The sequence below is a fragment of the Lycorma delicatula genome, chromosome 10, assembly GCF_047948215.1.
Source record: "Lycorma delicatula isolate Av1 chromosome 10, ASM4794821v1, whole genome shotgun sequence".
Classification (NCBI taxonomy): domain Eukaryota; kingdom Metazoa; phylum Arthropoda; class Insecta; order Hemiptera; family Fulgoridae; genus Lycorma; species Lycorma delicatula.
The window spans coordinates 102,029,482-102,173,660 of NC_134464.1; the positions used below are offsets into that span (position 1 = coordinate 102,029,482).

The window sequence follows — 144,179 nt, forward strand, 5'->3', positions numbered from 1 at the left end:
ATAATGACACTATACACCTACCACTCAGGTATATGGCATAGACATTAAAAAAAACAAAAAACAAGCATACTAGAGAAATGAAGTACTTTCTCTCCATCATGACTATGATTGATACAAAAGCAAAATATACTAATTATCAAACTGCACTATAAAAATTTGTTTTGTGTTTAAGAAATGAATTTTCACACACCAACTGTTATTAAAGATTCTAATACTGATAAAATTTTCAATTTAATTAATAATCTAATATACATTATTTAAAATAAAAATCGGTAACTGAAAAAAATTCTGATATAAAATAAATATTGATTATTTGGATAGATATTCTATTTTTTAAATCATTTATTAATAGAAGTAATTTTTGATATTAACTGAAATTAGATTTAAAAATAACGTACTCCTTTAACAATAGTTGTGCCATTAACAAAACTATCTTTATTTAGCCAAACAGCAGATTTAATCAAAGTTTTCCATTCTTTTCCATTAATATTTTTAACTGTTAAATTAGGACCGGTAAGTATATTCTTCCATGAAGTTGATGATACGAAATCATTTGATGGAAATAATGAAGATAAGTTCTTACCATTAATTTCTCAACTATAACATCCTCTGCAGAGAGTGAATCAAAATTTAATTCTCCTAAAAAAATAAATTTATTTATAAAATATGGAAATCTAGCAACATCAACACAAAATTAATAAGAACATTTAAAATATACTAGCAAGTAAATTTACTTAAAAAGAAATACACCAGTAATATAATGACTTCTAATAAATTGATAAATCAGCAGTACTGTTATAAAAATACATTTTAAGTTTTGATGGCACATATTTTGGTGATTTTATGGTTTTAGGAGGGTTATTCCACTACATATGACATTCAAATAATATCTGTTATTTTGTTTTTATTATTCTTGTCCAAGAACTAGAATTTTTTTAGAATTTTGTCTTTCTAACTATATTTGGTAATTTCTTAATTATAACTGACAAAACAGGCAGAAAACTTCAACCTTATAGTAACTTAATCACTGCACTATATATTTTACAAAAATCTTCTCTTAGGGCTCTACCCAAAAATGTAGTTTCCATGTCAGATTCAAAGCATCAAATTCAAACCAATTAATTGATTAAACAACACTATCACTTAACTTAAAAATGTGTCATATAATGTTGAAATGACAAAAGAATGTGTTTTATCACATTTTAATCAAATCTCTTATCAAAAGACTTAGCTCACTGGGTATTGTAAAGTATTAGGAGTAAAGGGTAAATGAAGAGTAGGTGAATGTAGTAAGCAACTCTTATATCAATATCATGAAGATAAATTAATTTCCAATAGCAAAGGTGAATGTAAGGTGTATAGAATAGCGATAAGTAATGCTAACCTTTCAATTCAGGAAGTTAATAGTTTGAGACCTAGCTGATAGTTATATTTTAATGCTGATGGCACTCAAAAATGTTCCCAGCCATCATTCTATAACCACATTAACAACACAATCTGACATAGTGATTAATGGGTGTAACAAGCTACAGGTATGTTTATTAGCTAATCAAGAGGCATAACTGCTACAAATTCCAAATCAAGATAGTTATAATAGATAGGTATGTATTGCAGGCAAAATCTAGATACATGTAGTCTCCAGATGAGCATCCTGCAATATCATATAAATCAATGTCAAGAGAAAAAAGTTAGAATATGAAATGTAACCATAACTCTTCCTCTGTTAACCATAAAACACCCTAGTGCTGCTTTTGGATCAGATTTTTTTTTACTGATCATCTGGAGGTAGAAATTCTATGGCTCAGAGACCCATAGAAAAGACTGTATATTGGTGGACAGAGATCGCCTTGTTAAGAAAATCAGCTTGGTGGTTATGAAGAATTATGCAACGAGCCAAATGGGGAAACACATATGCAGAGGCTAAGACTGAAGAATACCATATGGCCAGAAAGAGACTTGGAGCAACTATAAAGAAAGCAGAGACCAATGCTTGGGAAGAAGAACCCATTAATGAGTTTGATTATAACCCATGGAGTAAAGCCTGCCAGATTGTAACGAAGAAATTTGGTAGGCAACTCCCAAACCTGTCTAGGGGCCAGACACTAAGGGCTGTACTGTCCCTTTCTTCAGTGGAGGAAACAGAAAGAACAGAGATTCCTTGCACCCATGGTCAACGTGTTACAATAGATGACTTGAACAGCGCTGCTGCTAGAATCAATAAAAGAGCCCAGGACCTGATGGTGTTCCTGGTGCGATGATAAGCGGTCTAGTTGAAAGGTGCCCTTGAACAATTCTTGAAACCGTGAATGATGCATTAACAAACTGCAAAATCCCTGGATGCTGGAAGGAGACCAAATTGGTCCTCCTCCTAAAATCAGGTGCAAAAAAAGTGGGGGCATTGCTTACACACCTCTGTGTCTAATATGTTAGGCAAGTTGTTCGAGAGAATGGTTGCTGAGAGCGTGGGGGATGAGCTAGATGCTAAGAATGGGCTACCCCCAAATCAATATGGATTCATAAGGGGAAGTCCACCACAGATGTGATGGACTATGTGAGAGACAGGGCGGTGGGCACATGGCACAGTAGGTGGATACTGCACTGCTAATAATTTTACTCGACGTGAAAAACACATTTACCAGTACTATGGCCAGTTGTTATGGATTTATTGAGGGACAAGGGTATCAGTGAATACCTGCTGTCAACACTAAACGGTTACCTATAAGAGCAGAAGTTGTCTGCAGACACTGAGGATGGGCTCGCTGAAGTTAATATGGTGGAGTACCACAAGGTTCTGTATTGGGCCAATTTTATGAAACGCAGTATATGATGGCCTCTTGAGTACTGAGCTTTCGGGTGACAGTCACATGGTATATGCGGATGACCTGGCACTGTTGGTGACAGATCATACTGAAAATGAGGCGGAGGAAACTGCAAATAGTGCCATATGCAGGATAAGTGAGTGGCTGAGAACGAGGAAAATGTCTCTGACCCTGAATAAAACATCTGTAGTTGCTGTAGTGGGCAGAAGAAAACTGAGGGGATTGGCGGTGACGGTGGATGGCACCAAAATAGCAGAATCCGGAAGTGCAAAGTATCTGAAGTGTGAGTAGAAAGGTCTGGACTCTTCTCAACCCAAGTGAAAGAAGTGTCGCAACATGCAGAGAGAATGATAATTGAAGTTAATAAGTTATTCTCATCTAGAAGGGACCCACGTGCTAGCTGGAGGTGACTGACGTTATCTGTTGCTACATCAATAATATTGTACGCGATCCCTATGTGATCCTCAGCGTTAGAGAAAAAGAGTAATGCAAATTGCCTAATCTCACTTCAACGAAGAGCAGCGTTAGGAATAACTGTCACATCGAACTACATTCAGACCTGTTGATGTTATAGCTGGGATATCCCCAGTGACATTAAGGGCTAGAAAACTGGTGCGAAGAAGTGAGGAAATCTCCAAATCAATGACCAAGGAACATCTGATGAGGGAACGGCAGATGCAATGTGATGAGACAAATAAGGCCAGATGGACTAAATTCCTAATACCGCAGCTCTCACCGTGGATTAGGAGAAAACATGGTGAACCCACTTGTTAGCTTACACAACTGTTGTCGCAGCACAGGGGGTTTTCCACTTTCCTGTTTAGGTTCAAAAGAAGGACACCTGATTATCAATACTGCAGATTAGAAGATACAGCTGAATATACCTTTTACAACTGTCATAAGTGGGATCAGGATAGGCATCTTTATGGCTGGGGTGGCTGACAACAGATAATACCGCTGAATATATGCTGAGAGGATGCGCTCAGTGGGAGTAGGTGTCAGAGTTAACCACTGACAAACTAAAGGAACCACTGACAAAGACCAAGGAAGATGAAGCTGGAATCTGGGTTAAAGATTGACACAAAACACAGATAAAAGAGAAAGGAGGAAGAGGGGGTCGGGACAGCCCTCCGTATAGTTGTTGTTTGTCTGAATGGGCAGCAGCAATGAAGCAGTGGGACCACTTTTCCCGACCCCTTGAGTGGAAAAGACCAAGACCCAGCCATTGGTTGGGGCTGCTGGAAATGACATAGTCAGGCCTGGTGCGGCTCCTCCTTGGTGGTTAGAGGAACGCACCCCCGAAGCTGAGTGCTTAAATGCTGATCCAGCTGTGGTGTCTAGACGAGGCCTACTGCAAAGATAAAAGCCGAATTATAAATCACTGATGCAAATGTCTACCAAGGAATTTACATTGGCGGTATTCCAATGAAGCCTGACTTATTACTATAAGATGTAAAAAGTTAGAGACCGAAAGATGACTCCCATTAAAGCCCAGGGCTAGAAACGGGACGAATGGTGTGATGACCAGAAGTGTCACAAGGCAGGTGTCTTCCCCTATGGGGTTGGAATGATCTGGTACTGGGTGGGGGGTACAGTGAGATAGGAGTTTTAGTCAGTAGGGTGCAGGAACACATATGCTCTTAATAACATCTAGCCGAACCCGTGCAAGTCCAACACTCCGTCATTTATGGGAGGTACGTAAATGGTATTTCTCAGACTCATCAAGAACAAAAAAAAGAAAAAATACAAATCATAAATTCTACTTTAGACCTTGAATAACAAAAATAGACTTGTTGAAAAAACAAAATGATAACATAAAAATGCACGAAAGAAACAATACCGATGTTCTTCAGAAACTTTACTTTGACATTTTTTCATACCCTACATATAGCCCAGAAGTGAAGCTCAACAATTTCCTTACCTTAAAAGTGTTATCAAGAAAACTTATTTTATTGCACACGATTAAATTAAGTAGATGTGTATAGTAATTGATCAAGAGTAATTTGCCTATTTAGAAAACCAGTCAGATGAATGAATTGAACTACCTGAATGGTAGTACTAGATTATGAAAGTACTCACAATAAAGGAAAAATGCAATAAGACAATAAAAAGAATTGTCATTTAAAATATATTTAATTAATCTTAGTAAGGAATAACCACATTGATGTTTTTACATTTTTCCACACATACTGGAAAAATGTGATCATTGTAACCATACATAAAAAGAAAAAATGCAAAACAGATGAGTAACTATAAATAATTTTACTATCTTTCCTTTTTTTTAAAGATATTCATGAAAAACTAATAAAAAAGAGAGACTGCTTTCCTTTTATTATACTAAAAAAGATTTATCTAACAATTTACAATTTTGCCAGTGAAAAACATTGAAGGTGGATTCTAGAAGGTAAACATACTTTATCTTAATAACAATCACAGGGAAGCATCTATCTATTGATATCATAAAGAACTTAAGGAATTTAAACTTGATAGTCACTATTATACCAATCATAACAACCTGCTATAATAATAGCATAGTAGCTGTAATAATAAAGTAATAAGGTTCTAAAAAATATCATGGATTGTGTAATGTGATTTACTAGCCATTTAATAGCAAATTATCAAGGCATAAAGAAGTACATGTGATTATATTAATGAACATTTAAAATAATGTGCTGCAAAAGTGTCCTAGGAAGTATTCTAATACAATTTAAAAACAAATTTATGCAACAGAACTCTAAATAGCAGTCTGGCTACTTTCATCAACAATACTAACTTATCTCACAGATGCCTGATGAACTAAGTATTTTACTCAACATAGAGTAGCATCAGATAAAATAAAAACTCCTTAATTTAATCTTAAAATACCCATTTAAACTACATAAGAAGACATTCTTAATTATCTAAATAAAAAATAAATATTACTGAATTTTTTACCAAATTGTAATACATCCTTTGACAGATCAATTCCATTAACTTTTCCTATCGATGATAAAATAATGTCACCATGAACTACTAACTTATTTTTTAATGTTAAATTTCCATCAATCATAATTGGACCATCTTTAAAAATTAAATTTTCTGCCATAATATTATTAATTTTTTTGATATAAATATGATCGGCTTTTAAATGACTTATTACCTTATTTCCTCTAATTTTCTTGGGTCTATCTAATCTAAAGAAAATTAAAAATAATAAAAATTAATCTAATTTTGTGATAATCTCATATTTAACAACACAAAAACTGAATTGAACCTCCACAACCACCGTAATTTTTCTATAAAAAGCCTAGATAACTTGGGGAAGTGAATTATGTCCGAAGTGCTATGATAACTGTTCAAAAAGAAACCAAAAACGAGTAACCCAAGTTACAATGGTCCAAATCTACTATTACCCAAGTACTATGTATGGGTCATATGCCTAATAGAGTGTAGTCAAGTATCCTAGCAATTCTCACACTAGCTGCATTATGACATATTTGTTACAATCAAGTTTTGAGAAGAATTTACAAACTGTACACAGTTTTATATGTGGTTTATCATTCCAAATTAACTAGAATTATAGTCAAGGTTATTGAAGGCTGTTATCAAAAATCATGTCATCATATTAAAAAAAAATTTGGAAAAAATCATAGCTTGACCACGTATGTATTTTGCCAATATAGGTTGTTTTGTGTACTTAACACATAAAGAATATTGTTAAACTCCCCTCCCAATCATAACCATGTTTCTACAGAAATGTTTTTGTTAAAAAAAAAAGTAAAATCCACCTTGGAAAGTTGAAGCCTTGAAGGCTGCCATTATCAAATAATAGAAGAGATAAGAACCAGTACACAATTCCACAAACAGAGATTCCAGAGTGCTCCAACAATTAAAAAATTCTGGAAGCAGTATAATGCATTACTCAATGTAGTACTTCCCTTTTTAAGGCAAAAAAAAACAGAATATAATGTAAATTACTAAATAAATTATTTCCCAATGCAGCTCTGTTTCTTTATAACACAAAAACTGAATTGAATCTCCATAACACAACCTTAATTTTTTTTAATATAAATTTACTTTTTTTTACATAATTCTACTGTACTTGTAGAGAAGATGCCAAATCGTTTCTTAAATTAAAAATAAACATTATCAGATTTTAATAATAGCTCATGATAATAAAAAATAAATATTTATTATGAAATTTTTATCTTTAAATAAATATATTTTACAATTGAAATGAAATAAAAGCTTACAGTAGGTATAAAAAACTTTTTCCTGAGGAATGACAGCAGATATATATAACTGTAAACTAAAACTAATATTAAACCCTATGCTTAGCTAGGTGACAGTTTTTAAATACTTTTACCTCATTAATAAACCACTATCCCTCAGATTACACAGTTACATATGACTGAAATACTCAATTTTTACCAACTAGATTTTTTACTGACTGAAGTATTAATACATAAAAAATAAATTGGTCATAATTCCTAAAAAAATAGCATCAACAAACCAACATTAATTGAGTTCATTCCTGGAAAGTAATTGAGAGAAATGTGAAGTCATCAATGTGTAATGTTTGTAAGCACAAAACCCTACGAAAGAAATTTGAGGAATAATTTATCCATCTTGACAACTGCATGAAATGATAATTCCAAATAGTATAAATATCCAGCAGGGCTAAATATTCCTTACAGAGTATTTACAGGATTATTTGTTAATTTTTCCATTTGCAATATTGTTAATATTACATTTCATACTTTTCATGAAACTATATTCTACATATTTGAAGGATAGTGCAATGTCAAACCACAATCATATCTCTATATTCTCTATGCTGATGTATGCAAAATTCTCATTCAGCCCAATTATTGCATAACCAATTAAACAAAAATACAGTAAATAGTAATAAGGTAAAAATAGTTTAGAGAAAGTAAAAATTCATTAAAAGATAAGTGAACTAGTCAATTTACAGTCCTTTTTTTTACATAAATCCTGATATCAATTTACAGTCAGTAAATTGACATGCATTCTAAAAAAAACCATCGCATTAGAGGTCAAAAGATAATAGATTTAAGTGAAACTGCATTAACTCAAAAAAAATGCATTAACTCAAAATTGTTTTTTGGCAAAAGAAAAAAAAAGGATGCAAAAAATTTGCATTTCCCAGCTTGGCCGGTCAAGTCAAACAATGCAATTTTCTGTATTTTAGGTCTGGGGACTATAATTTTAAAAAATTGTACATATTTCTTGATAGCTCTATATATGTTGTATAAACTTTAAAAAAAGATTATTTTGTTTATATATCATTACAGGTAACAATTTTGCTTTAATAAAGTTTTCTCTAAAATTCCTCTGAAGAAAATCAAAATTGTTTTTTTTTACAATATCTCCAAACCCTGGTGACAAGTTAAAAAAAAACATTAATATGATCAAAGCCCCATGTATAGAAATATCTGAGTCAAATTAAAGAAAATTGGTTTGGTCAATTCTGAAATATAAGGCCAAAAGCAGATATAACTTGTTATTCTAGCTATACTTGCCGGGAAAGTAAAATTTAAATTTTCTTAAATCTAATTTATAACAAGATATGAGAAAAATACTTTAGTCAAATTTCTGTCAATACCAGTCACATCCAAACAACACAAATAATATCCTTCCTAAATTAACTGAAAACCATGGAGAAGAGAATTGAAAATTAAAAAAACTTTACAAATAAAACTCAATTTTATTTATTTAACAAAACTTTACAAATAGACCACATTCAAATAAAATTTTGTCCGAAAAGTTTTTAATCATTATTATTAATTAAAAAAAAAAATTATCTGAAGGTATCATATAATAAATCAATGACGAACATTCCATTAATTTTTCCAGACACTTCAGCATTCTTTACAAATGTTTTCCCTTTCACATGTACATTGCCTTTAACTTTTCCAAAATTGCTTAATAAATCACTGACAGAAACTTTGTTTTCTAATTCATACTTTATTTCAGTCACTGTTGTATTTATTCGTTTAACCATATTCATACTATAAGAATCTTGTTCAAGATTATTTGTAACATTTTCATAACCAACATCTTTGCCAAAAAATATTTTTGATGTTACAATTTCATCAACTGTCCAGTTTTCCAGTTACTACATTTGTTTCATTTCCTTTAAAAATAAAATTTGCTCTATTTTAAGCTTCAGTTATATTTCTTCTTTGTTGATTCCATAGTTCCTAGAAAAAAAAGTAGTATAGAATATGGTTTTGATTAATCAATAACCGAAAATAACAGCAGATTTGGCTCAGTTAGTTGAACTCTGCTCTTTTTAATGATAACATTATATTATTTTAATTTAAAATACTCAAAGAATTAAGAAACTGTGAAATGAGATTTCACAATGAAATATAAACTGAAAAAACAAAACATACAGAAATTACAAAATGTTTCAATAATTTCAAATATCAAAATAAAAAATAAACATCAAGTGGAAAAATATAAATATAGTTTTTCCAAAAGAATTGCTATTTAAAAACAGGACTCGCTACCATAGGGTGAATTAAATGTGTACTTGAGAGGATATTCTTGATGAATTTCACGACAAATAATGGAAAGAGCACCAATGTAACAAGAAAAAACCACTAAAATGCAGGATGAAGATCATGGTTGATGAGATCGTGGCTTTTATGTTTGAAAAAAGTAGATTTTACAAAACCCTCCTCGACCCACACTCTCTTAGGATTCGATGAGGTGGTCTTGGCTCCGTACGAGTGGCATGAGTTTGAGCGACCAGCCACTATTTTATCCGATGCCATCTGCATAACCTGCAACATCGTTCGTGGTTCGTACATGAACAGGGAAAGCCATAATTCACAAATTTTTTCTGAAGGTTGGACGGGGATATAAGATAAATGAAGTGCCTCACAGCATCATTTACCTACAGCATTATTTACTGGTTAACACCAAGTCCATGCAGAATGTAAGTGTGTAAGCAATCAAGAAGCAAACCCAATAAACCTCAGAGGCAAAGAGTTAACCATGAGGCTGCATTTGAGAAGCTGAAACGACGGGTTTAATTTTCATTGATAATTGAGAATATAAAAATTCCTCCCCCTGACCCTCCATCGGACAGTCGATACGAGAAGCTTAAATGGTTAATGCAAGAAATCATGAGCTTTCTCAAATATTTAGATTTCAGTCTTACAACAATGAACAGGCAGATAATAAATTTAGACTCTGTGAATGTAGTGTTCGACGAAACCATCACAGGTAAAAAATAACATACTCTTATTCGTATGTACTCTATAAGTACTCCATACTCATTACATAGTAGGGTTTGTATAACAGCCATAAGAAATCCCATTCAACAAGACACGTACAGGCTGCCGTGTGAGAGCTACCTGTACATATACACACAAACTTGTTTATATTCTTTCGGAGTCAGGCTCGGACCATTCAATATCCATTTTAAGTTTGCTCAGCACCCTACGCCATGTTAAGTCTTTCTAAAGAAAGTACAGTCTTCTTTCTTGAACTCATAACTGGTTGAACAGTATTACAATACACAATTAACTACAATTACAATATATCAACAAATATAATTTAAAATTTAATTTTTATTACATCAATACATTTTTACAATTCATTTTTACATTACATAAATTTATACAAACATTTGCTCAATAACTCAGAGGCATTGTTAATCTGGTCACTACAGATTTTAAACAATAATTACATTTAATTAAATTTTATCATAAATGTTCAACTTTTTTAAATCATTCTGAAAGTAGCTGCTTCAATTTTAATGGAGTATTAACATAGGCCCATGGAAGGGTGTGAATTTTATTTACAGAAATGCATATATCATTGAAATTACGAAGGGCTAATTTATTCATTTGAATCGTTTCAATAAAATTTTTCTTGGATCTAATATTTTCATGGTTTTAATAATAACAGTAGCACTATTGAGTAAACACTTTTTAAAAAAATCTTTGAATTTTATAGTAGTATGTACTATTTTAGTATGTTTTATAGTAGTATTAAGTTGCAGCTAAATACATTTTCAATAAGAATAAATCACCCGATTTGCTCGACCGCTGCAACACTTGCCCCTATTGTAACAGTTTTCTCCGGACAACATGTTTCTGAAAAAGTAATTCTAAATTAAAAATTGAACATTTGTGAATTGAAAATAAAGCTTCCATTTAACCTTGGACCTAATGGAAGACAGAATGGTGCAATATGTCTAATGACTTTTTTGAAGCCATTTGCCTTTGAAAATTTTTGTATATGCTGCTGAGATCATATCACTGAACATTTTGAATTGTTCATCAAATACGATCTCAACCTTAGTTTTAATTTTTTTTAACAGTCTCTGAATGAAACACTTTCTATCTCCAGGTTTCATACCGTCTGAAACATAGTATTTACTGTTCAGTAAATATCTTCTTATACAGCATATACACCAGAAACTGTTTGTTTTATCGCTTTATATCCACTGACGGTGAGTGAGTGAAACTTCCTATAAGATCAACTCTTCGTCGAAATATGATAAATCATTTGCTTATGAAATAGAGAAACTTTCATAAAGGTCCATAGTTCATCGATTTCAGTTCTTTTAAACTGTTTAGCATCTACTTAGTTGATTGGTCATGCTACGTCTAACATTTCACCACATGTTAACATAGTGCAGAGAGTGTTCTCTTGTGCCAACTGATTTCCTTCCACAGCTACCGGGTAGCAATATCCTTGTTGAAGGATATCGCTGACTGAAGATTTTTGAAATTTGAAACACTGCCTTCATTGTCAGTGAATGATGGGATAGAGCTTTTTCAGCCCCTCTTCCCAATGCCTCCTGCCCCAAGATTACAAACATTAGGCCGTATATGTAATATAATTATACAACAGCGAGTAAATTGACATTTACAGCAATATCTTTGTTTACGGCCAGATGTTGAGGCAGGAAGAGAACACTGCCAGCTTTAACCAAGAATAACCGCTGTCCCTGAACTGATGAAGACCTGATGGACCTGGCTGCAGTTCATTGTGAACTTTCAGCATGTTTTAAACATTTGGCTCTGCTGTTGCAGCTAATAACACAGCTCATCCAACTCAAAAAGAGGTCATCTCCTTCCATTTGTTAACCTGGAAGGAACCAGTTGAAGTTTTTGAATGGCTTGCTCAAGATCAATGACCTCTCCATCATTGGAAAGGTTGCATTTTCCTGTGCGAGACATCTGCAGAAAAACTTCCCTTTTGAAATATGAATTCTTATTATGTTAATTACATTGGAATTAAATATCTGAAACTTCACTGAAAAATGCATCCGCATCAGAATGGTTTCTAAAACAAAGAAAAACATAATATCCATCTAAATAATACCATAATGCAATTTCTTTCTGTACATATTTAAATAAATGAATACACTTAGGTTAATTTTATTGAAAATAACCTTAATGCTGATATAAATGGAAAGTGTTGAGTAAAGGTTTGTTGGAAAAAATCACAAAAATAAATCTTTACTGCAAACTCACATGATAAAAGATGGTTATTTAACAAATTATATTACTTAAATGAAAGACTAAAATTAAATTGTTAGATACATAACGTACAAACAAAGAAATTTATCCTGATAATCAGAGATAATATATTTTGAATATATGGCTTTATTACCTTAAATGAAACAAAGGATCAGACTGGCTGAAAACAAAACTATTCATCGAGGATAAATTAATCCTGAAAACAATTTATAGGCATTATGACAAAGTAAATTATTAAAAAAACAAAGTCTGCATTAATTTTATAAACATAAATATTATTTAAATCTAACAGCACTCAATCTTAATTTATTTTAATTGCATAATTAATGGTGTTCCCTTATAATTCTTACCTCATTCGATACTGTTGTTGTTGATTTACAAGTAGTTTTTTATTCAAGTTTAAAGCACTGTAACAAAACAAATTAATTTTTCTTTATTAGTATTTAAATGGACTAATTTTAACTTTAAAACAGCCTATCATTATTTTATTTTCAGCACTTAATTAGACGATTGGAAGCAAGCAAGTATATAAAGTGCATAATTATTATTTAGTAAGTAATACATACAAAGTGTTATAGTCATGATACAAAAGAAAGCAGGAGCAGATAAATGTGAAGAATGCAGAACAATTAACTTAACTGGTCATGCATCAAAAATCTTAACTAGAATTCTGTACAGAAGAATTGAGAATAGAGTGAAAGAAGTGTTAGGAGAAGACCAATTTGGTTTCAGGAAAAGTATAGGGACAAGGGAAGCAATTTTAGGCCTCAGATTAATAGTAGAAGGAAGATTAAAGAAAAACAAACCAACATATTTGGCATTTATAGACCTAGAAAAGGCATTCGATAATGTAGACTGGAATAAAATGTTCAGAATTTAAAAAAAATTAGGGTTCAAATACAGAGATAGAAGAACAATTGCTAACATTTACAGGAACCAAACAGCAACAGTAATAATTGAAGAACATAAGAAAGAAGCCGTAATAAGAAAGGGAGTCTGACAAGGATGTTCCCTATCCCCATTACTTTTTAATCTTTACATAGAACTAGCAGTTAATGATGTTAAAGAACAATTTAGATTATGAGTAACAGTACAAGGTGAAAAGATAAAGATGCTACGATTTGCTGATGATATAGTAATTCTAGCTGAGAGTAAAAAGGATTTAGAAGAAACAATGAATGGGATGGATGAAGTCCTGCGCAAGAACTACCGCATGAAAATAAACAAGAACAAAACAAAAGTAATGAAATGTAGTAGAAATAACAAAGATGGACCACTGAATGTGAAAATAGGAGGAGAAAAGATTATGGAGGTAGAATTTTGTTATTTGGGAAGTAGAATTACTAAAGATGGACGAAGCAGGAGCGATATAAAATGCCAAATAGCACAAGCTAAACGAGCCTTCAGTAAGAAATATAATTTGTTTACATCAAAAATTAATTTAATGGAAATATCGCCATATAAGCTTTATATGGAAGTGAAACTTGGATGATCGGAGTATCTGAGAAGAAAAGATTAGAAGCTTTTGAAATGTGGTGCTACAGGAGAATGTTAAAAATCAAATGGGTGGATAAAATGACAAATGAAGAGGTTTTGCGGCAAATAGATGAAGAAAGAAGCATTTGGAAAAATATAGCTAAAAGAAGAGACAGACTTATAGGCCACATATTAAGGCATCCTGGAAGTCGCTTTAATATTGGAGGGACAGGTAGAAGGAGAAAAAATTGTTTAGGCAGGCAACGTTTGGAATATGTAAAAAAAATTGTTAGGGATATAGGTTGAAGGGGGTATACCGAAATGAAAGAACTAGCACTAGATAGGGAATCTTGGAGAGCTGCATCAAGCCAGTCAAATGACTGAAGACAAAAAAAAACAAAGTGTGTAATAATTATTTTGGAAGTAAAATATAAAAAGTGTGTAATTATTATGCTAATATCTTATTTTATAGAAACTAAACTCTTACATATAGAAATAAGTATTATTTGAAGTGCATAATTATTATTTGAAAAATGTAATATAAATTTGCACCACAGGCATGTAAATGGCTATTGATTTTATTACTAAAGAGAGGTTACTTAAATGTATTAATTTTAATCTAACAGTAACTATGAATATTAATTCTATTTCCAGTTTGCAATTCATATCTTATTTTTTAGAGAAACTGAACTAGGACATTTGCTTATAAATATTATTTTATGTGCACAATTAAACTAGAGAAAGTAAAGTATATAAAGTGAGCAATTTTACAGAAATTATGCATTTACAGAAAATATCTATTATATTTTATAATATTTTATATTATATCTATAATATTTTATAGAAATTAAAAATATACAACTGCCTATAAATATTATTTAAAATATGTAACAACAAAATAGTGCATTTGTATATGGATATAGACTAGTAACAAGAACGTTCCCTCATAATTTTCACCTTATTGGTGATTAAGATGCTGCTGTACTTGTTGGCATTATTGTACTGATAGTTGCTGCTGTACAATTAGCAATAATTTGGACTATCACTATAACAAAAGAAATTAATTTTTGTAATTAATATTTTAACTTAAACAATTTATTATTTAATTTTATTTTCAACACATACTTATATAACCAAAAAGTAAAAACATAAAGTGTATAATTTTTCAATAAATCTTATTTTATATAAACTAAACTCATAAATATAAATTTAAGTATTATTTAAAGTGCATAATTCTTATTCAGAAAATAAAATATATAAATTCACACATCATACAAATGCAAACCAGTATTAATTTTGTTTCTATGCAGATATTTTTATTTAAACTGTCCAATTTTAACTCTAAGAACTACCAAATATTAATTTTACTTCTAGGGTACAATTAATATCTTATTTTATAGAAATTAAACAAATACATTTGCTTATAAATATTATTTAAAGTGCGTGATTACTTTTAATATTTAAAGATCATAATTATTAATTAATTATTTTTAATATTTAAAGACCATAATTATTATTTAAGAGTTGTTTCACTCACCTGAATGAAAATGAAGATAGCGAAGATCGAGGATGATGTAAATAATAACAAAAAGTAAAATGACAATGTAGTATACACTGAAAACTAAAAGTGTTAGGTATGAACACAATGAAAATTTGGCGGGTATTTATCACTGACACAAATGCATTATCGTTTGATGACTTTTTAACAAAGAAGCAATCAAACCTGAAGCAACACAGTGGAAATTATAGTAGAACACGTGAATTCACAGGATTTATCATTTGATAACTTTAAAATAAACAAATTAATTAGTAAACAAAATATTGCAATATCATCAAGCACATGCATTGTACACAAAGACTTTATCATTGACACAAATGCATTAACAATAGATGTCTGAAGTAAACAAACTTATTAGTAGATAAGGTTACTTATAAAGGTTACTTTTCTTGGCAGTTTTTTGTACAACTATCAGTATAACTAGCGCTTCATACAATGTATGTTATATTTTACAGCAGAATGACATGGATAAAAGAAAATTACATTATAGCAAATGACAAATAAATCATACCTGAATGAAATTTCTTTTCTCAACTAACTTATGAATTTCCCATGATAATGGGCTATCTAACTCTTGTAAGGTCGTATTAATATAATATAATTTTGAATTTCCATTTTTATATGGTATTAACAAACATGGCACTGATGAAGCAGTTGGTCCAAAAAGAAAAACAGTGCTTTTGCTATAAGAATAGTCCAAATGACATGATTCTTTGTTTTCTGAAGAAAAAAATGACAAAAATAAAAGCGTTACCGAAGATTATACAAAATGTCTAATAAAACTACATTACAAGGTATATTCAGAAAGTAAGTTTCTAATGGCATTACAATACTATGGTTGCAATTCTTCTCATGCTGAGTTTCACAATATAGGAAAAGGATTGACATAATTATTATTCAGCTGTCTACTATTATTTTAGAGAATGCTTCTTAGTGTGTATTTATAATTAATAAATACACACATGCTTCTTTCAATTCAAATCACATTTAATGCTGTGCATTTTCCAGAAATCTCATGTTCACTTTAACACTGAACTGTGTCAGAAATTGTCCACATACTGGGTACCTAAGAAGTTTATGGAAAATCACAAAATGAAATGGATGGATGGGTTGAACGTTAGAATTTTTGACTTGGTACAGAGAACAAGGCAATGACTCGCCAAACCACATAGTCACTGTGGCAAAGCATGGGTGGCGCATTTAATACCTGAAATGAAACAGCAACATATGGAATGGTGACACACTTCATTGGTTGCTCAGAAAAACAAAATGCAAGCCAATTTTTGCCACATGGAAGATCATGTGCGCAGTCTTTTGAAACAAAAATAGGAGTTTTGTTTATAAACTTCTTCACAATCAATAGTGATATCTAATGGAGATAATGAAAAAATTGGCTCATGCAATTCAGAGCATGGCTTGCTTACATAGGCTGTTCTGTTAATCACAATACTACAAACCCACACTGCCTCCACATTACAATGTCATATCTCAACCTTTGACTAGGAGGAGTTCGATGATCTTATTAAGCCTGGATCTTGTACCATACCAAATGACTTATCTCCATTCTTATGTTTTAAAACCTTCCTTGCTGACAACAGATCCACATGATTATGAGGTCAAATAAGTTGTTAACATGTGGCTCATGCTGCAGGTGGCATCATTCTATGATGAAGGGATATCTGGTTGATAATTGCCTCAACAATGGTGGCAACTGTGTAGAAAAGTAGAGTAAGATTTGTGCTTCAACAAGATAACATTTTACATGAACATGTTGATTTTTATTTAATTGTCCTTCAGAACTTACTTTCTAGATAATCTCTTGCATTAAAAGCTTTATTATTTATTTGTGAAGAAATTGAATTAATTTAAATACTTAAATATCTTTATTTCTATTTTAAACATAATGTAGAAAGTATTCTAATAAATTAAATATTACTGGAGTGAAATATTCCATAAATACCACTGAATTTCACCACCCTTAAGAGCTTAAGCAGTAAAACCTTCCGCAACTCCTACTATTACAAACCTTTTTTTTTTTTGTTTAACCTCCGGGGCCACAGTTAAGCATTACTGTACAGAGGATGAGATGAATGATTTGTAGCGTGTGTGAAAAATGACATGCTTGACTGGGATTCGAACCCGGGACCTCCGGGTGAAAGGCCGAGACACTACCACTCACGCCACAGAGGCCGGCCTGATTACAAACCTAGCATTGCTAGTATTGGTTATGAAACCAAGTATTCATATCATTAAACAGTGGTATTGATGGAACCCTAACAGTAAAAGTTTATAAAATTAAGACTAAAGTTGGGGTAGTCTTGGAATTAAATATATATAGTTTATCCCAAAGGTAAGTGAACTGATTTTTTCTATAATTATCTATTGGACTTACCTGAAATTACAAGTTATCTTCTTTGAATTATGGCCTGTGGTAAGTTACACAGCAGCTCCAATGTTTCTTCCATTGTTCATAGTAGTACCAGAAGTCATTTTCCTTAAATGTGTATAGCTCATCAATTACAGTTTTCCATCATACCAAAATGATGACCCTTCAACTTCAATTTCAACTTAGGGAGACGGGAGAAACTGCACGGAGCTAGATCTGGGCTGTAGGAAGGCTGTGGAAGTAGGGAAATGTTTTTCTTCACCAGAAATTCATGAACTGAAAGCAAAGTGTGAGCTGGCGTGTTATCATTGTGTAGCAACCAATCATGTGCAATGTCTGTTTGTACTAACTGTACCCTTTTTCGAAGTTTACCCAAGATAAATTTGTAAAAGGCGCTATTAACTGTCTGTCCTGGAGGTACAGATTTTTTGTGCACAATGCACAGCTTGCACCAGTTTCATATTTTCATCATTTGTTGATGAGGCTGGTCTTTCAGAACAAGAGTTGTCTTCAATATTTTCTCGGCCTCTTTGAAAGCTTTATGCCACTTAAAAACCATACTTCTCAATAGAGTGGCATCTTCATAAGCTTTGGTTAAGGAATCAAATGTTTCTGTGACAGACTTATAGAGTTTCACACAGAATTTGATAGTGTAACGTTGTTCAATATTTTCTTCCATCATAAACATAACAAGATTAAAACATAACCGTACACAAACAGCAGTAGTGTGGGACTGACTCAATTGAACCATTTGAAATAATTATGCAGGTGCAACCAAAATGACCTACTGTTATACATCAAGTACGTTTTACATTACCTGTTTGTCTGTAGGAATACACTTGCTTTTGGGACAAACCACATATCTCCCAAATAGTGAATTTTGTTTTATTACACTATTAGGTAGTTCATTTGTTAATACTAATACATAACATATTAGTAGTAATATACAATAAAATGGTTCAAAATTACTTGGTAATACTTCAGGAACAGGCTTAGGATACTAATATAAAATATATGTTGGTTAACACTTCATTTTTTAGTTGCATCTAGCAAAATAATCATACTTAGTTATACGCTTTATAACACATGCAGCTATACTGGCATCCTCATGTGAATACATCATGCAAAATAAAAATGTGTATACTATCAATACAAATCATTAATATAATAACATAATACAAATACTAGTTATTACATATCATGAACTCTCTGCCAATCACTAAAATTCTATGCTATCAATGATTATTTGTGCATAGACTGTCAATGATTATAAAAATATGTAAAATATCTGTCATTATTATATTCATTTGATAAAATTGATTATCTATTATAATTTTAAAATTATAATACAATTTTTAATTGTATTCAACATTAAAATAAATAAATTCCCTCTTAACAGTACTGCAAAACATATAATGAAAATATTTGAATGTTAATTGTTGGATGCAAATTATACTGTCTTCCACAACCCTTGAGTAGGCGTTAGCCCACATCATAACTTTATAATCTGTGAACTGCATTAGTATGTACACAATTTCATTCCTTCTACCTTCCTAGTAATTAGTTTTATGTCTCAGTGTGATTTCAGCCACTGTGCCAAATTTTTATGGTAGTAATACCACAATAAATATACTAAACAATAAAAAATCTCTTAATGGGATATTTATTTCAAGTTTTAAGAGATTTTTATTTTTGTTAAAACATTTTGTATCAGATTTGAGGTAGATATTCAAGGTAGTACTACAAACTGACATATTTTCTTCATCTAAATCGTCCATCAATAAATCTATCAAAAACTGAAAATACAATTATAATGTTAGCAAGTTTGTGACAGTTAAAAAATTTTTGGAGACTGGCAAATTTTTATTCAATAGATGTGAAAACCAGCCAAATATAGCATAAAAACTCTATGTGACGTAAAAATCTATATTTCTAACATGGGAATATATAATTTGTCAAATAAACTGATTGCCTATACTCAATACCAAATAAATAGAAATAATATTCATAGACTAAATAAGTATTTAGGGGTAATAACAACATTTAATAATTGGTATCAAATATCATAAATTATGATCTCCGTATTCTTTTTTTTTAAAAAAATCTTACTTTCAGGCAGTAAGAAATAATAAAAGAGATTAAACAGTAGAATTTCTACCAAAGAATAATACAAATGTTTGAGAAAGCCAAAGAATTAAACACATTCTGAATGTGATTATTTGAATGAAGCATGTTTTTAAAGTAAGATCCGTTTTGAATTTGCTGCTTATGCACACAATGTAAACAGATGACACTTTTGCAGCTCAGTTATTTCAATCAACAGTAGCTGTACCCGCAATATTTTAAGTCATTTTGTTGCTAGTTGTTTATATTCACCCATTTATAATGAGCACTGCAATTTGTAATGCTGCCAAGCGTAAAGTACAAGGATTAATCTGATTTTTGATGCCAAAAAACAATTCTGCAACTGAAATTCACACACAAATTTGTGATGTTCATTGGAATAATACAAGTTCATTTTTTTATTGGAAATGAACGTAAATGATGAAAAATATAGCGCTGACCATCAGTGATAACAGATAATTCAACTGAAAAAGTTGACAAGAAATTTGAGAAAATCTTCACTTCACCATGTCACATTTGTCTTTGATATTTCCTGTTGTTTCACAATCTTTGATTTATGTAGTTTTGGCTGAAAAATTGGGCTGTAAAAAATTGTGTGCCACATGGGTGCCAAAGACGTTAACTGACGCACACAAGAAAAAATGTCTTGCCTCAGTGCATGAATTTTTGCGACATATTTCATTGGGATTTCTTATTTAAATTTTGAGGTAAACCAGCAGTCCAATGTAATGACAGCATTCATTGTCTCCTAGACTGAATAATTTCACACAAGAACATTTGGCAAAGAAGCTTATGGCTACTGTTATTTGGGACAAAACGGAAGTCTTGCTTGTTGATTTTAGTGATTGCAAAACTATTCTGAATGAAGTCCGAAAAAGAACTCCATGTTTTTAAATTGAATTTACATTATTAAATTTACTTAGAATTACAAAAGTAGGTATTTTATTACATGAAAGTACAAAGTCTAAATTTTTTTTTTACCTCAATGTAACTCATCATTTACTATCAGTGGTGTCATCAGTGTCTGGAGTTATTCATGCAAGGACGCTTACTGTTATTCTTTGGCACAGGTGATCTCAAGTAACTAGAACTTTTTTTGGGATGTCTTCTACATAGTTCCAAAAGATGAAACCACCATCAAATCAGGACTTTGCATTGGCCAAGCTACGGAAGCTTTTCTGCCATCTAGCCTTCTAGGAACCTGTCACTGAGCACAGACCACACAACTTCTGCATAATGTAGAGGGTCTCCATCTTGTTGGAAAAGAAGGCTGTTCGTAGTTTATGGCCATGGGAAAAAAATGGCCCAAAAATTTGATTATGCATGAAACCAGACATTCACTTTTGGACAACTATGGATGAATTCCACCAATTCCTGGGGATTTTCAGTGCCCCATACTTGACAATTATGGCAATTCGTGGCTCTAGAAACATGAAAGTTGCTTCATCAGAAAATAAAATACACCACAGGTAGTTTTCATCAGCAGAAAATAATGAGTCTAACATGGTCATTACAAATTGAATTCTTTGTGACTTATTGTTAGGTTTAATTTCACGAAAAAGTTTTTGTTTGTATATAAAAATTTTTAATCACTTGTGAACATCATGGGAAGTGCTTTTAAGAATGTTCAGTTGATTAACACTATGAACTGAATGTTTTGAATTTCAATGGAAAGACAGTAGAAGTCGAATTCTTTCTCTGATTTAAGTACTTCTTTTGGGCCTATCTGGTAAGTGTCCTTTCAATATATTTCTAGTTTCCAAAAACTGTTCATACCACTTACATATGGCTTTATCATTTGGACAATTACTATAATAGATTTGCATATAATTTCTTTGTACAAGTCACTGGTTTTGTTTCTGAGAAATCAGTATACTTCTACTGTGCTTTCTTTTATAGTGATGCCATGGTACTGAAGCCTGGGCTCATAACAGTTTGGTCTATGTAACAGTAGACTACATGTAACACAGCTGCTATCTGATGGAGAATGTGTAAACTAAAACTTAATAGTTATCATTACAAGATATACATAAAACACTACTGAGAGCTAAAAAATAAAAATTATATTTGTTCTTGAAACCCATTCTTTTTCAGATAACTGGTATTGTCATGCAATTTGAATCGCTGTGTATAATACATCATTTTGAAAACAAATATGACAATATGCGAGTCAATGAGTCCTTATACAATTCAGAATAAATTTCAAAATAATATAATGCTTACCTTCAGTTATGTTACTTTGATCATCATAGAAACTACATGGATAATCTGAAAGTGGTATAAATCCTCCAAGAGTAACTCCATTTAAAAAATTTAATTGATGAAGAATTTTGCTCATGGGCTAGTAACAGAGTATCATCACGATATGTGTCAAGTTTAATCGGCACCCATTTATCAATTAGACCTTATGAAATTAAAATAATACAATTAATTAAACTTTGATAAAACGTAGCTAATTTATTTTCATGTAGATGCATATATAATATAAGAAATGAAGTCAAAAAAAATTTTTAAGATAAACATTCATAGAAATATAAACATTTTATAAGCAGTAGGATCAATATATCTGAAGTTGTGTACGTGATAATTTGATGAAGATTGGTTAAAGTTTTTCTGTGTTACACTTAATTTAACGTTGACAACAGATAACATAACCTCAATTGGAGTATTTTTTCAGTTGCATGGTACTGAAGGATAAAAATTGATTTTCCTTACATACTGAGGTATGAAGATTATGAAAATTTCATTTATATATAAAATTTTTTGGCTGAAAAATCTCCAAAACTACTAGTTAAATTTCATTGAAATTTAGATTTTCTGTAACATTTTATCTAAGTTGTGGACATCACAATTTGACATGGATTGGTTTAGTGGTTCTTGAATTCCATTCAATTGTTCCAAAAAATTTGAAAATTTTGTTGCTGGAAAATCTCCAAAATTATTAAATTAATTTCATTGAAATTTAGTTATGTTGTAGTAGTTTATCTGAAGTTATGTATGTGAGAATTTGATGAAGATTGGTTGAGTCGTTCTTCACTTGTGCTCAATTTAATTTGACAACAGACAACATATTTTAAATGGAGTTATCTGAATGTATTTTTCATACACGTTTATGCAGTGATTTTATAGTGGTTAGCGAGTTTAAACTTAATGCTTGTGTGTAGGGTTTATTCATTACTTTTATTATGTCATCAAATTTGATTATAATTTAATCTTCTTATAAACAGAAAATATATTTTAATATAAAATAAATACACCTCTTTTAGCTTCCTCATTTATGTTTTATATATTTTTTGTGCAAAAATTTATACAATAATTATATAAAATAAAATAACAAGAAGTGGTCTTACGCAAAACTGTGCAAGAATATTTTTTCAACCAAGAAAGCAAAAAAAAAGACCATTTTTTTTGTTTAAACCATTTTACGTTTTATGCAAAATCATATATCTTTCATTATCCTCTGATGTATTCTAAGGATGATTTTATAGTATACAATGTGTTCAATATTTTTGTGGATTTACCGTCACATCCTGTGATAGTAACCTGTCAAACTAACCACAGTGACACAAATTACCTAATCAGTGATTAGGATAAGACATGGGCTCCTCATATAATAAGTAATAACTATGCAATTAACTTGAAAGGATGGCTAAAAGGCACATGAAAGGCTTTACCGCTAGGTATCCCTATGGTTTGGTTGAAAAGACACTTAAATGATTGTTATTTTTGTTTAACTAATGTGTTTGGAATTTCAAAGAAATCTTAACACACTTTACTATATACTTCATCGTCATTGGCACTCAGACCTATACCTCACAATGAATCCAATCCAAGTTCCTGAAAACTTGTTTCACAAAAACAGTGATGAAGAAACAAGAACAGTGACACAGTGGAAGAAGATAATCAAGATTCAAACTTTGAATTACAATCCAGTGAGCCACATCTTACATCACAAGAAGAGCTAAATGACTTTGTAAGATTTAAAATTATCAGAAAATCTAACTGAACTTTTAGCCTCAAGATTACATGATTGGAATTTACCTAAATATATATATATATAAATATATATAAAAATATTGGGCTATCAAAGCTGATTGAAAAGTTTAAAAAAAAAATTCATACAGAGCTATGGGATGCAATATGCCACAAAGAGTCCATTTTCTGCATTCAAATCTGGATTTCTTCCAGCCAAACCTTAGGGCAGTAAGTGATGAACATGAAAATATAGTGTAAACATTTACACAAAAATATTTCAGTGTCGGAAAACTGTTACAAAGACAAATGTTATTATGTTAACTGATTCCTGTTGAATTCAAGATGTACCTGAAGTTACCCACAAAAGGAGGGCATCTGCTATAAGAAGTTTTAATGTAAGTATATGACATTCCACAACAGTATTTGTATTAACTGTTATAGATCTTTAATATGCCATTTCTGTTTAACTGTGGGTTACAGATCTGTAAATAGAATAGTCTATTTACAAATCTGTAACCTACACAAAAAAAAAAAAAACAATGCAAGGAAAGGTATCACACTTAGAGAAACATTAAAAAAAATTTATTTTGTATACCAGTGTTATTAATATATGATACAATCATTTACTAGAAAATGAAACTCACAATTTTCTTGAAAGTAATCATTTTTTTAAAACTGGCATCCTTTAACACAGAAGCTGCTACATCAAAATATATATCCAAATATAGGTGAGACAATCAAACAAGTAGGTACCCCAAAAATTCAATTAAACATGTTAGTTAAGAACAAGGTCACACTGCAGAAATATCAACATGATGTTCATAATTTATGTAATATAGATTACAAATGATATTTGTTTACAGTGACTGACAGAATGAAGGCTAGAAAAATATCCTTTATAAGATTACATTTAGTCATGAAACTGCTTTTTTATCTAAGTTATAAGATGAATCATCCTAACATTAAGATAATGGATACAGACAATCCAGATGGTACAGTGGAATATCTTTGAGATTCACCAAACATAAATGTTTCTGGGTCTTATAAGTTCTTTTAAAATTGATATCTTTTTTAATCCAGCCCACTATAACTGCGATTAGTTACTTTGGACGTGGTTTGAGAGAATTTAACTTGAGGGATAATGAATTATTGCAATAATTGTTTTATATGAAAATACACAGGGAGTAATGAAACAATAGCCTGACCATCATAATTGCCTAATTCATTACTATAATCGTTACTATCATAGACATGGCAAACAGGATTTGAGATGAAATAGTTAATAAGTGAAATATCTTCCACATTTAAGGAAACCAAATTAAACATTCATAAAGAGCTGCATATTAAACATGAAAATATACTTGCACTCAATCCTGCAATAAAAAAGTCAGTAAATTCTTTACTTTCTTAATAATTAAATGTTACGTTGGTAGAAATTAATTTACAAATGGTTTCTTCAATACTGTAGTACACAGTAATGAACAATGTACTTCAGTTGTGCAAATACATATACAAAAGAATTTAATTTACTTACCTAATTCACCTTTTAAATCATGAATAAGGGTACCATCTGGTTTTATTTTAAAAACAGCTGATTTTTCCCCAGTTACAGCTAAATAATTCTGATGAGCAGTAACAAATGTTGTTATATTTTTTACTCCAACATAAGAAAAATTACTGTATGGTTTAAAATGGTTAATTACTTCATTATTTAATGAAATTTCTGTTCGATATGCAAGAATAGTATTCAATTCATTTTGAGCTAAGAATAAATACATTAAATCTCCTATGTAACTTAGAGCTAAAGACCAACTTGGACAAAGTAATGGTAAGTTTTGTGATAATCTGGAAAAAATTAAACTGAGTTTTTAGTAAATATTTATCACTAATTAATCACTATTTGATAAAATATTTATATAATTCTTTGCTAAATACAGCTAGCTATCCAATGTTACATAGTCTCTAAATAACAGCAGCTGGTAGCACAGTAATCATAATACCAGACACCCAGAAAATAACATTATAAGTCAGATTTGATTGACTCAGATTGAGATCTTTATACACAACATTGAGAAATTCCTGTTCTTTTCTAGAAAAATCCTCTTGTAACTCATATCCATGTTACAAAATATTCTTGTGAAATATTAGTGAAATTGAGTAAAGTATTTCATTTTGCATTTCAACTGGATTTTTCTTAAAACAGTCATTTTAGACTTACAACACTATTTTACTGGGTGTGTGATATACAAAACAATCTTTAGGCTTGTATACACATGGATAATACAGTGTATATAAATTAAGTTCCTCTTTTTTCCTATTATTGTTAATTTGGAGAATCTTGACCAATGGCATATCTATTTCAGACATAAATACCTTTTTAACATAATCTAAAATTTCATCTGCCATCTTCTTTCTGCCATATTGGATTCAACTTAACTTTTTAAATGGTATTGTGGTAATTTATCTGTTTTTTATCATTCTATGTAAAATTTGATGAAAAGATGAATGGCAAAAGCTATGCACTGATATCTCTATCCATTTTCAAGAATTAGCTATTAAAGAACATACTGACTTCTTTGGACAACCAAAAATAGAACACATTTTAAACCTAAAATAGAACAATATTCAAAAACAATTAGAATTGTGAAAATTTGTTGATTCATTTTACATTTATTGATTTTCTCTTAAAATCCTTCGTACTATTGGTCAGCAAATACCTATAAACAAAATCATCAACATTCATTTAATACCTGATATTTTAAATATCATTTTAGACTATTTCAAACAATACTGTTATTTATAATAGAAGTTACAATTTGAATTAAGAATTTAATTGTTTATTTTGTTTTGTTAAGAAAGTGATACAATTACTATGTTACAATTAAAAGTAATACTGAAACATGTAGTGCTGCTTATAATGTTTTTTCTGCTTTATAAGTTAACTGCTTTATACGTTTTTCTTTAGTACCTCTTTTCATTTTTGCCTTTTATTCAGTTTTTTCAGCAGTAGGTGCTGATTCTCTACTGGAATCCATGTCACAGTGGTAGTATAAATTTTTGAAAAAATTTAACAATATTTATTTTTTTAAGTAGGCAGTATAAATTATCACAAAACAAAATGACACTTCAACAGTCTTCTTCCTGATCATCCTGTTTCAATTAGCTACCTTAGAAAGTTAGTAGCTAGTGGAAGTGTTAACAAAAACAAGAAAATATGTCAATTTCCTCTAGTTTATTACAAAAAAGATTATACTCTGGGTTTTTCTGGACAATAATGAACAGTCTACTAGTTGTATTGGCAGTAAGTATGAAATAGATCATATATCTTAACAGACCTTTAAAAAAAATAATAAATTCTATTCTTACAAAATGCAGCTACGTCAAAAACTCAATAAAGATAGTTTATAAGTGCTTGTTTTCGTGGTGATGGTAATTTCCATTGCAATGCATACCAGTGATCCATGCCATCCAAATTACATCATCAAATTCAATTTTGTAAGGAAATGGGCAATATTTTAACAAATAATTCATAATTTGTCAACAATACTTCCTTCAGTGATAAATGCACTTTCTATAATAATTGGTTTGTTAATAGACACAATTGTAGGAACTGGGATACCAATTACTTTAAACACTTATTACTTTGAAGTAACATCTAGTACCATTTGGGTTGCCATTCTAGAGAACTGGGCCTTTACTCATTGATAGCAATCTTACAGAAGCTACGTAACTGCAATGTTAGGAAAGGAAATCAAATCAGTAAGTAGAAACATTATGACTGAATTCTGGGAAAAATTACTGCAAGGTAAACTGTTTTCTAGAAAAATGGTGTATTACCCCAGTTCAACAGAGAAGTATGCAAATTAATTCTTAAATACTGAATTTCCAGAAAAATGGATGGGTTGAAGAGGATCAGTAGACAGGCCATCATGTTCTTCAGATCTTATACTGGAATTTCTCTTGCATGGATGTGCGAAGTCCACCATTTACAAAACTCCTGAAGCAGATATTGGAGACCTGAAGAACAAGCTAGCTGATGTGAGTCAATCCCTTATCTTTGAAATGCTTTCAAATGTAAAGATAGCATTTCATGATAGAATACAAGGTGCGATTAGAAAGTTTTAAGGCAGCTGCTGCTACTACTCAATAGGAGGATTATTGATTTTGCAAAATGGGTGAATAAACTGAATGAGTTTTGGTCAAATTTTGTTTAAAAACCAGGAAATCAACTTTGAAGACTTATGAACTCTTAAAAATAGATTTGGAATAAATGTTTGAGCTGATCAAACGTTTTTATCTGGTTAACAGATTCAGAGATGGTTACGAATCAAAATATTGTGAAAGTTCATGATTTAGTGTGCTCTGACTGTAGACTTACAATTAGAAAGGTGGTTGATGAACTGAATTTAAGTTTTTACGCAGTTCAGTCAATTTTAACTGATGGTTTGAACATGTGTTGTGTGTCAGCAAAATTTATTCTGAAATTGTTGTCAGACCAGCAGAAACAACACCCACTTGAAATGTCCCAATAACTGATTAATTGGGCTGAAACTGACCCATATTTGTAAAATAGATTAATTACAGGCAAACCATGGGTTTAGGGATATGACCCACAAACAAAGGCACAATCATCATAGTGGAAGGGTCCAAGTTCGTCACAACCAAAAAAAGCACAACAAAGTTGGTTGAAGGTGAAGACAATGTTGGTAGTTTTCTTCAAATCTATGAGTAAATGCATCACAAATTCGCCCCTAGGGAGCAGACAGTTAACCAGGAATATTATCTTTATTAGTGTAACCAGGAATATTAGTGTCTTTCAGTGTTAGTGCGAAAATATGCAAAAGAAAAGGCCTGCACTCTGACAAGAGAAGAATTGGGTCCTCCACCATGACAATTTTGGTTCATTGTACGTTTATGGTACGTTTGGACCCAAAAAAACCAGAATAGCTAAAAAAAACTGAATGGCTGAAACAAATTGAAATAGCTAAAAAAACAACATACTAAAGAACACATTGCAGATTAAATATGTTATTTTATCTAAGGGTTTTTCTAACCGTTTAAAGATGCAAGATATCAACAACAATTTTTAATAATTATTATGTCTGAAATATTTTGTTAAAATTTCAGACAAACTTATCTATATTAAAAAATTCAATGTTTGGATTAATTAAACAATCAAAACAACAACAAAAAAATTGCAGTTTATCCAGCAGTTAATTATTAACTATTCAGATTTTAAACATATTGTAGGAAGAAAGGTACATTATCTACTTACGCAAAATATGGTTTTCTTCTGGAAAACATATTTTGATTCACATTTTCAAATGTAATATCATAAATATCAATTGAATTATCTTGATCATTTATAATTATAAGCTTAAAATTAAATCCAACTTGAATCACAGTTAAATAACTTATAGATTTATAATAAGGCCAGGTCCAGAACTGCTCCTATTTTAGGCAAAAATAAAATTCCACATAACTTATTAAGTTATGTAGATTATATGCACATTGAATTGTGTTACTTAATATATAATATACAATATAATTACACAGTAAAATGTATATAAACAAACCTTGCATATGCCAGAAATTTTTCTAATTACTGTACCTGATTTTTTTTCTTATTAGAGTACATAAATGTTAACCTCTGTAAGTGGAAGATTTACAGAGGTTCACCACACATAAGTTATTATTTAGGACCGTATTAAAATAGATACCAAAGCGTATGAAAAACTGATTTAATTAACTGACTTAATTTTCAGTACATTTTATTTACCCTATTTTCCGTGATAGAATATAGTAAACAAAAAATACCTCTGTTTTTGTTAAGTTATTCATAAATTTGGTTATAATTTGCTATTGTGTCTGTAAATTACCTTAATGATTGCTAAAAATGAATTGTTACCAGGTAAGTGATAACATAACATACATAGGTACTACGTAACTCAGAAACCTATCTAAATTGAACGTCAGACCTAGCACGTATGCATTTATGAATTTTGCAAATTTTATGTTATAAATAACATTTTACACACGTGATAAAAGTATACCTGGCTTTCATTTTTGGAGTCTATAATTGAAATTATTAGAAAATATTCTTTGAAACAATGGTTGTTTCCTTTGTTTTTCTTCCCTACACCATTTTATATTTTATAAAGAAAATGTATACCTTAAGACCTGATACAGAAATCATTATAATATCTGATGTCTATGTTTACACTTTCTCTAATAAATAAAGAATTACAATACAAACACATTGACAAATTTCATAATGGCAATCATATCGTTTTTTTATCTTTTACATCCTCATTCATAATCATTAGTTTTATTAGCTAAAATTTCATGTTTAAACATCTTATAATCAATCAACAAATAAACGTTATTGCAGAAAATTGAAGATAATTTCCATCTGAATTTCATCTCCATCACTAATAAAAAATTATTAAACTGAAATAATTATGAAAATGTAGATTTTCATTGTTATTATTTTTTAAATTGATAATTAGTTAAATTGTTTTGCTACCGGTTTTCCTTTACTTGAATCTCACTTTTTGAAAAAAATGTAAGTTTTTTTCATACTGAAATTGAAGACATGAATCTTATGGTTGGGCTGGCGGCAGACTGCAATCAAGCTGAAGAAGCATCTATATGCAGAATATTTTCCTAATCACCAATTGCAAAATGAGATTTTTTACTTCTCATGAAAGGTTAAGAGAAACTAGAAAATTTTCTTATAGAGCATGATCAAGAAATACCTTAAAGCACAAAAAAGCTATAAAATTGGAAGAAAAACATCAGAACACATTGAGGAAATCTAGAGGAGTACAAAAAAGGTTATGTTACGTGACAAAGTTTACAACTGTTTGGAGAATTTTGTAAAGCAAACTGCTGTATCTGAGTATAAGTATCTGAGTATAAAGCTTAGATCAATGCAGTAAACTAAGATTGCATTTAAATTACCAAAATATTATATTAACAACAAAAATTTACTTTTTGTTACTTTTCAAACTCTAAAGATCGATTCGTATTGTCAAGGTTTTCATTCTGACCATGTACGGGCAAATAAAGATAATCTTACTATTTTAACCTTAAATAAGTTGATCTAAAATTCTTTGAGTTACACATTTTCATGCAAAAAATGCCTAATTTTACAGTAATTATTTACCGCTTAGCAGCATCAGATAAACAAATTAATAACAAAAATAAATAACTTTACCAGCATCTCACTGTGAAACCTGTACCATGAAAGAATGGTTATTGGTGTATTTAATGCAACTACACAAAGTATTTCTGTTGTTTTTGAGGTAACATTCCACCATTTAAACATTGATGCAGAAAACATTTAAACATTGATGCAGTTTTTAAGGAACATCTGAAACATACAAAGAACTACCAGTAAACATTTATAAAATTAATAATAGAAACGTTAACAATTTTTTTATACAAACAAACAAAAACTGTTTTGGTACATTAACACATCAGAAGAAGGCAATATAGAAATAAGTTTAAATTACTAAAAAACAAATAAATTTAAGAAAGTTCATAAGTACCTCTTTCAGTCTGTGTCAATTTCAATTTTTTATCATGTGGTATCTGCTGCAAACCAGTAATACTAATGAACTTATTTTCAGCAAGACCTAACAAATATATATAATTAAATCTTGATAATGAGTACCAATGAAATACACCATCACCATAATTGAATACTATCTCTTTTACTGATGAAACACGCAAAGCTAAAAAAGAAAAGAACATTAAATTTATTAATCTATTCTATACAAAAGTATTAAAAAATAGACTTTTTTTTAACTACCTAAATTTAAATTGATAACATACTGATCAAATACAAAAAGTCAGTACTGATAAGTAAAGATGATTGCTCAGTTGGCAGTAGCAGTTCAATTTTTTTTTAAATTAGTAAAAGTGAGTAGTTGTTGATTAAAAAAAGATGGTTGGTTGGATACATTATTTGAAAGTTGGTCAAGATGTAATAAAACAGTGATATATGAGTACAAGATGTATAAAATACAAAGCTATGATTCTCTATTCTGCCCAAGTATAACAAAATAACTCTTAGTATAACTTAATGATCTTGACAACTACGTAGATCCACAAGTCAAGCTACTAAAGGTAGTTCAACAATGGCTACTGTATTCCCAGTGTGGACTCAGTAACAGGTAGTTGTTTTAATTGGAAAAATAGATAGCAAAAATTGAAATTCATCATCAATATCATTGGCATGATATTATAAATTTACTGATGATCAAATTAGTGTGACAATTAACAGAAAACCAGGTATTGTTCCACAAAAGGAGATACCATTAATAAAAGACGATAAAATTTGTAATCACCATATGACTACCAAATATAAGAAATTTATCTTTTAACCTTTTACAATACAGTACAACTTGAAACATTGTTTACAATCATTAAATCACCAAAGAATACGCAGCAGAAGAATCTCAAAGCATATAAGACACAAGACATACGAAAAATCTCATAGATGCATTCTTTGCTTAACTCCATTTTTATGAATAATTCTTTTAGTAAATAATAATGGAGGTGAAACATGATATCATTGCAGTCTTCAGACAAAAGTCCAATCCATGATATGAATCATTCTACATTATCCATATTCTAAATTCTACATATCCACTACTAAAAATTCCATGTTAGAATCTTGTTGATTCTTGACTTTTGATTCACGTATTTGCTAACTAGACAAACATATTTATGCTGTACTGGAAAACTGGCAAGTTTGTGCTGCACCAAAGACCAAGATGATTCATGACTACAAGGAAGTAACCAATTCATATAATATTTTAGCATCATCACAAAATAATATTGAAGTGCTGTATTTCTTATCCTTCTTTTCCATTTTTTTCAGCTAGGGTCAGAACAAAGAGAGAAGTATGTTCAACAATAATGTAAGGATGAATAATTTTTAAAAGTGTAAAACTGCAGTAAAAATAAATTACAAAGATAACACACATTCAACTTATTTTCTGTTTTCCCTCTAAAGTAGGCATCACATTTGAAATGGCTTAGTCATTTTTAATTAAACCCACAGAGTTATTTAATTTTGTCCACAACTCAAACTTAAGCTATGTAGTTTTTTTTTTTAATATTCCAAGGCAGCTCTCTTAATCAAAAATGATTGTTCGACATCTTTTTGCACAAATGTAATTTTAGTGAATAATAATATCGATTAATTCTGCTTAAAAATTTGAGCAATCTTTCACATTTAGAATTTTTTTTATTTCAGCATTCAATGTTCTGAAATTTAAAGAGTGTGAAAACAAGATTTAATGCCAACAACTAGTCACATTTTACTAATCACTTTTTGCATAAATACCATTAAATAATAATGGTAGCGCTGTTTCAATGAATAGTATTGACATGCATTAATGGCTAACTCATGGTAATATTTTAAAACTTAAAAATAAATCCATGATATTTTGTTTATCTAAACTGCATGACATATCACATACATTTTTCTTATTTTTACTAATAATAAAGTAGATAAAAAACTTATTCTTTTTTTTTCTTATTCAATACTTTCAATTACATTTGCAATCATTATCTATAACATAACTATAAAATAGGTAACAAACAGTAACAAAACAGTAAAGGTAACAAATTATTGTTTTTAATATTACCTTCTCTATTACCAGTTCCAGTGTTAAACACATAATCATGATAAACTTTTTTATCAGCTTCATCATTCAATACTTCTGTAAGTATGCTGTCAAGTCCATTACGTACATCGATTAGCATCATATTTTCACTTTCCTACAAATATTATTTATAAAATTATTAAGTAAAATATAATAGCAGAAATTAACTTCTTAATAATAGTAACAGAATTAATAGCAAATAAAACTGAAAAGAAATAATGCCTAAAAAATACATTTCACAGAAATTCTAATGACACAAAATTTCAATAATTTAACTAAAAATTACAGGATGTCACAATTTAGGAATTAAAAAAATGTTAAAGACTGAACTGGTAAAACAAAACTAATCCCAGTTAATTAACACTTAAATAAATTAACTAACAAATAACTGAAAATAAAAAATTAGATACAAAATATTTATATTCACATTATATATTTTATTATTAGCTGCTAAAGATCACAATATAGTCTGCATCTGTTTTAATTAGTATAAACAAAAGTAAGCTTTAGAAGCAGAGAAGGGTACCCATAGTACCTCCCTATCCTGTTAGACCGAGTAACTATAAAAATAATATTAAAAAAACTGATTACATAAAAAATAAATCAAGATTTTCAATAAAATAAGTATTTTGTGCAATTCATAACTAAAATATTAAATAAGTCAAAATAAATCAATGTAAAAAAATTACAGAGAAAAATAACATCTTTCTTACTCCAAATTTTGATCATCGGCATATTTAATTGTCTTTATTTTTTCTACCCCTACTGTCACATAATCATCCTCATCCACATCTTCCAAAACTTCTTCGGTTAGTTGAGCTCCATAAATGTTAAAAAGGATTGGTGATATGCAGTATTCCTGCCTAATTCCTCTTCCCATTTTTAGTGCTTCCGTTTCTTCATTTATTCAAATCTGTTCCTTTGTCCTACATATAATTCATTTTTTTTGTGATGTCAGAGGGGGGATTTTTTTGACGTCAGTGGGGGGAGGGTCAAAGGTCAAGGTTGTCCCAGACTCCCCATTTCTATATACTAATGGTTTTTCTGTACTGAAAAAAGATTTACCGCCTTTGGATGATTTGATACAACTGATAACTGATAACAAAAATGAATTTTGCTCCAAACTTGAGCATTGCTCTAAGAATTTTACTAACTCTTCCAATAAGTGTTGCAACCGGGGAACGTAGTTTTCCAAACTAAAAATAAACAAGAACTATTTGCGAACATCACAAATAAGATTGTCAGACCTTGCTATATTAGGAATTAAATATGAACTCAATAACAGTTAAGATGTTTCTGAATTAACTAGAGAATTCTCTGAACGAAAAGTTTGTAAAAAAATTTTTCTCACACTCCTGTTAACTGTTTTTTTAAAATTAAGTATTTTAAGTGAAAAGTTATTATAAGTATTTGTGTCAATTACCGAGTTGTTTTTGGACGTTCGCTAAAAAATGTAAAAAAGCCTGTATTCCTTTTTCTTTTAGAAAGCTTACATTGTAGTTACAGAGGGGCGCAATTTTTTTACTTTTGCACAGACTGGTTTAAAGGCTAAATCCGACCCTGATATCAATACTCACATTTTAAACCTCAATGGGTATTCACTAAGTTTTTAAACTTTTAAAAAATTTTAAAAATGATGTTTTGTTGCCACGGATTACAGGAATGGAATGGGAAAAATTTTTTATAGTCATTTAAAGGTCCACTGATGTAAAAAATATTCATGTAAAAATATCCCATTAACTCCTTTTGTGAAGCAAGAAATAGCTAAAAAAGAAAAAAATTGGACAATTTGTTATCTTGATAAAAAAGACTTCAACTTTAATACGAAAAATTTCTTGTTAATATGATCAATTTAAAGTTTTTAAACTTTATTTTGGCCAAAATACCCCACAACCATTTTTTCCAAATTTTGCAAAAATTTAATATAATAAATTCTTCTAAAGACGACATCTTCCTACAAGTTTGAAGAAAATTGGTTTAGAGATTTCATAGTTATTAAACTTCAAATAAGCCAACATACAAACATGTATTAAAATTCACTTATAAAAACAGTCATATTGGGCTCAGGGATAACATCAAAGAATTGTTTTGTAATTCATATAAAGTAAGGATTTTGTTTTTGGTGAAAATTTATTTTTTTTATAGAATGTCCCCTGAGGCACAGTTTAAAAAAAAGTGATTTTTTGATAATTTTTTGAAATCGATTACTATACTTTCCCTTTAATAGCTAAATTAGCTGTATTAGCCAGGAAAACTGTATACACAAAAAAGCTGCAGTATAAAAAATGAATAAATACATTAGATATTTTTATAGTGAGAAAATAAAATAATGCATTATATATTTAACATGATTAACTAGAATGCACACATACACAAGAAAAAGTCCAATATCAAATGAAAGCAAATTACCTACATTTCCACACAAATGTAAACAAGCTCATGCAGACTGGTAAGCTAAAAATAATAACTGGCGTAATGGACCAACACAAAATTCTCATCATGGGTCTGCAGGAAATAAGAAACACTGACCAGAATGCCATGAAATCTCAAGGAAATAGACTCTACAAAGGTGGTGTATAAATGGGAAAAGAGTGATGAAAAATATCCCACAATTTGGAACAGGCTTTTTAGTCAGCCTCAAAATAATAAACTCTATACAAGAATTCAAGTTATAATCCCCAAGAATCTCAACACTCACCCTAAAAGCATCTAATAAAATCTACACTATAATAAACACCCGTGCACCCACTAACAATAAAATTAACTCTCCAAATGACCATAGAAACAAAAAAATTCTGGGATCTACTCAACCTGACTATAAATAACACCCCCAAAAACAATGTTAAATAAGACTTAAATGCTCAACTGGGCAAAGAAAGAAAATAGCGTGACATCATCAGAAAATGGTCCGCCCAAAAGAAAACAAACAAAAATGGATGACTCATCAATCTCTGCAGAAACCACAACCTAATCTTGAATCCATATATTTCAAGAGGAAACCTGAAAAACTCAAAACCTGGAAACACCCTGACTACACTAAAGGAGAATGGCAACTAGACCATGTCTTCATGGTCAAACACCATCACAAAGAGATCTACAATGTAAAAGTTTTCAAAGGAGTAGACACAGGCTCAGATTACTATGTAGTCAAAATTAAAATTAAATTTACTCCCCAAGGAAAGCAACAAAACTAAACCCCTAAAACTACAAAAAAAATGGATCCTACCCCAACTAATCAACAATGAAAATTACCAAAAAGCAACCGAAAAAATAACAATCAAGGATAAACTCGAAAACCTGGTCAACAACCTTAAACAAATCATAAAATAATTTGCCCCCAATAGATTCTCATAAAAAACATAAATGGTCGAACAGTGAAAGTGACAAAACAGTGGAAAAAGACTAAAGCATGGCTATTTCACCAATCCCAAAAATCAGAAACATCCTTCCAAAATCTTGTAAAACAAAGAAAAGGAATCAGCCAAACCTCACAGAGAATAAAAAGACAACACCATAAATACACACTGAAGCCAATAGAAGAGGAATTCACTAAAATGCAGCCAAGAGACTACTACAAAACTTTCAAAAATCAGTTCCAAAAATACGAACCCCGAACCCTACCAATAAAGAAGGAAAATGGTGAACTGACCCATAACAATAAAGGCAAGGGGAAAAACAAGCTAAATATTTCAAAAATTCCTAAATTGCGAAGAACCGACAGAACTCCTGAACTTCAACACCAACACCCCAACAACAACACCACCAGAAAATATTAACCCTCCCATAATAAAAGAAGTCTACCAAGCACTGGGTGAGATGAAGAATTACAAAGCAGCAGGAGAAGATCAGACTTTTGTAGAGATCTGGAAACATGTAGGAAGGAGATAAATAAAATTGTCCTTCAACAGCTTGTCAACATCTGGATCAAAGAAAAACTAACAGAACACTGGACGACAGCTCTCATCCATCCGCTACACAAAAAAGGGGATAAAACAGACCCTAACAATTACAGGAGAATCTCACTCCTAGACAAAACATACAAAATTCTTTCAAGAATCATCCTCAACAGGATCGGTACACAACTTGTGAAAGAACTAGTTGAATACAAGGGAGGTTTCAGATCCTGGAGGAACTGTCCAGACCAGATCATAAATCTCAAGCTAATAAAGGACTACAACAGGAAAAGAAACAGACAAGGAGATAGCATTTGTAAATTTCAAGAAATCTTATGACTGCATTCCCAGAGAATCCTAAAGGAAGCCAACTTTTAATGGTGGATTTACAGAAACTCTTGCCTATCCCGTTCCTTTATGACAAACAATCAATTTATCTCGGAGAGCTATGGACATTAAATTTCACAATGATGATCCAAACACAACAGATTCATTTTGAACGATTATGATGAAACCACTGGAGGGTGTAGAGGACTAAAAAACAAATACCATAAAAATTTTAACATTTACTTTCTGTTATTAATCTGTCGTACAAGTATTAAAAAACTTTTTTGATAAGGTATATATCTGTGCAAATGTTCTTGACGAGGAAAGAACTAATATACTTAATTAATTTTAATATAAAACATATTTTTACAGCGATTGTAAATCGTCCGGTAATTAATGCTCGCATTGACAAATAGCTAAATCAATATATAAAATGAAAAAAGATATATATTTTAGAGAAAAAAAATAAAGAAATGATTACGTAGTTTTTTTTAATAATTCAAATGGGAGTGGAAATATCTTTGAAGGAAAATTTTAGATAGAAATGGTATAAATAATATTTATTACAAAGAATATGACCTGTACATAGTAAAGTACATTAGCAAAGATATAAAACAGCTGCAAACTAGTGTAATACAAAAAAACCGTTAAAAAAGAAGTGAAACCGAACTGATCTAAGACAAAGCATTCGACATAAATGCAATAATAAATCATCTCTTATTTGTAGATAAAATGACAGCTGTCCAAAAAAATTATCTTTTAAAAAAAAGACGGATTGAAATTCCGTATCTCTTGTACATGTGTAATACGTTTTAATATATATGTATGTATGTATGTATGAGTGTGTGTGTGTGTGTGTGTGTGTGTGTATATATATATATATATATATATATACATACATACATACATACATACATACATACATACATACATACATACATACATACATATATATCTGTGTAGAGAGAAAGGAACAGTGATTGAGCGAGTAGAAACGATTTATTATGAGTTACTAACAAATCTGTTCACTTCTTTAACCCTCTTGGTTTTTTGTATATGTGCTCTAATTGTGCGCCATTATGTCTCAATACATACACACGTACGCGCAGAGGCAAAGCAAAAAATGTTAAGACTGTAGAACTAAAGGAAAGACCTATTTTAATACTAGATTATCTATACGAATATTGTGTTATAAATGTTCTAGATTAAACATTTACAATTTTTTTGTATTTCCAAGCGTACAACGTCGAAGGGACACGATGGTTTTTAAAATATTAAAAGCGGGTAATTTTTATTAATTTACTATTATTATTTGTAATTAATAATTTTTATTACATTTGATGGAGGAAATAGAAACGGATAAAAACGCGTACTGCCGGGTTCATTGTGTACTCGATCGTTTGTCATTTTATTCAAAATAAAAAGCTTAATACATTTTTTAATAGGTAAAGATGTTTAATTTTTTTTATTTTGTAAAATAAAAATTTAGATTTTCCAAATTTAATTAATGTAAGTTTACCCGTTTCTGAGAAATAATTTTTTTTGTTGAAAATCACAAAGTAGCGTCCAGAAGGAAAACAAAATAATTAACCTCGGTTCTACATATATTGACATCTTTTCGTTTGTTCCCGATAACCACAAAAACTACTGAAACTGGAAGGTTACCAACCGCAGTTTAAATAATCAATCTCACTACTATGTAAATCATAAAACAAAAATAAAAATCTATAACTTCCTTTAACAAAATTTAATGCGTTGTATATATTAATATCGACTTCTTCAGACAGTAATTATGTGATTTACTAAATTTAATTCGTTATCTATAAAATATCAATTTGTATTAGTATCATAATATACGAAAAAGTAAATTAATTTGATAATAAAATTATAGGAAATGACGACCGTTACAAATTTACGACTATATATAGAAGCACTCTTTACATCTTTAGTACCTGAACTAAGAATTTACATCAGGGTAAGCCATATCCGTAATCTGCATAGATTCGACATTCAATCTGGTATTAATATTTTCGTAACGCCAAAGTCACAGATAGAAAGAACTTCTAGGGGTGCTACGATTTATGGTCGCAAACAACGTGAATCTACGCAAGAACGTTCTCAAGGACTTGAAGAGCAACGCATACGCTATTTTAAATAAATCGGTGGGAAAATCTTATAAACGCTTCGGTAATTTATTAAAACGGTAACAGAAGCGTAACATCTTTTCTCGTAAGCCGAAGTATTATACTGTGTTTTACGAAAACAGTTCTGATTTAATAGCAGGAATATATTTTTACTTCCTTGTACGATGTAAAGGAGGTAGTGATCGCAAAAAATTTCGGTTTTCAGATTTCGACGAAAATATCCGTTTTGACGATCCCTCCCTGATTTCATTTTGACTGGTTTGACGTTACGTTTGTACGTACGTACGTATGTATCTCGCATAACTTAAAAACACATAGTCGTAGCGCGTTGAAATTTTAGATTTAGGGCTCTTGTAACATCAAGTTGTGCTCCTCCCTTTTTGATTGCGATCAAGCCCAAAATCCAAAAACAAAATTAGGTTTTTGGTAGATTTCAGGTTTAGGTAGATTTCACCGGTGCTAAGTAGAGGATAAAAAAGATTTCGACCTTAAAGTTAAGGGGTAGTCTGCACGAACGTATATACGTATACACACTTAATAAAATCTTGTGGAACCTGTTAGCGAGCCCAACACTGCCCAGGCGCCCATAAATGGAGTTCCTCCACCAATAGAGATTTGGACGGTGAACACAACTTAGCCTAACTAATAATAATGTTTATGCAGTTATAATATAAATTTAGTTGAACCTGAAAAAATACACGACAAGGAGATATGTCTACTGATAAAAAATCTAATCAAAGTAATCTTAATTAAAATTTTTATATTAATCCTGAAACTGAAACGCACAAAAGTACACATAAAAATATAACCTACTAGGGGAAAAATAGAAAAAAATGGAAAAAGTAATTAAAAGTAGTAGAAATAACAAAGATGGACCACTGAATGTGAAAATAGGAGGAGAAAAGATTATGGAGGTAGAAGAATTTTGTTATTTGGGAAGTAGAATTACTAAAGATGGACGAAGCAGGAGCGATATAAGATGCCGAATAGCACAAGCGAAACGAGCCTTCAGTCAGAAATATAATTTGTTTATTTCAAAAATTAATTTAAAGGTCAGAAAAAGATTTTTGAAAGTATATGTTTGGAGCATTGCTTTATATGGAAGTGAAACTTGGACATTCGGAGTATCTGAGAAGCAAAGATTAGAAGCTTTTGAAATGCGGTGCTATAGGAGAATGTTAAAAATCAGATGGTTGGATAAAGTGACAAATGAAGAGGTGTTGTGGCAAATAGATGAAGAAACAAGCATTTGGAAAAATATAGCTAAAAGAAGAGACAGACTTATGGGCCACATACTAAGGCATCCTGGAATAGTAGCTTTAATATTGGAAGGAAAAAATTGTGTAAGCAGGCCACGTTTGGAATATGTAAAACAAATTGTTAGGGATGCAAGATGTAGGAGGTATACTAAAATGAAACGACTAGCACTAGATAGGGAATCTTGGAAAGCTGCATCAAACCAGTCAAATGACGGAAGACAAAAAAAAATAAACAAAGCGATTCGGGCACGATTTTATACTCCAAACAGATTACAAAAAGATAAGACTAGGACCAAGCAAAGCAAGCAGAGGTATATGTAAGACTGTAATTTACATTAAAATAAAAAACATATTAGCATCAACATTAAATTACTAAAATTAAAAATTTTGTGTTAAAAGGAAAGATCCCGATATATTATCTATTCCATTCATATTTTGTTGAGTTCAAGTGGCAAAATTTTGCAAAGGACCTGGATCTAGCTATTCTTTGTACTTCATCAACTAAATTAATTATAACCAAATTTTACCCCTGTTTCTTGGCATAACTGAGAAGGTTTTTATATATATTTCATCTAGAAAAAAAGTATATATATATATATATAAATATGTATAAAATGTAACTTATTTGCCTCTTGATTGGGTAGAATTAAATATAATATCAATACATATTTTACTTAATAATATTATCTTTATAAATCTCACGGGTTAACCAATCAACTATACATACCTATAAATTAAATTCACTATTTTTTACTTGTAATTCTTTAATCTTCCTCTGGTGACAAATACACATTCATACACAATCATACAAAATTCTCTTACATAATAAAAAATTAAATTGTCTACCAATCCTAGATAACAATATTTTATCCCCACCTTTGTTGTAATAGATCCCCCTACATATATATATATATATATATATATATATATATATATATATATATATATATATATATATATATATATATATATATATATATATATATATATATATATATATATATATATATATATGATTCATCTTATCTTTATATAATTATATGTATCTCTTTATATAACCTGATTGCTATTTCTTTATATAAAGGAAATACAAACTACTATATATATATATATATATATATATATATATATAGTATTTGGAGCTATGTGTAGCTCCACTACATATAGTAGTGGAGCTTTGCTGGTTGAAGCAAAAACTTTCATGAATTGAATTAATGAACTGTGAGTCTTTATTACTGTGTGGGTTGATTTTGAACTAAATGATTTTATTCAATCGAATGAATAATATTACAAAAATAATCAAATTAAATTTACATTATATAAAATAATATTAAATAAATTTAAGAAATTTTGTTTAACAATAATGAGCTTCCCGTGGAGATCGCCTGTGAGGTTGGAGTTGTAAGGTACCTCGTTGCAAGCTAGACTTATCATCACCATCAACTAATAATAAATGGGGTGCTCCTGTGGCGCTGTTTTGGGAGCACCTTCAATGTGCTGTCCACTGTCACAACATATTTAATTTCTAACTTGTTCAGTACAAACAAATAACATACCCTGTACTACATCAGAGCATATCATATTCCCTAAGCGCTCAAAAAACCTGAATAACACATCATTAACTATGTCATAGCATATTAAATTTTCTAATTTTTCAGCAAAAATAAATAATACATCCTGAATGTATTACTACTTGCTCAATTCCTTGCCCAAATCCTACTTGCTCGACAAAAAATTAAATACAGCACGCAATACGATAGCTTACAAGATATGCTGCTAAATCAACAAGAAGCTTGATAATGCATCCGTAACTGTGTCAAAGTATATAGCATTTGCTGCCTCATCAATAAAGGTAGTTATTACACCCTGTACTATGTGAGAGCAATATAACATTTTCTCTCGTTCAGTAAAATCATAAATAATATATAAATTATTTATGTAACAGTTACCACTTACCGACAATCTTTAATAGTAATGTTCCAGCGCTTTAAGATTATTAATCCATCCTCAGGAACAATGATGTGTTATACTTTATTTACATCACATATCATTAATTATACTGAATTGAATTTTATAAAACTTTGAATACTTGTTTGATTAATATAATTCAAACATACATTAAACAATAATTTTAATTCTCAGGACGGTAATACTGCTTCATACTAATAAACATAACAATTGAGATCTTCATACTGACATGATGGATAATGTTGACTTTATTTTACCTTTTGACGATCGATTGTTATAATTACATTTTTATAAAATTTAATTTATTATAATTAATGACATGTAAAGTAAATAATTATAAAGCATAACACATCATTGTTCATGAGGATAGATTAATAATCTGAAAGCGCTGGAACATTACTATTAAAATTTGTCGGGAAGTGGAAACTATTACATAAATAATTTATATATTAATACCAACGGGTCTTGCTTAATAAAATTCATATAAATAATATACTCTGTGTACTAAACCTAAGTGAGCTTATTACATTTCTAACTTTTTTTGTAAAAATATAAATAATATACTCTGCAATATGTCAGAGAATAAATAGGATGTACTTGCTGCTTGAACTGCAAGATTTGAAAGAATAAATCCTGTAATTTGCCAGAGCATACCGTACTTCCTACTTCTTCAAAAAAGTTAAAAGAAAAATTAAATACTATTTAATTTTTCTTTTCACTGTGTCAAAATATAACATGTCGATTACCAAAAAATGTTAGTAATATACTTTGTACTATATCTAACCGCAAGACAATTTTAACTTGTTTAATAAAACCCTACATAATAACCCTGCACTGTGAAAAACTAACTGATTTACCAACGACAAAGAAAACAGAACTCAAACTCAAAGTAGTAACTTTCAGAACCACTCAGGCTAAAATCAGAATTCAATTACTAAGCGAATTTGCAAGCAAATTGGTCTTCAAATTTCTTATGAAAAAAAACTAATTAATTTTCCAAAGAAAAAGAAAAAAGAACTAAATTCCTTAAAATTTCTGACATCAACGAAGTAAGTAGAGTACAAAAATGTAAATATTTGAGAGAAATCATAACATCAAATATAATTGAAAAATGTGTGGGATGAGGAATACAGTACAAAAAATCGAAACTGCCTATCATCTCATAAAGAAAGTTTATCATAAAAATTCCCTGTTATATAACTCCAAATTGAGGCGCTAAAAAACTGCAGTTCTATCAGAAGCACTGTATGGGGCAGAATGTATGCATTTTTTTTTAGAACAAAAAATAGCAAAAGTAGAAATAAAAATCTTAAGAAAACTCAGGGACAAAAATATGTAAATGAAATTTATAAATTGAAAAGTAATATAGAAATTTACAAATGTACAGTAAAATTTAAGGTTCTTAATCTGAGAAAGAAGATTTTAGTTTTATGGTCATTTATGCAGAATGAAAACCAAAGATTAGACAAAAATGTATGTAAAAGTATGAAGTAATAAAATCATTTATAACTGAAATTATGGCAACTTTACCTGGCAACTCTCCATTGGTCTTATTGCTCTGGTTTAGTACTTTTTTTTCATTTAAGTACCATTCTTCTTACGATAAAGAAATTAATTGTAAATTTTCAGAATAATTCTGATAAAATACTATGCGATGTAAATTTTAAACTAAATTCATATAAAAGTTATGAATGCAATCGTTTCCTAAAGTATATTTTATTTCAGCAGCCATAAAAATAAACAGATTCAAATGTTCAAGTATTTGTAATTTTCAAGTATAATCAAATTGAAGTATTTTTCAATATATTTTTGTGCCAGAAAATATTTTTGTATAATTATTAATATTTTCATTTACATTCATATGAAAATTCAATTTTAGTTCCTATAAAATAGTATAGTAGAGACAAACACAACTGCATTCTGTGCTTCATTAGAACAGCTTTTAAAAAGTAGGCTAAACATGCCTAGACAAATTTTTTCTTGTCAATTTCAAATACTCAGATTTGCTATTCAGTACCCGCTATATATGTATTGCTACAAAACTAAAAATCAAAACAATTCTCATAGGGTCATTTAAAAGAATAAAGTATTTTGTTTTTTAGTTCTCAAAACTCATTGCAGTTCCTATATAAAATTTAATTTTATAAAAATAACGCCGCCATATTGGTTAATCAAGCTAATGTAAAATGCATTATTTTTTTACTAAATAAAATGTATGTCTGAAAATAATTATTAAATAAAATTAAATGTTAGAATAGACCTTAATAAAATATAAAAATCATTCTACATATCAATAACTCTAACAAAATATAACAGTTTAAGATTCCTGATAATAAAGCTTTATAAAATCATCCGATTACATTTTCAACTCGTTTAAATTTAGTTAAAGTATTATATATATATATATATATATGAGTAATAAAGTTATTACTTACTTTAAATAACGTCCTAAATTGTGTTCAACAGTTATTTTTCTAGAATATTCTATAAAAAAAGTTCATCATTATAATCCCACGTACATACACCAAAACGTTAACGACGAAAGTGAAATTGAGATCGGTAGATGGCATCATAAATACTTTAAAAGAAATTATTAATCATTTTACATATAAGAAATTTAATAATAATTAAAAAAATTATATAGCTTGAAACACACACTTTTTGCCACTGTTTGTTCAAAAAATATTTATGATAATTAATAAATAAACAGAATAAAATTGTCTCTAAATCTTATTAAGAGATTGAAAAATTTATATACATTTTTAATTATGATGCGTTTACAACAAATTATTCCTCGAATTAAGATTATTTTAAGTCAGCTAAAAATTATTGATATCAAACAAAAACAAGATCGATAAGTAATAATGTATTAGTTGTCAGCTAATTAAAAATATCGTTGAATTCAGCTTGGGCATAATTATAACAATTATTTACTAGCACAGTAAAAGTAAGAACGTGTAAAATTTTTGATTTATTAATCATGAGGTTTAATAAATTTTTGAATTTCACTCATTAAATTGCCGTTCAATAAGTCTTAATAAAAACAAACTTGGTTTTGTTTTTCTAGGCTAAAAAATTTAATCACTATCTTCCGTACAACTTAATCTTGAATTCTTAATAATATTTAAAAATGCATTCACAAAATATACAAATTTTTATAGTTAATTTTTCTTAAAGAGTGTGTGTGTGTGTGTGTGTGTGTGTGTGTGTGTGTGTGTGTGTGTGTGTGTGTGTGTTAAACTTTTAAAACTGTGTAATAAAAAGTCCTATTCTATACCGTAGCAGAATTGAACAGTAAAACGGTTAAAAGTTAAAGTCAACACGCAGCCAATCGTCTTGCCTTCCCTCTCCATGTCTAACCGCAGCATGCACGTATATCTTATATAACGTACTTTTTGCCCTTGAAAATTAACTAGAGCATTTTTTTGTTTCAGTCTGTTATGACTTACTTATTTCAACTACTTTTTAAAATTTGAAAACCGAAATTTTTTGCGATCACAATACTTTCTTTACTTCGTATAAGAAAGTAAAAATTCTCAGTATAAATATGACTAAAACAACAATACAAAATATTAGATACCGATATAATCAGTTTTGAAACTGTACAATTTTTTTTTATATTTCAAATTAGTTAGATAACCTTACTTGTCAATTTATCTTATCCATGAAACTGTACGACTCTGTGCATTTGTCATTCTTTAATCAGACAAACTTTAAAGTACAACTTGAAGTACAAGATTACAGTTCATCGTTAGCTTAAACGAATACCTTTATAAAATTAACAAAAAATTGTGAATATTTCTCTCTTAACTCAATGACAGAAATTTTCACAAATTCATTATGAAAATTTACCGATCAATTTTTTTTTTTGCAATGCGTTCCCGTACATCGATTGGTCTAAAAATCGATTTTCTCCAATTACTAATAGGAAAGTAGTTAAAAAGAAAATGTTAACAAAAAAAAGGATTTTTATAATTACATGTTTAATGAATATGTTCAAAGATCTTGCTTTCCCCCTTATGCAATCACGATGGCATTTACTACAAAATTACACATTTTTCCCCTAAAACTTTTGTCCGATTTATGAAATCAAATAAATGAGTTTTCAATCGACTGTGAGTGGTAATTCAGGATGTTTGGATCTGAAGAAAATTCAAATTCGTCTCTGAAGATTACCTGACCAAAAATCATACGAATGCGGTTACCGTTCCAAGTTGTTTCTCGACATCCTAAACATTCAAAAAATTTTTGATCGATGTCGTCTGTAATTTTTAAGATCGTAGCGAGTTATATTTGAAAGACATACGACTATTTCTCATGAATTGTCAAAAATATAAACCGAAATAAAAAACATGAAATTTGCGTTATACTTTTAAAAGAAAAAAAAATTATGGATAAAATACGAAACGTTTGAATAATTTAAATAAATTCTTGCACAACTGAAAGGACCTGTCACGTTACCCCAAGTGCCAGAAAATAATTAATTATAATGTATATTCATTATTTAACTATAATATTTTGATTTTTACGTGTCGATTTTGGGATGTACCGTTCTTATTTTACGAGTTTATTTGCTTCTATTTAAATTTTACACGTAAATAATGTTATTTATTTGTGTAAGCATCGTGACAATTCAGTTGTACACTAACGTCTACATTTCACGACAAAGAAAGTCACTGGCAGATCTCTGTTCTTCCTTCTACCAGAAAAACTAATCGTATTAATCGTAAGGGTTTAAGCGAGTGCACGACAGGTTTCAGCGTTACAGAAGAACATGATGGCAGACGGGATTACAGACATTGGTGGCCGTTACCGTTTACTCTTTGTCGAATTAATCTGCAAAACATTTTCAACAGTTAGAAGGCAATTTTTAAACGGTTCTAGTGTGTATTTTGTTTCGTTTTGTGTTAGTATTATCATAATAAACATAAAATCAATGCAAAATATAAATTAAAAACTTACTTGCAACGCGATCGAGTGAGGTACGTGCTATTTCATTCTCTGCTCTGAGCATACTCTACGACAGAAAAAGAAAATTATAACAGATCTAATAGTAACATGGTTTTTTTTTTTGTATTTGTTCGTACAAGAGTTATGTATATAAGATATATGTACTGTAAAGTAAAACTCTTTTTATAATTACATTGCCGCTTGTGCTAAACAAAAAAGAAATTTCAGTTAAAAGTGACAGCAGTCAAAACAAAAAACAGACGCTATTAAATGTAATGATTTCAACAAAGTGACCACTGTTCATACTTGTTTGATACTAGCAAACCCGGCAATGCTTATGTGTGTATGTATATATATATATATATATATATAGAGAGAGAGAGAGAGAGAGAGAGAGAATGAGAGATTTACTTTAACCACCTACGGCGATATTATAAAATTAATATTTACAGAGGTCGAGAAAAGTTTTAAATAAATCGGTAATAAAATTTAAACATTTATATTTCTCTAAAGTAAACAGTTTATACAAAATAGAAAACAATCATTTTACCAGTTCATGGACATTTACTTTGTAAATCGCTGAATATTTTCAAATAAATTTACTTTTGTTAGTTATTTTAATTAAAGGATCCTTTATACTAGTATTATTGGAATAAAATTTTGTTCAAACAAAATGAAATGAAGTATTTATTTTTTTTACATTACATTTATATTACGTTTTACACATTTTTTTTATATTACAGCGTAGACAACAGATGCGTAGCTTATAAGTCCGTACGGGTAACCGCTCGATACAGTCCATCATACATTTATCCGTCTGGTTACAGGAGCGTTTCATTAAAGCCCTGTAGTAAGTCTATTAGTTATTATTATGGCAAAAGATACCAGAATTGTAGGTAGTACTGGTAGACAGAAAGTTCTGGGTTCGAATTCCGGTCAGAATTGGCTTTTATATACGCTTTATTAAAATTGAAAATAAACGTAAGTGACGAACTGGATGTCGGTCTATTGCCGATACAAATCAATAAATATAAAAAAGTATTAGGTACTAATACGTGTAAGGAATAGCATTAATAAAGATAATGTGGAGCGACTTATCAACCGTTGGTAGCCGTGATGCTGTCGAGGTAACACCGCCCTTCCTCTCCAAAAGACTACGTTGCTAAACGTTTCACTAAATACATGCTGCAACATAACTCATATTTTGATAAATAATTAAATCTATAACGTACATTATATTAAATTAAGTTAAAAATTCCAACGGCGACTGAGATTCGGATCCGGGACCTTCCAGAAGATTCCATTTAGGAGATCAGTCGGCAAACGGTTTAGTTGATGTTTGTTGAAGAATTAAATAACATTATATTTTCTGTTCTTATAAACATAAAAGGATTACATAAATGTAGGTCGATTACGTAAATGTTGCTATAAGCAACATTGTTGTATTTATGTGGACGTCTCTTACTTTTATTATTAGAACCTTAAATATAATCGAGTTAATTACAAGTTTTACTTCTTTTTTTTGTCTTCAGTCATTTGACTGGTTTGATGCAGCTCTCCAAGATTCCCTATCTAGTGCTAGTCGTTTCATTTCAGTATACCCTCTACATCCTACATCCCTTACAATTTGTTTTACGTATTCCAAACGTGGCCTGCCTACACAATTTTTTCCTTCTACCTGTCATTCCAATATTAAAGCGACTATTCCAGGATGCCTTAGTATGTGGCCTATAAGTCTGTCTCTTCTTTTAACTATATTTTTCCAAATGCTTCTTTATTCATCTATTTGCCGCAATACCTCTTCATTTGTCACTTTATCCACCAATCTGATTTTTAACATTCTGCTATAGCACCACATTTCAAAAGTTTTACATATTCATTTTTTTTACCCTTTAATGCTGTATTTCATTTTATAAATAAGTTCATAAAACGGATAAACTTTATCGTAATATTTTTATTTAATTTATTAAAATTTAAGGTGATTAATTATTATTTTAAATAAAATGTAATAAATATAAAATAATCGACAAATCTTGATTTAATTTAATTATATCGAACGTCTATATAAGAAATGTCTTTATAAGAAAACGTCTATATTAACGTGTTACTCGCACAGCAATACTCATACGTACGCACACACACATGTACACATGTTTACGGTTGTATTTGAATCGTACAACGCTTGTTCAGTACTGTCTGACGGTAGCCAATCACAGCGAAGGAAGCCACCTGCGTTTGTTAAAACCCCCGTCCCTCACTCACCCCTCGACGCATTAGTTAGACTGACAGAAGTTTTTACATTTGCCTCATCCCAAAAAAATTAAATAAAAAAAGATTTACCTCTAAAATTCCTCTTAGCTAAAGTCCTCTGTCACCGTATAAACTATACAATTTTATAAATTATGTTATTTTATTATTTTATCATTAACTCTTGAACTATTTATTTTTCATTTATTTATTTTTTTAATTTTATTAAAGCATTTGTTACTATAAGAAATTTGTTTTATTAAATTTATTTATCATTAAGCATTTCGCTTTAATCAACTGATTTTTTTTTAAATCTAGCACAAATGAAGTATTACAATAAATAAAAATACCTTCAAAACTAGAATGATCTAATATACCGGTGATACAGATTGGGTTGATGAAGCTTTCTATTATTTAATCAAATCTAATGTTCAATCTTGATAGTAAGAATGTTCGTAATTTTCTTTCAAGAAACGGCCTCAAAATCATCTTCATCTTTATTACCAAAGTAAAATGTAATGCACCCAATCGTGAAATAACTTTAACAATGTGTGCGTTGTGTGCTTACAGATGAAATGATATTCCGTTCCCGTTCTGTTTTTCTGTACATTTTTATAGTACAGATAAGAACCAAGATAAGAAGTTATCGACGAGTGTTGTCTTATCATCGTCGATAAATTTAACGGTGAGAAGTGCAAGAGTAATTCCGTAAATGCATTCGGTAAAATTGTTTCGACAGTGTTTAGCTCTGTGAATTGTACGTTTCTCAGATGTACAAATATTCGGGCAGATGTTCAAATTATTTATTACGTATTTTTTTTCTTTTTCGTATTTAGCCTCCGGGAATTACCGTTCAGGTATTACTTCAGAGGATGATATGTATGAATGAAGTGTAGTCTTGTACAGTCTCAGTTCAACCTTTCCTGAGAAGTGTGGTTAATCGAATCCAACCACCAAAAAACACCGGTATCCACGATCTAGTATTTAAATCCGTATAAAAGTAACTAACTGCCATTACTAGTATTTGAACGCTCGAACTCTCGACTTCCAAGTCGGCTTACTTGGGAAGACGCGTACACCACTAGACCGACCCGGTGGGTTTATTACTCGGTTTGATCAAATTATTTATTACGTATTCAATATTATTATTACATTATTACACATGTAAGATTCGTTGCAAAGATTACAAACGGTTTGAAGGTAAACACAACACATTGGCAACATCATTGGATCGTTGTAGTGTGATGATTCATATTCTGTCATTCTTTTTTTTAAAGGATTTTGCGCAAAACTCGTACATTAATTTCTTGTTTTACATATTATTTCTATTTTTTCTAATGACTGTGATGTATGTAAAATATGTTCTACACAATAATATTACTAATTAAGAGTAATATTTACTATGAAAGTAATGATGTTTATTAATTATATAACCATTTGGCGATCATTATAAACATTTTGAATCGGTATATCAGTATATAAAATATATATTCGTGTTTTGGTGAAGACAGGAATCTATTTAATTTCTCATTCTATATTCCCTATTAAGCCTGAAAAAAAGTTTTATTTATTGAAATATTTTTTGTATTTGTTCGTACAAGAGTTACGTATATCTATAAAGGAATTGATGACAACCATAAAACGTTAACATATATGTTATAGTATAAAACTCTTTTTATAATTACACTGCCGCTTGTGCTAAAAAAAAAAGAATTCAGTTAAAACTGACAATAGTTTAAAACAAAAAGACGGACGCTATTATTTGTAATGCTTTCAAGGACAAGTGATACTATAGAAAAAAACTTAACAAATGGTGAGTACGTGCCGCTGTTTATGTCGATTAGAGGGTGAGGCATAAAAATTTAGTCATCGTAAAAGTTTTTTTTTTCATCAGCCCGTAATGCTGTCTAAAGAGAGAGAACTAGAATTAAGTTGTATATAGTTAGCAAAGATAAATCATTAATTTTAAAATTAATCTTTTTCTTTTTTTTGTAACAGCCTTTAATTAATTAAATTAAAATTTATGTATTTAAAATAAAGTAAAATAAGAATTTGAATTATGCTGCTTTTGGATTGCAAGTTTTTTTTAATATGTTTAATTTTCATTAGCGTATTTCCTTCATTAATGCGATATACTGCGGTGAAACAAAGTTTTGTGATGAAATGTTTTAATAAGTAACAAATAAAATTGTATAAATGGATATCAGGCAAAACACGACTTTAATAATGTAAGTAGAGTATACGAAATATTTTGATTTTATTTATTTAGAAAATATTTATTACGTAAATGTATGTATTAATTTATTGATTCGTACGATTTCCTCCTACTGACGACACTCAGTCGTGTCACACAGCATCGAGATATTCTTTTGATTTATTAAATCGGAAAACAAATACGATCCATTATTTTGGAAATTATGAACACTGTTTCCAGTATATGCCATAATAATTTTTATTTAATTACCATTTTTATCGCTAATACAGTAAGTTTGCTTTTTATCGCATAAGTATTATTGTTTAGTGAAAATATCCTTGTATATTCATTAGTCGGAATAAGAGCTAACTTTTATAGTTTGTGATCTGTTTTTTAATCTTTAATTAAAATTAATAATTATGAACGTCTAATTTTGAAAAAATAATAAAAAGGTAGAAGAATTTGAAATTTGTTTACTTATACTCAAAATGCCGTTATCGTATCAAATTACACTAACGCAAATCCATTTATCGAAATATACGTAGTCAATTTATAAATTTGCCTTTTGATTTTGAAACGAATTCATAGGTTACAGATTGTTTAACTAATACGCGATTGTTTTGTGCCGTTGAACCTAAATAAATCGTTCCTTGAAATATCAAAATCCTTTGCCGGTCTCGTAATAAAATCGATTTAATATTACACGTTTGTTTTTTATTTTATTTGAAATCTAAATATTATCCCAAAAAACAATATAATAATATACACCAGAATTAGAAACACTACAATAAAATATGCCACATTTTTTGTGTTTTTTTTTTTTTTTTTAATCGGTAGATTGTATACGGATAGATTAATTAAATATTTTAAATTGAACTATTAATTTATTACCTTAGTTATTATTTTATTATATAAAGCTACCGCAAACATTAAAAAGTACAGTATAAGTTGACCGATCAATAAATATATCTGTAACAAAATGCAAAAAGGAGCCCTTAAAAATACAATTAAATTAAATAGTAAAATAATTTTTGCGTCTAATTATAGACATCATATAACACATTCGCTCGTAGACACACTCTCTCTCTTCTACCGAATAGATTTAATGAGGTTATGTGAATTAAGTAACCGTACCTGATTAAGTAAGTTTTCATCCCTAAATGCAGCGTTCACTTTCAGTAAATCTTTTATCTTTTCTCGTACGTTAAACAAAAATAGAATGCAAATGTTACGTAAAATTAGTATTGCGATATTATTTGATAAAATGACCCGAAGAAAACTATAAACAGATATAGATGTTTTTATAGCGAAATAGTATTATCCCCTATAAAGACTGTAAAACGGATTAAAAAAACGAAGTAAAAAACTATGAATAAAATACGTTGATTCTGATATACTCTTTTTCATTATGTTTCACTATAATTGTGTAGGCGTTAATTTTTTAACGGGTAACAGAAAATTTAATATTTTACGTATTTAATTGATTGTTCAGATAACATATATTAATTTTAGCCCGACAGGAATCGGGTATTTAAGATTTATTATTTAATTGTGTTGTTATTATTGCTATTGTGTTTATTTTTTATTTCTCATGAGACATGTTAATGATGTTAACTTAACTATTTATGCTATTACGCCTTAAAATAATGAATTAGATGATTTGATAGCGAATGACTGCTACGATACAGTAGAAGTAAATAATTTTTTTTAATTTTAATCCTTGATTGTATTTTAACCCTAAACGTAATTCATATGACCATAAAAATTACAAGAAAAATTTTTGATGGATTTGTTTTTTACTTAAGTAATAGTAACGTTAAGTTTCAAATTATTATATCGACCGAACTTGGATCGGTGATGACATCGAGTTTAATTTCAGATTAGGTTATAACGTATTGATTCAGAATAATAAATTCACCAACAGTGACGGTATGTTTGACTGGTTTGATGCAGCTTTCCAAGATTCCCTATCTGGTGCTAGTCGTTTCATTTCAGTATACCCTCTACATCCTACATGCCAAAAATTTGTTTTACATATTCCAAACGTGGCCTGCCTACACAATTTTTCCCTTCTACCTGTCCTTCCAATATTAAAGCGACTATTCCAGGATGCCTTAATATGTGGCCTAGAAGTCCGTCTCTTCTTTTAACTATATTTTTCCAAATGTTTCTTTCTTCATCTATTTGCCGCAACACCTCTTCATTTATCGCTTTATCCACCCGTCTGATTTTTAACTTTCTACTGTAGCATCGCATTTCGAAAAAGCTTCTAATCATTTCTTTTCAGGTACTCCGATCGTTCAAGTTTCACTTCCATAGAAAGCTACGCTCCAACCGTATACTTTCAAAAATCTTTTCTGACGTTTAAATTAATTTTGTGATGTAAGCAAATTATATTTCTGACTGAAAGCTCGTTTCGCCTGCGCTATTCGGCATTTTATATCGCTCCTGCTTCGTCCATCTTTAGTAATTCTAATTCCCAAATAACAAAATTCTTCTACCTCGATAATATTTTCTCTTCGTATTTTCACATTCAGAGGTCTATCTTCATTATTTCTACTACATTTCATTACTTTCGTTTTGTTTTGTTTATTTTCATGCCGTAGTACTTGCGTAGGACTTCATCTGTGCCGTGATAATATTTGTAGATAAGAATGTTTATTATTATATTATAATTTATTTTTATAAATTTTATTTATATTAATTTTTTTTTATTTTATATTTATATAAAAAAATATTAACACGAGATAATGAAAGAGTTACACAAAGTGCGAATTCAGTTGATATTAATTTTAGAATCGATAACAAGTACAACCTTAAACCGATTGCCGTTAATCGATCGCCTTCCAGAACATACATTTTTTCCCTGATCGGCTTAGATTCTTATTTACAAAATATAAAGACGGATGATTACGTATTTTTAATACGAATTTGAATATTCACGATGATAATAATAACTTGATAAATGAATTTCTTGCTATTATGCGACTATATGAATTTAAATTATACGTAAACAAATCTACACGTTTACAAAACAGTCCCGATGACGTAATTCCGTCTACCGGCTGCACCGACCATATTTTCAAGAAGAATTTAAAGTACCTACTTTGAGAGAAATAAATATATGTCAAGAAAGTAATACTACACGTAAACAAATATAAAAATGAATTTAATTTTAAAAATACACCGTACAATACTCGTTCGGCAGGAAAAAATACTTATACCGCATTCTTTTCAAACAACAGTTTGCAAACATTAATTTTCGTGTTACACCATTATATTTTCTAAAGAAGGCCCCGACCATTTTAACGTCCAAATAATAAAGAGTAATCCAGTAAAATAAATAGATGAACGGGTGAAGCACAATTGAATATATATATTAAATTACCACATCGAAAGAGAAAAATAATCCGCACTAATAACAATAAATTTAACATATTATAATGAATATCATACGACAAAATAAATTAATAATATACTACTTAACATTAAAAAATCCACATAGGCAGTATAAATTCATAATTGTATTCCGTTGTCTTTTAAATATTTATTGTTGTGTTATCATAGTTATCTTGTTTTTGTTTTTATACAATTTCAATGTAGATTTAAATAATTTTACATTCTGATGCTATGCATTTTTTTTTTACTTAATTTTTCAATTTAAATTTTTACGTATCATGTATATTTATTTAGGTAATTATTGTATTTTTCATTAATTCCTTTTTTAATCTTCCTGTTATAATAATATGAACTGGCGGATAGCGCACAAGGTTTCTTTTGCTATCTGCGTCAAAGATAAATTCGTTGAAAAAAATTGTATATGTAATTTTCAATCGACGATAAACGAATATTAAATGTTAAAGCGAATAATGTCAAAATTCTTAGCGATTTGCAGTTGTGAGGAGTAATTTTAAACGACAGTGTAATACAATTTAAATTAATATAATAAACAGTACGGATGGATATTTGCCAAATTATTTTCGACTTGAAAAATTAAGATGCGATCGCTTTAGATCTTGAAAATGGATTTAATTCACGATGAACAACAAGACATTTAAAAACCGAGTTTCTAATCGCGATAGAAATTTGAAGTTGCACAGTCGACGTATTACGGACATCTAAATTATTAGCGGCTTGAATTTTGAATTCAAGATTTGAAGTAGTAACAGAGAGGAGACAAGTTTCAGTCTCTATCGGTATGTAATTATGAAAACTAAAAATATTAGTGCGGCGTTACGAGGAACTTGTGTAAAATTATTTATGAAGTATATAAACACGAAGTTGCAAAAATGTTCTATCGTAATTGAATTTACCTTTTGGTTCTTTTTGTATCGCTAAATGTAAATATCATCCGTTTTATTTATTTTTGCGTTAGGTTTTATTTACTTTAAAAAAGATGTAGATGCGGTTTTAATTTTCTTTAGTTTTTTCGCTAGTAGTGAAAACCTTAAATATTACACAATACAAACCTTGTAAATTTTTGTCTTCCAAGTAAACGTTTACCTTCTGCATACTTTTACAATAACGTTTAGCGAAAGTACGTTTTCTGATAAAACGTCTACTATCCCGGAAACGATTCGTAGATTTCGTTCGTTCAACTACATTATTGCAAATTATTCTTGGAAATATACCGATCTTATTTCTTTTGGGTGTATTATCCTTCCCCTTCAAAAACTAAACGCATCAAGATTTTCTTATATTTAACAAACTGTAATTATACGCGCTATACTTTTTAAATTTCAGTTTTATCACGTTCTCGATTGTTACACGACTGCACAAAAAAGAATGTAATGTATTTAGGGTGTATGTTTGTGCGTATGTATGTTCCATCTTTGCAGCTCAACGGCCGAAGAGATTTAGATGTACGGCTCCACGTTGGAATCCTTTCGTTACCGGGAGCGTCATAGGCCAATGATTCCTATACTGTGCGCCGCGGCCTCTTCACAGCGGCGCCGCGAAATATTTTAAAAGTTTCATAATTAATTGAACGAAGACATTTACAATTGTTAATGAAAAAACAAAAAAATTAAATAATGAAGATACACGAGTTTTTTTTATTTTTCTCTTACATACGAGTAGTCATACTTGGGTAAAGCGCCATGGAAAAACTTTTAATTGATAAAGGACGCCGCGGCTCGGAAAAATTTTATATATTTTTATAAATATGTATGTAGTAGTATTCACGTGCGATTATTTAAAGTAATCTGTGGGTTAAAGTACTCAGTATTTCGTATAGTTTATTATTTAATTACTATTTGGAATTATTTTGTATTAAGTTTGTTACTTCTTATTTTTATCTTAGCGTGATACGTAATGTTTTATAAGATTTTCTGATTATGTGCATTAAAATTTTGGCGGGATATGATGTACTTACCAACAATATGGAGCAGTGTTGGCTCTCTCTCTCTCTCTCTCTCTCTCTCTCTCTGTGTGTGTGTGTGTGTGTGTGTGTGTGTGTGTGTGTGTGTGTGTGTGTGTGTGTGTGTGTGTGTGTGTGTGTGTGTGTGTGTATTTTTTTATATAATGAAGGATTTTCCTCTAATATTCTCCGTTTAGTAGGTGACACGTTAGATCAGCATCAGAAAGTTTTTTGTGTGTAACTTTTCTGCCGCAAATAATTTTTACACTTGTACGTCGAATGAAATGTAATAAAAAAGCATCGGTATTTCAAACGCTAAATTCCAAGTCCTCATTGTTACGGATTTTCTTACATTTATTTGATTTACTTGATTTAACTCGTACTTACCGTTATTTCGCTTCCCAAGCCATGGTGAATTAAAAAATATGTATATTCTGGACTACTTTGACCGGGCAATGGAGTTTATTATTAAATAACTTTAGATCCGACTAATTTTTAAACTCGGTTGACCGATTTCAGTTATTACTTTTATGTGGAAAAAATTACGTCGCCTTTTTCGCGTAATTCGTAGATTATTCTGTTAACTGAGAAACTTAACAGTACAATAAAGGTTTTTATACTATCTTTTAACGATTTCGCCAATCGTTGAGTACGGCTATCTGAATTTTCACACGCTGCTCTGTTTCTTTCGCGTCTGTAATGTACGCATCTACTTCGTCGAATCAAAATCGTAATGCATTTTAAATCCAAGATGTTTCCAAATAGGCTGCCGCTAGGTGTAGAGAAATAAATCAAGTTACGTACTGTACTGGAATTTTTCTATTTTATTACAATTTTCTTATAATGAAGCGTACTAAATTTATCAAACGTTATTTTTACTGAATTCCCAATAGATTTTATTTTAATAATTCAAAGGTAATTAGCCAAACCTGTTTTATTACAACGAAATTCAGTTGTCATATACCTCGCATATTTTCCTTCTTGTTTAGTAATTCTGTATGCGATTGTTTTACAGTTTATTTTATTTCAAAAACGTACCGAAAATTATCTATTAGAGAGCGAAATTACTTTCATATGAACAGGATGAGAGATTTAAAACAGAAGCGACCCGGTTCGAACTACAATTATTAGCTTGTCACTTTTAATACCTACGAACTCCAATATTAATTGTTTATTTTACTACCCTTGTCTCTAGGGATGGGCTAAATCGATTGATTTTTATAATAGAGATATTAGTTATGGAACGATATAAATAATCGAATGATTCATTTGAAATGTGAACGTTACTTATTTTTTCCACGAGTACAAACATCGAATAAGATATAATACATAGGTTGAGTAATTTTCATTTAACAAGTTTTGACTGTCTACGGGTTACTGGCGCCGCGATTAATCGCTCCCTAAAAATTAATTTCTGCAGATGCTGTGGTTTTATTTGAATTATTATCGCGTTGTTAATCAGTCGCTAATATTTTGGTAACTTAGTTTTTTTTTTGTTTATATGTATCGCGTCAATTCTTACGGTGTTATTTGTCACCGTTTTCAGTTAGCGTTAAACAGTAGCGTTTTTCAATTTTGTTACTTTAGATTTATTAATTCGGTTTACAGAATTTTTCATTTATTTTACTATCGTTGGAATTATTACTTATTAGAATTTACTCGTTTAGAGATTATTCCGTTAAACTTTGGTTTTATAGTTTGATTACTTTTCGTTTATAATTTAGCCGTTAAGAAAGTTTCTTTTTTAACTTTTATTTATGAAGTAGAATTATGAAGGGAAAAAATCATCGATCGTTTAAACATTGTTTGCTATAAATGAAGACAACAAAAGTGTTTGTTGTAAAATTTGCAAAAAAAAACATTAATGTTTTTCGACTATATTACAAACCTAAAAGAGCACTTAATACGGAAACATCCTTTACAGTTAAATGAAGAATTAGGTAATTTATTCTCGAACGTCGGAAAAAGTTAAAAATATCTAAATTCAATAAAACGTGTTTCAGTAACTACCGATATTTGGTGGACCGATGGCAATAAATCGTTTGTTACATTTTACACGCGGTAACAAACTTCATTCAATTGTACCGGCGACTCGCGAAATATCAGTCGCTCAAAAGGGAGTGGCAATCGGCTATATCTTAAAAACTATTTTCGAAGAACGGAATATCACCGATAAGATACTGACAGTAGTTGCAGACAACGGATGTAAAATAAAGAATGCGACTAATGAACATTTAAATTTGCATTACCGTCCGTGTGCGGCTCACAAGCTTAAGTTAGCTGTACAAGATGATGATAAAAAGAACAAAGAGTTCTCAGATTTATTGAAAAAATGCAGGTGTCTTGTTTCATATTTTAAACGTAGTTTTACGGCAACTATCAAATTAATAACCGATCGTGGGATAACCTGTATTAAAACTTAACAGGATGTCTCTACCAGGTGGAATTCTATTTTAGTGATGCCGGAAAGGCTATTTAAAGATCCATTGTCCGTTACTATATCCGAAATTCCAAAAGCACTTCGATGTTTGGATGCCTTAGAATGGAAAATCGACACCGATTGTATTGCTGTTTTAAAGCCTGTTCGGCAAATGACTATCGAGTTGTCAGGAGAAAAATATCCGACGATGGGGTTTAATTGTCCCCTTAGTAAGAGGGTTGCGACAAACATCGATTTTTTTATTCCCTAAAAACAAATGTCGGAGTTAATTTAAAAGAAAATTTAGTTGATGTTACCGGCAGAAGTTTTGGTCGTTTGGAAGATAATAAATCAGTAGCCAAAGCTACTTTCGTTGATCCGAGATAAAAAAAAAACCGCATTTGACGTAGAAGAAAATGGAAAGAACGGGTAACCGATGAGGTTACAAATTTAATCGATTCAAAGCGAATGGACGTCGATACTCGGCCGTAAATAGAAATCTTAGAATCTCAGACACAACAAATCCTAACGATTGTCTTTGGAGTTTATTTGAAGAAATATTACGAAGGTGCAAACAACAACTTCCCCTGGAACAACCGGAATATTGCAAATACGAAGGTATTTGGAAATGCCACGATTAAATAGACGGAAAATTCCTTTGGAATTGTATAAAAATTCATTACCTGAATTATACGAGATAAATTTACCTGCAACATCACTTCTCTCAGAAAGAGTGTTTTCCAAGGCCGGGCGGTAAACCAATTTGCGTAGAAATAGACTATTTATAAAACATCCTGGACGAAATAAATTTTTTAAATTTAAATTTTATAGCGGAATTTTAAACCGATATATCTTTTCCTGTTATTAAGTATAATAATTTTTAAATTCAGGAACAAAATTAAAACCGTAATCTACTGTGTGTTTTTGTGAAAAAAATTAATTAAAATATTAAATAGATTGTAAGCTAATTTATATTTATATATATATATATATATATATATATATATATATATATAAATGACATTTGAAATTGATAAGAGGACATCCCTATTTTGTTTATTTTTTATTCTATTGGATCGTCTTGATATTAACGTATTTTCTGAAAGAACCCGAATTAATAATTATTATTGCGGTTAAGAATTTAGCAGCGCCCCATCAATTTCTTCCCTTTTTAAGCGACAAAGAATTAATATGTAATTCTGGCATTTTATTTTAACGATATCTTTTGAGTAATTAATAAAAGCGAAAGCGGAACGATAATAGTGTGGCGATCTGTTAATTCTTAGGACCTGGAATTTATAACGTAGAGTTTACGGTGATTACGAATTAAAACGTATTTTTCCCCAAATTATTAAGTAGGAGTGGCGATAGCAAAGCGAACGAAATAGCGAGAAACGACTTAAGAAAATAAATACGTCTTGTTGCCGAAATTAATAATCGTGTTTTAAAATATTTACTCGAGCGAAAATGAAAAGCAGCAGTTAAGACACTCTCATCGTTCGTATTCTTATTAGCAGTCGGTATTCGGCCTATTCATCTTCCAAATCCGAGCAACTGACGAATTAAAAGCAGTAGTAAAATTTGTTAGTAGTTCGTAACAGTAGTATATTCCAAGCGAGAACCGCATCGAATGCGGTCGGTAATTCGAGAGATCTCGAGATATTTCAATAATCGAATCGTTACCGCTTTTTCATTAGAGATCCCATCGCTACTCTCGTCTATTATTGTCAGTTGTTCCTGCTTTGTGCCGTATAGTTTCGTTACTTGCAGTCGGATTTTTCTAAAATGCCTATTCGGTCGAGGAAAAGCTCGTTAAAGGGGAAGCTTATGTGCGTTCTGGATCCTTTCGAGAAACGCGTCAAATATTCGCGAAAAATTTCCGATCGCCAGTTTCCCGGCAGAATAGCGTACACGGTTCGGTTAAAAAATAATGAAACGATCGAGCGATTACATCATCCGTTTAACTGATTTATAGATATATTTAACGTACGTGAGAAGTCGGTTGAAAATAAAAACAAGCGAATGACGGTTTTATTTTTTATATAAGCAAAATAAGAACCTTTTACATAGACGGCCGTAAATTGTTTAGAATTTCTCTTCGAAATCCTTTGAGTTAGCCTCTAATATGTCAAAATATTATTTTGGTTAGTATGGATTAATTTTTATATCGTGTAATTTATAAACATTACAGATCGATTTATGTCGGTTTTGTTGTCCTTTTATTATCAAACAGTCTTGCTGACAAGAAAAAAATTATCTTCCCACACATTTTCTTATTTCTTCACTTAATGTTTCTATTTAATGATGTGTCTCTCACTCTCTCTCTCTCTGCGCGCGCAGGTGTGTGTGTGTGTGTGTGTGTGTGCAAAACAGTTTAACCTTTGGTTTTTTTTGTGAGATTACGGGCATCGACTACTATCGTCATTTAACCCCGACCGAAATTTGTAGCGTATGAAAAATGCCATACCTGACCGGGATTCAAACCCGGGACCTCCTGAAGATTGATCTGTACATTTTTAAAATTACAATCGGGCTTGAAATTGGAAAGTAATAAAAGTACGGTATATCTATATTGCGATTCTTTGTTTAGCGTAAGTACTGAAAAAATAATTATGTAAATTAATTTTTAGAAATTTTTCGTTTAACTTATCTAACCTTAAAAATTTTAATTCGATAAATTTTTGTAACTAAAGTTTTAATTTATCGACCGAATATTTATACGAACAGAAATGAATTTGTTGTTTAAATAGTCCAAATTAATGATGCTATCAAAACTACGTTTTATAGAATTTTACGATGCCGTTCATCGGAATAAAATGGAGTTATAATATTTTATCGTAAAACGAAAAATATAATTTAAAAAAAATTGTTTGTTACATAACATTCTAGTTAATAATATAATTAAATCGATTCAATTATTTAATAAAATTAAGGTTCTGCTCGCGATTTAAATTTAGCTTTTTATTTCGATCGGATTAAAATATGTGTTTGTGTCGATATATTATTTCTACGTATGAGTAGCTGTGACTAGAGTTATCGACAAAAATTATGAATATTTATGCATATATATATATATATATATATATATATATATATACATGGTAATCTATTACCGGAAAGGTGAAATGACATCTCCGCGACGAACATCAGAACGTCTCCGCATCTTGAATTGAAGAACAAAAAGAGACGAAGAGAATCTCGGTCGGACAAAAGCCGGTGCCAACGAACGTGGAGCGATTAGGAAGAGGGAATCCGTATCTTAAACCGTCGTCAGGATGTCTGTTAAGAACACAGAATTAATGTTAACGTCCCGTTCTGAATTCATGGATAGAAAATCTTATCTGGTCGGTTGTCGTATTTCAGTTAACGGAATTCGGGATCTTAGGAAAAAAACTTGGCTGCGGTACGATAGAAAGACACTTTCGGGAAACTAAATTTAAATAGTTTTTCGATGAAGCCGCCTTTATATTTAACATATTACTTGATTTGCGCGCTAAAAATAAACATATTTTATAACTTTACAATTATACTACCTTAATCGCTCGGCTTTCCTTATCGTTAGTGTGAAAAGACCACCACTCCGATCCATATTTAAAAAATAAGTCGTTTCAAATTTTCATATCTATTTACTTTTTTTTTATTCGACTAAAGAGAGAAGGAAATCTCGTTTGAAATAAAAAATGAAACTAGTTTCTTTAAGTTTTTAAACTACATTCTGAGCGGTAAACCGTAAAATAAAATCATTTTTGAATGGAGTCAAAATTTCGACATTTGTCGAAATTGTTGATCAGAAATATCGTAAACCGTTCGTTACCGTATCTGTAATTATATTCTGTGTACGTTTTGATCCTAGATATCTTTTAGTAAAATCCACCGTGCGCTTGTAATCCCCGGTCCGACGGACATAAAATCTCCCGTAAAAATGATCAAAATGTTAACTACAAAAATTTTATCGAGTTTAAATTTGCCGTATTAACTATAATGAAAATAAGTCGTGAACAAGAACATACTGAAAACATAGGAGCGCGCAAATTATGTGTAACTAACCTTTGCGTACGACTTACATATCGATCACGGTTTTGCAGAAAATCATCCTATCGATTATTTTTTTTCGGCCAGTTACTTTTTATTTCTAATCGAACCAGATGTACAGATAAACTCGTAAATTCGTTTACGGTACGGATGTAATCTGTACGGATTTGCATATCGGTATTAAATAAATAAAAAATCAAATTTTTATCTCACAAAGTGTCATACAGCTCTAAGATTTCGTTTGGCGATGTAATTGTAACACCGATAATATAGCGACCACCTCCGAAATGTTTTTCATATTCGAAACTCTAGCCGCAGTTTTATAGCTTATATATCGTCAGGACTTTTTTATTTAAGCGATGACAATTTTTTGACATTCGCTCAGTGAAAAAAAAATTAATTTTTAATTATTATAAATGTGCACTAACGACACTTTCCAAACGATTTAGTTCGATAGCGGACCGATCAATAGCGAATTTTACTTCCTACTCGCGACTCGGGGAGAAACTACATCGATAATACAAATTACGTACATAAATCGGTTTTAATCCCACATTTAGAGCAGTTTTTAATAATAAAAAAGTGGTATATGTTTTTATCCACCGGCTTGACGCAATATCTACAGGATGTTTTAATAATTTTTATCGAAATATATGATTTTATATTATTACTGTCGTGATTTTTCGAAATTTCTATTAAGAGGTTATAATTATATCGGTGGATTTTGCTTTAGAACACGTAATACTCTTTATTTTAAAAATTTTATTATATAGAAAAAAAAATGTTATTCTTTAAGTAAAATTGACGAGCGATTTTTGATTTTTGTTACAGAAAAAGCCATACGATGCCGAAAATTTAAAGGTAATTCAACAGCTAAGACCGTCATCCGTACGAGGAAACCTGGAAGGTGTTAAAATTGCACTTGAAGAAGATATTTCATATAAAACATTTATAATTATAAATAATAACCGTAATAATACAGAAGATAATTTAGCGAATTTCAAAATAAGATCAAGAACGATCGATTCTATTTCTTTTACGATTAGAAGTCTAAAAGCGACGAATTTACGTTAATAATAACGGAAATAGTCGAGTAAGACTTAAATTTAATTTACATAAAGGGATTGTATCTGCTCCGGTTCCAGTGAGTTTTATGGACGGGCACCGACAGAGAACAGAAATATTATCCGTGGTCGATTGAAATGAAGGTAACACAGGATAGGCGGTCGGTAAACATAATACGTATACTGCAGAAAATAAGTACCGTAAATAAACGTCGAAGCACTCCTGTGTACTAGTATTAGGACTGTGTACTAGTACTCAGAGGACCCGTATGCTTAGGTGTACGGGTACCTGTGAGGGGACGGGGACTCCATGGGAAAGCCTTCGCGAGGGGTTAAGTTAAGACCGAGACCCGGTCGAGGGTGTTGATTTTCTGGGGGTGCTTGCGCCCTTGGTGCTGGGACCTTTGGTTTCAGGCAAGGCATAATGACCGAGACCCGGTTCCTGGTGGGGGGCGGGGAACGGCATAGCCGGGCCCTGTTTCCCCCGCCGGGGATTAGAGGCAGGCACAAAAGATCCAGAACCGGGGGGTTGACCTGTCGTGCCGGATGTTAAGCCGGTGGATGGGGAGACCTCCTTAGAGTCGGAAGGACACGTCCCTGGGCCGAGTATACTTAATTGGATGTCCGGCCCAGGGATGTAGGGATTAAAAAAAAAACCGCTGTGTACTAGCTCGATTCGGACTCGCTCAAGATCGACTTCAACCAGGAGGGGCACACACCGATAACTGATAGCAAGACTATCGTTATTAAGGCTGAGGGAAAGACTTATGCCGACCTGTTAAGAACAATGAAAAACAAAGTCACCCAGGAAGAGGCAGGCGAGGTCCTTTCCCTTCGGAAAGGACCTAATGAAGAATTAGAGGTGAGGATAAAAGGGGCACAGAAGGCAGATCTGCCGATCGGACAGCAGCAACGGGGACTCCTGGGGTTCGATAGGTGTGAATGAATGAAAATACCGAGACCCGGCCGGCGGTTTGGGTTCCCAGATACACTTTGGCGGCTTCGGCTCCTGCGCCGTCGGTTTGAGGCTGGCAAAAGGAAAGACTGAGACCCGGTCTCCGAGGGGGGCTGGGAACGGCATAGCCGGACCTGGTTCTTCCGTTGGAGATTAGAAGCAGGCGATTAAAAGATCCGGAAAGGACACGTCCCCAAGTCGAGTAATACGTTCCGTTTCGCTTATTTTATTTTTAGCTCGTCGAACGTTTTGAATCTGAATAGAAAAAAGAATCCTCTCGCGAGAACATCGTCTTCTCTTTATTTTTTTTTCTATCTTTTTAAAAATAACAATTCGTTCTAATCGATCGATCGTCTAACTTGCCCCGCTCAAATTTTTTCGCCCTTAAATTGAATGTAACTCAAGAACGACTCGACTGATTTTCATCAAATTTTCACACGCATAACTTCAGATACGCTACTAGGGCGTATCTAAATTTCAATAAAATTTATATAGTCGTTTTGAAGATTTTCGAGCCACAAAATTTTATACGTAGGCCTAAAAATATATTTAAATAAAATAAATATATAAGGAAACCGCAATGTAAGGGAATGGTATTTTTGTACTCAAAACGTAAAGACAATTCACTTTCACCCCGACTCCCACCATGCGACCGAAAATAATACCTTATTTTTCTTCGAAAAGTCGGTAAAAGTTTAAACTTTGATTTCGAACCTTGCATAGTTTACTTGATGTATTCGCGTTGTTGTTATTATAGTTAAACCCATACGATTATTTATTTCACACTCTCAGTTTTTTTCGTATTAGATCGTAAAAAGAAACCGATTCCGAACGAAAGCCGCCGAGTGAGCTCGACCGGTAACAGCGATCCACTTGAATTATCGCCATAGACTTCATCGAGTGTAATAAGCGTTCTAAAAAAAAATGTAATAAGAGTTTGCAAGTCAAGGTTCAACGCTCTGACAGTTTAAGTAAGTCATCATTCGTTTCGTTTTGCCGTTTTTCAAAAGCGATTAACGTAAGCGACGTATCGGCGTGACGTTTTGAAGAAAATTCGGAGAAAAAATCACAGAAATAATTAACCGTAAATTCTCATTTACAACTATAATTTTTTACGCCGTGCAGAGCGTTTGAATGGTTAATACGATTTAAAAACTGGATACGACCGGTTCGATAATGTTCTGCTCGCCGCTCTACAAAAGTGAAAGAACTTGCGCGCAATAATCGCTGTTTAAACGGGCGGGAAATAGCGAACGGGGATATAATTTTAATCGGGTCAAGCAGTGAAATTCTCACTGAATGATAAAGGGTGGGGGTGATTACGCGTAGAATTGCTACATAGTGCACGCCGCAGTCGATAACAAAATATAAAAACTTTTATTTATACTTTTATAAAAAAAATAATAAAACACTCATTTTATAAATATATATATATATATATATATATATATATATATATTTTAATAAATATAAAAATTGTTCAATAGCCGATGATAAATATAATTTATAAAATTGTATCGGGGTCATACGCTGATGGAGGACTTTAGGAAAGAGGAATATTAGAGGTAGTTAGTTATTTTTTTGAACAACTGTCAGTCTAGACCAGGGCTTCTTAAACTGTGGGTCGCGACCCCCAGGGGGGTCGCGAGACTACTGAAAGGAGGTCGCAAAGATCTGATACTTTTCAATCATTATAAATAAAATGTTAAAATTAGTATACATACTACGTACAAATATAAATACAAATAAAAATCATACAAAATACTATTGTAGTTTTATTATAACTATTTTTTGAAAAAAGTGGCAATGCAAAACTGTTATGTAGGGCCTATAAATGAAAATATGGAAGTAGCATTTAAAATAATAAATACAACGCGCTCCTCGATTTTCAACTGAACGTTCGACATTGATGTCTGGCCGCCGGCGTCAGTGTTTGCATGATAACTTAGTGATTATAAGTACCCAGACGCCGCGTCGCCTTACAGCTTACACATACAATACGGAAGCATAATCAAGCTAGGCTAGGCGAATCGGCATATTATTTTTATAAAAGAATAATAAAAAAAATTAAATGAAAGCTTCTTTTTCGGCGTCTTTGTGATACGGTGCCTTTGTGCGCTGCACACTTTGAACACGCCATGCGTCGGGGTTGATCTGATCGTAATTTGTTGTCATTGCACTGGTAAAGATTCGAGTGTAGTTATTTTTCTGTTTGTACTGCAGTTTGGACTCAGCTTTGTCTTCGTAGTGACATGTGTGTATTTACTGTGTAATTTTCAGTTGGTGTTTTTAATTATTACGTTAAAGTTCAACTACATTTTGTTTAATTATTTATTATTATTTAACCATCATGGATAAATGGCTAATTAAAATTCCAACTAATAAGTCTGCCACGCCGTCACAACTAAGTTGCAGTGCTTCAAATCCGACTTCTAGCAAAACAAAAAAAAGAAAATATGACGAATCATATTTGCAGTATGGCTTCACATGCTCTTCTCACAACAATGAAGAACAACCAGTGTGCTTAATTTGCAAAGAAGTTTTGGCTGCCGAAAGCATGAAACCGTCAAAACTGCAACGACATTTGAATACTAAACATGCAACGTTATCAAAAAAGCCAATAGAATATTTTGAGCGTCTTTTGCAAACATCAAATAAAGAAAAGAACACTTTGGAGAAGTATGTTACTTTGAATGATAAATATCTATTGGCATCGTATGAAGTTTCGTACTTGATAGCAAAAACGAAAAAGCCTTTTACTATTGGAGAGCAACTTTTACTACCTGCAGCTATAAGAATGTCTGAAATTGTTCATGGAAAACAGTATGCTGTGAAATTAGTAAAATTCCATTATCAAATGACACTGTGTCCAAAAGAATTTCAGACATTAGCAATGATCAATTTCAACAGCTTCTTATGAGGCTTAAAGACAGCTCAAAGTTTGCAATACAACTGGACGAGTCGACAGACATTTCAAAAATGGCACAGTTGTTACTTTTTGTAAGATATATTTATGAGGGAAGCATTCATGAAGATATACTGTTTTGTCGTCCTCTGGAAGGTCATACTCGTGGAAAAGATATATATAAAAAAGTAAATGAGTTTTTTGAAAAAGAAGGATTAAATTGGAAAAATTGTGTTGGTGTGTGCACGGACGGTGCTGCAGCAATGACCGGACAAGATCTTGGTTTTACAGCATTTGTTAAAGCTGGAAATGATCATATTACATTTACACATTGTATGATTCACCGAGAGCCACTTGTTGTTAAAAAAATTGCACCAGAATTAAACACTGTGTTTTTTGATGCAGTCAAAATCATTAACTTTATTAAAAGTCGAGCACTTAATAGTCGATTGTTTAAAAATTTGTGCATTGATATGGATTCGGATTATATAAGTTTATTGTTACATGCTGAAGTTAGGTGGCTATCAAAAGGTCGAAGTTTGAAACGATTATTAACTTTAAAAGATGAAGTTCTTATATTTCTAACAGAGCAAAATTCTAATTTGGCCGATTATTTTCAAGATAATTTATGGCTTCTCAAGCTATGCTATTTGGCAGATATTTTTGATAAAATCAATGATATGAATTTATCAATGCAGGGAGTCTGCGTTAATATGTTTATGTTAAAAAATAAACTTGAGGCCTTTGTTAAAAAAATTCTTATATGGAAGAACAGAGTGGAAAGTGGATCGCTCGAAATGTTTCCATTTACTGACGAGTATATAATTAGTAACAATATTTCAAAAAAAGATACTCCTATAACAAAAATTATAGTTAATCGTTTGAAGGATATGGAAGTTTACATGCATAGGTATTTTCCCAATGATATCGATACACAACAATGGATTTGCAATCCATTTTCAATTGAAATGGAAGAAATTAATTTTTTAAACTTAAAAGCACAAGAAGAATTTGCCGAATTAACAAGTGATACTACCTTGCGACTTAGATTTTCTCAAGTGCCTGTGCATGAATTTTGGATAGAAATCAAATCAGAATATCCCCTACTATTGGAAATGGCAATGAACAAATTACTGCCATTTTGTACAACATATTTATGTGAATCAGCCTTTTCCACATTAACTTACATAAAATCAAAATACCGTTCAACTTTAATAAACGTTGAAAATTTATTACGATCTGCACTAACTCAAATTGAGCCTAGATTTAATTATTTGTGTAAAAATAAACAACCACATCCGTCACATTAATATTGTTTGATGTTAATAATATGTTTTTATTAAAAAAATTGTTACAAAAGTTTATTTTTTCTATTGAATATATAGATATAGTTTTATGTTCTCTTATAAAAAAATTGTTACAAAAGTTTATTTTTTCTATTGAATATATAGATATAGTTTTATGTTTTCTTATAAAAAAATTGTTACAAAAGTTTATTTTTTCTATTGAATAAATATATATATAGTTTTATGTCATTCTATTTATTGTGTTTTATTACGACCGATATCCCGTCAACGTTTCCAATTATATATATGTGAAATGAATGGGTACGTATTCTTTAATCCTTATTTTATTTACATTGTAAAATAGTGCGATATTACATCTACATCTACGGTTAATATATATTTCATTATATGGAGGAGGGGGTCGTTTAAAATTTCCTAAGCTTGAAGGGGGTCGCTATATAAAAAAAGTTTAAGAAGCCCTGGTCTAGACGATGGTGTGACGGAGTGAGGGGAGTTGAACAGGTGGCTACTTTCGCTCTGATTGGCTGCCGTCGGACAGTACTGATCACGTGATGGTACAATTAAAATACAACAAAATACATGTAAAGTTGCTTACATGTGAGTAACAACGTTAATAGCCTTTTTTCTTATATATACATCCGACATAATTAAATTAAATTATGATTGGTCGATTATTTTATATTTACATTTTATTAAAAATAATAATTAATCTTCTTTAATTTTAATAAATATATTAAAATTATTACGATAAAATTGATCGGTTTTGTACAGTAGTTTTCTAACTAAACAAAAACTTTAATGTTAAATAATAACAGATCAAATTTTTCCAGCTTTATTTACAGTACGACCTCGTAATATCCTACACTTGTATTTTAACGAGCGTGGAATAAGAGGTAGATGAAATTAGTGAGATATTTTTTAAAAAAACACAAAATTCTTGCCCAGAATCAAACCCGAGACCAGCAGATTTAGAAGCTAACAATTATATCGACTGATATAACTAATCAGTAAAACTTGTAATTAACTCGATTAAATTTCAGGTTCTAACAAGACGGCCAGATAAATACAACAACGTTGCGTTAAGACTAAAAACAACCTACATTCCTACATTTATGTTTATAAGTACAGAAAATATAATGTTATTTATATTTAATACTTCTACAAGCATCAACTAAACATTTTGCCGACCGACCTCGTAGGTGGGATCTTTCGTGGGTTCGAATCTCAGACACGGTTGGAATTTTTTATTCCAACCGTCTATAATGCATATTATAGATTTGTTTAATTATTTATCAAAATATGAGTTTATATTGCAGCGTGTAAGGCATGTGTTTATTGAAGGCTGTTTAACGCTCTACTATTAGTTTGTCGGCGAGTCTCCGACAGAAGGGCGGTATTGTCTCCATAATAACGCGGCTACTAACGGTTATTAGTCATCTCATATTAAATTTATTAATGCTTCTTATATATATTAATATCAAATACGTGTTTTTATATATTTATTTGTATCGACAATATACCGACATCCAGTTCGTCATTTACTTTTATTTTTTAAATTTTAATAAAGCGGATAAAAAGCCAATTCTGACCGGAATTCGAACCCGGTAGTAAGTACTTAGTACTACTTTTTTACTACAGTAAACAAATTTTTTTTTACCGTTTACTCTCGTAAATATAAGTAATAACATTATCATTCTGGTAACGTTTAAATATTTTAAAATGCGAGATTTAATATTTTACAAGCGAATAAAATGAAATACAAAATACTGTAAGAATTTATTATGAAAACGTATACTTTACTTAAGAGACCACAATTATAAAAGTAAGAGTCCCTCTTGGAAAGTAAAAGTAACATCACAGTTAGTATCATCACCCCCTTTCTTAAACATTAGTCTACCTCAGACAGCGCGAGAATTTTCTCGCTCGTTCACTCTCTATCTCTCTTCGGTGCGTGTGGGCGCGCGCAAATTTTGAGTGGTCGAAAGATCATTTAATTCCTTACCAAAAATGCACTCCCAGCAATAATTTCGTTATCGGACCTCCAGCATATTTATGCCTAATCATAGTTCTGTTAAATATTATAAGGAATAAATATAGCCAAATCAAAGTTAATTTTAATCTGACATATTTTTTATGTACCGTGTACCGATTGTTTGAAATTAATTCGTAAAATAACAAAAATTATATTACTCACTGTGACAGGAGAGCAATCCCATCTAGATATTTTTAAACGTTCAAGTTCATCGACGCATTGAATTTATAAACTTTATTCAAACTTTTAGTTAAGAAAATATCTTCCCGTAAATGATGTTTTTAAAACAATAAAAAACATAAACTATAGATTTTATATTTTAATTTATGTAATTATATATACATATACCTACACAAAATGATATAGGAAGAAAGTGAAAAAACTTGGGAACCGATTCCAGAGCTTGAAATTAAGAAGTTCTACAAACTTATGTCCGAAAACAATTTGTTATAGAGTTACGGCTGGCGAATTCGCTAAGGAGAATTAGGAAGAAGCAGTTTCACGTAACTATCCTTTTGAAAACGGAAATGAAGTTCAGTCGTACAAATGACAACTTTACTTCTTTCACCGCAGGGAAGGGTGTATATACCTGTACAACAATTCCAGCCGCGGAGTAATTCGTTGGTTGTGTATACATTAAATAACTGCCGGGTAACCAAGTATCTTACTTGAAATTTACATTGAATTAATCATTCATTATATTGTTGCAATAGTTTCATACTTTTAATTAAGTTCACATTTTTAATTGTATATTAAATATGCTGCCTAGATATGTTATTTCTTGAAATATGTTATTTCTTCAACATTTTAAAGGAAATTAAAGATTCATATATTACTAATTTTAACAATAATTAAGTTCGTTCATTAACAATTAAGAAAAAAATGACAGATGTTTACATTTAAACAAGCGGACAAATGAATCTGAACAATATCGAGCATCATTACTATAAAAGAAAGTAATACTTATTAGTGCCACCTACACCGCAGACGGTTTACACTTATCACAATCATAAGAAAGAATGCGACAAATTAATGAGCTCTTTCTTCAAGAAACTATGTTGTATTACACACAAGCCTCCAGTCTGTGTGGAATGTAGAGTAGTAATTAAAGACCATCAGACAGTTACTCTACCAAAATAATTATTTATTTCTTAAAAAGTACTTTTACAAAATTAAAAACAAAAGTTATCGTAATCTTTTTTTCCTAATCAACAATTTTGCATAATACAAAAATCAAACTGGCGAGTTACAAATTCATGATTATACTACATTGTAAGTATGTAAAATGCGTACTATTATTTTTACGAGTATATCGAACGTAAATTTTTCTTTAGTTTGATAATGATTTAGGGCAAAAAGAGGTTTGATATTTGCTCATACTTTGCTTAACCCACGAGTACAATACAATAATTTTATTTCCTTGGTTAATTATTTATTGGCCGATTAACCTAAAATGTATAACCAACCTAAAAATTAATAAATGTTTCATTTCTGTTTATTTTTGGGATATTATTTCGCTGGTATTAAAAATAGAAAACAATGTTAGAAATGTTTGGATATAAGAGATAAATAGTAATAATTTATTTTGTAAAAATAAGAGTGCAAATTGTATTCTAAAATTCATTACGTGATAAGTATGGATAAAACAAAAAAAAAAAAATAATGACACTTATTTTAAGCTATATTACAATAATATTAATATAAAAAAGACTTACATCAATGAATAATGAGATCATCTAACTAAAATAAACAATGTTTAAGAAATAATAATGGTAAACAAGAATCACGACAGACACAAGAATCCAAATTGAATTGCGTATCGCACGCCATCTGTAATTTCTTTCTAATTAGCCCGAGACTGCAGGATATCATACGCTTCGTTCTCTCACACACTTAATTTTTTCTGTCGTTCCCCACCACTGCAACTAGCGTTGCGTTCAAATGACAAATCTATGCTACTACCGCCCTGTAAAATGAATTTCCTATACTACACCGTAACAACCGACACCGATAACTGAATATTAATTTTTTTCAGATTTGAAAACTTTTATCTAAAATAATAATAGAAACCAAATTTTCGCTTAAACTTATGCACACGTTAACAAAGGAACGTAACCAACGATACCCAAACGGTAATGATAAGATTTTAAATTATTTCGTTTTACCTAATATTCAATTTACGATATAATTTACACTGACGCATATTTTATAATTGCACTTGGACATAAAATAAAACACTACTGAGCGTCCGTTATAATGTTTTGCTTTTTTACTAAATACTGCTATTATTTCTTTTAATATAAAAACAACAGTTTAAAAAATGTAATAGCGTAATTAAAAATAAAAATCTTATGTCACCAGTTTAGTGTCACAGAAAGTACCGTGCTTGCCTGCTACACCAAGGGCGTCGGATTCGATTCCTTGTCAGGATCTGAAGACAATTTTACAACTTAATCCATACAATCTTTAGTAATTAATCAGAAAAAAACACACAACAGGAACATTTGTTTTAATATAGATAATAACAAATATTAATGAATAGTACATAAGGGACTCACGATATAAAACGATTATTACTAAACTTATCTCAAGCAGACTACCGTATTTCACAGTACAGTCCAGCCGTCTATAAAACAAATACGCGCGCGAACTCGAACGCACAAACAATAAGATGATGAAAAAGTGTGAACATATACCTAGCGCAAATATAAAACAGAATAATAATATTTCCCGAATGAAGCTGAGGAAATTCGCACGACGGAAAGAGTGATAGAATCAATGGAAAGTTCTGGGTTTAATCTGGGGTTAGATTTTACTAACTAAAAATTAAAATAAACAAAAAAGTTATTAAGTACAACCTTATTGTCAAATGGAGAATTTAACACGATTTTAATTATTTTTTTTTTTTTATAAATAATAAAAATTTTATTAAAAATGATTTTTTTGTTTTCATCTTGCTTGGAAGCTTGGAGGTATGCATAAGTCAAACGCAAAGCAGCGAATTTACCTGATGCCGAACTTGGCAGGTACGCGGACAAGGGGGAAGGAAAAGTGAGTTTAAATGGCAACATAGCACCTATCAATCGTTAAATGTTAGAGGTGCGTTTATATACCACTAATTAAGAAGAGTAGTATTCTCTGTATATTAACCAAAGCGAACGGGTATTTTAAATAATTTTTAAGTAATTTTCAGTTTCAGTAAATCTTATTATCTCTTATAAATAATATATTATATTATTTATTTATTTGTATACTCACACACGCACGCACAATTTTCAATTTTAATTATATATAAATACTGAAATATACTTTTCTAAATAAATATAATGTTTTTTCTAATTCAGAACGTGTTATATCAAAACCTTTGCTATAACAAATTTTACTAGATAATAAAAATGTATTTTATGTTTTTATTCTATCTCGCCCTGTCTTTTACTCTCCATCACCTCCTCTCACTCTTCCCTCTACACTCCACCACCACACTCAACCACCTATCACCCGTCTCTCAATTCCTCTCCATCACCCTAACTCTCTCTCCCACCCATTCTCTCTCTCACACACTCCCACCCAATCATTCTCTCTCCCAGCACTGTCTCTCACTCACCCCTTCGCTCTCCCAATTTCTCTCTCACTCTCCCTCTCCATCACTCTCTGTATGCGGTGGGCTACTTAAACATGTTTTGTTTTTTTATCAATTTTCTCACTCAAAGTGCATTTTTACAAAAACTTTGTAATAAAAAAATTGACTGTTAAGGTTTTCGACGCTTTTTAATTCGTTCGTGAAAAAGCATTAAAAAATTTCTCGTTGGAATTATAACAAAAAAAACGGTAACTACAAATTAAAAGTTTACGTAAAATTTAACCTCTGATCCAAAGATTTTTCCCGACGAGATGAAAAATTACAACGTCGTTTGTAGTAATAAAAAATTACGCGTATAGAATTTTATTTCGAAAATACGAGTAAATCGTTAAATTTTGTTACTTCAATTTTTATTTTTTAATTTCAGTGCTCCTTTGATCAGCCAAAGAAACATAGTTTTTTTTGTAATTTCTTTACTTCGCGTCGTTTATAATTGTACGTAAAGAATTAGATGAACTGTAACCGATAAGGAATGACAAACGATGCCGAGTTCGAACCCAGGATTATCGGTATATCAGTCGCTTAATTTATCAACCGATCGATCTAAGGAGGTTAAATGTTTCTTAAAAATAGTTTTCCTCTAAAAGAATGATCGACTATACATTTTCAACAATTTTGTGATTTTTTTTTAAATTTAGCTTTAAAATATAAATTAAACACGGGAAATGTTAAATATAAAAATTTGTAATGAACTATTTGTCGTATATATGTCGTTGTACTGTTTACGAATAATTTCTGCTTAAAATTCTGCTTAAAATATTATGTAGGCATAATTATTAAGATATATGATTATACAGAGTCCTTACTCTGTGTCGAACTCAGAACCTCACATAGATTATAAAATATCGGTCGCCTTCTACAAACTCACTACCGATGGTTTTTTCCTTTCTTACGGTTAATTATTGTTAAATATATATTTTAAATAAAAACTACGCCGATAAATTTCTAAAAATATTTTTACAAATTTATCAAAAAATAGTTTTTTTCAAATTTTTGTGATGTTCCCGAGTATACTTATTTAACGACATTACTGAGATCGGTGAAGAAACGGTAAGCTATTTTGGGTGTCGAACCCAGGAGCTCCAGTAAATCTATTCCAGTAAATATATTCTTGATAACGATACAGACGCGAATTATTTTCTTGCATAGCACGCTTCATTCTCGTTACCCGACTTAAAACATCTAAAACGAAATATATCTAATATATCACTCACGAAATACCCTTTGCTTATATCAGTTAAGTTAAATATGATATACACCGTTGTTAATGGCCAAATAACTTAAATACAACCTAACATATAACTTGTTTCTCTTTAATTATTTTTTCGATATTGTTTAGCCACTATATAAAACTATTGGATAAATTATTAAGAGATAAATACAACAAATGTATTTATTTATTATTATTAAATTTATTAATTTATTTTGTAAAAATCAATCGGCGTTAACTGGAATCTAACATTTTTAATCTAATAAATAATTATAGTAATTCAAACAAAGAATAAAACAACCGCAAGTTATTGTTCCAAAAATTGTAATAATATTAAAAAAAATAAATATAACTCACCTTAATCAACAATAAGGAATATCTCAGTAAAAAGATGTAAATTAGATGACGTTACAAGTGGTTAGATTAAACAACACTTAAGTGGAGGCATAATTGCACTGCGTATTCAGTCATCTACCGATAATTCCCGCCAATAACTAACTAGAAGACAAAACATCTGTGTGAATTTCGTTACTTTACACTCATGATGCTTCTCCACTTCCCCCACTACGGATTCGACCGTCATCGATAGACATTGATAAACACTAGGTTATAAAGAACAAAATTATCATAAAAAATTATTCCATCGAAAATTTCGTTCGCAAACTGTTTCATTCACAATCAATTTTTTTAACATTAGGCCATCCATTACGCGTCGTTTAAAATTAAATTGTTTTTAAAATTTACTATTAATCTTGCCGAACTTATAATTAGATAAATATTAAAGAGAATAAATTTTAACTTAAACTGTAAATAGATATATTACTACAACAGCCAACCATACACGAAGGGGTTATAACGAGATTTTTACTTATTATTTAATTACATATAATAATTATTTTATATACGTAATCAAGCTCAATATATAGTACATGTAAATACGGACCCACACGCGCGCGCACATACAATTTTGTTATTAAGTGTTACTATATTTTTTAAATATCAAATCAGGAATTTAAAAAAAAAATGTATTAATCTTTTTTAGATGTAACATGACCTCCATGCTATTAGAGAGGTAGCTACTTTACCTGCTAGAATAAAAGTTCGAAATTCGATACCCGGATAGGATCTAGGAAATTTATAATAGCGCAGTCTCTAATAACGTTAACAAAAATAAAAATAACAGAACCACATCTTTTATGATGTAGATTATAGAAACCGCGAATGGTACGTAAGGAGGTAATGAACGATTAGTATTATTTCTAAATTTCAAAGTTATCACATCTAGCCGACCTCCATATTTCACGGTTCAGCCCGTCTACAATATCCAAATCAAATGGGAGTGTAAGCGCGTACATACACCCGTAAATATATTTATTAATTCACTTTACTATACATGTAAAGCGTAATTTTATTTTATTTAGATATTTTAAAATATATTTTGTCGTTTTTAACTAATACTTGGCTCTCAATGAATGAAACAATTTAATCCAAAAATTATATTGAAAGTTCTTTAAGTGAAATGGAATTAAATTTTGTAGGATGTCAGATTTTTGTAATCTATTTTGTCACCTCCGTAATAGAACAACCGAATGATATACTGAGGGTTTTGGCTTGGACTTTAGCTCACATGTTTAATGCTTATCTGGATATTGCCAGTTAAAAGAACGTTACTCATAGTCTGAAGATCTAAGGTTTTTACTCAACTTGGAGAAAGTTAGCAGCGTAATATGCTTACCCGAGTATCATTTTAGAAAAAAAAAACCATTGTTCATAACGTTAATACCCTGTGATTGACTCTTAGTTGCCGCACAGAATTATTTGCGTAATGCTTATTCCTCAGATCGCTTATATTCATATAAATATTACATACGAAATCGATTTATTCCTCACACAGTTAAATTTTACTTACGTAAGAATCATCTGTAAATAAGTTCATAATAGAAATTTTGAAAAATAACTAATTGGACACGCTGGAAACTTCGGGCTCGTTTCTCAGTTTAGACGTAATCTTACATATCTACAGGTTAACCAGCCTCAGGTTAACGCGTCTTCCCAAATCAGCTGATTTGGAAGTCGAGAGTTACAGCGTTCAAGTCCTAGTAAAGCCAGTTATTTTTACACGGATTTGAATACTAGATAGTGTTCTACCGGTGTTCTTTGGTGGTTGGGTTTCAATTAACCACACATCTCAGGAATGGTCGAACTGAGAATGTACAAGACTACACTTCATTTACACTCATACATGTCATCCTCATTCATCCTCTGAAGAATTATCTAAACGGTAGTTACCGGAGGCTAAACAGGAAAAAGAAAGAAAGGTTAACCAGCCTCATTGCCGGCCTCCGTGGCGTGAGTGTTTGCGCCTCGGCCTTTCATTTGGAGGTCCCAGGTTCGAATCCCGGTCAGGAATGCCGTTTTCACACACGCTACAAATCATTAATTTCATCCTTTGAACAGATACCTGACGGTAGTCCCAGAGGTTAAACAAAAAAATAAAAAGGTTAACAGATTTTTAAAAAACTGAAGATACTGGGTTCCCCTCTTTGAATTAGCGGTTTTTTTTAAATATTTAATTCTTAGTTCACACATAAAAATAATTCTTAAGGCGACAACAAATTCAGAAATAAATAAATAAAAACCATTAGACCATGAAAGCGAACGTACAGTGTAAAGTTGCATCTTTTATTTTATATTTTTGACTTTATTTAATTGTTTTATAAGATAACACTCAATCCTGCTATTGCGTAAGGGATCTATAAAAGTGATAGACTCTCTTAACCTTGAACGTTCGTAGTCGATTGGTGTGAGGAATGTTTACAAAATAACTGTGTCAGCAACGACAAGCTGGCTAGACAGCGCGGCAAACAACTCTTATCTTCATCACGCATTATTAAAACAAATATTCTTTATCTATTTTATCTAAATAATTTATTAATTTGAACTACCAGACTCGGCATGCTTCACTATGCGCTATATTTGAGTAAATATAGACAATTGAAAGTTAGACAGAGCATTAACAAAAAAACATTACGGAACTTCATAAAATTTAACCTTTCCATTTTATCCTTTTCCCCTCCCCTTCAACATTTCCTTTTCCCCATTTTCATTTTATCACGTTCTTTTTTCCATTTTCCCCGTTTCTCTTTCCCTTATTTCCCTCCCCCTTCCTCTTTCCCCTTTCTTTTACTCCTTTCTCCTTTCAATTTCCTTTTCCCGTTTTCCCCTTTTTTGATTTTTTCCTTTTCCGATTTTCCCTGTTTCCCTTTTCCTATTCTTGTCTTTCTCCCCTTTTCCCCGCGCATAAATCGGTCCAGTAGTTTTTTAGTCTATAGCGGACACACATATCGGAAACACTGAAATGGAATCGTAAAATATTTAGTACAGCGTAAGCGATGGTAGATTGTCATTATTTAAGTAATCTTTTCACTACAGAATAAATTAAATATGAATAGGTTTTGTTTACTGAGAAATTTAACATTTTGTTTTTCAACAAATTTTGAAGAGGTTTCAGAACCAATTAATTTTTTTTTAGCTCCCGATTCATCGAGGATATTTACTTATTATGTGAAACTTTATTTATTTTCAAATAAGGTTATAAAGAGTTCCTAGACTACAAAATCATTAAACGCTACTTAATTACAGTCAAGGTGGCAGTTAACAGCTTGTAAAGCAACAAAGTTACGTATACCTGATTACTTTTTTAATAGTCAAAATTTCTTTTCCTCAGAAAACCATTAAAATTTATTTAAGATAATGCAATTCTAATTGAAGATAAAAATTAAAAGCGAACCAAATCGAACTGTCAGTTATAAATCCTATTGTATTTTTTTGTTGTTTTGTGAAAAGAATTATTAATTACATTTAAAAAATACATTTTTAAATATATTTTAATATAAAAACCATTAACTGGAAAATTAAAACTAATTAATTGAGATTAATAAGGAAATAATAGTAAAAAAAAGATAGCTTCTGAACGATACAGTGAAAAAAAAATTAAAACTGTGGTAACTTTGTACGTAGTGGTGATTGCGTACAGAGAATGCAACAAATAGCGTAATTTCTTTATGTATTCGATTTACTCGTCCATCCACCTGATTCGCGCCGAATTCGTCAAAACAGTTGTTTTGACGACTACGTGTGTCAAAATGTCTATTACAGTGATGAAAAATTATATATTTTTATAATATTATTAGCTTATTCCATTATATAAAGCGATGTAATGAAAATAAACAAAACTTATATATAATTTTTTTTTCTGATAATTTAATCTAAGTATTATTAACCATTAACGTTGTCGAATCAGTATTAATATTGTTACTTGATTATTATGTGTATTCAGTATATCAGGAGTATATGAATGTAAACAACCGTTTTGTAAAGAATTTTACACGTAAACTAGGTAAGTTCTTTCAATAATAAAATTTTATATTATGAAAAGTAGTACGCAAGTAAATAATGTGATTTGCATGTATGTTAATATTAATTACAAAGTTAGGTTTGGTAAGCAGTAATTATGGGAATTTAACGAACTAAACGTTTTATCATTAGCACACTGTAAGGCTTTAAAAAAAATATTATTTTTGGCTTCACCTAATATATTTTAATTTAAATTAAATAAAATTTATATAGATTACTTTATAAAAATACACAATAAAAATAATTTTCTTTCAAGTAAGTACCGAACCTCTAGAAGAGGGATTGCTGATTAATTTGTAGATTTGAATTGCTGAATATTTGATTGTAATATTGTTTGTAGTATTAAGTTAATATTTTATAGCAGTTAAGCTTAAAAATACTTTCTTAGGTGAAAATATGTTTTCTACCCATAGCCTGAGTATAAATTCCCTCTTTTGGATTATATTATTATGTTTTATGTGTTTTTTCATTACATCAGTTTTTTTTTATTTAAACTGAAAATTTTCATTTTTACATCTATGGGTATATATATTATACCCATACATGTAATATGATATATTATAAAATGATAATCGAATATTATAAATGTAATCTGATATATATATATATATCAGCGATTTTTTCATGTATCCTCTTCATATTCATCTAAATGCAGTTCATTTTAAATTTTTCACATGACAGAATATATTCTACAAATATCCACTTCTCTTACAATCTGATGCTGAAAGAAGGAAAATACCTTACGACCATAACCAGCACTTCCATTTCAGTAAAATAATCACGGTTGAAATTAAGCCAATTTTTAAGGTTTTATCTGATAGTGTGTAGCTCGAAAAGTGTTTTATCTAGCAAAAACCAAAATGTGCCTTTTACATCAACATTTTTTTATTTCAATGCCCTTTGAAATGCCTTGTCACAACCCTATCCTTTCAATTTAAAATATTTTAGTTGCCTCCCCAAATAATTGAGGAGCTTAGGTGTGTTGGTCTCAAACAAAAAAAAAACTGTTTCAAGGTAGGAGTGTTTCTAAATTTAATTTATATTGATATTTATGTTGATATTTTGTGTAGTATTATTGTTTTATATATATATATTATAATTAAAAATAATTTTTTTTTGGTTCTATAACCAATGAAGCAAAAGTAATTTGTCTGTTTCATTCACTCATACTTATGCATCTTTCTGAAAATATTGCATCGTCATATATCTGAATGTTATAAAAAATTCAAAATTATTTTGATTTATTATGCATAACTTATTAAGTAGTGGCATGTTTAGTTTATGAAAATAATCGTAGCTTATTCAACAACCTGTTGAATTACATTCTACATCATTTCATCCAAAAATAAAAAAGTTTTGACATCCAGATCTCAGATTTTGATCAAACTTTGTATATTTAATTATTGTTTAGATATTTAATTACCAGAAAGGAATTTTTTCTCTTAAACTCTTTACGATTTTCATTTTACAGCTGTTTTTCCAAACATAAAAGATTTATTTTGTCTAAGAGATATTTTTTAGTATATCAATAAAATTTCTGTCTTCTGATTGGAGAAATTCCTTTGTTATGTCTCTTTAAAAACAATATTTTTATTTTTGTTCCAACACTTAAGCACTGTATTAGTGGCAATGGTATCGTCTATAATCGGCAAGTTTGCTTTAGGGTCATATAGAATCTGTTTAAAAATCACAAAAAAAAAGTTTTTAATACATTCTGATCATCAAATAAAACATAAAATTCTAAATTTTAATATTACATGTATTTAATATTAGTATGATTAAATTATTTGGGTGGCATTATACTAAATTTTTGGTTATCATTAACAATAAATAATCTTTTACTCACTTTTACATAAAATATGGTCAGAAATCAGTTGAAAATATTAAATTGTACAATAATTATTCCAAATTATTACTCAAACATGCTAAAATGAACTTACTTGTAGATAGCAAGCCATCTACAGAACATAGATTTTTTGATTTTTTTCCGAAGACATGAAAGAATCTTTTTGAACCAAATTATCATGTTACATGAAAAGTATTTTTTTTTTAAATTATCATGCGAGTGCTCAAGAGAAATTAAAATGTACCATACCCCACAGAAATAAGCACTGATGGGAAATGTAGTCGGATTAGAACACACGAACTGATAGAATGAAACCTTGCAACTGAGGGTGCAAATGCAATGTGCCACTATGATCATATTTGTGATGTTCCTCATTATTAGGATTAAACAATATCATTATATCAGTAATTGAATAAATAATGCTGCAAAAGAAATTAAATAAATTTAAAGATTTTTCTGTAAATGTTTATGTAATATTATGGAAACTGATTCAATACATTGAATATTTAATATTCAGAACAAATTGCAAGCACAGAAGTTCCCATCAGACTGGTATACAGACCAGATTTATTAAACATGCATCTATTTTAGCTGTTAAGAAATTACATTTAAAACTATTTTCACCAGTTATTTTTTTATGATTGACTTATTTTTTAGTTGAACATACATCTGCAACAATAAAAAACATTGCAGGTATTCAACGCATTACCTTGCGTCGAATACCAATACAATGAAAATTTAGTGGAAACTTACTATCAATCAAGTTTTAAACAGGTATTCTCAGTGAATAATTTTGCATCCTGGAAATCTATACCAGTGTCATTTATCAATTTAATTGCTACATGTGGCTGGAATTTTATGGATTTATTTATTATGATAATGTCTGTAGCTATATCATCACGATTTAATCAGATAAATAATCGTTTGGAAGCTGTTAAAGGAAAGGTAAATAACTTTTTTCTGCTCTTTTATTTGTTAAATGTTAGTTGGTTGCCTAACAGTTGTAGAAAATCAGTCATGAAAATTGTCATGTTTAATTTTTAAAAAATCACATGACTGTTACATCAGGATTAAATAGAAAAATTTTACAATAGTGTAATTAAATAAAAACTCAGAAAGTCCGGAAGGTCACTCCAGCTCGAATGGTCCATCTGTTAAGGTATTATACAAATGATCTACATCTATCTATACTATTATATAAAGAGGCAGAGGGTTTTTGTTTGTTTGTTTGGGATAAACAAAAAACTACTCCGATCAATCACAAACAAATTTTTATCCGTATTTCTTAGCATAACTGTGAAGGTTTTTAAATATATTTCATCTCAAAAATTTTTGAAGAAACAACCGATCAATTGCCTTCAAATTTTCAGGATGCATTAATATTATACCATATTAAGTTAAGCCCCAGACTGGGGCCCTAGCTCCCTTGAAGGTTAAAATATTAAAAATATTCATTAATTCTTCCCCCTCAAAGAGGATGAAGTTGTAAATTAAAGATATTCATTAAAGAAAAAATAGATTAATCCTTTTATGCATTATATAAATTCAACCTGATGTTTCTACTATATTATTTTTGTAATTAAACTAATCCTTTTATTGCTATTATTATCAGAAATACTATTATAATTCTGCCAAATAAATTCTGTATAATTATTTTCATGAGTTTTTTTATCATCAAAAATTACAGAATAATTTTTTTGTTTTTTAATTAAATATGATCTAATCAAATTAGGTGAAGTAAAGTTAGGTAGGTGAAGAAAGTATTATTTCAATATGTTTTACGTGTGTTTTAAAATAATTGTTTAAATTAGCCTTATTGTTTAAATTAATCTAAAACTATTAGGAAATGACTTAAGACTCAAACTGTAACAAAACATGATTAAATTTCAATTAGCACTTACAATAGCATTTTAAAGTGTATTTGTAAAAAGAAAATTGTTCTAGTGATTTCTTGACACAATGTCAAAAAGCCATTCATACAAGAAGAAGTTTGATAATTTTATAAGACTATGTAAACTTTTTTAACTTTATGAGACTTAACTTTATGAATATATATATATATATATATATATATATATATATATATATATATATCAGCGATTTTTTCATGTATCCTCTTCATATTCATCTAAATGCAGTTCATTTTAAATTTTTCACATGACAGAATATATTCTACAAATATCCACTTCTCTTACAATCCTCACCCAAATAAGAATATTATATATTTCCATTTCCTTTACTCACCTGTCTTTCTTCTACTCATTCTTTTCTTGGGTGTTTTTTACAATTCTCTGTTATTACGGAAGAATTTCTTTTAATTGGATACTGGATAAAACTTTTCTTATTGAATCTTTTAATCCCTCCTTGCATTTAAAGACCGAAATCACTTAATTTAAGAAAATTACACTTGTTATTGTAACTATTTAATTCTTTTTCTTTTGTTTTATAACATTTAGGTATTAAAAACAATTAAAATTTCTCATGAATAAAATTTACACCTTTAACTTGAAAAACTATGCAACCTAGAATACAGAATTTTGCATCCTTATCTAAAATGACGAATGATTGTATACAACTATATACACATTTATTTAGTGTTCACAAGTATGACAACTCTTTTTTAAATTTTTACTCCTTAACCAGAGAAAAATAAGATTTAGTTATTGCTTTTCCTCAAAACAATTCATAATAATACCACCACACTTTGAACCACCCAAGGGGCATAGGATTTAATCAAAAAATTTTAATGGGAAGGGTAGGGTTATAAGGCCTCATTTTAAAGAGCATTAAAAAAATAATAAAAAAAATGGCAATAAAATCAAAAGGTTACAGCAATTCTAATCAAAATGGCAGCCGTTTAATGTTTTTCAAAAGTGGTCTACAGTATAATCTGTTTCTGTGGTATGAAAGAAATTCATACCGCAGAAACCCGCTTTTTATGTTTATAAGCTACTATTGAAACTAGCTGTGAAAGGTGTTAAATAGCCTCCATTTTGGTAAGAGTTGTATGATCATTTTTTATGTCAAAACTTTTGTTTTTTGATGATCTTTAAAATGGTATGTCATAACCCTTTTTCTTTACATTATACTTTTTTCAATTATCCCCATTGTGGGTAGAGATGTGGTTTATGAAAAGTTATTTAAAGTTTTATTATAATTTATGAACATATGTAATATATTTATTGTGTTTGTTTGTGTGTGCCCATACATTATGAACACACAATAAATGTTTCTGAGTGTGTCTGTATGTAATTAAAAGCAGCCTACATATTTATATGTAATAAAAGCAAGTATTCTATCCCCCCACCCAAAAAACACATCATAATTGAAACTGCACTTTGATATAGTTGCTAGCCATTTTAAGATCAGAATGTATATTTAAACATTTCTACCAGTGTAACTACATTCTTTTAATAAATAATTTTCTTCATGAAAATCTTTTTCTTTTCTTATTTTTTTTGTTTGTGATTGGACCTCCTAAGGATCTCGCATCCTGTCATGACCTCTTTCTTTTATAAAATTCTTTTGTTCTTAACTTTAACTTCTCTCTCCTTATGTTCATCCACTGTTTCCTTTTCTGTTTCTTTGAATATTTAGATTTATCTACGAGTTTTATTTGTCAAAAATTATTTCATTGGAAATACTTAATAATTTTAGATCTTTTTCAATTTCTCTGAACTAGCTTATTTTGGATTTTTCATAAAGTATTTTTTTTCTTTTACTAGATTTTCCTAAAAATTTTGTAGGCCATCTTAACTAACTGCTTAAGACTTCGGGCAAAGCTATTGCTTTTTAATGTCTTAATTTTTGATTTTTTTAGATAAGGATGTTTTATTGTAACTGTTTCTTTAAAATGATAAGCCGCTTCCATTTATTGTTTTGGCTTTTATTCCTTCTTTTTTAAAAAAGTCTCATAAAGTTAAAAAAGTTTACATAGTCTTATAAAATTATCAAACTTCTTCTTGTATGAATGGCTTTTTGACATTGTGTCAAGAAATCACTAGAACAATTTTCTTTTTACAAATACACTTTAAAATGCTATTGTAAGTGCTAATTGAAATTTAATCATGTTTTGTTACAGTTTGAGTCTTAAGTCATTTCCTAATAGTTTTAGATTAATTTAAACAATAAGGCTAATTTAAACAATTATTTTAAAACACACGTAAAACATATTGAAATAATACTTTCTTCACCTACCTAACTTTACTTCACCTAATTTGATTAGATCATATTTAATTAAAAAACAAAAAAATTATTCTGTAATTTTTGATGATAAAAAAACTCATGAAAATAATTATACAGAATTTATTTGGCAGAATTATAATAGTATTTCTGATAATAATAGCAATAAAAGGATTAGTTTAATTACAAAAATAATATAGTAGAAACATCAGGTTGAATTTATATAATGCATAAAAGGATTAATCTATTTTTTCTTTAATGAATATCTTTAATTTACAACTTCATCCTCTTTGAGGGGGAAGAATTAATGAATATTTTTAATATTTTAACCTTCAAGGGAGCTAGGGCCCCAGTCTGGGGCTTAACTTAATATGGTATAATATTAATGCATCCTGAAAATTTGAAGGCAATTGATCGGTTGTTTCTTCAAAAATTTTTGAGATGAAATATATTTAAAAACCTTCACAGTTATGCTAAGAAATACGGATAAAAATTTGTTTGTGATTGATCGGAGTAGTTTTTTGTTTATCCCAAACAAACAAACAAAAACCCTCTGCCTCTTTATATAATAGTATAGATAGATGTAGATCATTTGTATAATACCTTAACAGATGGACCATTCGAGCTGGAGTGACCTTCCGGACTTTCTGAGTTTTTATTTAATTACACTATTGTAAAATTTTTCTATTTAATCCTGATGTAACAGTCATGTGATTTTTTAAAAATTAAACATGACAATTTTCATGACTGATTTTCTACAACTGTTAGGCAACCAACTAACATTTAACAAATAAAAGAGCAGAAAAAAGTTATTTACCTTTCCTTTAACAGCTTCCAAACGATTATTTATCTGATTAAATCGTGATGATATAGCTACAGACATTATCATAATAAATAAATCCATAAAATTCCAGCCACATGTAGCAATTAAATTGATAAATGACACTGGTATAGATTTCCAGGATGCAAAATTATTCACTGAGAATACCTGTTTAAAACTTGATTGATAGTAAGTTTCCACTAAATTTTCATTGTATTGGTATTCGACGCAAGGTAATGCGTTGAATACCTGCAATGTTTTTTATTGTTGCAGATGTATGTTCAACTAAAAAATAAGTCAATCATAAAAAAATAACTGGTGAAAATAGTTTTAAATGTAATTTCTTAACAGCTAAAATAGATGCATGTTTAATAAATCTGGTCTGTATACCAGTCTGATGGGAACTTCTGTGCTTGCAATTTGTTCTGAATATTAAATATTCAATGTATTGAATCAGTTTCCATAATATTACATAAACATTTACAGAAAAATCTTTAAATTTATTTAATTTCTTTTGCAGCATTATTTATTCAATTACTGATATAATGATATTGTTTAATCCTAATAATGAGGAACATCACAAATATGATCATAGTGGCACATTGCATTTGCACCCTCAGTTGCAAGGTTTCATTCTATCAGTTCGTGTGTTCTAATCCGACTACATTTCCCATCAGTGCTTATTTCTGTGGGGTATGGTACATTTTAATTTCTCTTGAGCACTCGCATGATAATTTAAAAAAAAAATACTTTTCATGTAACATGATAATTTGGTTCAAAAAGATTCTTTCATGTCTTCGGAAAAAAATAAAAAAATCTATGTTCTGTAGATGGCTTGCTATCTACAAGTAAGTTCATTTTAGCATGTTTGAGTAATAATTTGGAATAATTATTGTACAATTTAATATTTTCAACTGATTTCTGACCATATTTTATGTAAAAGTGAGTAAAAGATTATTTATTGTTAATGATAACCAAAAATTTAGTATAATGCCACCCAAATAATTTAATCATACTAATATTAAATACATGTAATATTAAAATTTAGAATTTTATGTTTTATTTGATGATCAGAATGTATTAAAAACTTTTTTTTTGTGATTTTTAAACAGATTCTATATGACCCTAAAGCAAACTTGCCGATTATAGACGATACCATTGCCACTAATACAGTGCTTAAGTGTTGGAACAAAAATAAAAATATTGTTTTTAAAGAGACATAACAAAGGAATTTCTCCAATCAGAAGACAGAAATTTTATTGATATACTAAAAAATATCTCTTAGACAAAATAAATCTTTTATGTTTGGAAAAACAGCTGTAAAATGAAAATCGTAAAGAGTTTAAGAGAAAAAATTCCTTTCTGGTAATTAAATATCTAAACAATAATTAAATATACAAAGTTTGATCAAAATCTGAGATCTGGATGTCAAAACTTTTTTATTTTTGGATGAAATGATGTAGAATGTAATTCAACAGGTTGTTGAATAAGCTACGATTATTTTCATAAACTAAACATGCCACTACTTAATAACTTATGCATAATAAATCAAAATAATTTTGAATTTTTTATAACATTCAGATATATGACGATGCAATATTTTCAGAAAGATGCATAAGTATGAGTGAATGAAACAGACAAATTACTTTTGCTTCATTGGTTATAGAACCAAAAAAAAATTATTTTTAATTATAATATATATATCAGAAAATTAAAAAATAACATTCTACGAGTCGGAGCATGGAATGTTAGAAGCTTAAAAAAGGTTGGTAGGCTAGAAAATTTAAAAAGGGAAATGGATAGGGTGAATGTGGATATAGTAGGAATTAGTGAGGTTCGGTGGGAAGAGGAAGGCGACTTTTGGTCAGGTGATTTTAGAGTAATTAACTCAGCGTCAAATAATGGGCAGGCAGGAGTAGGTTTCGTGATGAACAAGAAGATAGGGAGGAGAGTGGAGTATTTCAAAACGCATAGCGATAGAATCATTGTAATAAGGATAAAAGCAAAACCTAAACCGACAACGATTGTTAACGTTTATATGCCTACAAGCGCCCATGATGATGATGAGGTAGAGTGTGTATACGAAGAGATTGATGAAGCAATTAAACACGTAAAGGGAGATGAAAATTTAATAATAGTTGGAGATTGGAATGCAAGCATTGGAAAAGGCAAGGAAGGAAATATAGTGGGTGAATACGGGCTGGGCAAAAGGAATGAAAGAGGGGACCGACTTATAGAGTTTTGCACGAAGTATAATTTAGTAATTGCCAACACCCAATTTAAAAATCATAATAGAAGAATATACACTTGGAAAAAGCCAGGCGATACTGGAAGGTATCAGATAGATTATATCATGGTTAAGCAAAGATTTAGAAATCAACTCGTTGACTGCAAAACTTACCCTGGAGCAGACATTGATAGCGACCATAATTTGGTGATAATGAAATGTAGATTGGGGTTTAAAAACCTGAAGAAAAGTTGTCAGATGAATCGGTGGAATTTAGAGAAGCTTGAGGAAGAGGAGGTAAAGAAGATTTTTGAGGAGGACATCGCAAGAGGTCTGAGTAAAAAAGGTATGGTAGAAAATGTAGAGGAAGAATGGGAGAATGTTAAAAAGGAAATTCTTAAATCAGCAGAAGCAAACTTAGGCGGAATAAAGAGAACTGGTAGAAAACCTTGGGTTTCAGACGATATATTGCAGCTGATGGATGAACGTAGAAAATATAAGAATGCTAATGATGAAGAAAGTAAAAGGAACTATCGGCAATTAAGAAATGCTATAAATAGGAAATGCAAACTGGCGAAAGAAGAGTGGATTAAAGAAAAGTGTTCAGAAGTGGAAAGAGAAATGAACATTGGTAAAATTGACGGAGCATACAGGAAAGTTAAGGAAAATTTTGGGGTACATAAATTAAAATCTAATAATGTGTTAAACAAAGATGGTACACCAATATATAATACGAAAGGTAAAGTCGATAGATGGGTGGAATATATTGAAGAGTTATACGGAGGAAATGAATTAGAAAATGGTGTTATACAGGAAGAAGAGGAAGTTGAGGAGGATGAAATGGGAGAAACAATACTGAGATCTGAATTTAAGAGAGCATTAAAAGATTTAAATGGCAGAAAAGCTCCTGTAATAGACGGAATACCTGTAGAATTACTGCGCAGTGCAGGTGAGGAAGCGATTGATAGATTATACAAACTGGTGTGTAATATTTATGAAAAAGGGGAATTTCCGTCAGACTTCAAAAAAAGTGTTATAGTTATGATACCAAAGAAAGCAGGGGCAGATAAATGTGAAGAATACAGAACAATTAGTTTAACTAGTCATGCATCAAAAATCTTAACTAGAATTTTATACAGAAGAATTGAGAGGAGAGTGGAAGAAGTGTTAGGAGAAGACCAATTTGGTTTCAGGAAAAGTATAGGGACAAGGGAAGCAATTTTAGGCCTCAGATTAATAGTAGAAGGAAGATTAAAGAAAAACAAACCAACATACTTGGCGTTTATAGACCTAGAAAAGGCTTTCGATAACGTAGATTGGAATAAAATGTTCAGCATTTTAAAAAAATTAGGGTTCAAATACAGAGATAGAAGAACAATTGCTAACATGTACAGGAACCAAACAGCAACAATAACAATTGAAGAACATAAGAAAGAAGCCCTAATAAGAAAGGGAGTCCGACAAGGATGTTCCTTATCTCCGTTACTTTTTAATCTTTACATGGAACTAGCAGTTATTGATGTTAAAGAACAATTTAGATTCGGAGTAACAGTACAAGGTGAAAAGATAAAGATGCTACGATTTGCTGATGATATAGTAATTCTAGCCGAGAGTAAAAAGGATTTAGAAGAAACAATGAACGGCATAGATGAAGTCCTACGCAAGAACTATCGCATGAAAATAAACAAGAACAAAACAAAAGTAATGAAATGTAGTAGAAATAACAATGATGGACCACTGAAGGTGAAAATAGGAGGAGAAAAGATTATGGAGGTAGAAGAATTTTGTTATTTGGGAAGTAAAATTACTAAAGATGGACGAAGCAGGAGCGATATAAAATGCCGAATAGCACAAGCTAAACGAGCCTTCAGTAAGAAATATAATTTGTTTACATCAAAAATTAATTTAAATCTCAGGAAAAGATTTTTGAAAGTGTATGTTTGGAGTGTCGCTTTATATGGAAGTGAAACTTGGACAATCGGAGTATCTGAGAAGAAAAGATTAGAAGCTTTTGAAATGTGGTGCTATAGGAGAATGTTAAAAATCAGATGGGTGGATAAAGTGACAAATGAAGAGGTATTGCGGCAAATAGATGAAGAAAGAAGCATTTGGAAGAATATAGTTAAAAGAAGAGACAGACTTATAGGCCACATACTAAGGCATCCTGGAATAGTCGCTTTAATATTGGAAGGACAGGTAGAAGGGAAAAATTGTGTAGGCAGGCCACGTTTGGAGTATGTAAAACAAATTGTTGGGGATGTAGGATGTAGAGGGTATACTGAAATGAAACGACTAGCACTAGATAGGGAATCTTGGAGAGCTGCATCAAACCAGTCAAATGACTGAAGACAAAAAAAAAAAATATATATATATAAAACAATAATACTACACAAAATATCAACATAAATATCAATATAAATTAAATTTAGAAACACTCCTACCTTGAAACAGTTTTTTTTTTGTTTGAGACCAACACACCTAAGCTCCTCAATTATTTGGGGAGGCAACTAAAATATTTTAAATTGAAAGGATAGGGTTGTGACAAGGCATTTCAAAGGGCATTTAAATAAAAAAATGTTGATGTAAAAGGCACATTTTGGTTTTTGCTAGATAAAACACTTTTCGAGCTACACACTATCAGATAAAACCTTAAAAATTGGCTTAATTTCAACCGTGATTATTTTACTGAAATGGAAGTGCTGGTTATGGTCGTAAGGTATTTTCCTTCTTTCAGCATCCCAGTACTTACGTCCGTAAAGGTCGAATTTTAGTCTTGGCTAGAGACAACAGAAGAAATATTTTGGGTTGTTGGAGCTTGTAATTTTAACCACCTTTTCGTTTTTTAAAACCAAGTTTCAATCTAGGCATATTAGACTAAAAATACAACTATTTACACTATAAAGAACGATACATTAATAATAATTATACCAATCCAGTCTGATAAATAATATCCACAACGGATCACTTCTAACAAAACATAATCAAGTTAGCTTACAACAACGGAACGTTACACTCAACTCAATAAGGTTATGTTATAAAATATTGAAAAGCAATGCTACTAACTTTTAAAAAAAATACAGTACCAAAACATAAAAATAATCAAGAGAAAAAATAATAAAATGAACGAAACAACAGGAAGTCCACATTTTGTTATAAAATAAAAAACTTGTGTTGACAAAAAGAATCATACAAATTTTTATATACAACAGAAATAGGTGATTAAAACGGCATTGGAGAGAGGAAATTTTAAACAACATTTTAGAACAAAAAATTTGATGTGACTACATGACTTCCTTGCTCACCTATTAAATTACTTATATACATTTTTTTTTTTTTAAATGAAAAGTACATAAAATTTTATTTTATTAATATCTTCTGATATTTTTTCATATATTTTTTTTATTGTTATTATTGATTTATTTTTATTTTTTTTACAATCAGAGGTTAATAATACTAATAAATCAACATATATATAAACTAAAAAAAAAGTAAAAAAAGGAGATAAAATCAGATTCGAACCGATGTGCCTTTCCCCTTTTAGATCCAAATTTTACATTAATTAAAATTTTATTTGGCTAAAACTCTGGTTAATTTTCTAGGAAGGGGTGGACATTTTTTGTCAAGAAATACTTAAGAGAAAGGCTCTCAAAAAATTAAGATTTTTTAGATTTTAAATACAAACTTGTGAGATGGATTTAAATTTATTTTCAACTTAAATCTAGGTAACTTTGCAAGATTCTGCCCCACACTTCTCTTTCTTCTGATACTTGTCTTAAGACCACTTATTATCCTCTTTAATATCCCATTTGACACTTCCATTTTTTTCATTTTGGTTTTCATATTGTCCATGTTATGTTATGTTATCATAAAGCGATACTCTGATAAATATATTCAACAAGTTTTTTCTTATTAACTCTTAGATCACTATTTAATATTAATAATTTTTTTCAGATTAAAGTTCTTCTTGCTTATGCCAGTCTGCTTTTTGATATTTATTTTACTTCATACATCCTTCATTTCATAGACACAATAAATATTTTATAATGATTAGACAGCGTATGATTATATCATTTCAGAAAAAAATATATAATTTGATCTGTCTGCTCAAAATCCAAAAACATTTATGCTATGACAATGATGATATTGAGGGACTATATAATCAAAGTTTAGAATTAATACTTCTGGTTGAAAATTGCAGTCATTTAAACCAGAACCCATCCGTTAGTCAAAATTTTATACATGTTATATTTATATGGATAAAAAACAAATTTATGTTTTATATTAATAAATAAAATATAAGAAATAAAAAGAAACAGGTAATAAACTCTGTGTTTCTTTTTTATACAACACAATTAAATATCTACTATCTGTTCCCTTGGATCAATGAATAGACATGTTGACATCTGCAGTTGACTTGAAGGAGAGAAACCCCAACAGCAATTAACTCATCTACATTCCATTTTATTTAGGTTGCCACCCTGTAACATATTGCTGACTGATGATAATTATAAATGAATCTTTTTTTGGTAGCATGTAAAAGAATGCGTTGCCTAATCCAAACTACAACCCAGAACCTTTGGATGAAAGGCAGGGGCTCTTACATTCCACTATCGAGATCAGCAGATTATGATTAAATAACATTTTTAATACAAAAAAAGGTCAAATTAAACCTACGTGAATATATGAATTAAGATATAAAAATAAAGAAAAAATAAAGATACATAAAAAATTAGAGACAGAATTTGGTTTACAATGTAGAATACATAATAAATTTCTAATTAGTAATATTTCAAATAACAACTGTGCACATATAAAAACCATATTTACGCTTAATATTATTATTACTATTATTATAAAAAGAGGAAAACACCAGAACATTTGGTTGTCCTTGAATATTATATTTAATGAGGATAGCTCAATAAATTTAAAAGAAAAAAATTAACAATGTATTGAATTGAAGTCAATAAAATTAATCGGTCATAATTAGATAAAAACAATTAGCCAATAATTAATCAAAATTCATGTAAATAATCATAATTACTATTATATTATTCACTTTTATCATTAGAAATATATTAATAAATTTTATGTATATAAAAATTACACAAACCATTACTTTTACTTTATACAAATACAAATCATCACACGTATATGATTGAAATTTATATTAAATAAATCATCATTCAGTATTTTATATTAAGCCAATATACACTTATATATACACAAACACACTTCATAAATATGGGAATTCTTAACAAATGCTTCAAACTTGAAACAATAGGGTTGTGACAAGGCATTTCAAAAGGCATTGAAATAAGAAAATGTTGATGTAAAAGGCACTGGACTGTAATAATCCTAACCGAAATAACAGTCATTTCATACTTTTCACAACTGATTTTAAAAATGGCTTACAGCCCAAAATAGGTTACACCCCAAGTAATGGTTTCCTACTGAAAATTAGATCGTGTTGAAGTAGTAGCATTTACTAACTTATTTTTTCAGTGTTTTATTATTGAGCTGTTATGTAAGAGGTACTATACGCCAGTTTTCAAACATTAAATGGTTGCCATTTCGGTTAGGGTTGTTGTTGCTAAATGTCATTTACATCAATATTTCTGTTTTTTAATGCCCTTTAAAACAATAATACAAATATACCATTTTCATTTAAAATTTTTAAGTTGCCCCTATAAGAACTTGGAGGAGTGTGGTGGTGTAATACTGAAAAATATTGCTTCAAGTTTGAAGCATTTGTTAAGAATGTACTTTTCATTTAAAAAAAGAAAATGTATATATGTAATTTAATAGGTGAGCAAGGAAGTCATGTAGTCACATCAAATTTTTTGTTCTAAAATGTTGTTTAAAATTTCCTCTCTCCAATGCCGTTTTAATCACCTATTTCTGTTGTATATAAAAATTTGTATGATTCTTTTTGTCAACACAAGTTTTTTATTTTATAACAAAATGTGGACTTCCTGTTGTTTCGTTCATTTTATTATTTTTTCTCTTGATTATTTTTATGTTTTGGTACTGTATTTTTTTTAAAAGTTAGTAGCATTGCTTTTCAATATTTTATAACATAACCTTATTGAGTTGAGTGTAACGTTCCGTTGTTGTAAGCTATCTTGATTATGTTTTGTTAGAAGTGATCCGTTGTGGATATTATTTATCAGACTGGATTGGTATAATTATTATTAATGTATCGTTCTTTATAGTGTAAATAGTTGTATTTTTAGTCTAATATGCCTAGATTGAAACTTGGTTTTAAAAAACGAAAAGGTGGTTAAAATTACAAGCTCCAACAACCCAAAATATTTCTTCTGTTGTCTCTAGCCAAGACTAAAATTCGACCTTTACGGACGTAAGTACTGGGATGCTGAAAGAAGGAAAATACCTTACGACCATAACCAGCACTTCCATTTCAGTAAAATAATCACGGTTGAAATTAAGCCAATTTTTAAGGTTTTATCTGATAGTGTGTAGCTCGAAAAGTGTTTTATCTATCAAAACCCAAAATGTCAGTGAAAGTTTGAACAATACGATTTGGTCGACAATACCCAAAATAATTTTTGTTCGTATTAAAACTTCGTTTTGGAATATACCTTCCATTTGCAAGTTTATTGACTGAAATATATCAAAACTTTTGGCTTTAGGAGAAATGAAGTTAGATCCACGCAAATACACAGTTGATGCAATGAAAAAACTAGATGAGGATTGAGTGAAACAATCCAACTAGAGGAAAAGAATAGACAGAAGAGGAATCTCAGCAGAAGAAAAGAGGATAGTTATGAACACCAGGAAGTCCAAAAAACACCATCTTATAACGGTGGACAGTACTAAAGGTATGTTTTCTGTTTATACAATTTTTTAGATGCAGTTTTTATAAAATTTGATTTTTTTTGTGTTTGGGTACACTTTTCTCAGCTACTAAATAAATAACCAAACGATAAGAAATTAATCCAAGACCATCTCAACCCAACAATAAACAAATGAAATCAGGCATTAAAATAAGAAAATTATAAGAAACTAGAAATCTTTTGTGAATGTACAACTCATTTTGCTCTTTCAACTGAATGTATAATTTAAAAAAATTTTAAACATTTTTTGAGAGGAAAAATGAAAAATTTTAATGTAAAAAAGACTTTTTTAATTATCAAAATTTTATTTTTAGTTACCAAATGTAAAGTTGTACATTCAAAATCTGTAAAACATCGTTTAAAATTAAAAAAAAAAATTAGGTATATACCTTATTTGGTTCAAGAGGTAACTACCAACGTTAACATTCTGTTAGATAGGGATCCACGGTGTCCTTAAAGAAAATAAAAAGTAAATATTTTATTTTATTTAAATTAATCTAAACAAAACTTTTGTATTAAAAAACCTGAAATTTAAAAAAAAAAACAGAAAAGTGTCATAACTTTCCCAGAGAAGTTACTTAACTCATGATGACCTTATCTCCCTGCTCCATTGATCAGTTGTAACCAGAATTAAATGGCCAATATTCATTTATCCAGTCTATCCAGTCAAGAGATATCAACCAAAACAATTACTGGTAAAAAAAGTTAAAATTCTTATCTTATTTCCCCTAACCCTTGAATGAAATTGGCTAAATACATAACAAAGTGACATAAAGTAAAAGAATCATCTAATTATTTCAAGAACTTGAATTTGAGTCCAGAAATGACAAGAAAGAAAAAAGGTTTCTTCTATCTTTTATCAGAGTTCCAATCAGACCAAACACCATCAGTATCTTAGATACTGATGGTGTTTGGTCTGGTTTGGATGGGGTTTGGTGTTGGTCTGATCCTCATCAGTATCTTAGATACTGATGGAGGATATTTTCCTTTTTTCCCCCGTTTAGCCACCATATGTTATTACTTAAGAGGATATGTATGAATGTAAATGAAGTGTAGTCTGAGGTGAACACATTCGTGAGATGTGTGGTTAATTGAAACCCAACTACCAAAGAGCACCAGTATCCATGATCTAGTATTCAAATCCGTATAAAAGTAAAACAAGAGACAACCTTTAAAGTGCTTGTAGAAATAAAGTAAAATTTTTGATTTTTGACTGTAGTAGAGAAATGATGCTTTTTCTTTTTATGGCAGTCCTGTCACTAAAGGTTAAACTGCTGATTTACCAGTATCACCAAAACAATTTATCTACAAAAGTTAAAAATAAAAATAATGTCTGGTGTTTTTACAAGAACAATTGAATTTGTCTCTGAAGAATACACTTTCACTAGGTATTTTTATTTTGAATATTCTACTTGTTTTGAAAGAGGATTCACCATGTCCAGCTTGAATAGTTTGAAACTGATAGTCAGATTCTTTTTTTAAAAAAGTGCACTTTAATCTCTTTTTTTGTTATGTTTCTTTACTTTAGAAATGCAAAAAGAAAACTGTAATAATTTGGAGGTTTATGTTTAGTAGATAGTTCTGTCAATTCATAACTTTTACATCAAACCAGTGGTGTATGCCACATAATGTTCTAGTAATTTGTTAACTATATATACTTCGGTCACATAATTATGTTGTCAACATTAACAAGCTTATATTTCGAAATGTCAGTTATATTCTAATTTACTTTCATTGCTGCTGTTTGAATAAAACAGTCTAATGACTGTAATGAATAAAAATAGTTTAATTTGATAAATATTTTAGTCTGGAAAATTTTGTAAAAGTTGGATTTTTATTATGTAATCTGGTAAATGTTGCTTTAGTTGTCAATTAACTTTAATTTCTATTGTTTGTATTACAATTATAACAGTATTATAGATCTTGTTAATATTTATTTCTTCATTTACAGATTGGAGTAAAAGTAAAATTTGTAAAAAATTAGGTTTGAATTTGACATACCTCAATGTTCTACACAATTATGCATTTTTAAAGATGTCATGTTTTACGTAAGTGGTTATGTTAGATCCGGCTGTCTGCAGTGAAGTCATTTCTTATCTGGATAATAATGTAAAAAAGTGTTGTGCCAAGAAATGTTCAAAGTGTTTTTGAATTTTTTACATTACATTTCTTCGTTTGTTACCAGAGATGCTTTCAGGTTAGCTTAATGTAGTCTTTTTTTAATCATTTTTGCTTAATTTCTTCCCTTAACAAATAACTGTTTGCTTCTCTCAGAAAAGCTCAGTGCTTTAAATGGATCTTTCAAACATAATTTTATATTATTTAAGGTACTTTTAATTTATAATTTTAAGACACCTTCCTTTGGTTATTAGTTTGAATAGTCGCTTTTTTTTTAATGAAATTCTGCATATTCAGAGTGATGTATATGCAAAATTCCAAATTGATCAATTAATTACCATTAAATAAGTAATAATTATTTGAGAAAACTAGGTAATATCTTGCATACTTTTGTAAAAATTTATTTTTTTACTCTTAAAACAAAAAACAAATGTCTAAATTTAAATTTATCACAACAGATCTAATAATATTTATTACAATTTTTTTTAATATTTACAATAAACCAGATTTTTGTAAAGTACATGGCGTACAGAAAAGAATATCATTTATGTCATATCAATTTTGTCATTATAAATGAAATGAAAGAGTAACTCATCGTTTTTCCTTACAAGAGTTCAATGTTAGCATCTATCATCACATGGCACATATCCAGACGATAGGAGAGTTTGTTACATACTAACAAGCCTGTCTGGAGTAATGGAAGTGACAGCCACTTCAATTCTGTCTCAAATCTCAGAAGGTAGCAGAGGCACATACACAAGATTCTTTACAAAACCCCAAAGGAAAAAATCACATAGGGTCAGATTAAGTGAACTTTGGAGGCCACCACAAACAGATTCTATCATCTGGAGTTAATGTTGATCAATCCAGCAGTCTTGGAGAATATCATTCAACCGATCCAGTACAGAGTTCCTGTGCTACTAAGAAGGCACATCATCTTGTCAAATAGAATTTTTTGGTCTATTTTACAGTTGAGTAAAGAGTGCTTTGTATATCCAAATTAGCAGTTTCTGTTATGTTTGCTTCAGCAAAAAAGAATAGCCTGTTACTTGCCACCAGGGTATTACACAGAAAACATATTTAATTTAATATTACAGAGGGGAGCACAAAATGATGAATCCATTCTACATTGGAATGACAAAACAGAAAGTGCTTTTAGGAGCAAATACAAATTTTTATTTAAATAATTTTTAATTGTGATGATTACATAAGGGAAAACAATATTACGCATATAAAACATGAAAATATTAGAAATCAATGGCAATAAATTAAAATTTATTACACTTGTAAAAAATAGCAATTATCAACGAACAAGTGAAATTTGAATACAGTGATAATAACAGGTAAATACTTAATTTACAGGTAAATAATTAATTTAAATTACGTTATTCCAAAATTGCTTATATTTTATATATTCAAATATGGTGTCAAGGTATTGGTTTTATTATCTACCAACTATAATAAAAATATATATCTAGTTCAGCAAATTACATGGTAACAGGAAAATATAATTATTCTTTTATAAAATGATGATTAATTAATTTTTCTAGTCATTGCTTAATTTTCTTCTTTTACATTTAATACTTTTTCATAGATATCTGCTTCATCAGAGGATTTTATGTGGAATTAAATAAAAATATATAAATTAAAGAGAGGTACGCTCACTGACATATTAAATATACTTGTATCTGTGTAATCTTTATGTGTGCTTTTAATTTAATTACATAAAAGATCGTGATGCAATGGATAACTTTGCTAAAAGTAATTATTAAAGATAATAAATAAAAGCAGTAAGTGATAAATTTTTTTTTTTTTTTTTAATAAAGTGGTATAGGTCTTGTTTTTGTTCTCAGAATATGTTGATGAATATGCATCCTGTTTGCTTGATATAATGTTTAAACAGTCACTAAGTTTTAATTTTTTTACTACCTGATTGCTATTTTTATCCGTTTTGTACTTTTTTATGTTGTATGATCTTTTATACTTTTGTTTGTGGTTTTGAAAGCTTAACTTTATTTCCTTTTGAAAACGTGAGCAATTTTGTTATAAATATTAGATGTATATTATTATTATTACATTCTTTTGTTTTTTTGTTAGAAGTCTTATAAGTCTGGTTGTTCAGCTATTATTAACATGTACTAGATATCTTCTTGTGTTGACTTTTTAATTATAAATTATGTAATTAATTTATTCATAAATAAGTTAACTGAAAGATAATAATTATAATATAAACCAACATTAAATCATCTAAAACTACATGCATACATATTACATTGTATATAATAACAGTTGAATATTAAGTCCATGATTTTAGTGGGTAGGACTGATGAAATAACTTGTTTAATAAATTTTGTATTATGTATTGTTCGCCTGGCCATGATCAGAACAAGTCTTATTGTTGACAATTGTTTTACAATAAGGTATTTTACTAATTAAGAACTTTTTTGATGATGTATGCATAAAAAAAATCTAAAAAATTAATAAATTAATTTTTCAATTCATTTTTGTGGTTCATTAAACTTGATAAATAAAAATTATTGTTAAATTTATAGAAAATTTGATCAATTTTTTTATGATTTCAGGTCTTCGTTTATTCAGTGCTGACATTTTTAGCTTTACAACAAAAAATTAAAATCTACGGAATCCAATTCTTGAATCATGGGCTAGTAATAATTTTTTTATTATAGATGTCAGCTTTTTCACATCCGAGTTCAGTTAACATACTAAACTGGACATATCAACAGAAATTGATCATTTAATGCGTAATAATACTTTATTGCATGACGATATGAGAAATTTAGAATTTGTTTTTAAAAATTATAATAAAAAATTTGGTTTCATTAAGTTTTAGATACATTATCTTTCATAAGTTTAAGGACAAGTTAAAAATAACCGAAAAATCAGTATTTCATGACAAAATCTTTATTTTATACAAGTAAAAATTAAAAATAAAAATAACAGAGATAATGCTACATCATTTTTTAAATGTTTAGTATTTTGTATGACCTCCATACAATTTTAACCATGCTGCTACTCTATCGGGGATTGATTCAATCCCAGATATTTTTCTTTTGTCACCTGTTGCCATAGACTTGCGATTTGAAGCAAAAGAAAAAACCTAAAAATAAGGCTGAGTAACTCAGCCTTATTTTTAGGTTTTCTTTTAGCAAGTTGCAGTGCCATCCAATTCCATAAATCTTCAATTGGATTTAGGTCAGGACTACGAGCAGGCCAAAAGTTCCACATCATTTGTATCAAACCGTGCCTTGGTAACTCGTGATTTATGACAAGGTGCGTTGTCTTGCTGAAAGTTGAAATTCTCACCCAACAGGTTATGGACACTAGGAAGCATGAATTCTTCCGTTGTTTTTATGTTATATACTGTTCATTGTCCCATCCGTTATTCTAAGGTGTTCAGCGCCTCTGAAGTTATGCAACCCCAGACCAAGACAGCATCTCCATCTTGCACAGCAGGAATGATGCAGGCTGGTAGAAACTTTTCAGCTTTTGTTCGCCTGGCTCTAATTTTTTTTGTTTGAATACAACTGGAATCTGCTTTCATCAGAAAAGACAACCCTTCGCCAAGCTTCTTTCAACCAGTTCTTCGTTTGCTTGCAAAACTGACGACGTTTTGACTTGTGTACAGCGCTTAAAAGAGGCTTTGTAATGCGAAATGCGATTCCATTCCAGATTCTTTTAAACGTCTAGAAAGAGTGGCAGTACTAACCTGAATTCCATGATTTTGTGCTACTTCTGCCACTATATCAGGCAAACTAGCAGCCCGATTAAGTTTTGATACCTTTATAATTGCTCTGTCTTGCCTCATTGACGTTTTTCGTGGTCGACCAGATCGTGGAAGATCAACGACAGTTTCTTGATCATGATATTTTTTAACGACATGCTGTACACATGTTTTTGATATTTTTAATCGTTCAGCAATGTCTGTATATTTTATTTGCTTTCCAGAGACCGATTACTTGCCATTTTACTTCTACACTAACACTTTTCTTACCCGTTGTTAATAAAAAACTTTTCACCAACCTAACCTCAAAGAAACAAATGCTAATTCATCACCGTTTTGGTGGGAAACAGCAGATAATAGTGCCAACTTGACATTTTTAATTACTGTTGGTATGCCTGAGACTCTTAAGTTGGTGTACCTGACACTTTAAAGTGATTTGTACATTTTTGAACATTACTCTATTAAAAACAAAAATTCCATGAAAATTTTAACATTACTTAGCCCTTTTAACTCAAAAAATATTTTTTTTAGAATTTTTCTTATTACTCTATCGAAAAACTCTAAAACACAGCTTTAAAATGATGTCACATTCATTAGCCTAGGTTACATATTTTATGAGAGATAGTAATTTCTTTATAAAAAAACAGGCTAATTTTAGCTCATTTAGAATATTTAAATGAGTCCATAAAATTTGAAGCATCTAACTTAGAAGCTTCTGGTTTTCACCAAAAGATGTATTTTTTTAAAGCTGTTTCTCACAGACAAATAAGATTTGTATGAGGTTCATAAGTTTAAAGACAAACTGACATAAACAGTTTTTCTAAGGTGTCCTTAAACTTAGTGTAATTATCTTAAATTATGGGAAGAAAATGGATGAACAATTTTTTTTTGTAAATTTCTATTCTGAATTTATTAATTTTTATATTTTATATAATTTTCTTCAACATTTCTTTATATTTAATTTTATTATTATAGTAAAATTGTTCAAGTTTAACAAAATATTGAATAGGATTTAAATTTAAAATAACTAAAATACATTATAGATATTATTATACAAATTCTTAGAAACAGTATAACTGAATATATTTCCTTTTTTTTAATAAATGGCTGGCGGCTTACACCTAATTTACAATCATTTTAAAAGATTAATTTTATAGTGTATCAAAAATTCCAGATAGAAGTGAAATTCGAACTCAGAATCTTCTGGATGAAGGATAGATATATCTCTTCATCATGGAGGTCAGTGGAATATGATTATTATTCAATGACTTTTCATGACCAGATTTAGTAAGAATATGAATATCAATAACTACATAATTTCTTTTTGAATTGAAATTTTGGACATTAAAAAAATTTATATTTTTTTATTAGTTAAGATAATATATAATAAACAAGTATATAAAATGCTTTATTCAGATCAGACTATTATATTGTATATAATAATTTATACAGATGAGGGTGGGCTCAGTTACTGGTTATGTAAATGGTATCAGGAATAAAAAAAAAATGTTACATTTACTTGTGAGGTTTAAGGAAAATAACACTGAACAATGTACTGTTGCGTTATAAATAAATTAAAATGAGAGGATTTTTAGCTCCATATTAAAATACATGAAATTAATATACATTTACCGTAAAATAGTTATGAAACTATGTGAATATTGTAAATAAAATCTATAGAGAGAGAATAAGAACAATTTTAAATATATGTTTTGAAAAATATTTGAACGTGTATTTAAATACACATTAAATACATATCTAAAAAAGTTAAGGTTATTTAATTACCTCATACATTTTGTCATTGTCTTACTAGATTTGTGCACATATTCTTGACTTCATCATTGCGGAACCACACTTTTGTAGCATTAGTTATGATGCGTTGTTCTGTCGTACAGTCCGTCTTACCTAAACGACTCTTCAAAATATTCTACAAGTTCTCAGTGGGATTTAAGTGTGGTGAATTTTCTGGCCAATCAAGCACATTAATTTGATTTTCCAGTACGGCATGAAAGTCTTCACTGATTTTGAATTATGACAGGGCCAAGTCATGTTGAAATATCCCATCAAACGGTTTGCGTGAATGGAACAATACTATGTCATAATATTTGTATGTACTCGATTGAATTCATCATACCTTAAAGTGGAACTAAGCTTCCAGTGCCATTTGTCATGAAAGAACCCTGAAACTTCTGTTTCAGAGGGTGTTTCATAGTTTGTCAGACATGCTCAGTTCTCAAAGGTTCACTGTCGACTCAGCTCCTGATATTTGTTTTGTAACCTTGCACAAATAAATGAATTTCATTACTAAATTTACCTTCTTCCAGTCTGCAGTTCATGATTTATATTTTTGGGACCATGCTAAACATTTTAATCCATGAAATTTGGAATTTCAAAAATCTCTAGAAACTGGTTTTTACATATTCACATGAAGATTACACATACAAAAAAATCAAGCTGATACCCTGATTTGTTACCGAGAAATTAAAAAAAGAAAAAGTAAATTTCATTGTTACTCTTTTTTACCAATTTAAACTTGGAATTTCAAAAAACCCTTTCTTAGCATGCAGTTACACCATAAGAACACGTATACAAATTTTCATCAATTTATCTTTAGAAGTTTTTGCTGGGTGTTGATTATGAATCACTCACAGTGTGTTTTCTTCAATAAGACCTCTACTGAAAAATATCCTGGGAGCAGCTCACTATAAGAAAGAAACTTGAGAATTTAGTGGCTCACCACCTAGCGGCCCGAATAAGAAGTGCAACACCATAACAGATAATTTATTATTTACACGTTTTAATAAATAATTTTTCATTTGTAGATAAAATTTCCAAATAACCGTGATCTGTTAGATGAGTGTACCTGATGCATGCAAAAGTTAGCCTTCAACTTATTATCAAATACTCCGTTTGAATTTTTAAAATCAGATGATTGTTTGCAGAGATATTATAAGAGCACCCCATTGCACCTCCCAAAACAGCACCCCAGGGGCAACCCATTTGTTATCAGTTGATGGTGATGATTGATCTAGCCTTCCACAAGGTGATTGCAAAAAAATACCTTACTTTTTTTTAATTTGGATTTGGTTTTTTTTTTTGTAATAAAATTGAATTATGTTTTTTATTTTTGTTAATTTATTTTTACTTTACATTTTTTTCAGTTTTAATTATTATTTTTTTAATATTATATTTATTTATTAGGATTAATTAAAAAGTATTTTAATAAGTGCTTTATTGAAAATGTTCGGAAAATGGTAATACGTGGATGAATAAATGCCATCATTTTCAGACGTGTCCCTTGAGAGTTTATCAAATATTTTATTTCTCACAATGTGAACATTTATTAAAGGATTTAATTAATCTTCGATTAATAATAGGTTCCTTAATTCAATAAAAAAAGGATCAGGAAAGTGAACAAAATATTTTCTAAAATGAAAACAAGGTTATGCAATTACTAAAGTCACTTAACTGACTTTTGAGAATCGTTTAATTTATTTAGACTGTACATGATTTTGAAAATGGCTGAAGACGTATGACAGAATGAGTGGTTAATAATTATAAACAATAATTGGTTAATAATTATCAACAATAATTTGCCTAATACTTAAGCTTGTGGGTTGTCATGGACATTATTAATCTCCAGAAAGAATTTATCATTTTCATTTGGCATACAGTAGATTAATAAATGGATAACTTTTATAATCTGGTTATGTAGTCTGTTGTTCAATATAACCCTTGGAAATTCATATTAAAAAATAAAACTGGTTGTCTTTAGATCATAGTGAGGCTAAAATAGAAAACATTTAAAATTACATTTTTTGTAAAATTTATTTTTTGGTGGAGTATTTATACTCCCTCCTCAATGTTTTTGCGATTCATGTATGTAAATTATTATTTAATTATTTTAAAGATTATTTTTTCCTCATATTTTGTTTTTGACCGTTTATTTACTAATTTATTTATCTTGAGTGATTGATTTTACACCCATCTCATTTTTGTAAATTCTTCAAATAACATTCCTCTGTATACAACGACTTTCAAAAGAGTTTTATGTTTATTTGTAGCTATAATTTATTTAGCTTTATTTTAAAATTATGTGATTTTTAATTTGGTTTGTTGATAAATTGGCTGGCTGTATAAAAGTTATGGCTAGTAAATTACATTCCTGATCATTTAATATCAAAAACAAAAAATAAGCGCACAAATTCCACTTGTATCAGGAGCATTTTTAATTTTCAGCTCAGGGAATAACCAGAAACCACAGGGATCTATACCAAGAGTTAGGAACTTAACAGATGTGGCAAATCATATGATTTCTTTTATGTACAGATAAAATAAAAGTCAGATCTAGAATTTCTTGATTTACAGAAAATCATCGCTCAGTTGCTTATTTGATACAACCATATCTTATTATGTACACAGTATATAGCTTTCTAAAATGGAAACCACTGGAATACAAAACATTTCCACTTGCATTGTTGTAGGTTAGAGTGAAAATAAAATAAACATTACTTACGTAATCAATTTATTTAGTAGAAATCCATTATTGAAGATTTAAAAAATGTAATTAACATTACATTATAAAAAAGGAATTATATAATGTAATTATATACATTTCTAAAACATAGTAAATGGAACATTAAATAATTATCTAGTGCATTCATCAATATGTTAAGCTAAAAGTTTAAATAAGTACCAATAATATAACAAATAACTCTGTTTCATTGCAATTGTGTATGTTTTTATATCATATTGTAAACAAGTTTGCTGTACCTTCATACGTGACAATGATGACATATTTGATACACCACAAATTAGGTTTCGTGTAATTTGTATAATTTTTTGGAGCATTCAACAATTTAGTATTCATTAGTTTTGAATTAATTTTTTAACATGCTTGCTATTTATTACAAAATAAATTACTTAACTAATAATTGGTTCTAAAATTAGCCAAGCAAGCCTTTCACTTACATATCGAGAAATCACTTGTAGATAATATTATGAACTCTGTCATTATAAGAAACTGTTCATTTAATTATCCTCCATTTTTCTGTTCAACCATTCATGGATTAATATAAGATCTTTATCTCTTACTATTTAACATACCTGATTTTCTGGGTTATTTTCAAAATATTTTATAAGAGAATAATTTTGTAATACATCACAATACATTTTTTAAAACATTTTTAATCAATTTTTTCTGTAATCCTCCACTGTTAGAATTTGCTTATTTTTTTTTAATATTTAATTTTCTGGAACTTTATAGAAAAAAGAGAGATAATAACAAATAATAATAAAATTTGCACTTTGTGTTAATGGGGGACCGCTCAATTTTGAATTTTGTTGTTTTCTGTTGGCAATATTCTTATTTACAAAATAAATAACTTTGTTTTGGTGAAATTTAGTTAAGTTTATTTAGTTAGGTTAAGGTTAGTAATGTAACTAATGATTCCGTTTCCTGAACTTCATATGATATCAACATAATAACCTAATGCTCGCTTCACTCACAAGCTTCATCTAATTAACAATAATTATATACAATTTATTAATGTCAAGTGATATTTAAACTAAATCTAATAATTAACATACAAAATACCAACAGAAAACAATGAAAATTGAGAAAATAAAAATAGTAAAATCAGTTTAAACATCTGCATTCGATGACTTATTAAAAAATGTTTTTATTAATGGAAATCTTGAATGATAAAATATTACATTTAAGTTTGTAGTAAATTAAATTTTTTATTCTGATCCATACGTAATAATACATTGTATTATTATATGCTACTAAATGGTTATAAAAAGGAACTGCCTCAGCATTTACTTGAGTGGATCAAGGAAAATGTGGTAAAAATTTTATTATAAAATAAAAAATAAATGTGATTAAATTCAATATTAATTATTTAAAACAAAATCTTGTGATTCACAATTCTCAGAAATATTTACAAGTTTATTTAAATTGTTTTAGTAAATATTTATGTATGTTAAAAATAAAAAATTTTTTATTTGTAACAAGTACTTGCATAGTTATGCTATTTCTCTACGTAGTCGCCACTCTGATTTAGACATTTGTCGTAGCGTGGTACCAACTTTCCAATACCCTCGTCATAGAATGTTTTCAGCCATGTTTCTATGCTGGTCTGCAGCTCGATGTCTGTGCCAAAATGTTGTCCTCCTAGCCAGCGTTTCATGTGAGCAAAGAGTTGAAAGTCAGATGGAACCAACTCCGGGCTGTATGTTGGGTGATCAAACACTTCCCAACGAAAACGCTGCAGGAACTTCTTTGTTACAGCTGCAGTGTGTGGCTGAGCATTGTCATGGAGAAAGACAATGCCTGATGACAACATACCTCTCCGCTTATTCTGAATTGCCCTTTGTAGATGTTGAAGAGTCACGCAGTATGAGGCTGCAGTGATGGTCGTGCCACATTCCATGATTTCCACCAAGAGCTGCATACCAGCGTAGAAACATGGCTGAAAACACAGGCGGCTCTGTTCTATGATGAGAGTATTGGAAAGTTGGTACCATGCTACGACAAATGTCTAAATCAGAGTGGGTACTATGTAGAGAAATAGCGTAACTATGTAAGTACTTGTTACAAATAAAAAATTTTTTATTTTCATTGTGGTTTTAATTTTGTGAGCGATTGGACCTTCAAAAAAAAATAACCCTCATATTAGAGATTTATCAATTGAATATTATCATTTCAATAAAATAAAATATTTTAGTTATATTTTAAATAAACTGGTAACAAGATTTTTTTTAAATGGTTCAATAATTTATTAAAAATGACAGTGGAAGCAATTCTTGTAAGCCAAAATATTGTTAAGTTATATGAAAATACTTAATGTTTTCCAGTTTGTTACAGATACGAGATATATATATATCTTTTCAAGAATATGTAACAGTTGAATAAAATGTTTTTAATTTTCTAAATATTGGTTTACAAATTTATACTTATGATTGTGAAATAACGATCTAACAACCCATTTCCATATCCTAGAAACTTGTTTTGACTTTTTGAAGGAGCCTCAACAGATGACATATTTCAGATAAGAATATTCATGAACATAATATAGTAGTTTGTCATGATTACAAGCTTACCGTTGTATTAAGGTGTTTTAAAGAAAAAGAATAGGTTTGATTTTGTTTACAAAAAAATTCAGTTTGATTCTTAGAGGATTTGCCATCTAATATAACAACCAGAAATTTCACTTTATGGGCGATAAATATTATCATTATCATTAATGGAAATTCTGCTCATTCAATTAACAATGTTACATCTACCTTAAGAGTATGATCTACATGCAACGGTTTTATCCATACAGCAAAGTTTGAAAATAATTATGCCCCGTCAATGTGCCATTTAATGTATCCTAACCACATAAAAATATTTTATTTCATTTCCACTTTATAAAGGTAAATACCATTAAAATTAAGTAAAATAAATAAATCTTTATTCTGATCAGAACAGAATAATACATTATATAGATCACATAAGTATAAGACAAATTATTAATATAAAAACCGATTATAAGAAATATTTGATTTAAGTCCATATTAATTATTTAAGTACATGAAATAATATTAAGGTAAATACATTAAACAAAAAATTTCCACAAATTGGTTCACAATTCAGAAGTTGCTGTTGAAAATTAATTTATGTACATGCTGAACAAGATAAATCAATTTTTTTTAAAATTATCTTTTAATTAGCATTATTTAAAAATGAATTGAATAATATTTATTTATATAAAAGAAAATCCTTCAGTTGCATCGTAAATATATTGGTGGAAAGTTTTTTCTACTTTTGTAAAAAAAATCTAAAATGACAGTGGAAGCATAATATTTCTTGTAAACTGAAGTGTGTAGTAATAAGAAAACAGTTTTGTTGTATAGTTTGAAAGTAGAAGATTCGTTTTAGAATTAACTGATAAATCTGTATTAAAAAAATAAAATTCTATTTTATTAAGCCCCTACTTATTTGAGGGGTATAGAAGCAAAATTCACATTCTCCAATTTTTATAAAAATTGAGTGATTTGTTGGCAGTACTGAACTAAATATGTTATGATTAAAATTAATGCAGAAATTACAAAATCATTGGTTTTTTAAAGATAAACTATAGATCTGGTTTTTGAAACTTATACATACATTACAACTTATACATACATTATTTGGTTACAAAACTGACATTTTCATTCAACCAATGGTAGATTACAATTTTAGTCATGTGACCATCCACGGGTCTATGAAAGTATTCATTTTACATACTAGTGGGCTAGTTCTGAATTAGAGAATTGTATTTTCCTCAATTTTGATAGTATTAAATATTCCTAATCAATATGGTGGTATCAACTGTTAATGAAACAGCACGAAAACGTATTTTAATCGTAAATAATGGAAAACAGAAGCCGTAATAAAAATGAGGTATGTTCAAGTCTAACCTTAAAATTTTGCTGGCATGTGAATAGCATTTTAGCAAATAGTAAATTTCTTATTTACATCATAACAGTATTAATTTACTACTGTATTTTACAAATTGTTAGTTTCTATTTTAATAATGTAAAAACTTTTTTTCATGATTTAGTAACTAAGATTTCATTGGTATTACTACAGTTAATTGAAGTTACTGCCGTCTGTGATAGCGATCTTTGACTTTCATCCAGAAGGTTCTAGGTTTGAATACTGATACGGTTGGCATCATTCATACACTACAAAATTCATTTCTTATCATTAAAAAAAAGTCAGCTGTAATTCAGCCTAGTTCGTTTACGTTTACTAGTTCGAAAAGGATAAAAAAAAGTTAAGTAGCTTTTGTCATTCATTCATCCGTAATTCAGAGAATCTTTTCATTTTTTTTTAAACAATTTCGGTTCATGAAAACTTAGGCAAACAGAATTTTATGTAAATAAAACGTTTTTCCAAATTTCAGCTATGTGTTTCTTTTTATACACTTTTTTTTGTGATTTTTTAGCCGGGAATTGATTTTTGATAAAAGATTTCTACGACTAATTGTTAAGCAAACAAAATGATTCGTAGAAAAAATGTTGACTGTAATTTGCCTCCCACTAACAGTCAAGAGCTCTCACCCAAAATAATAATACTGAATAACACAAATTTTTTAGATACAGTTAGTATTCACTTGGAATTTGTCTTCAAGGAAAAATTATTATTTTCAAGTTTTAGGTGTTATTTAAAATCTGGGAGTGTATAAATTAATGTGACAACATGATGATTTTGTAATATCTAGAATGTTTCAGTAAGCACTGTACTGCAAAATAAAATGATGTGGAGTAAAGGAACAAAGCTGCATGTAGTAGATCGGTCCAACTAAGGTCATAAATTTAATTATTATTGGGCTTAGTTCCCTTTGGATATGTTGCATTCTTCTGTAATTTATATTTGCTAGTGAAATGAAACGACTAGCACTAGATAGGGAATCTTGGAGAGCTGCATCAAACCAGTCAAATGATTGAAGACAAAAAAAAAAGTGATTCTAATTTCCATACTTCTTAGAGGCAGTGCATTTAATAAACAGTTTCACAGCTGAAGGGACATTTAATCTGTTGTTTTGTGCTACCTCTCTATCTTTCTAATCACCCTGACAAATGAGATTTTAATGAAGTAAAACAGGCACAGTCAGTTGTATTCTCTGAAAATAACAATGCTTGTTTATACAGCCAATGTTTTTGGTGAACAGAGTGAAGGTGCCATTCATATAATTATTGCCCATAAAATGCCAATAATAAGTTTGACTCGGTTGATTAGACAGTGTAAAATGATTTTATTTATTTTCTCCAAAAACGTTGACATGGAATACTTATTATTCTTGAGGATTGCTGTATCATTTTTTAACTAACTTAATGTGTCTTGTAGATTGCCTATAATGATGATTCTTTTACAGCACATAGGACTTATGAAAGTTAATCCCATTAATTATTTTCTTAAAAATAATTAATCCCATTAATAATTTATTATAGAATATGGAGGTCGGTCAAGATTTTGACAGATGGAATTTTTCCAAATCTCGCTGTTTCATAACTTCCACTAATCAAAATATTAAAAAACCCAATTAAAGATTATAGAAGGATGTATGTGTACATATGTTGGCCTGCATTTTGATAAATAGCTCCAGAGTTGTACCGATAGTTGTCATCAAATTTTATTAGTACAGCTTCTTCTAGTAACTCTAGTAACTCTCCTTCCTTGTATATAAAGCTGAGGCAGTAAGAATGTTGCTCTTGCATTTCGTTTGACAAAAATTTATGTATTGTGTATTAAACTGACTCGATAGCATGATTGTCTAGACTTTCATTCCGTAAGAATCGACTGTTGTACATTCTCATTTATGAGAGTCTACATTCTCATTGTTGAGAATTCTCTGTGGAAATATTCATGGCATTTCTTTCTCTATTTTTCTGAAATGATCATTCCTTTCTTGGTAACTTTTCTTTAAACATCGCCGGTTCATTTGAGCAGCACGTTTAGCAGGCCTACCTGTATTTTAATTATATAATATATAATTACAGTATATATGTATATAGATTATAAATAAAATAGGTGACAGATTGACAAATAAAATAATTTATAAAAAAAAAAAATGAAAACAGACTTCAAAAAATAATATCCCTAAAATTTACAAATACTTTTATATTTTTATTTATTAACTAAAGTAAACAGATTTACAAAAAAACTATTTTTGAAATCGGTTCTGCCAACATAAGTTTAAAAAAAAGTATGATCTATATAATACAAATCCTACTTTAAACAATGCAAAATTGGTAATACAACAATAAAATGCAACATATAAAAATGTAAGAATTCTTTATGGATGCTTATGTACATATATTATCATGAAGTGTATATGCTTTAGCAAACTTAAGGAGAGGTATGATCGTGAGATTCTTAAATGGTCTTGAGACCCCCGCTTATGCATGGGAATCCTGTTTAGCTTTTACTTTGATTAAATAAAAATAAAATTATTTGTTGAAATTGGTTTTAAAATAAAATAATGGTAATTAAGAAATTACTTTTTTCTGGGGGCCAAAAAACGCTTTCGCGTTTATCATTACACAGGTTAAAATAATAATAAAGGCTTCTTTTGGAATATTAAAATATAAGCGCAAAAATACAGTTTTAATATGATTAAAACTAAGATAATAATAGGAATAAAATTGAAACGGTAAAAGAAACGCAACAGTTAGGGTAATACATGAAATATGAATAATCTTATTAAGTATATATTAATATTTATAATAATACCCGGTCTAATACAGCCTTGTCATTTCCTAGGATTCATCGTATTTCCCTTGGTAATTTCAGTTTGTAACATAAGGTGGCTGCACAGTTCACAAAGTTGTAGTGGACAGTCGAGCAGCATTCGCATCAGACGCACAGTGGTACATTCTTCGCTGACATCAGGTATCTGTGAGTAGCTTTGGCATGTCCTAATCGCAATCGACAGAGGACCACTTCCTCTTTGTGAGTTGTCCTGCATGAAGAGTCCCATGTTAACACTGTGTCTTTTATTTGTCGTCGTTTATTATCTACTGTAGCGATCCAGTCATCTTGCCGCCTTCTTCGAAGTGTATGTTGAATGCAATCGATGGAATCTGTAGTTGTAACTCAAGTGGAGAAAGGCGGTTGGCTACGTGCATCTTTAACAATGGAATCCATGTGTTTATTACCCAGGAATTGCACATGTCTAGGAATCCAGTAGAAATTCACCTGAGTGTTGTGATGACTTAATTCAGTGATTGTTTTATGTATTTCTGTGACAATAGGATGTCTGGAATACAAATCCTATAAAGCTTGGAGAGCACTATACGAATAGCTACAGATAAGCTATAGGATGTGATGGTATTTTGATGGCCAGTTCAGCATTATAGACACTTGTAATACGAGGTAGATCAAAGAAATAAGTTCTGTCATTTACAACAAAAGTGCAACCTACAGTATCATTTTGCTTCAAAATTAAATTATTTTAGAATTAAATTTACTTTATTTTTAATTAAACTCATATGTATTGTTTACATTAATTCCCGCAACAAAATAACCTTCAATTCTTACTTCAATAAAAAACGAAAGAGTATGAGCATGATTAACCGTTATCTGGAGATACCTTATACAGCCTACTGTCTGATGACTCTGACCAATTAGCTAACAGGCAAGAGAGTAAGTCTATAACTTAAAATGTGAATTACAATACAATACAAAAATAATATAATTTTACGCTTATTGAATATAAATAAATATTTAACTGCGGGTTAATATTATAAAGATTAATGGAATATTATAACTTAAATTTTTATTCGATTATAGTGTGACATTTTTTTTAACAAAGTAAGTTTTTATATATTTTTTCTGGTTAAATCAGGGATTTTTTTTGATATTCAAAATTCATTCATTCATTCATTCACCACAAAAGCTTATATATGGAATTATACAAATATAGTTTTATAGCGTATGAAAAATGACTAAGATTCAAACCCGGGGACCCAAGATGAAAGGTTCAGACGCTACCACTCCATCATGGAGATCAGCGATTCCATTCTGATACAGCTCTATTATGTTTGATATCTTCAATGAATGAAGTAATTTTTGATGAAGCTTAATTATCATAATCTTTTATCTAAATTATTGAAAACTATTTTCATTTTTATGTCAAATGCCTTTTTTTCAGTACAATGTTCATAACGTATCTGTTTAATTCTTTTAATTTATTTTACAGATTTCTGAAAAAATTAACAAGTTTGTTTATTTGCTTCTAAGTAATCATTTAAAGTGATATAAATTAAGCTGCAGTATACAGTACTCACAATTCTTTATGTAATTTACCATATTTGTATAAAATTTTATTTCATTTAAGAAATTCTATTTTATTAAGTTATTTTAATTCTAAATGAACATAAAGCGCTTTGATTTATAATATACTCAGAATGCATATACCGTTGAACAAGCACAAATATTCACTGCGGTAATTTGTTGCAGCTGTTCCTGCCTCTATTTTTGGCGATGTAATGTTCAATCAAATATAATTAAATACACTAATAAATATTACAAACAGTAAATATATTTTTTGAATTAATATTATTTACAATAAATATCGGTTTTACAAATCCAATGAATAATGATTTTACACTCGACGTAAACAACTTTAAGCTAACTGAAGTTTTAATTACTTAAATTTTGCTGAATATTTAAAAAAATATCCATAATGGAGCAAAACATTTGTGAATTATTCCAAATTGATCCTATGGAGCATAATTAACAAGTATAAGATGTTGGAAATTTATAATTAATTAAATACAGCAGCCCATGATATACACAAGAATTTTGGTCACCGACGTGTAACCGTAAATAAACTTCCAGCGTAATATGTAACTGAAAAATTTGTTTGCCGATTTCCTCACCACCTAGCAAGTGGCGCGCTTTTTTTATAGTGCTGTCCCCTATAGGTGTAATGCACTGCTTTTTATTTGTACAACAATTACATAGATAATTGATAACTGATGTTCTGTTTTAAGAAAAAAGAAAGAATAATATTAAATCAACACATTATTAAACCACTTACATTATAAATACCACTCATGGCCCGATTAAAAACAATACTGTTTTCCTTGAACACTGTATTCTTCCTTGAAAAATAAGTTTTATCGTAAAGTATTTTTCACTCGTGGCTCTGATATTCATTTAATGAAAATGTTTTATCCCTCAACACATGCAATTTCTTTACTACCTGCCTGAACTTTCCTTTCCGTTTAATTTTTTCATTCTGAAAAAAAAAATTATAAATAATTACAGATATTAACAGTATCTTAATTTTTTACTTATAAAAATTTCATTTTTTTTTACTTAAGAATCATAAGTATGGAATTTGTATGAAATTGTTATTATCACAAATATCTGTACCATATATATCAGATTAAAAAAAACTTTATTTTATCTCATAAGATTAGAGCCTTAAGATAATATGAAATCAAAAACAGAAAAAAATTACAAAAAAAAATGTTCGTAACTTTGAGAAGTTTGTATACATTCATTGAAGGTAAACATTTTGTAATATTACTTACTACTGTCTTTACAAATAAATCTTTTTTAATTATCAAACTCGGTTTTAATGTTTCCTAATATTACAACAGTCGAGTAAATTTTAATTATTTTTTTAAGTTTTCATATTATAGCTTCATGGTTTCCTACATTATTAATAATAATTATACTTATGATGGGATTGTATTATGAGGTAATTGTTCTTTTACCATCCGTACTTTGATACTTAATAATCCCTTTTAGAGGTACAGTTAAATACCATGTTTTCTCTTTTCACCTGGTAAAATGACAAAATCATTATCACTTTGTGTCAAAACGCTCTTTTGTGTGATGTTAAAAACTACCGTGATCCAGATGTAGTATCTTTTTAAGTTAGTGCCCCTCCTTTAACCTCGCCCTTTGTCCTAATCCGTTTCTGTATAGCGATAACTTTTCCAGTCTGAGGTAGCAGAAGTTTCCTGATATATTAAAAATTAAAAAGTATATATAAATGTCTGTGCCAAGTATATCTTTAAATAAGTACATTTAGCTTCTAGTTGCAGTCGGCTAGTTAATTAGATATAAACCGGTTTTTATTATCGTATAATTAATTTTTTAATACGTTAAATTTATTTATAGTTACTACGGTTTCTTTACTTGTGTCTCGAGACAGGACAGTGAGGAGCCACGAACTCGCCTGAAATGAGCCGATCGCTTGCTAGAGTCTCCTCACAGTCGAGCCACGCGCGTCAAATTCAACATCTAATAAAGAAATGACTTGAACGTGAATTAAATTGACGGCTTTTTGTTTATAATTTCAACATTTAAATAATTATTAATTATTCGTAATTTTTAGTTATACTTTATGAAAAATTATTTACGAACAAACTATTTACAATTATTTTTGAATAACAAATAAATATTTAATTAATTATAAATGTATTATTTCGATTATTTTTATTTACATTTCTTTATTAGAAGTTGAATTTGAAATACGCGCGTGGCTCGACTGTGAGAAGAACTCGAGCAAGTGATCGGCTCATTTTGGGCGAGTTCGTGGCTCCTCACCGTCTTGTCACGAGACACAAGAAGTGGTGGAGTCGTGATATATTAAAAAAAAAATTATTTTTATTATTATATGTCGGTTACGTGAAACGAGATATTTAAGAAAAACATGGTCCTTCTAGGTGGCGGTTAGGTCGTGTTATTTCAAAAAAACTTGATTTATGGTCCGGTTTGATTCATATTCAGAATATATATTACTTACGTGAAACGAGATGTATTTGAAAAACATGGACCTACTAAATGGTGGAAAGGTCGTGTTATATCAAAAAAATTTACTTATGGTCCGATTTGTTTCATATTTTGAATATATTTACTTACGTGAAATGAGTTATTTTTGCAAAATGTGGACCTCCTAGGTGGTGGTGGAGTCGAGATATTTCAAAAAAAAATTATTTACGGTCCGATTTGGCTCATCAGAATATATATTTGTTACGTGAAACGAGATATTTTTGTTTTTCAAAAATATCTCGTTTCACGGAAACACCTACAAGATGGTTCCTTGATATTAAAAAAAAAAAAAATTATCTAACAGTGCGATTTTGTTCATATTCAAAATATGCTTTAATTACGTGAAACGAAATATTTTTGCATAACATGGACCTCTTAGTTAGCGTTGGGGGTCGTGATATTTAAAAAAAAAATTATTTATTGTCCGATTTGACTCGTATTCAGAATATATATTAGGTACGTGAAAGAGATATTTTTGCAAAATACGGCGGACGTTCTAGATGGTGGTGGAGTCGTGATATTTAAAAAAAAATTATTTGGTTCATATTCAGAATATATTTACTTACGTGAAATGAGATATTTTTGTAAAACATGGACCTTCTAGGTTGCGGTAGGATCGTGATATATCAAACAATTTTTTCTTATAGTCCGATTTGGTTCATATTCAGAATATATATTAGTTACGTGAATAGAGATATTTTTCCAAATCGTGGACCTCCTAGGTAGTGGTGGAATAGTGATATTTCAAAAATTATTTTTGTACGGTCCGATTATTACGTGAAACGAGATATTTTTGCGTGGTGGTGGGGTATTGTTATTTCAAAAGTTTTTTATTGTCAGATTCGGTTCATGTTGAGAATATATATTAGTTACGTGAAGCGAGATATTTCTGCCAATCATGGACCTCTTAGGTGGTGGTGGAGTCGTAATATATAAAAAAAAAATTATTTATGATTTGATTTGCATCATATTCAGAATATATATTACTTATGTGATACGAGAAATTTTTGTTGAAATACCACCACCACCACGCAAAAATATCTAGTTTCACGTATGTAATATATATTCTGATTATGAACAAAATCGGACCGTAAATAAATTTTGTTCGAAATATCACGATTCAACCATCATTTAGCAGGTCCATGTTTTGCAAACATATTTCGTTTCACGTAACCAGTATATATTCTGAATAACGGCCAAATCAGACCATAAATAATTTTTTTTTATAAATAACACCGTTCCACCACCACCTAGGAGGTCCACCTTTTGCAATAATATCTCCTTTCTCTTTATCTATTATATATTCTGAATATGAGCGATGTCTTTTTTTTTAAATAACACGACCCACCACCTCGTAAAAATATCTCGTTTCACGTAACTAATATATATTCTGAATATCAACCAAATTCGACCATAAGTAAATTTTTTTGATATATTACGACCTTACCACCATTTAGTAGGTCCATCCACGGCTTGCTTTAAAATCAACTTTATTCAGCGATTTAGCGATTTGACGACCATATGATTGATATATTTCTGTCATGACAGCATAACCGCATTTCCTTTTTTTCGATACAGTCGTACAACTTTTTTTCTATGTCGGTGTATTTCTGTTTTAAGCCACGAAAACCCCTTTTATTATCAGTGCCTTTCACCAGAAGTGGTTTCTTCTTACGCCAGTCTAGAATGCAGCTTTCATCTACGTCAAATTTTCTTCCTGCCTCCCGATTTACAATTTTTTCAACCTCTTCTATAACGCTTAGTTTTTCATTTACCGTAAAAGATCGTAGACGCTGTCCTTTTGTACTAATTTTAACGCCGTAATTAACATAAATTACCGTATTAAACTTTACAAGATAAACTAAACAGATAAACTGCACATAACCGTTCACATATACAAACAGTACAATGGCTATGGCGAATAGCCAAGACGATGATGGGTAAGTGATACTGAGTGTCATTAGAACCGGATGCAGCGTATATGGATGGAATTGCTCATTTTTCGGCTATACGTCCTGCCGATTCTAACATATGCTTTCCCGGCGTAGGGAGCTTTGTTGAACTCCACGCTTCAAAAAAAATTAGAAGCCGTCCAAAACATAGCGTTGCGGAAGATATTTGGAGCACCGTGGTTCGTCAGAAACGTCACTCTTCGCTACGATGCGGGATTATACACCGTATCCGAGGTGGGGGTGGCGCAGGCCCGCAGACTGTTCCAGAGAGCGGCTGTACTCCACAGGGTATAAGAAAACTGCCTCGTGCCGTATTAAACGAACCATCGTGAAGAGGCGGTACGAGAGTCAAAAAATGACAAACCAGGCTTAGAAGCCTCTATATCGCGTAACCTATAAATGGTAACCGCACGAAAATTCCGGCCGCGAAAGTTTGAAAAACCGTTTTCGCGATTAAATTTTGTTAAAAATATAAAAAGCTAAACTACACCCCACACCGTCCTACGAAGAGACCACAATTTCATTTAGTCAGCACATGCGACTCCCTCCGGAGAACGGGGTGCATTTCTTCCTCCAAATAACTAGGGCTCCGGTAGGGGCACTCCTGCTAGCCCATAGGTGCTGGTACCGAAAGGACTTCAGTGGATGGACTGAAGGGGAATCACGCCGGGATTACTAGACTCCAAAGCTTAGTGTCTCACGGTCAGAACCGGTAAATAAATTTCACGATGGTCCATACGGATAGGAAAGAAAACTTAAAATTTATAACCGCCACTAAATAACGATGAAATCCGCCCGATAATAGAAAGATACAGCAGCAAGGGACATTGTCCAGGCTCTGCGATCTGTAGGGAGAAATATTCAAACTCCCGCCATTCTTGCGTTCCCGTATCCAAGTGTAATTCATGAAGGAGAGTAAATGATGCAAAACGCTATTTTAAGCCGCGTAAATTTCTTCTTGTGTAAAGTTCCGAAAGATTTAATCTTCTTGTCAACAGCAATAAGAGAATCTCCTACACAACGTTTAATAATTTCAGTGTATTTCTATCAGAAAAAAATATATCCAACAGCCAGGAAAATACGCCGTTAGATTGGTATCGAAAAGAAATTTCTCCGTAAAAGTAATAATATCACGTTGTACTGTTTCCACCGATGTAAAAAACAGCGTTCGTTCGAAATCCTCTAACGTTTCGATATAAAACATCAACGTTAGTGTAACTAATTTGATGTCAGTTTTCAACGTCTACGTTATATATTTTGTGTTCCTTCAGCGCTCCATAAAATATAAGGGAAACATTTTCTTCGGCCAGAACTCTGGGTCAACACCCCTTCATTATGACACTGTAATACGACCGCATGAGAAGTCCTGTATCCTTTATCCTCGGTTTTGATCTTCGCACAACCGGTTTTTATATAAACTCATTTTTTAAATTTTAATAGATCGTTAAATTTAACAAATACTGTCGTTTTATCTCCAGGATTTAAAGTTGAATTACAAGAACAAATAATCGGTTTACGTTCACCATTCTGCAATCATCGCGTATGAATTTTGTCACACCGTTAAAAACTAGGAAGTCGTAATCTTCGTCCGTAATACCGATACATTTCAAATCCAATACCGTTGTTAAGCCGCAGAACGGCCTGAATGTATATAAGTCCATCTACCGACACTTCTTCGAGGTAGAATACAAAGACTGATAAATTTTATGTTGGCTTAAGTGCTAATGATGACCGAAAATAGAGGGCTGTGAAATTGAAAACTAGATTAGAACAAGTTATTTTTGTTATTATTATTACTCGTTACTATCATTATCATTTACACTACACGATATTTTCTTTTGAAAATATCTTAGAAGAGATAGTCTGTACCTGGGGCTAGAAGACTAGAAGCGAATTTATGATGACTATAATTACTCCACTGAGACGTATTCTGATTTATCAAATCCGTTAGGATATTCCTATGTTACTGTGTTTCTATCGCAGCAAACGCGTTTTCATAATGTTAGTTTTACTTTTTGGAATGCAGTACGGCATATAAGAATGAACTTTCGTAACATTTTGCTTCTTTGAGAACCAATCTGATATCTTTTTTTTATTTTATATAGATTGAGGGCTTTAAAGGATAATTTGGCAATCGGTAAGATACTAAATACTTATGTACGGTCACCTCCGTACCTTATTACGGGATTTTCTCCTGACGAACGTCATCGTTTTAACTGCTGTCGAAGACAGTATTATAATTTTGTTACGTAATGTATCCGTAAAAGAGTACTTATGTTTTCCTAGCGTGTGTTTATTTCAATGTATACGCTGATATATAAACCCTCTTATTAAGCTTTTAATATAATTTGTAACCTTTTAGCACGTCATAGTCATCCTAGTGTTTATAAGAACGCATTACGTTGCTATAGATGAAACGAAATTAAAAAACGTTTGCGTAACAATGAATTCAACCGTTTTTGTCACTTTCTGAAGAAAAATAATGAAAATAGAAGACTTCTTTTACAGAAAAACCGGTAATTTTGAATGTTTGAAAGCGCAAGTGTGCCCAAATACTAGCTAGGAGTACATCAATGAATTTTTTTTTAATAATTACTTGGACGATGGTGTAGGAACATGCAAATATGTATAAATTTCGGTTTTTATAAAAACCTATCAAATAAATTACTTAAAACTGTTTTTATCACTCTCAGAAAACTTGCAAATCTCATAATATTATTAAAAAAACAGAATTTATTTAGATTTTTTTTTTTAACCAAAGTGATTTGTTTTTATTTTATTTTAATGCATAGGTTGTACTGAATGTAAAGATTAAGTTGTTAATAAATAATTTATGAAATTTCAGCATTAATCAATATACTACTATTTTATTAAAACTGAAACGCTATTTACGCGAAAAGCAGTCATTTATCATCGATTAAATTGTTGTTTTGTTATTAGGCGTAATGTAAGTTTTTATTGTAAATTTTTACTATTAACGAATTATAATTTAATGAATGAAGTACAATTTTATATATACTTTAAATGCTAAGTCTTACGCAATAAGGAAGCAAAAACTGAAATATTTCTACACGATAGAACGCATAGACTTGTACGTTAAAAAAAAGTTTTCGAAAACTTGTAACAAATCGTAAGAAATAAAATGCTATCGTGAATTAAAATTTACTTAAAAAAGAAAATAATCCGTTTATGAATGGTCTTCAGTCGCTGTCTGTTTTCTTAAGATGTGTACCATTATACCCTGCAGTTTACTGTTAAAAGAGGTCTCAGCGGCCGATAAGAATAATAGATTTAATACTTCAATGTTTTATAATATTTTTAGTTGCGGTATTTGGCTTAATCCGTGCAGTGAGAATTCACCAAATACTAGATTTCCTACTAACAGTTGCCATCGCGTACGGTGCACTTTTGTGGCCAGAATTAACAAAAAAATATGGAGCAGTGTAACGATCTGTTGATTAGTGTCGAACGCAACATCTTCAAAAAGACTAAAAATATCGTGGATTATACGACGCCCCTTTGTGAGTGTGGTGAAAATCAAACCGTTAGCCGCATCACAGAAGTTTGCCGTAGGACAGCTTATGAAGGGAATCCTGAAGATTTCCTGATGGCAACTCCAGAATCGGTAGCATAAGTTAGTTTGTTAAATCTTTGTAATTTTGACTGGTGTTCTGTTTTGGTGCCGTACGCTAAATAATCGTTTGATTATACTTCATATGTTTTGCTTAAGGCAACACTACTTCATTAATACTGTCTCTTATCTCTACGTTTTCCGGTAGCATCCTGTTTCACGCAATCTTAGTAAAATTAACCTTTGCGATAGATCTTCAAATCGGGATTATGTTGTATGTCGCTAAGGAGTTACTAGATATTTACAATGATTTTACGAATTCGGCTTCAAACTATTGCAAACATATCTACTCTAAAAATCCGCACAAAAATAATCCTGTATTAGATGAATCGATGCGGAAAATGAATAGCTCTTGCTTCACGAAAAATTCTCTAAACGTATGAACGCTTTTAATTCAGTATTCGGTCTTTTTATAATATTGATATTCGTATGTTTCGGAGAACGGTTGATTTTAGTTTCTTTGGACTTATTAGCGAAAGAAGAATCGACAATTCTTATGATCGGATCGCTTTTAGGAAGAATTATCTATTTGTTGTCGGTTTATGTGCTGGCCGACGTAGGAACAAAATTTTCCAATTTGATAAGTTGTAATTACAATTTCATCAATAAGATTTATGAAACTTTCTTGAAATCGCAAATCATTATCGATATCGAAGAAAATACGATGATAATAGTTCTGTACTGACTATTACGTTCGTTGAATTTCCAGAAAGCGATGTATGATGCACACTTCGCCCGGTTAAGAAGTCAAAGCGGAAAAAAAGATCTTTTTATCAATTATTACATAGGTGTTATAAATGTACTAAATTGTCTATTTGAGTCGAAAAATATTTAACTCGGAAAGGCTAAAAAATGTCTTAAGGAGATGCAAAATGTACGCGCTAGCGACAAAAAAATAAATCTCCTTAATTTCAAAGAATTCAAATTAATCTTTGCCGAAGGTAAAACTTCTGTTTAAAAAGTGTACAATTAAAGATGAAAGCGACTTATTAAAACTCATACACCCTAAAATAATTACATTACTCTTAACTAATTATATGTAAATAATCTTTCGATGTAAATGGCTTATCTTGAAACACATGCACACAAAACAGCTGTTATTCAATGTGTAAAATTAGTTCTATTCGTCAGAGAATATTCATTTTAAAAACGTTACCGCTAGTTTTTACTGAAGGTAAGGTTTTTCTTTGTAGAAATTGTAACGTAAAAAAAAAAATATTTTAAGCTAACTTAAAAAGAGGAAAAAACACGTTGCAAAAGTCAATCGTTTCCTTCGGCTATTCACCTATGAATACGAGGTTCCGTATCCGTAGGTGAACAGGTGTGGGAAAGTAGTATACATCTCAAGGAATCTTGAAGTTAGCTGTTTAATAGGTGGAATATTGAGATATACGTAAAAAAAATGTATCGTTGCTGTTGAATCGGCGATGGGATTTGAAATTGTCTTTGAATAAATATTCGGGTTCTCGTTAAAGCAGTTTATTACAGCAGTTATCTGATGGCAGGAATAAAAAATGCAGTATTTTTTTATCTAAACATTTAAGTTACAGTGAGTTTATAAAATATTTTTTTATAAAACTGTATTCTAATTTGCATTCAAACAATAAATTCAGAACACAATTTCAGACAGACTCTAAAGCACATGTAACAACTACTTTCCTGTTACATCAAACATCTCGATATTTGCCTGTTCAAACAACCAACTAAAAACGCTCTTGTAATCAATCTTCAGAATCCGTTCAGTTATTTATATAATAATTAAACAGACGTTACTCAGAAATTCTCAACGCGTTTTCAAATCGGACTGATATTTATTTTACTAACGTATGTTAATTATACATTAATTGGATTACGGGTATCTAAGACCTATCGCTAAAAATATCCATCTATCCTTAATGTTACCAGATTGAATAAGATAAAAAGTATTTTTCACCTACGTTGAATCTTATTTAATTTATTTATTTACAGTAGATCTCTTCTTTTGGTATTTGTTTCTTTTAAAGGGAGAAGACATTTTTTTTTTTTTTTTTTTTTTTTTGTCTTCAGTCATTTGACTGGTTTGATGCAGCTCTCCAAGATTCCCTATCTAGTGCTAGTCGTTTCATTTCAGTATACCCTCTACATCCTACATCCCCAACAATTTGTTTTACATACTCCAAACGTGGCCTGCCTACACAATTTTTCCCTTCTACCTGTCCTTCCAATATTAAAGCGACTATTCCAGGATGCCTTAGTATGTGGCCTATAAGTCTGTCTCTTCTTTTAACTATATTCTTCCAAATGCTTCTTTCTTCATCTATTTGCCGCAATACCTCTTCATTTGTCACTTTATCCACCCATCTGATTTTTAACATTCTCCTATAGCACCACATTTCAAAAGCTTCTAATCTTTTCTTCTCAGATACTCCGATCGTCCAAGTTTCACTTCCATATAAAGCGACACTCCAAACATACACTTTCAAAAATCTTTTCCTGACATTTAAATTAATTTTTGATGTAAACAAATTATATTTCTTACTGAAGGCTCGTTTAGCTTGTGCTATTCGGCATTTTATATCGCTCCTGCTTCGTCCATCTTTAGTAATTTTACTTCCCAAATAACAAAATTCTTCTACCTCCATAATCTTTTCTCCTCCTATTTTCACATTCAGTGGTCCATCTTTGTTATTTCTACTACATTTCATTACTTTTGTTTTGTTCTTGTTTATTTTCATGCGATAGTTCTTGCGTAGGACTTCATCTATGCCGTTCATTGTTTCTTCTAAATCCTTTTTACTCTCGGCTAGAATTACTATATCATCAGCAAATCGTAGCATCTTTATCTTTTCACCTTGTACTGTTACTCCGAATCTAAATTGTTCTTTAACATCATTAACTGCTAGTTCCATGTAAAGATTAAAAAGTAACGGAGATAGGGAACATCCTTGTCGGACTCCCTTTCTTATTAGGGCTTCTTTCTTATGTTCTTCAATTGTTATTGTTGCTGTTTGGTTCCTGTACATGTTAGCAATTGTTCTTCTATCTCTGTATTTGAACCCTAATTTTTTTAAAATGCTGAACATTTTATTCCAATCTACGTTATCGAAAGCCTTTTCTAGGTCTATAAACGCCAAGTATGTTGGTTTGTTTTTCTTTAATCTTCCTTCTGCTATTAATCTGAGGCCTAAAATTGCTTCCCTTGTCCCTATACTTTTCCTGAAACCAAATTGGTCTTCTCCTAACACTTCTTCCACTCTCCTCTCAATTCTTCTGTATAAAATTCTAGTTAAGATTTTTGATGCATGACTAGTTAAACTAATTGTTCTGTATTCTTCACATTTATCTGCCCCTGCTTTCTTTGGTATCATAACTATAACACTTTTTTTGAAGTCTGACGGAAATTCCCCTTTTTCATAAATATTACACACCAGTTTGTATAATCTATCAATCGCTTCCTCACCTGCACTGCGCAGTAATTCTACAGGTATTCCGTCTATTCCAGGAGCCTTTCTGCCATTTAAATCTTTTAATGCTCTCTTAAATTCAGATCTCAGTATTGTTTCTCCCATTTCATCCTGGAGAAGACATCTAAGACAAATTTTATTTGTTCATTCAATTTCCTTTCGTTTTGTTTGTGAACAGCTGAACGAATTTTAACGTAGAATCCTAGAAGATTGAAAGCGAACGGGCTATTTTTGTATCGGTTGAATGCCAAACCCCTAATCAGATGCTATTTTTGTTCATTACTCGATGTGTTCTTTATATTTTTTGTAACTTACATTACCGGGTTTTATTCCTTTTCCTTAGAATAGGTTGAACCTATCCAATTTCATCAAATAATCAGTGGCGTAACCAGAACTTCTGTCTACCTTTCTTTCGAAAGTTTCTTTTTAATGTTTTTACTTGGATCTTATCCTAATAGACAACGTAGGGGCTCAAGTATCCGTTCAGTACGTAACAAACGCTAAATATTTAAAGTATTATGTTTATTAAAAATTCAATATTTATAATCTCTTTTTAGCATAATTGCAGAATTTTCATTCGATCTCCAAGCTTTAACCTACCATATAATTTTACGGTTATACTCGTATATGTAGAAAAAAAATGATATTATATTTGATATATTTGATTAGTTTTGTAAGCGGTTTTAAATCGGATAAAAACTTTTTGCACAACTTACGTACAATAATTAAATAATTTTCTTTAATACATTTTGAACTATAATAATTTTATCGACTGTCAACGTTTGTATAGTATCTTCAGATAATTGTATTAACTGAACGTTACATTATTTATAGATTATTTTTATAACGTTTTGTATTGAAATTATAAAACGCAAATGTTCAATTCATTAAATCATTAAGTTACGCAGCAGAACCTTTTAAATTAAATTTACATTAAAAGATAAAATTGCTCTTTTATCACAATATATTTTTATGAAGCGTATATATAATTAATTTCCTAATTTATACTTTATTTTATTAATTCACAAATATCGATACACTTTAGCTGCTTTGTGCAGAATATAAGCAATGTACTACTTTTTTAACAGATAAATTTTATTTGGTTAATCGTAAATAGTTACACGGGAATAATATAAAATGACGGACTCGCATTCGTTTTTATATAATTCAGTTCGAATAGTATTAAACATTTTAAAATTGTTCGGTTTACTTCCATTAAAAATAACAAGTCCCGAATTCGGATACTTCAGATATGACTGGAAGTGTTACGAATTTTGGTATTCGTATTTAATCTTAGGCGTTATTTATTCCTACTTGTTCTTTCCGGTATATTTTCACGACATAAATACGCAAGAAAATGACAGGTTTCATTCTAAACTATTAAATATTCTACCGTGTTTTTATTCATCGACTATAATTATACAACAGATAACACTGATACCTCTGTTTAAGAATATTAATAATATTTTTATAAAAATCGAAAGATTTGATAAAAGTGTTCAAACGTATTTTCCTTCCTATAATCTAAACAGATATTTTGAAAACGAGGACGATAAATATTTTAATATTGCTTTATTACTGACCGTCATTCCGTTTCCATTATTACTCGCTTACCTGGACTACAAAAATTTCAACATTCATGAGGTGCTTGTTACAATCTTGTTTGTTTATTTAATGACTTTTCCAGTTCATATGAGTTTCACGCTGAATGTTATATTTTTATTATGTTTACAAAAAAGGATGAAAATTTTACATCATTTGCTAAATAAGTTCACGGTAAACATTAGACGAGGCGCATTAGAATACGACACACCATCACAATTTATAGGGAAAGTAAGATTGCTGCATAATGATTTAAACGAATATTTTTCTGAAGTCAAAAATGCATTCAGATGGGAACGTTTGTTTAATCATTTGTATACCAGATATGCAATTACACCGTTGATATTTTTTTCATTTAAATTACAAGATCTTGTCCGATTTGAATTATGGATTTTTTATAATATTTCAATATACGTGGTTGTAGCTCTTTTGTCCACCAGATCGAATAAAATGGTAAGATAGTTTTTTTTTTTTTTTAATTACAATGATATTTAAAAAAAAAAAATGTAATAATGCTCATTAAGATGTTTGCTAGTTATATTTACACAACTATTTTAACCATTATCCATACAATACTTGAATGTTTAATTCTTAGAAGAGATATCGTGGTAAGCCGACTTGGAATAATTACATTTTTAGTTTTTATAACAAACCAGATAATTTTAACTGTTAAAAAGAAATCACCTAACTGACTTTAAATTCAATTTTAAAGATTGATTTCAGGAGACGAAGACATCTGTTGTGTTTAATAGATATCTTATTGCGTTTAATAAATGTTCTACAGAGTGATTTTTTAGTCCTATTACCCAATTTTAAATGTAATTTAAGAAAGGGAAATTTCCGTGGAATAAAAAAAATGTATTTGTTACTTACTAAAGAGATTTAATAAAAAGCTATTACTTACATAATTGTTAAAGAATATGCTCAAAATGCCCACCCCTTGATTCTTTTCAGCATATTAGAAGAAACCTTTTTAAGAGTCGCATTGGAAATATTCGTGATTAAGTCTATAATATTTACTTTAAGTTCATCGATAGTGTGAGGATTGTTTTTGAAGTCCTCGGACTTAATATATTCCCACAAAAAGCAGTCAGACGATGTGAGGTCTGGGGACCTTGGAGGCCATAAGCCCTTGTTTATTATTCGATCATCAAAGAACTCTTGCGGGAAATCCACGGTTTCTCGAGACGTGTGGCATGTAGCGCCGTCTTCCTGAAACCAGCAATGCCGTTCTTGAGGTTCCAAGAGGGACCCAAATTGGCGCACAATATTCCTGTATACTTCACCGTTTACTATCTCTTCGAAGAATACGGGTCCGACTATACGATGACGAGATATCACACACCACACGCCAATTTTTTCAGGATGCAAACTTTTGTCTTGTAAAGCGTTAGGATTTTCAACCGCCCAAATTCGACGGTTTTGACTGTTCAGATAACCGTCGAGATGGATCCAAGCTTCATCACTAAAGAACACTGTATTTAAAAATTCGATTTCGTTACCGTTTACGAGAGACCTAAACCGACGGCAATATTGCAATCGCTTGTTTAAATCTGGAGGCTGAAGCTCTTGGACTAATCGTACGCGATACGGATACGATTTCAATTTTTTAGCGGCTTTCTAAACAATCGAATATGACAAACCGACTTGCGTGGAAAGTTTTCGTAAACTTTTCCGTGGAGAATCGAGCAATCTTGTTTTCACATTCTCTAAAACGTCATCTGTCAAGCGAGTCGGTCGACCGCTACGTTTTCTGTCGCAAACACTACCTGTATCTCGAAATCGATTTGCTAGCCTAGAAATTGACATTTTTTCTGTCGGAGGAACACCAACAAATTTAATTTGAAATGATTCTTTTACACTCGCGTACGATTTCGTAGCAAAATATTGTTCAAGAATGAAAACTCGTTGTTCTATGGTAAAATACATTTTGTTCGTAATACGACCGGAAACGGCACAAAATTTTCACAGTTCAAGGAGAATCAAGTCACATTGCCGCATCTATACCCGTTGAGTAGCGCTACCAACTTCGTGTCACAAAACAAAATTTTCCTTTCTTAGAAAACAATTACCAGACATTAACAATTGGGTAACAGGACTAAAAAATCAGTCTGTATTTGGATATTTGCAACTGAAATAATTTCAATAATATTTGATATTTGGACTTAAATATTTCATTTAGCTAACAAAAAATTATTATATCATAACATCGACAGTTATATATTTAATTATTTTTGTGTTAATACTGCTATCTAACAAAACATTTAAATGTTTCATATTGATCAAAATGTAATATTTTCTCAGGTTCGTGATATCATAAAGGATTTATTAAAGATGAACACAGTTCTTATTGATGACGACTTAAAAGATGAGGTAAATACAAATTTATATCGTGAGTAGATGTTTGCGTTTGTGGATGCACGCGAAAGTTGATTTTATTTATTAGTTTTAGGTTTGTATGTAGACCTAGCACACACTCAATAGAAAAATGTTCATGGACAAATCGACTAACGTTTAGATAAAAAAATAATGTAAATCTAGAAAAAAGTACAAGTTTTGGATAAATGAGTGTTCAAGGAATATCGTCTCCTACTAATAATTTGCATATGTTCTAGTAAAACAATATTGTCTTGAATAATCCATTTTTATATGATATATTTTTAAAACTAAAATTTAGTTTTTACAAGCCTTCATGTCATGTATTCGTAATTAATAACTTATTGATTCTTCAAGAACGTTTTTACAAGTGGAGGCTCAGAAAAAGATTTTATTTTCCACCAGATTCCTTGAAAACTCACAAAAAGTACATTATCAGTTGTATCCGGACAAACTCTTATAAAATTACTTATTGAATTGTAATTCCAGACTTGATTTGATTTTTTTTCGATTTCTTAATAAATTTTTATATTCTAGTCAAGAATAATTTTTAAAGTTTCAATTTTACTTCTTTATAATTTCAGCTACAAAATTTTGCGGTATGAAAAAACGTAACGAATGTATTGTCATAAAATTGTCAAAAAATATATTCACTTTGTAAATAACATGGAATGAAAAAATCTATAAATTAATAATTTCTTTTATAATCCTTGGCAATTACGAGGGTAAGTCAATTATTATCCGCAATGTAGTTATAAATTTTATTGCAATACAAATAGGAAACTTACATGTACATCATTTTTCAACATAGTCCCCCTGCATTTCAACGCACTTGGTCCATCGTTGCACAAGCTTCCTGATGCCCTCATAAAAGAAGATTTTCGGTTGAGCTGCGAGCCAGGAATACACCGCTTCTTTCACCGTTTCGTCCGAGGTAAATCGACGGCCCCTTAACGCCTCTTTGAGTGGACCAAACAAGTGGTAGTCAGAAGAGGCAAGATCAGGACTATACGGAGGACGAGCCGGTACTTCAAAGTCGAGTTTCTGGAGCGTTTCAACAGTTTGGGCAGCAGTATGTGGACGGACATTGTCGTGCAACAACACAACATCTTTCGACAGCAGTCCTCGGCGTTGTGAGTCCCAAAAAACCGTAAGCATCAGTTTTCGTGCGGGTGGAAGGGTCTTGAAATTTTTTTGCACGGCTAATTTGGATGTCTCCATTCCATACTATGCCGTTTACTCTCCGGCTCGTAACGATGGATCCGTGTTTCGTCACCGGTAATGATTCTGTCTAAGAGGAGTTCGTAACCATACCGATCCAAATGTTTTTGGCAGATGTCCAAGCGCGTTTTTTTATGCGACTGTGTGAGTTGTTTTGGGACCCATCTTGCACAGACTTTATGAAACCTGAGTCTGTTGTGGACGATTCCGTAGGCAGAACCGTGAATAATTTGCAGACGATGTGCCGCTTCATCGATAGTTACTCGTCTGTCTAAGAAAACCATGTCGCGTGCACGCTCAATGTTTCCCTCATTTGTGGCGGTAAACGACGGTCCGGCTCCTTCGTCGTACTTGTGCGACCATTTTTGAATTTTTAAATCCGTTCGTAGACACTCCTAAACGTACGGGAAACACACTGTTCCCGTAGTGTACCGAAAGTCTGTGGGAGTAGGCGTTCTCCTCTTCCGGGCAGACCGAATCGGAGTCAGTTAGTTTGTACTCATTTTGAGTAATTAAGCGGGGTTCTTTAAGGGAACTAGGACCAAATTTCGCTGTGTTTAAAACTTTTAGCGGGAAAGATTTTGTTATAGCGGTAGTTTCTCGGATCTGAGACATTCAATAAGTCGGCTCATTAATAGTTAGAGCTAGGCGCGGGGTCTTCATTCCGCGGTTGGGCTTCTAGCTTAGTTCCTGAGGGCGACATGGTAGCTGCAGGTGTCCGTTGTCTTCTTTTGAAGGCATAAACTAAAAACTATCTCGGGGTGAACTTTACCGATGTAGATGTCCCTTTGGGGCATCTGCGTCGGTGGCATCTCTGCGGGGCCTGAACTGAAAGCTGTGGAGCGCAATCAGTTTGAGGGCGAGAAGATGTCCTCCGTTAAAGCCACTACCGGGTAGGAACGGAGGGGGTGGTGTAGCGACAGGACACGCTACGAGGCGGGATCTTCTCCTCTCGGGGGCGGGGGGGATGTACCGAAAGTCTTCGATGAATTTCGGCCTCTGATGCACCTTCCGACCACAAATAACGGATCACTGAACGTTGCTCTTCTTTGGTGCAAACTGAAAGAGGAGCAGCCATGGTTAACGGCAGGGAAGCGATACTGGAACTAACCTAGCAGCATCAAAGCTGCACAGACATAACAAAAATTAAACCACGCATGCGTAATCTACGCAACACGACAGTACTACCAACATAAATAAAAATATAAGTAAATTGAGGATAATAATTGACTTACCCTCATAGATTCATTAATAAAAGAACATATTTTAAATTCAGTTTTTTAAACATGCCACAGTTGGTACAATATAATTATTAATATAATATTAAAATCAGTTACCAATATATTGATTTCCTGAAATTTACAATTGTGATACTTATAAAACGGACGTAATTATTTTAATTTAATTTATGACCATCATTTTATTTATGACTTTATTATTTAATTTTAATTTATGACCTTAACATTTGCAAAATTTTTATCTTATGACGATCAGTTGTTGATATGTTTCTAATTTTATCTTGTGAATTTTATATATTTTAATTTTAAATTATTATAAATTCCTCCTGAAGATGGCAGAGTACCCGAAAACGTTTGAGGAATTCAAATAATAAATTGGTTAACAATTTTTAATATTATATATTTTTTTTTTTTGTCTTCAGTCATTTGACTGGTTTGATGCAGCTCTCCAAGATTCCCTATCTAGTGCTAGTCGTTTCATTTCAGTATACCCTCTACATCCTACATTCCTAACAATTTGTTTTACATATTCCAAACGTGGCCTGCCTACACAATTTTTCCCTTCTACCTGTCCTTCCAAAATTAAAGCGACTATTCCAGGATGCCTTAATATGTGGCCTATAAGTCTGTCTCTTCTTTTAACTATATTTTTCCAAATGCTTCTTTCTTCATCTATTTGCCGCAATACCTCCTCATTTGTCACTTTATCCACCCATCTGATTTTTAACATTCTCCTATAGCACCACATTTCAAAAGCTTCTAACCTTTTCTTCTCAGATACTCCGATTGTCCAAGTTTCACTTCCATATAAAGCGACACTCCAAACATACACTTTCAAAAATCTTTTCCTGACATTTAAATTAATTTTTGATGTAAACAACTTATATTTCTTACTGAAGGCTCGTTTAGCTTGTGCTATTCGGCATTTTATATCGCTCCTGCTTCGTCCATCTTTAGTAATTCTACTTCCCAAATAACAAAATTCTTCTACCTCCATAATCTTTTCTCCTCCTATTTTCACATTCAGTGGTCCATCTTTGTTATTTCTACTACATTTCATTACTTTTGTTTTGTTCTTGTTTATTTTCATGCGATAGTTCTTGCGTAGGACTTCATCTATGCCGTTCATTGTTTCTTCTAAATCCTTTTTATTCTCGGCTAGAATTACTATATCATCAGCAAATCGTAGCATCTTTATCTTTTCACCTTGTACTGTTACTCCGAATCTAAATTGTTCTTTAACATCATTAACTGCTAGTTCCATGTAAAGATTAAAAAGTAACGGAGATAGAGAACATCCTTGTCGGACTCCCTTTCTTATTACGGCTTCTTTCTTATGTTCTTCAATTGCTACTGTTGCTGTTTGGTTCCTGTACATGTTAGCAATTGTTCTTCTATCTCTGTATTTGAACCCTAATTTTTTTAAAATGCTGAACATTTTATTCCAGTCTACGTTATCGAATGCCTTTTCTAGGTCTATAAACGCCAAGTATGTTGGTTTGTTTTTCTTTAATCTTCCTTCTACTATTAATCTGAGGCCTAAAATTGCTTCCCTTGTCCCTATACTTTTCCTGAAACCAAATTGGTCTTCTCCTAACACTTCCTCCACTCTCCTCCTAGATTTTAATTTATGTACCCCAAAATTTTCCTTAACTTTCCTGTATGCTCCGTCTATTTTACCAATGTTCATTTCTCTTTCCACTTCTGAACACTTTTCTTTAATCCACTCTTCTTTCGCCAGTTTGCACTTCCTGTTTATAGCATTTCTTAATTGCCGATAGTTCCTTTTACTTTCTTCATCACTAGCATTCTTATATTTTCTACGTTCATCCATCAGCTGCAATATATCGTCTGAAACCCAAAGTTTTCTACCAGTTCTCTTTATTCCGCCTAAGTTCGCTTCTGCTGATTTAAGAATTTCCTTTTTACATTCTCCCATTCTTCTTCTACATTTTCTATCTTATCTTTTTTACTCAGACCTCTAGCGATGTCCTCCTCAAAAATCTTCTTTACCTCCTCTTCCTCAAGCTTCTCTAAATTCCACCGATTCATCTGACACCTTTTCTTCAGGTTTTTAAACCCCAATCTACATTTCATTATCACCAAATTATGGTCGCTATCAATGTCTGCTCCAGGGTAAGTTTTGCAGTCCACGAGTTGATTTCTAAATCTTTGCTTAACCATGATATAATCTATCTGATACCTTGCAGTATCGCCTGGCTTTTTCCAAGTGTATATTCTTCTATTATGATTTTTAAATTGGGTGTTGGCAATTACTAAATTATACTTCGTGCAAAACTCTATAAGTCGGTCCCCTCTTTCATTCCTTTTGCCCAGCCCGTATTCACCCACTATATTTCCTTCCTTGCCTTTTCCAATGCTTGCATTCCAATCTCCAACTATTATTAAATTTTCATCTCCTTTTACGTGTTTAGTTGCTTCATCAATCTCTTCGTATACACATTCTACCTCATCATCATCATGGGCGCTTGTAGGCATATAGACGTTAACAATCGTTGTCGGTTTAGGTTTTGAATTTATCCTTATTACAATGACTCTATCGCTATGCGTCTTGAAATACTCCACTCTCCTCCCTATCTTCTTGTTCATCACGAAACCTACTCCTGCCTGCCCATTATTTGACGCTGAGTTAATTACTCCAAAGTCACCCGACCAAAAGTCGCCTTCCTCTTCCCACCGAACCTCACTAATTCCTACTATATCCACGTTTACCCTATCCATTTCCCTTTTTAAATTCTCTAGCCTACCAACCTTTTTTGAGCTTCTAACATTCCACGCTCCGACTCGTAGAATGTTATTTTTTACTTTTCTGGTGACCCCTTCCTTAGTAGTCCCCACCCGGAGATCCGAACGGGGGACTATTTTACCTCCGGAATATTTTACCAAGGAAGGCGCCTCCATTATTGCGTTTGAAAATGCAGAGCCACATTTTCTTGGAAAAAAAAAACAGCTGTAGTTTTCCATTGCTTTCAGCTGCGCAGTACTCAGAGGACTGAGTGATGTTGATACGGCCGTTTAAGTCGTCCTGACTCACGCCCCTAACAACTACTGAAAGAGCTGCTGCCCTCTTTCAGGAATCATTCCTTAGTCTGGCTCTCAACAGATACCTCTCCGATATGGTTGCACCTTCGGTCCAGCTACTCTGTATCCCTGAGCACTCAAGCCCCCTCACCAACGGCAAGGTCTCATGATTCATAGAGGAGGATATTATATTTATTATAATAATAATAATAATATTTTACCTATACTGGAAATTTACACGGTCAAAATTTTGTAAAATATGGCATAGTAAGTCTGCAGTTCATAATATCTACCTATAACGATACAAATTACCCACTCCTGCTGCAAATATATATCGCATTAACAGTTAATGGGTAATTTTAAATCAAGAAAATGGAAAATCTCATAGCAATAATCAATTGAAAATAAACTAAACTTTGCTGCTAGTTAAATTGATTTCCGGCCTCCGTGGCGCGAGTGGTAGCGTCTTGGTCTTTCATCCGATGGTCCTGGGTACGAATCCCGGTCAGGCGTGACATTTTCACACGCTACTTGTCATTCATATCATTCTCTGAAGTATTACCTAACGGTGGTCCTGGAGATAAAAAAAACAAAAAAACAAAGTTATATTGATTATGCCTTGAAAGTATTTCATTGCTAGACAAACATATAATCATCGATATATGATTCAACATTGTAAAATATTCAGCAGTCCACATAAACAGAATCTACTTATGTGAATTGTTCCACGTTCACAATGACATCTCTTATTAGAGCAATGGTGCGTTTAGTCAAAAGTATAGAAAGAATTCTTGAATTTCAATCACATGTTCTATAAAAAAATATGCATAAAATGTAAAATACATATTCCTCTTATGAACAATTCACGTTCAACTTCAATATGAATGTGAATATTAATCACGTGATTTGGTTACGGAAATTTTACTCTTGCAGTTACCGCTTGTTGAATTTCAATCTGAGATAACGATGTTCATGTAGCCTTCTTAATTTGTGATTTATTCGATGAGAAATGAGAAACCATCTTTTACAGAATGTTGTTAAGGGTTCATTCAAATGAATCGGTCTGTATTTTAACTGGAGAAATGTGATATATAGCTTTGAAAAGTTATTTTATCTTTATGCAATTTTTTTAAAGCTCTTTTTGTTACAGATCTATTTCTTGATTAGTCAGCTGCATTCGACACCATTTAATGTTTGCGGAAGCTTCGGACTTGTTATTACTAATGCTATAATTATTAAGGTATCAGAATCTAATTTTTACATAACTAAAACCGAAACATATATTAATAATTATATTACAATCCGTTTAGAATTATATTCCTTTATATATATTATCGAATAAACCTTCAGAAATGTTTACTTAACCTTAGTAAATCCTGATGGTTTGATTTGAAATTTAGAAGTATTAAATTTCGGCTCGAAGGACCAGTTCAATATTTCACACTTCCACTACAAAGTTCTCTGGTTTGGTGAACGTATTTCATACGTAATTCGGGAATTATTGAATGTTATAATCAACTAAAAAAAAAAATTCATCGCTTCATCCTACATCTAAGAGTGAAAACGAAGGTGTTCATAAGAACATGCCACGTTCACCGTAGATATGGATATGACTGTCTCCTAAGTTCTGACGTCAGAATAATTTCCCTGTTAGTAAATTCTCTGCGAGATGTTTACTACTGCTAAGTTTTTGGATCCTCAATTTATTATTATTACACGTTTTTCAATCAACATTCACTTCACTAAATGGTTTAAGCTAAACGATTGGTGGATGAATTCTAATGATGCGGAGGAAACTTTTCTTCCATTTGTATCCTTAATATCTGCGAGGTTATGAGAAAAACATTATTTACGTACGAGTAAGAAAATTTCAAAAATAATTTGCATAAAAATCGCCATTCTTTGTCTAGGGTGCTTATGAAAAAATTCCTGTCTCCCAATACAATACCGTAGTAAGTACCAAATAACATTTTTTCTTGATCTTTTCTTTCTTGCGGCAGAATAATTTTTTTTGTCGATTGATTTCGTTGTAATGACCTGAAATAATTGGGTTGTTTAAAGAGTTACCGAAATCAAAATTAAATCTGATTGACGTTATTATAATTTTTATTTCAATTTCAATGAAATTTGGATCGGTGCTTTTATCGAAACATTTATTTATTGTAATTTTTTTAATATTTTTGTTTTCGGGACATATTCACAGAATAGCCCTAATTCTTGCACACATTAAAAATATACTTAGAATTAACCGATTTGTTATTTTATATTAAAAATTTGTTAATGTAATTCACTTTTTTCATCTTTGATTAGTATTAAGAAAATAAATTACGTCTCTTTCAGATTTTATTTAGTAAATTTAAACTCTAGTCGCTACCTTGGTTTTTGTACGTTTCTCAAATACATTCCTGTAAACAGAGCCCTTAAGAATTATAAATTAGGCATATACAATAATGAAATCACACATCAAAGGAGTAGCACCAGAAATAATGAAAAATACTGCCCGACCAATTTAAATAACGCAGATAAAAAACGTGTAGAAATTGTTAATTTATTCTTTTTTCGTCATTTTTCCACAATTATACATTGTACGATAAAAACAAGTACTTCTTAAAGAAAAATTATATAATTAGTACGTAACACTACTGTTATAATCTAATCGCTGATATAAGTTTTTCTCTTTTGTAGGTTCTATATGAGATCGTAAATCAGTTAATATTAATTTTCCAGTTGGATCGTGATGTACTGTAGAACATATTTTTTAAATGTACAAACCGATTAAATATTCAAATAGAAGAAGGATAGATCAATTTTTGAAGAAAATTAAGAACAAAATGAAACCTTAAATTTTCTAATTTTTGATTTCATTTTATTAAGATTTAAAAAAAAAACAAATGTGTAACACAAGTAAAATTAATAGTAATATCTCCAAATTATAAGTGTATTAATAGAGTTTATCATAAAATCCTGACAAAAATTTAATAAATAAATTATTACTATTATTGAATTATTATTTATTATTGAATTTAATAAAATAATTATTCTTTCAACATCTTTCTTGAAGTTAAATTCATTAATTTCAATCAAATATCCTCAGTCAATCAAATCAAATATCCTTGATTATTTTTATAAAAAAAAACAAAAAAAACAACATAAGCCCTAATCAAAGGTAGAGACCGCTATTAGCCACAAGTTGTAGTGCGGCAAACAACATAGCTGACTTAAATTAAATTTTATCATCGGTGAAGAAGCTAGTACGTAGTACAACATAACCGTTTCATTTACACGAACCGAAGGTCAACATCGGTGATAAAATAACACAAACTCAATCGTTTATATACGCACATCCACCAAAAGTACATATGCATCTGATCAAAATGCATTAGACGTGAAGCGAGAAAAATATTAACTAACTACAACTTTTGAAAAGTTACCTTACAAAACAGCTCTTATAAGTCGATACATTTCTTCCTTCTGTTATTTCACTATTTTATATATATAAAAATGCATTTGCTTACATCAAAATTTATAAAAAGACCCCTCTCATTGCGTTTGTTTTGATCTATTCATTATTCAGAAATATTATCTTTTCGAGCGATGTTTTGAAAATTTTAACGAACTAGTCGTTAGAACCATTATCGGAAGTAGAGAGGCTGACAATGTTTCTCTAGTAAATTCTCAATGAACTTTGATCAACGTGTGTGGGATTGTTCCTAATAAATTACCTTTTCATCACTTTATAACGACTGCGGTCGATTGAGGAATATAATCGATCTGAATTACGGGCTGGTGGTAAAAAAAAAAAACGACTGATATGACCTTCAACTCGCATTGTCATCGGTATGTTTTTCATCCACGAAGATAGCCATCTTCATTTGAGAAGACTTTGTCTTTGCCTAAGCAACATATCCGTAGGTCTAGTACTCGTTTACAGTTATGATTTTCTTCAATAAAACCAAAGTCGGTCTTTTAGTAAACCGAAATACTACGTTAAACACGAAAAACAGGGGTGAGGATCTTCAGGAAAATTTTGCCGTAATGTTTAGGCGAAGATCGTCAGTTGAAACTGATCGTTCCGAACCGAATGAGATTTCCACTTTAATTTTAATCTCTAAGATTTTATTTACGATCTTCTTTCAGTCATCGCCAAATATTTTCAACCGTTACTGAAATTTTGCCGATTAAGGACCAGGCACTGTCCTTATTAGGACCGGGTAACAATCTTTACTTAACTTTTAGCTAAAGAAAAACGTCTATAGTTGAGAAATTTAAGAGAACATTGAAGAACAAGAAACGGCGTAATTTTACTGAAAGGGGTAATTAGAAGCGAGTAGATATTCTAGAAAAATTGATTAAGGAATATAACAATACATATCACAAAACGAACGGCTTTAAACCCAAGAACGTGATAAAATATAATTTTACAATAAACTAAACAAAATACTGAGCAGTTTAACCGTACAAATTAATTTAAATAACCGCAGGTGGAAGGCAATATTATAGCTGTTGGCAAAAAAATACGCCATGAAATTAAAAAAAAATTAATCTTCAAACAACGATAAAAAATTTATATAACGGTGCGTCTACGTTCAGATAAGAAGAATAACATATTTTAAATAATATCATTTAATAGTTTTTAATAATTGTTTTATGTCGAAAAAGGTTTTTCTCATTTTATGAAAAACCATATTATACGCAAAAGAAACGAACCTTTTAATTAAAATATTATTATATTTTTTAAATAACATTATTTAAATTTATACCGGGGAATAGACTTAAAGCATTTTATTCGCTGTCAAAAACATCATGCGTTCACGTGTAACGATGAAATTTAAATGCAAAATAATAATAAATTTAAAAAATAAATTTTTAAAATGATAAAATTTTATTTCATTCTGTTCAATTTTTTCAGATAGATTTCATAAAAAAGGCACCTATTGTAGTGGGACCATGATTCGACTTTCGATATATCTTGGCGTTTCAGATCCCCAGACTCCAAAACCACCGTCAGTCCAAAAGGTTATATATACATTTTTATATATATATTTCACTTGGACATGATAACTGCCGTAATTTTGCGCCAATCACTTTCAAATTGATACATAAAATATAACGACCCAAAATCTCACTCGAATTCGTTAATGGGCAAAATTGGACCATGAGGGTGGAAATGGAAGGTTTTTATCGAAAAAAACAATATATCGCAATAACTTTCTTATTAAGTAAAATATCGAATTCGTTTAAAGTTTCTACTATTTTTTTTGGATAAGGACCTACATTTTACCTAACTAAAGCTTTTTGTTACCAACCATTCGCCCAGGGAGTAAGAAAAATTGGGTTTCGATTAAAAAAAAGATAAAAAATCATACCTCCCTTAATATGCACAGTATCGAATCGGTTTAAAGTGGTCCTCTAAATATTACCTAAATTTTTATATGTAACATTTTTTGATATGACCAACCCTTACGGCAAGGGATGACCAAAATGTTCCTGGAATTGTAAGAAAATGAGGCTTGTCGTATGCTGAACATGCAACCGTTGTCGTAATGAGTAAATTTGAATTTTTTCTTAACTTTAAGATAGAAATATTTTTTATCCCCTACTTAGCACCGGTGAAATCTACCTCTGCTTTCTGGTGTGCCGAAAGGGATATTTTTTAATTCTCCGACTACGTTTCTTCTGCACTGGGTGATATTTAATTATGGAAACAGACTACACGTCTGTTGTCTTCTTTGTCTACACGTCTGCTTTTTTCTTTGTCATTGACCTACAAGGTCAATGACAAAGAAAAAAAACTGAAAATTCGGATTGATTCATACGCAAATGTTATGGTCTATACAAATATTTAAACTTTTAATACATATTTAAATAATAATAGGTATTTTAATTTAAAAAAAAACGCTTTATACTGTATATCTGAGAGGTATTTTAAGGTAAAAAGAAATGGGGTTCTTCATAGTTAAATGAAAAATATACATTATATTGGGTTTTTAATTTTTGTCTGCCGTCTTTGATCCGCCATATTGAATCAAATTTAATTTTTTTAATTAGGATGGTAGACATATGATACATGATTTTGATTTAATGTTTTACCAGAAAAACATAGGTGTAACCCGTTTTTCTGTTAATGCCTTCGTTATCGACTTCTAAGCATTCAAAATTGAAATAAAAGAAAAATCATGTTAAAATTAAAACAACGTAAAACGCATTGCGTGAACAATTTTATTGGATTTTATATTCATAATGCATACAGTAATATTGATAATAATAAGCAACAACTAATAATTAACAATACAACAAACAAATTAAACGGGTAAATATTACAATATTTTGTTTAAAACTAGCGAATCCGGTAATGTTTAGCTATCTCTTGATTTGAGTGTATATATAGATTAAATGAACACAATTGAAAGTTCGATAAAACATTAAAAAACTGAACGTTACGGATCTTTACAAAATTTAACCTTTCACTGTATCCCTTTTCCCTTTCCCCTTTTTACTTTTTCCCCATTTCCTCTTTTTCCATTTCACATTCCTTCTTTTTACCTTTTCTTTTTTTCTATTTTTCCCTTTATCCCGCGCATAAATCGGTCCAGTAGTTTTTTAGTGTGTAGCGGACACACATACGACATATATATACATTCTTTTATATATATATATATATTATATATATATATATAAAAGAAGAAAGTCTGTATGTATATTTGTTTGTTTGTTTCGT

The 144,179-nt window shown here is 30.5% G+C and overlaps 2 protein-coding genes and 1 long non-coding RNA gene across 18 annotated transcripts in view; 2 read left to right on the forward strand and 1 right to left on the reverse strand.

Moving 5' to 3' along the window:
• Positions 1–22,092: 22,092 nt before the first annotated feature.
• LOC142331264 (uncharacterized) lies at positions 22,093–93,969 on the reverse strand. 11 transcript variants are annotated; one of them, XR_012757943.1, is made up of 8 exons: positions 93,670–93,937; positions 48,078–48,132; positions 45,551–45,693; positions 33,507–33,639; positions 31,398–31,583; positions 31,064–31,219; positions 26,218–26,452; positions 22,093–22,273 (listed from the first exon to the last, which is right to left on the reverse strand). XR_012757943.1 is itself a non-coding variant. In XM_075377036.1 (5 exons), the coding sequence occupies exons 2-5, from the start codon at positions 31,187–31,189 to the stop codon at positions 22,125–22,127; spliced, it is 762 nt and encodes a 253-aa protein (XP_075233151.1). In that variant the 5' UTR covers positions 31,190–31,219; positions 31,398–31,538; the 3' UTR covers positions 22,093–22,124. The 11 variants fall into 11 exon arrangements, 1 of the variants encoding a protein (XP_075233151.1); XR_012757941.1 differs by lacking the exons at positions 22,093–22,273; positions 26,218–26,452 and adding an exon at positions 25,552–25,689 and having other exon boundaries at positions 93,849–93,969; XR_012757939.1 differs by lacking the exons at positions 22,093–22,273; positions 26,218–26,452 and adding an exon at positions 25,552–25,689.
• A 3,028-nt stretch (positions 93,970–96,997) lies between these two features.
• On the forward strand, positions 96,998–106,756 carry LOC142331165 (uncharacterized). Its single transcript, XR_012757909.1, has 3 exons — positions 96,998–97,759; positions 99,726–99,971; positions 102,475–106,756. It is a non-coding gene; the product is annotated as an uncharacterized LOC142331165 (long non-coding RNA).
• Positions 106,757–111,830: 5,074 nt separating this feature from the next.
• Positions 111,831–144,179, forward strand: part of LOC142331565 (uncharacterized) — a 47,838-nt gene continuing 15,489 nt past the window's right edge. Inside the window, exons 1-4 of one of the 6 annotated variants that reach the window (XM_075377558.1) lie at positions 111,844–112,062; positions 131,889–131,957; positions 138,612–138,701; positions 140,147–140,442. In XM_075377558.1, the coding sequence (XP_075233673.1) occupies positions 112,033–112,062; positions 131,889–131,957; positions 138,612–138,701; positions 140,147–140,209 (252 nt within the window). In that variant the 5' untranslated portion in view covers positions 111,844–112,032 and the 3' untranslated portion in view covers positions 140,210–140,442. Of the gene's footprint in view, positions 112,063–131,888; positions 131,958–138,611; positions 138,702–140,146; positions 140,443–144,179 lie in introns of those variants that run through there. The other 5 variants (XM_075377561.1, XM_075377559.1, XM_075377560.1 and 2 more) reach the window with 5 other exon arrangements.

What these genes read in the sequence shown, in the direction of transcription:
- LOC142331264 (XM_075377036.1), bottom strand. Translation starts at nt 31,189, where the DNA reads ATGTTTTCTGCATCAATGTTTAAATGGTGGAATGTTACCTCAAAAACA. An exon ending in GGTTTCACAGTGAGATGCTG is followed by an intron (nt 29,296 to 31,063) that starts GTAAAGTTATTT and finishes TGCCTAAAATAG; the next exon opens with GAGCAGTTCTGGACCTGGCC. An exon ending in TGATTTAAAAGGTGAATTAG is followed by an intron (nt 22,274 to 25,378) that starts GTAAGTAAATTA and finishes TAATTTCATAAG; the next exon opens with GTCTAATTGATAAATGGGTG.